Here is a 125,566-nt window from a genome sequence, read left to right as displayed (position 1 = left end):
ATGCAAATATAAGAAACATGGCTATAAAACAGTCAAAAAAGATGAGGAGGAGTAACAGTGCTTGTAGAAAAATGAAGTAGTTACAAAGTTATAGAAGACAGGAATAAAACACGAAACAATAATAGTTAAATTATAACTAAAGTAATTAAACTAAATTCCTATAACCAATGTAAAAAGTTGCGTAATATCATGATGGACGAAATAAAAGGGAAGTATCAAGGACACATAATTTGGTTTGGGGATTTTAATGCACATAACACACTTTGGGGAAGCAGAAAAGGAATTAAGCATGAACAAAAGTTTAATGAGTATAAAGAATGGTGGGCGAACTCATAACACAGATAGCACAACAGACTTAACACTGGTGTCTAAAGACATTGCAGGTATATGCACATGAGACTAGAGAGGGAAACTAAAATACAGAGTTGGATCCTTGAGAAATCTGAAGGGGGAAAAATATAAAGCAAATATAGACATTAAAAAAAAAACAATATTATCCACCAAACAGCACAAAAACAATCCCTACAAATAGGGGTAAAAGAAAAGGAAAATGTGTACAATTGTGGAACCAACATGGCAGTGAGGAAGAGGCCAAGCAAGAGAACATAACAGCCAAACATCCATACTGGAGACAATACTGTAGCACAAAAGGAAAAGACACAACTAACAAATGTTTTTGGAAATTAATAAGGAATATGAATGGTGTAAAAAGTAAAAGCAAAACCCCAGTGCTTATAATAACCAGATGGCAATTATCAACAAAAAAAGCAAAACATCTTAGCACAAAAAAACAAGAAGAATGCTAAAGGGCACCGAGGAGGATCTAGACCTTCAACTCTCAATTTATGAGTTAGAGGAAGCAACAGTAAGGGCATGGCAAACAGCACCAGGGAGAGATTACATCTGCTACAAAATGCTTATGCACATGACAGATAATGCACCACTGGTGATACTAAGACGCTTTAATCTGGTATGGGAAAGAGGCACTATTCACTAAACAGGAAATCAGCAACCAATGTGGCAGTGCCTAAAGCAGCTCAAAGAAGCTTCGGATCCAGGAAAGGAAGAAGAAAGGATGCAATACTGAATCTATAATTAGAAGTAGTAAAGCACAAACAGAGGTAGTAATTGCAGTGTTCTTTGTCATGGAAAGTCATATGATATGCTGGGGAAAGAAGGTCTTCTAATCTAGTTTGACAAATTATAAAGGACAAAATGCATAGAAGCGTATATATGTCTGCAGCAGAATCCAGCTTAAAGCAGATCGACAGTACAACCTTAAGCCCTGAAAGTCTGTTGTGAGACCTTCAAAACATCCCCAGGAGCAGTCGTCCAAGTAGAAGCTGGGGAAATGTCATTAAGAATAAGAAAACTAAAACTAATGTTGGTATACTGGATAAATCTGCAAGGGCATAACAAAGAACATCCAATGAAGGCCATCCTCAAAGAATGCCTCAAAAGAGCCAATCAGCACAGCTTTGGATGGATAGGGGACATAAAAGGACTAGGACTTCTAGGATTCTAGGGATCTCTTTCATACGGGTACTGACACATGTAGGAGTACAAGGAAACAAAGTAGCGGACACACTAACCAAACAGACACTTAAAAGTGAAAATTCCTATAAGTACAACAGAAGTCAAGAGAATAATTAAAAAAACAACCAATAAAATATGGCAAAAAAGATGGTATGAAAAAGAAACTATTATTAGTAATAAGATATTTTTTTTATTATTATAAGTAATTTGCACAAAATCCAGAAGCAAGTAAAACGAGAGTATGTATTGGGGATTAATAGAAGAGAGAAAAGCAAACACCCAACTGAAGAATGTGAACAATGTGCACAAATGGAGACAGTAACATATTATTAATGAACTGTAAGAAATATGAGGAAAGACAAAATCTCAGAGAAACCATGCAAAACGCTGGCATAGAAATGACAGTAGAAAATATACTAGGGGAAATATATAGTAACCTTATCTGGTTTAGCACATAGCATCCGTTTTTTTTCTGCCAATCCGATGTTCCACATGTGAGTCCAGCAGGTGCCAGTTATGCATCGATAAGCTGTGTGCCAGCCAGCAATAATTCTTAAAGTAGAAGAAGAAGTAGTCTTTGTCTTGGGTCTGTTGTTCTCCCAGTGTGTAAAATAGTGTCACACTATGATTTCACTCAATATAATGTCACACAAAGATATTACCCACTTTTCAGTGTAAGTTTAAGGCATCATCACGGCTGACCCGTTTAAGCAATCAAAAATCCCTCTACAATTTTGCATCCTTGGTGTATTGAAATGGTGATCGTATAAATCCACTAGAAAGACTGTATTAAATTCCTTAAGGTGTGTTTTTGCAAATGACACAAAATAACATTAAATGTGAAAGTTGTTTAGCTCAATGGGCTCTAAATGTTTACTAGGTTTCGCCTGAATATGTGCAAGTGTGTATGAGCTATGCAGCAAGATCTTGTGTAAGGGCCCGAGCCATGCCCGGGGCCCGGACTCTCAGGCATCCTAATGGCAGCATATTTCAACCTGTCTGCCAAATTTTATGAGCTTTTAAACATGGTAAGACCCCCCAAAAAGCCCCAAATGCTGGAATGTTTTCCTAAAATCATTAGGAAAACAAGAGGGCCCCTCACACACTATGACAACATAGGGTTGATGTCATAGTGCTTGGGCCCTAAGAAACAATAAATAGTCAATATGTAATTTTTTGGCATCAGGATTATCATGATGGAACAAAAGAAAAAAATAAGCCTATTGACTAATAGTATCTCAAACCATCTCAACTGGATTTAGATCATGGTGACTGATCCACCACTCTCCTTCCTGGACAAATACCTCTTACATAACCTCGAAGTGTGTTAGGGGTCATTGTCCAGTTGGAAAACAAAATGTGTGTTATAGTGTTGGATGATTTTGGTGACTGCACTTGGGGATACATTCGATTTTTTGGATTGATTGACCTTCATTTATTAAAGTAATAATCGACTGAATGTTTCCTGCCACAATATGGATTTTTACAGTAGTTCCTCCTCTGCACAAGACAACTGATGGTCTAAAGCACATTAAGAAGAACTCTAAACAAGGCACACATATGAACTGTCCCATGCGAGTACCTCGTCAACCCAATGACAAAATGTCATTAGAGTTCCAAACTGTCATGAAAGCTAAATGTAGCTACTTTGGACAATCTGAAATATAAAATATGTTCTGGGTTGTTTAACACTTTTTGTTCTGTGTTCTTTCTTAGTTTGGATGTTCTCAGTATTCATGTACAATGTGAAAATACAGGCCCGTAGCCAGGGGGGGTTCGGGTGGTTCGAACGACCCACCCCCCACTGCCAAAGGTCCAGATTTTTTTATTATTATTATTATAATTTTTTTTTTAGACGGATTAAAATTGTTGGCCATTATTTAAAATAACAGTTTATTACAAAACAATTTACAAAAAAACCTGCGACATGTTACAAGTCTGTGCAGCAACTGAAGTTTTATAAATCTGTGCGGCGGCATCCAGCGGTGTATAATATGGGTCAGAAAGAGCAGGAGAGACGGAAGAGAAAGCAGGCAGCAGCGTCAATATCGCAGAATATTGAACATATTGTACCGTTTTTCACCGCTAAGAATGAACTTGGAGAGGCGAGTGAGCTTCCTCACTGCCCAATGCAAATGATTGGGAGTATTTTATTCAGCTGGGTACATAAACAGCACATATTATTTGATTTTATTTTTTTTTCCTCGAATCTACAAGACACACTTCTAACACATACACACACACACAAACACCCTGGCTGAAGCCACTAACCCAAACACCTATCCCCAACAGGGTGAACACATAAGAACCCCTTGCAAAGCATGATGGTTCCTAATCGAAACCCCGCCCACGCCACAATATGTTCAAAAAGACTGCCAAACAGAGTAAGTCTGTTACTACCTCAAGATCAAATTGCTAACGCTAGTTAAGTGGTAGCTAATCGTCAACCCCACATCACACACAGAATAGTTCTCTTGTGCCTTTTCTTGAGCAGTCTGAATGGCTATGACAAGTCTGTAACATCTTAAATAAACATTAACAGACAGTAGCCTATCTGATGGATCTGTGAATTTATTATGTTAAAAATGTTAATCCATCAAAAAAAGAAAAGAAAGAACGACGAGTTCAATGCGTAAACAAACCTGCTTGACCATGCATAGTATTAGGATTTATTAACATTTTAATTTGAATTAATACGTTATTCTATTAAATTAGTAAATTTATTAAATTATTCTATTAACCATAGGTAATGCTGTCTGGTGTCTATACGCGGTGTAGACAGCATTCGAATGAAGTTTATCATGAATAATTGTTAAATAAATCATAAAATAAAATAAGCCCACAAAAAAAAAAATTATCCATCCCACAGTCTTGTAAGTACATTAACTGATCGTCTTTTCCCCGTAATATTTGTATATTATTATTATGAGATAATTATTGGTAATATTTTTCAAAAGCATGCACATTATGATACCAGCAAACAAACTAATCTAGCACATGTCACTAAAATGCAGTATTTAAACCTCAAAATGAAATACAAAATACTGAGAAAAAAGGTCCACTTTTTTAAAAAAAGAACCCCCCCTTGCACTAGGCTGGCTACGGGCCTGAAATAATAAAAACACAGAAGGAGAAGGTGTGTCCAAACCTTTGACTGGTACTGTGGATACAATTGGACTATAAAATATAGCTAAATTGTAGCCAAAAAAGTCATTCAGGAAGGCTGGAGAACTATTCCTCATGACTGTGCTAAAATAAAAGAAACTCTGGCTTTTTGGAAGCAAAATATAAAGAAAAATATCAAGACTTTTGCGCAGTAGTCTATATCTGTTAATATCAACTTTGCAAAAAATATAAGTATTCAATCTAGTATACAAGTTGGTGAAAATAATGAAAAAAGGTCATAAGTTGAAGGGGAGTAAAAAATTGCTGATCTAATTTCATTATATTGTAACCTTTAAATTTAAGGTCTGTTTTTTTGACAATATTTTAAATTTTTTCACTGAATAATGTCATGTCGTCATTGCTACTACATGTTACTGGTGTGCAAATGTCTGTGGTGCTCTTATTCCTAGTTAATGGTTCCACAGTATTAAATAGGAATCTCTGGTTGCTTTGTTATCTTTTATAAGGGTGGGGAGAAATATACAGATCTGGCAGCACTAGGAGCTTTTCTAAAGCTATGATGTCAGCTTGTGTTCTCTCCAAATTTAATGTCAGCAAATTACAGTATGGTGAAGTTGATGAGCTAGCTTCAGTGTATCTCTCTCTAGTCTGTCTGTATTGCTGACCTAACTTGGCAGTCCATCTCTTGATATGTCTATACCTTGCTTGCTTGCCATCCACTTCCAGGGCTGTATTTTATCATTTTATGTTTCTTAAAAGTGAGACTGAAATACAACTATTGTTTGCAAATTGGCAACAGTTTTATAAACTGCAGCTCGACGAAGATAACTGCATCATCTGTGCACATGCATGTATGTGCAGAAAATTAAACTCATACTTTAAGCTAGCAACCTCTGCAGAGACTAGTCCAAACAGTACATGCACAGGACATTACTCCCAAATGGGGCATTTAATTTTTAAAACAAGACTGATCAGCTGCTCTCTCAGTCATGCAAGATCGACTACTATGAATTTCCATTGACTCGAGATTAGATACTGGGCATTAACTAGGCATACATTCTAATATGGATGCATATCTCTGAAATTTTAGAAAGAGAATGGTAGATTTTCAAGTCAGGGTGTCTCTTAAGGTCACTTTTAAATAGCTACAAATTGCAAAATACATCCTAAAAATTGTACATACTGTACATACCTGTTATTATTTGCCAAAGTCAAAACTGGTTAGAATGGTCAGGAACAACCCAGGAACCACATGTCACAGGCCTGTCATGAACTGGAAGCTGCTAAAACACCAGTGTTACTAGTAAACAAGAAAGAAAGAAGCCCCAGCTACAAAAAATGATGCTATAGTTTGTATCTGACCAGATGGACAAAGAAAAAGCTTTCTGGAGTATGGTTTGGACCTAGAGGTATTTATGGAGGTGTAAAGGTGAGCCATTCAAACCCATGAACACTGTACTAACTGTTAAGAATAATCAAATATTAAGGCTATCAGAAATTTCTAGCTTAAAAAAACTGTGCTAATAACGCTGAGAAGTTGTCAAATATCCTTCTCCAGCAAATCCCAATCATTCTCAATGGGGTTAAGGTCTGGAGTCTGTGGTAGCCAATCCATGTGTGAAAATGATGTCTTATCCTGCCTGAACCACTCTTTAACAGGTCGAGCCTAATGAATGCTGGCATCATAATCTTGGAATTCGCCCTTGACATAAGGGATGAAAAAAAATTATGGTCATTCCCATATTCGGGTAGTCAGCTGACCTTATTTTTTGGGCACATAGCGTTGCTGAATCTCGACCTGACCAACAGAAAAAACACCAGATGATTACATGCTGTACAAGCCCCCAGAGGCAAAGAAGATGGTTTACCACTATCCTTACAGGTTTAAATACTGTGTTTTATAGTTCTTAAGCCAATTTTAATAGTCTCAGCAGTTTCTTTAATTGTTTTCCTTTTTTGATGCTGACCAATACATTGAACCTTCTAAAACAGAGTAACATCTTTGCCACGACCTCAGGATATGTCATCTGGCATGGTTGTTTTACGAAATGAGAAGCTAATCAGCATCAGTTGTTAAATACAGTAACTTGTTGCCAGCTGAACCATATTAATCACTGCAGTATTTAAAAAAAAAAAAAATTGCTTAGTTAAATCCAGGTGGTGACTTATCATGGGGCTGGGAAATGTTTTAGGTGTGCCATATGTACAGTGGGTACAGAAAAGAATCTCCTCCTTGAAAATAGTCACATTTTGTTTTGCTTTGCACCTAAAAGGAGGACTTCAAGACTTCCACAGTATTTGATTTATCCAGCTGTACAGTATTTACTTAGTGCAACTCTTAACAGTTCAACATTAACAATTCAAAGATCTAACACCAACTTGTCAGAAAAAAATATATAAAAAAACCTTAATCATCTATCTTAGATAGACTTGTCTATCCTAACAAATACTTTAGTCCCTCCTGCAGAAAAACACCATATAACAGGATATTATCACCTTCATACTTTACTGTAGGAATAGAGATATTTGTATGTTGAGCTGTATTGGATTTCTGCCAGAAAAATAATTTGGTGTTGTGGAAATAATTCAGTCTAAGTATCATCTGACCGTAACACCTTTTTCCATGTGGCCTCTTTTTTGCAGAGCTCACTTGCTTGTTTTTTTCTTGCAACACTTTTGTTCAAGCCAGGGAGAATGTATGGTAATGTTATCACATGCACACTATGACCACTGTTTGTCAAAAATTCACAATTGCTGCAGGGTTGCTGTGGGCCTCTTAGTAGCCTTTCTGACCAATTTCCTCCTGGGAAGGGCTGTGTTGGATCAAATACTTTCCACTCCTTAATAATACACTTCACTAAGCTTCTAGCCAGTGATAATGAAATTCTTTTGTATCCATATCCTGACTTGTGCATGTGCACAAATTTATCCTGGAGATTTTTTTTTGACAGTCGCTTGCCACCCAATATTGTTTGCTTCAGTTGCACTACCAGGGACTATAATGCTTCAGCTTTCCATTCTGAGCTTATCAAATTGATATTAAAATTGAATCAAACAAAGAAACAAGAAGGAGCAAAAAGGTGAATGTCAGGTATATAAACTCATGTTGAATTAGGGAAAGGAGGACTTTGTGGGGCATCTTTCTATCTGTCTGTCCGACCAGTCGGTTCAGATTTGTCTCTTTAAGACCGTCTTTAATGAACTTGGTTTGCTTTTTCTCTACTCAAAGTTGACTCAGTGACTTTTATTTGAAAATGCTTGAGATTTGCCATGACACATGTCATTTTTAGGTGGGGGTTAATCCTTTTCCCAAATCAGTAATTCTGTTTTTTTTATTCTTTGACATGTTGGTGTTATGTTGGATGTTTAAAGTTTCACTGAGTAAATACAGCTGGATAAAACAAAAACTCTCTTTCTTCATTTCAGGCTGCAATGCAACAAAATGTGATTACAGTCAATTAAATGGGTTATTCTTTTCAAAACCTACTACCTACTATGTGTATGTATGTGTATATATACATATGTGTGTGTGTGTGTATATATGCAATGTGCATAAAAATCATGAAGTTAGTTTTCTTTGGATTTTTTTTTAAGTGAAACTCATATGTTCTATATTTAGTACTGTATATGCAAAGTGAAATATTTCCAGACGTTTTGCTTTGATTTTTGGTGATTACAGCTTTCAGCTCATAAAAAAATAAAAAAGTTGGTATCTCAGACCTATTAAAAGAAATAACAATACATACAGACATTCTGAAGTTATGTTCATTTATGCGTGCAATACTTCAGGGCTTTTTTTTTTAGCAAAAATTCCTGCACCAATGTGTCATGGCATGGAGGTGATCAGCCTGTGGCACTGCTGGGGCAATAGTAAAGACCAGGTTGCTTTCATAGCAGTCTGTATTGCTGTATTGGTCGGGTTTATCTTTTTGACAAAGAAAGCGAGTTGGCTGGCCAGTCAAGCACAGTAATATCACGATCAGCAAACCAGTTTTTGTTAGATTTGGCACTGTGGCCAGGTCAAAAGTCCTTCTGGAAAAGGAAATCAGCATGTCGATAAAGCTGGTCTGCAGTCGGAAGCATGAAGTGATCTAAAACCTCTTGGTAGACAACTGCGTTGACACACACAGCAACTTTTGGGGCGTTTCCATGACGAAACTTCTGTCTTGAGCCCATCAGCAGGCAGAGAGAGAGAGAGAGAAAAAGGGGGCATGAAGCGCGTTTCAGGTTCCATTACTGGTTGAGAAGAGGAAAAAATCCCGTTCTTTCGAGCTGAGTCACGACCCTGTGAGATCCGCAGTGCGACGCGGTTTTTCCTCCCCGAAGATTTTGCTCGAACGCGAGCACTGCAGCTCGACCCGGGAGCCAGAACACACACGTGCAGGATCCCAGCTCGGGACTGTTTTCCTAGCTAAAGTCAATATTTAGGAATCGTGCAAGAAGGATGTCAGAGAAAGATCCAGGGCCGGGTTTGTTAGCAAAGGAGCAAAGTGATCCAAAGAGAGAGAACCAGACCCTTGTCCCTAAAGACAGGGGAATTGATGCCGTGGGCATTTTATGGACTTTTGGGAAATGTCTTACAGCGTTGTTACCCGTTTACCTGGCCGGGTATTACCGAGTGAGCAGCAGTCTGGTGGTGTTTGGACTCGCGCTGTACTCGGGATGGAAACACACTCGGGAAGCCAAAGAGGCGAAGTTACGGTCTGCCATCCAGCTACTGCACGAAGAGCATGAATCCTCCAGCAGCGTGTACAGGAGCCAGAAGGACCTGCCTGCCTGGGTGAGAATGATCAAAAACAAAAGCCGGGCGGATAAAAGCAAAAGCAAACAAACACGAGTGCGAGACACTTCTGCGTCACAACCGTTTAAAATAAATAAATAAATAAATAAAGTGCTTACCCATTAGACACGCGTGTCGCTGCTAGCGGCTCCACCCGATCACTCTAGCCTCCCTTTGGTGTTTGCGATTAAACACTGTAATTACTTCTATATGTATATGCAATCTACACAGGTCACCCCTTTACAACTGGACTGAAGCAGCATTTATAGAAAAAACACTCTATGTTATATTTACTCTTCAGTAACATTACAGTACTTTTCCATCCAGCAGTGTTTAGTGTTGTAGTTTGTCCTAGTGGGGATTTTGACATTGTTTAAATCTAGAGCTTTTTAATGACTTCATGTGCAGCGTGTGTATACAGTCAGTCCTCCACCCTGTCCAGTAAACAATGTTTAACCTATAATTTGTTTTAAGTAACCGACTCTCCTTCACCAGTCTCTGTGTTTAGTGTTTTACTATTCATTCTCTTTTCCCAGTTCATACTGTCCATTCCTAAATGTCCTGGCATGTGTCTCTATGAGGGCGGGTAAAATTCCTTCCGAGCAGATAGGAGAAAATGCAGACTATTTTAGCCATAAAAGGCATGTCTGTTAGTTATAATCAGGTTTTAAGTTTAGTTGTCTATGTATTTCATACAAGCTGTGTATTTCCTTCACAGAAAGGAAAATGATTTATGTTGCAATAATGCAATATGAAACATGCATTAATTCTAAACATTTGTGTACCTATACCCCACAGGTCAACTTCCCAGATGTGGAGAAGGTTGAATGGCTTAATAAGGTATGCGACTCCGTTCTGTTTTCTGAAGTGTGTTTACTGCCTTTAGCAGTTTTCATGGTTACACAGAACCACAAACCCTAACTTAGGCTCCACCCCTAGCCCTCCCATAATGGCAGAAGACTGAAACACAACAGGAACAGTTTAGTCACAGCAGGAAAGTCATCTATGTAACCATGCCTGATACCAAATGCTTGACTCAAAAAAAGGACAGCTATTTCAGTGCCATCCATTTTGTTATGCGCACATGCATGCACGCACACGCTCACACATAAAGGCACAAATAAGCACACCGCCACTTCCTGGCATAGTTGTATTCTATTCAGGGTACTTTTCAGTTGAAGGGTTTCACTACAGAATGAGAAATTGTGCCCTCAAAAGTTTTGGAAAAAAATGGCTAAATATTTTGTACACATTTCCTTTGAGCCACAAGAGTATTACAAAGCAAGAAAGTCAAAATATCACGTCAAACCTTTTTTTTTTTTTGTCCATATTAGTGCGATTTATTTAAATAATTTTAATATTTTTCAAAATTATTTACATCCACCTCCCACTTTTTGGTACAAATTGATTCATTAACCTGCAGTTGAGTTTGTGACAATGTAAATATGCAATTTATTGTAATTATACTGTATGTTGGTTGTCTTTTAATAAAAAACATAGCTAACTCCTGCTGTGTTTTTGAGTCATAATGAAAGAAAATTGATTGGAACAAGGCAAAAAAAAATCTGCCCAAAAACCTTTTTAATTACAAAAATTGTTGATGTTCATGAGAAACATTAAAAAGAATACAATAAGTTCAGATAACAATCATCCCCATTTCATCTTCCAGCACCTCATCGTAAAAGACCCTGGCTACTTGGTTATCTGCAATGGCAGGCAACAAACTGAAAAAAATAGTTTTTTTGCTTCAACATTCTTCAATTGTTCTTCAAATGCAGTTAATTCATGTCATCCACCATTTTAACCTGCTGGTAGACTCGCTTTACTGATAACGTGACAAAAAGAAACCATGTAAAGTCAGATTTTAGTGCTGAAATACAGCTGTCCAGTTTTACATATTGCCAAAAATGTTAACGCTTAAAGGTTTAAAGGTATATCATTAAATTGCTAAAATATTTTATTCATAGACAATTAAGTGTGCCTGAGGAATGTAACTAAATCAGATTGTTTAAAATCTTAAAAATAAGTTTACATTTTGCAGTGAAACCCCTCAATTATGGAGCACAATGCTCGTTACTACAAGTTTTTTCCACTTAGCATTGTACTGAAAGGAGGAACAGGGAGACCACACAACATTCCACTGGGCAGATGCCAGGTTCTAATTTGATTGTTTTAAAGCCAGGCCTGTGCACTAAAAATACATCAGTACAGCTGCATTATGGGTAAGATAATCAGACTCCTTCGATTTTGCACGGTTAATCATCTCGTAAATTGAATTGAAGCTTGATTAAATAAATTTTTTGCCGTCACTCTATGTACACTAACACTGTGCCTGATTCTTCAGGTCAATGCTTCAAGGTAGCATTGTGGCCAAACAGCTCCAAGGTCCCAGGTTTGGGCCTAATCTTGGGTTACTGTTTGTTTACTAGTTTTCCCTGCATTCTTGTGCTTTCTACCAGGTTCTCCAATTTACTTCTACTGTCTATGATGGGCTAAATTCCCCATACAGTAATTGCAAATACAGTGGTGTGAAAAACTATTTGCCCCCTTCCTGATTTCTTATTCTTTTGCATATTTGTCACACAAAATGTTTCTGATCATCAAACACATTTAACTATTAGTCAAAGATAACACAAGTAAACACAAAATGCAGTTTTTAAATGATGGTTTTTATTATTTAGGGAGAAAAAAAATCCAAACCTACATGGCCCTGTGTGAAAAAGTAATTGCCCCCTGAACCTAATAACTGGTTGGGCCACCCTTAGCAGCAATAACTGCAATCAAGCGTTTGCGATAACTTGCAACGAGTCTTTTACAGCGCTCTGGAGGAATTTTGGCCCACTCATCTTTGCAGAATTGTTATAATTCAGCTTTATTTGAGGGTTTTCTAGCATGAACTGCCTTTTTAAGGTCATGCCACAACATCTCAATAGGATTCAAAAATGCTGCGTTACTTTTACGCCAGATGTAACGGGACACGCACATTCCAAAAAGTTTAACTTTTGTCTCGTCGGTCCACAAGGTATTTTCCCAAAAGTCTTGGCAATCATTGAGATGTTTTTTAGCAAAATTGAGACGAGCCTTATTGTTCTTTTTGCTTAATAGTGGTTTGCGCCTTGGAAATCTGCCATGCAGGCCGTTTTTGCCCAGTCTCTTTCTTATGGTGGAGTCGTGAACACTGACCTTAATTGAGGCAAGTGAGGCCTGCAGTTCTTTAGATGTTGTCCTGGGGTCTTTTGTGGCCTCTCGGATGAGTTGTCTCTGCGCTTTTGGGGTAATTTTGGTCGGCCGGCCACTCCTGGTAAGGTTCACCACTGTTCCATGTTTTTGCCATTTGTGGATAATGGCTCTCACTGTGGTTTGCTGGAGTCCCAAAGCTTTAGAAATGGCTTTATAACCTTTACCAGACTGATAGATCTCAATTACTTTTGTTCTCATTTGTTCCTGAATTTCTTTGGATCTTGGCATGATTTCTAGCTTTTGAGGTGCTTTTGGTCTACTTCTCTGTGTCAGGTAGCTCCTATTTAAGTGATTTCTTGATTGAAACAGGTGTGGCAGTAATCAGGCCTGGGGGTGACTACAGAAATTGAACTCAGGAGTGATAAACCACAGTTAAGTTATTTTTTAACAAGGGGGGCAATCACTTTTTCACACAGGGCCATGTAGATTTGGAGTTTTTTTTCTCCCTTAATAACGTAAACCTTCATTTAAAAACTGCATTTTGTGTTCAATTATGTTAACTTTGACTAATAGTTAACGGTTTTTGATAAGCAGAAACATTTAAGTGTGACAAACATGCAAAAGAATAAGAAATCAGGAAGGGGGCAAATAGTTTTTCACACCACTGTATGTTGTTGTGTGAGTGAGTAGACTTACTAGTTATATTATACTTTGTAGTATATCACTGCAGATATTTTATTATCAGGTACCATTATATGATGATAAAATATTTACAATAATATAGTAATACTACAAAGTATTCAATAACTAGTGAGTCTGTTTACTTGTAGATGCACAGGACTGCTTTGCCCAACAACGTTGCCTAGGGTTTTTGTGGTAGAATGTTTTTTATTTTTTCCCCTGGTTGCTAGGAGTTTCTGGTTGCCAGTGATATGTCTGAGTCATTACAGCCAAGTAACTTAAAGCTTCACATTGCACATTTTTAAACAAAACTGACTCTAAAACTTTCTTATGTAAACTAATGTAAATGTATTTACATGTATTGTTCTGCTTATGTAAATATATATCTTTGTTCTTGTCTTGCCGGCACTAAAAGTTTGGTTGCCATGTTTTGGGGTTCTGAAGTGTATTGCAGGTGATTTTTTTTTCCATGAGCTACATTCACTTGTCACTTTCTTGAACTGCCTGAGGTGTTCAGTCTACTTTAGTGCTGTTGGGATATTGAGTAAAAGCTGGATTTTTGCTGCTAATTTTAGGTCGTTGTTAGGCATCACTGGCAGGGTTGTGCATGGTCAATGATCAAAACCTTTATTCACTCGGTGGAAGAATTTTTTATATATGTGTATATTTACATAAATAAAAGAGAGTTTGTCTGTACATTAGCCAGAATTCTGTCTTAGTGACATCTTTATGGAGGACACAAAACCGGTCTAAGAAAATCTTTTTTCTGTCTGTCTGTCTGTCTGTCTGTCTGTCTGTCTGTCTAGCGAGATTTATCACAGCGGAACTGGCTGGACAGAATTTTATAAAACTTTGCCAGTCCTTAGGTATTTGCCTGAAGTTTAACCTGCACCATAAGTGAAAATAAATGGAGAGTAAAAGCGATGTTATGAACAGTTATGTTGTGAATTTAATAATCAACTTTTAAATAAGTTACTAATGCGCTACCTGTTCAATTTAAACAAACACCTGCACCAACAGATATTGATTAGAAAAGCTAAACTGAAGATTTTCACTGGGATTAGTTCATCTTCTTACCACTGAAATAACAGTGCTGAAGTGGTATACATTAATTGTAACCCAGTGGAGTTGTTTTAAGAAAAAAAATAATCTATATCAGATCTACTTTTTCAATTTCTTCTCTTTGATTTTTAGCTTTAACCTCTTAACTCTCTGCAAACTTATGGGTACTTCATGCTAGTATAGGCGTATTTCTGTATATGTATGTGTTTGTGTGCAATTTTTTTGTGTAAAAAAGCTATTTTTTTGCAAGCTTTTTTTTGCAAGTATATACACACGCACACACACACACACACACACACACACACGTAAAAATAATTGCTGTCATGTGTGAGTGCTGGCAGCTTTAACCTTGTGAGAGACTTGAAGCATGTGTGACTCGATTTCAGCTGTTCAACTGATCTTTTTGAATGACTGGATATCAGCTGCTTTAGCTTCCATCTAAACCTTTCCACCTCATTGGTTTTTAATGTGCTCATAGATCATGTGCACACTGAAGCAGTCTTTTGTTCTTGCAAGTTTCTGTCTAGTATTTGATCTTGTCCCCTCTTTTTTTCCGTGTGTGTCAAAAGTACCTAGGATTTCTCCTGCTATTTCTTTGGTGTTCTCTTTTTTGTATGTGGGAATGGTTCATTGGCCAGCTTTCTTCTGTCAAATGTCTATTGCTTGGTAATGAGTTGCATCTCGTCCAACAGTGTTCTGTACCTAGTCCTGTGAAGGGCCGGAGTTGCCCCAGCCACACAAGGAGAGATCTAAAACCTAGGTGGCTTTAAAGTTAAAGGTTTTAAAGTTATGGCTGATCGGTGTGTGTCACAGACAGTTAGACATTGTCATGACAATTGCTCATTACCTCTTTCTCTAAATAGAAATTAAGCTGATGGTTTGCAAGCACATGATGTTCCTACAGTTAGCTCCATATGCTTGAGGTCGTTGTTAAACCCTTGAGACACAAATCTCCTCTTATGTCCTTATCCATGCAAACTTCTTGTGTTTGTATTCATAAGAAATATTATCAGTATCGAGTATCAACATTCTATACTCAGTGTCCAAAAAAAAAGAATATTCATGTATATTTATATCTTTGCTGCCCCATGAATGCATAAAAGTCATGTAATTGCAAATCTAATTGGCCAAAATCTAATTTGTTGTTTAATGGATGGTTTATATAACTACATTCAACAGTTCTCTCTCTCTCTCTCTCTCTCTCTCTCTCTCTCTCTCTCTTTCTTTGTGTCTCAGGTTATCCAGCAAGCATGGCCATTTATTGGTCAGTACTTGGAGAAGTTGCTTACGGAGAGCATTGCACCATCCATCCGAGCATCCAGTACACACCTGCAGACTCTCAGCTTCACTAAGATTGACTTTGGTGACAAGGTTTGTCTCAATACTAGTTACAAAATTCAGACATCTCTATGAGAAATAAAAAAGGTTTTACAAAGATTTTTAAATAAATTTTGACTTGAAAAACGAGCAAGTCTTGCTTTACGAGTACTGAGTATCATGTACTGTATCACGTATGCGCTTCTTGTTTTGACGCCGAGCGTCACGTGATCACAACTGAGACCACGTTTTTTCTCTCTCTTGTGCTGGGGAATTGTGGGTAATCGTCTCCCCTGCTGGGTCTTAGTGCGTGTCCCTTACTGTGTATAATCAACATCCATGCACGCGTGTACTGTTTACTATAACACTGCAATAGGTGTGTTAATAGTAGCATAATTTCTAGAACAACCTTTTTCATGTTGTTACAGCCTATGAAAGTTGTCGGAGTGAAAGCTCATACCGAGAATGAAAAGGGACAAATATTACTTGATGTCTACATCAGGTGAGTCTAAATGTTTTTTTATTTTATATATATTTTTGTAAAACTATTTTGTAGATTGTTTTGTAATAATCAATAATTATGTATATGTATCTGGCTGCAGTGATTGAGGTAGGATCTAAGTTGGAGTTCGCACAAAAAAAAGAAAGTTTATATCACAAAGAAATTCAGCCTTAAACTGGTACTTGGGCCCAATCATCGTTGCTTGCAACCATGTATAGAATATATAATATTTGTTTTTATTTATTTATTTCTTAACTGTGATCAAGAATTGGGTATTAAGATTGTTTACCAGCTCTTATGAAAAGAAAGACATTTTGTTACAGGTTGTTTAAATCCCACACATAAATAGACCTTTGGTATGTGTACTGTATATTTAGCATTTTGCTAACCATAACCACCCATTTGTGCCAGCATTTGTTGTGGGAGTTAAACAGCTGCCCTGGGCAATAGCTATTTATAATGTTCTAATTCCAAACAAATTAGCTTGCTCAGCTGATATTTGGATATACAGTAGTCACGGTGACTGCTGGACCCTCCATCTTACTTTGGCCTCATTCTCAGGTGTTAAAGTCACAAGCAAACAAAAAATAGTTTTGACAAAAAAATGCCCACTTACCAAAGTTAAGTATTGTTGCCATGAATATAACCTACGTAAACTTCTTTTTTTGTTGTTGCAGAAATATAATTATATTATTATATATATATATGTTATTACTTATTTGGCTTTGTAAACGTATTTCCCACTTTTGTGCAGCTATGTGGGGAATGTAGAGATAAATGTGGAGGTGAAGAGGTATTTCTGTAAAGCAGGAGTGAAAGGAATACAGGTGATCTGATACTCATACTTTGCTCTTTGAAACAATAGTCCATATATTAAACTGTAATTACCATAATGACTATTAATGTACAGCAATTCTAAAACCAGGAGTAGACTAATTACATGAAGATGTAATTATTATTTATTACCTGGAGTTGTAATTATTATTCTTTGATACTGTCTTTCTCAGCTCAGTGGTATGATGAGGGTGATTTTGGAGCCTTTGATCGGCAATGTGCCTATTGTAGGGGCGCTCACTATGTTTTTCATCCGTAGGCCTGTAAGTTCCTGTATAATTACTCATCCTATACTTTTCTTCTTTTTTTTTTGCAATCAGTTTCCTGAAAAAAGCCAGTAATTGATTTATTATTGATCTTTTTATTATATTATGTTTGCACTATCACACTATTATTTAGTATATACTTTGATCATTTTAAAATAATTTATTCTGGAAGTGCCAAATCTTATTCTTACAACTTCTTCCATTTTCTTCTCTTTATCAGAAGCTGGAAATCAACTGGACTGGACTAACCAATCTCTTAGACATTCCAGGACTCAAGTTAGTCAAGTAGAAATAATTGACCTTGCTGGTGTGCTTTTGCTTTTGTGTGATAGGGGTGAACTAGTGATTTTTCTTGCTTCTCATTCTCAGTTTGAAGTCGGACACTATGATAATGGACGCCATTGCCTCTGTTCTGGTGCTTCCTAACCGCCTCACTGTTCCACTGGTGCCGGATTTACCAGTAGCACAGCTTCGCTCTCCTTTGCCTAGGGTAACACATGTACACACAATTGCATATACATACCTACAGATACATTCAGATATAGCTGCTCTCACACTAATTTATCCGTACATACACTCAGCATCCACTTTAATTGGAACACCAGTGTACCTGCAGATTTATGCAGGTATCCAATCAGCTAATCATGTGGCAACAGCACAATGCATAAAATCATGCAGATATCAGCAGATCATGTTTCATTAACTGCTGATCTCCTGGGAATCTTAGACTTAACGTTCTCTAGAATTCACATAAATAGTATATAAAAAAACTGTCAGTAACAGCCCTGTAGTTGGAAAATCTGTGTTAAGAGAGGTCAGAGGAAAATGGCCGGATTGCTTCTACTTGCCAGGAAGAATGTTTTAACTCATATAAACACTGTTCTTTTCTTATATACAAATTCTTTTTTTTTCTCCCCCTTATCAGGGTGTGGTCCGTATTCACCTGTTGGAAGCTGATAAATTGGCAGCCAAGGATAACTATGTGAAGGGTGTGATGTCAGGCATGTCTGACCCGTATGCTTTGATCAGAGTGGGGCCACAGACCTTTAAATCTCACCACAAAGACAACACAGACAGGCCACAATGGGGTGAGATATATGAGGTAAGACACACCCCCACACACCCACACACACACACACATGTCCAAATTTAAACATAAATTAATGTTTTTGTCATGTTACTGAAATGTAAAGCACTAAGCTGAAGCTGAAAATTATATATATATATAAAAAAGAAACGTTTAAAACACTTTTCGAACCATGTATTGCCACATTGCAGGCATTAGTGGCTCATGCAGGGATGAGGTTGCAGCTGGATGCAATGGGAGGGTTGCATCTGACATAAAAGTCAAATGTGTAATGAATGCAGTTGAAAGCATAACAACTTGTATCGAGCCAAGTGCGTAGTCACTTTATTTCTCCTTGACTGTGTTGTGTGTCTTCCAGGTAATTGTTCATGAAGTGCCTGGACAAGAATTGGAGGTAGAGGTATATGACAAAGATCCAGACAAGGATGACTTTCTGGGCAGGTACAATCATTCGTCTTCGTTTAACACTCATAAATGCTTGTCTTTAATGTTTTACATCCCTCTGTTGCAGACAATTTAAGAGGACTTTTAGGTTTGGGTTATGGTTGCTTTATTGTACAGCACAGCATCTGCAAAGAATCAGCTTAATGCACTACACAGTATTTGCAGTAGTTTTGCTTGTGCTGTGACACAGAGCAGGGTAACACGCTCTGGGGAAAGCCTTATCTGCCCTGTTCTAAATATGTAAGCTCACAGACATTAGCTGATAACAGTCTTGTGTTGCTGTTACTGACAGGGGAGAGACAGTTATGCCTGGGAGCACTGCCAATTCTGCTCTCTCTGTGCCTTTGTGCCACATGGCATGGATTTGTAATCTTCTTACATTGTGGCCCAACATGCTTTCAAGATATGTGGTAGACAGTGTCACAGTGACCTCAGTTTCTGGAACAGCTGGTTAGTTTTATTGGACACCAGGTGCAGAGGGCCCTCAGTAACATCAACCACAGGCTTGTTTTCCTGTCTGTCATCACTGGGGCAGATGAGCAGCTCTCACAGACAGAATGTGTGAATCGCACTGTGTTTTTAGTTTACAGATAATATTTTCGTGACATGCTATTAGTTTCCAGGCGAGTTGAGAGAGTTGGGTTTGTCTGTTTGGACTGTTCACACAATGAATCATTTAGATAAGGAAGGAGACACGGTCCCTGGTGTTGCTGGGGCTCTTAGGCACCTCACACACACTTTGTGAACAGTCTGGGTCCTAGAGGGAACTCTCGAGTCTGAAATGGTAAAAGCTGCGGAATGGCTTGTGCTTCACAGGAATTATGTGGAATATCTTTATTTCTCTTTAGCGTAAATATTGGGTAATTTCTTCATGTTTTTGGGAACTATATTGAAAAGTATTGGCCAAGCACTCTTGTCTGTTTGCTGCATACATGCGTTGTGTACGGTGATTAAGCTCAATGCCTTAAACTTAGTAGCCAATGATGTGATGTTACCATACCAGTGCATTAGTCACACAACACAAACTTTTAAACCCAACTCCAAAGAAATGTTGTGATGACAGGCAGTGATAGTTAGAGGTAGCTGTCTGCTTCTGTTATATTTGCATTATAGACAGAGGAGTATGGTTATCTAGTTTTTGTCCAGGTAGCCCATTATTTTTAAATTAGGCTCTTACAATGAACACAGTTTTTACCAGGTTCTGGCCATCGGGATTTAAGCCAACCAGACTTGCTTTCTAATTTGCATGGTGTTATTTGCATAGCATGACTAAAACCAGCACTATAGTGCTGACATCATATTAAACCCCAGGAGTAAGTTTGTGTTGGGTACACTTTAAAACCAGTTTGTCAGTTATTTGATATGTGCAATACATGTACGTACTGTAGCATGTCATCATGATTTAAAAAGCTTCATCAACTTGTATCATCAGTGGCAACTCTAATGTAATAGAGGCTTGGTTTCAGCCTGTGACTGCGTACCCTTTTATCAGATTGCAGTATTGACGTGTTCTTGAGCTCTTGAAGAGTATCTGTAATGGTTAGTGCATGAGGTAGCAGGGACCCTGTATAGGCTAACCGAGTGGGGTTACAGTCTTAATGACTTTGTTTTTGAAACAAACACAAAGGATCGAGTTCAAGGAAACAGATGGAAAGCACAAGGAAACATTCCAGAATGCACTGGATGAGAGAGGATTTCTATGATTAAGCATTAAGGACATAAGGACATAACTTTCAGAATTTGAACCCCAGTAATAGAAGAGAAAATCACTACTTTGCAAAAACAAACTCCTTACAAATTCTACTGGTTGAAATTAAATAGCAAAAAAGCTCCTTCAGGACTGGATTTTTATGTTTTTTGCAGGACTAAGATGGATTTGGGAATAGTGAAGAAGGCTAAAGTTATTGATGAGGTAGGATCCTTTTAGAAGCCATCATATTAATATTAATATGCATATTAATGCTCTTTTATCTTTTGCACTTCTCATGGGTGTAAGTGTGTTTTCTAAGTATATCCACAAATGTACGAGGGGGAATTAAAAAGTTTTGAGATAACCGCACCACGGATCCTTTCGTCGTATGTCCTCGAAACGTCGACGCCTTAAAACCTGACAGTAGAATTCTATTGACGGCCTGGCCCTTGGGAAGAATTTTTGATGCACTATGCCACGAATATCGAAAAAGACGATGAGGATGCACTTGGTTGAGCTGCAGACCTACCTCACCTTTTTCGGTCATGGAGATGATGGGCTCTTCCATTATCAAGACTATCAAGTTCTTTCGTCTCAGGGCCGTACCCATACACCCAAGTTTCATCACCAGTAATGATCCTTGAAATGAAGGACGGGTCATCCACGGCATGCTGACAGGGTTCTTGTCAGACTATGACGTGATGTTCCTTCTGCTCCTGGTTCAGCAACCTGGGAAGCGTTTTCGAACACGGCGCATGTTTAAATCACAGTCGAGGGTTGCCTGGCCTGTTACATATTATATACTGACAATGACAGCAATGTTGTGCATTGTTCTCTGACAAAGAATGATTTCGGCATTTTCAAAGGTTAAGCTTGTCTTACCGATATTTCTTTGTCTTCTAATGATGTTCTTCTGCTCATAAAGTGCATTCGCTACTTAAAACACCTAGAATGGTTTATTGCCGCATCACCGTAAACTTGCAGAATCATGTCAAACGTAATTTCACTTAGAATTTCACGTTTGCTCTTTGCTTTAACTTGCTGTTCACGATGAATATAGCAGGTTTTTTTAACGCACATGATCAGAGAAGCATCAGTTGCACAGCTCACGATGTGCACAGTGTTGTCTTTTGGCACACTGACTTATGAATGTTAATGCTCCCTGTGCGTGCAGCCTTGTGCTCTACCATCTCAAAATCTTTTAATACCCCCTCATAAAGTAATTGAAGACAGCACAAATATCATTCTTATGTTATTAATTATTCATTATTTAACTAATTTCACTTGCAAAAAAGGGCTAATGTTTTTCCTCTTCAGTGGTACACTTTGAAGGATACTCCTACAGGCCGTGTTCATCTCAAACTGGAATGGCTGACGTTGCAGGACACCACTGATAATCTAGAGCAGGTGAGTCCAATTACACACGTTCACATGCAAACACCAATTTTAAAACTGTGTTTAATGAAAGGCAGAAGTGGATTTGAGATGTTGGCATGAGACTTAATAACAGTGACAGTAGAGAAGCAATGTGTTTAACTTTGAGGCACGCCTTAAACATACAGACATATCTTCCTTCTCTCTGTCAGGTTCTAAACAGAAATGAAACAATTCTGAGTAATACAGCAAATCCCCCCTCATCAGCCATTCTGACCGTGTATTTGGACAAGGCAGAGGCACTTCCTGTGAGTCACAGTTTTTACTTTCCTGTTCATGTGGTTAGGTTGTTTTCCAGGGTGTATAACTGTTAACTAACTGCTCTTAAATAGCGTTCTGTGTGTCTGTGTTTCTGACTGTTGAATGAATATTTAATGATGGCTAATATTTTTTTAAAATGCCATATTTTTTTTTTTATATAAGTGTGCATTGTTACTTTGAGAAAATAAAGTAAAATGTGTGAAGTTTAACAGTTAGACACTTAAATTTTTATTGCATTGATAATGGTATCATTTAGAAACATACACAAAGAAAAGCTTTTATTTTTACAGGTTGACTTGCTTGACAGTATACAGGGGACAAAACTATGCAGAGCTTTTAAAATCATAAGCCTCAAACGTCTTTGATAAAAGACAACTTGGATATGTTGAAATGTTGTGTTATCCTCTTTCTTTTAATCAATTTCAGATGAAAAAAGGCAGCAAAGATCCCAGTCCCATGGTGCAGCTTTCTGTCCAGGATGTAACCCAAGAAAGCAGAGTATGTTATTAGGATATGCAAGTATAATGCAAACATAATTTGATGTCCGTTATGAAAGTATTGCCGTTTTGATTGGACTCAAGATAGTTTCCTTTGTGTTTTGATTTCTTTTGGTGTTTTTCTTATCATAAAAGAACATTTTTAGGATAACAATAGCATTCCCAGACAGATTCCAGAGTCACAAACTCAGATCCCTTCTTCAGGATTGTGCCACTTGTTCATTTATGACTCTCTCTTTAAATTTAGACCTTCTTTCAGAACAGCATTTTGAAGAGACAGTTGCATACACATTATACATACAAGGTACATTTGGCCACTAAGGTGTGTCTTAGTACTGTATTACATCGATCAGCCACAACATTAAACTCACTGACAGGTTATGAGGTTATCTTGTTACATAGGCATCTATTAAAGAGTGGGTTATAATAGGCAGAAAGTGAACAGTCAGGTCTCGAAGTTGATGCCTTCGAAGCACTAAAATGGTGCCCTGGCCGAACACATTTAAGCCAACACAAATTAATAATTCTTATATTTAATTACTATATAAATATAAACTTGCGCACGTGCCCGCCTTTGGCTGGAAAAGAGTTTTTAGAAATAGTTAAAAGGTTAAAGCTAAAAATAAGCTCATAGCTTTAATGTAATCAGTGATATTATTATTTCAGGTACATGAGCCTGACTGACTTTCCGTACCACAGAACTCTCTGCCTTACTTACTACTACAAAGAAATAGAATTATGTAAGGTTAAGTATCTTGCACCTCGTTTACGTTTGGCCCCCAGTTCATAAAAAGAAGAACAGTTTGTTGGCTAGCCACACCATTCAATAATGTATTCATCCACTGTCAACTTTTTTTTATGTTTTTTTATTTGCACAATTCTGTGCCATGTCACCACTTGCACTGATGTTTAGTCATGTAGACACAAAAAACTTGCACTGAAACTAATTACTGTTTACAGAAGTACTAGTTTACTTCAGATTTTTCCTTTTTAATGTAACTATTTTTTTTTTATTGCTTATTCGCCCTCTTTGTTTTTATGTAGACTTGCTGGAACACGGTAAATCCTGTGTGGGAAGATGCCTTCACGTTCTTCATACAAGATCCACACAAAAAGGACATGGATATCCAGGTACAAAATCCCGTTAATGCATTGTTGGATTAAGGGTGCCATGATGCAGTGCAAAGTGAAATGTGCCACAGAGAGGTTGTGACTCGCACCTGGTAAAAGTACGATTTAAGTTTATTGCGTTCTCTGTGTTCTTCCAGGTTAAAGATAATGACCGAGTACAGTCCCTGGGCAGCCTGTCCCTGCCTCTCTCCAGCCTTCTGTCTTCCCCTCAGCTCAGCATGGATCAGTGGTTTCAGCTGAATAAATCAGGCCCAGACAGCCGTATTCACATCAACACTATACTCAGGGTAACATAATTTCTAAATGCATTTTGCAATGTGCAAATACAATATGGCTTGATTTTGTACCTAAAAATGCTTACATGGTTGCAAAATAATGACCATTTTTTAGAAAATATGCTCAGACTGTATGTAATGATTAACTATTCCAATTTTTACAAAATTTTCAAATTAGCAATAAAAAATGTTTACAATTAAGGTTTTAGAGTTAAGGAGTAATAGTTTATGCACTCATTAAAAAAATGTTTATCAGATGAATAAATGTAAAATTAATGTACTGTATAATGCATCTGGTTATTATTTGGACATATTTGAAAACTACTATATAAAGTTCTTTTAGAAGCTTAGAACTTCCACATACAGTATTCCACTTCCACTTTTCAGATCGAAGACGTCCTGATACGTCCTGAAAAGCCTGTAGCATCGTTTCTTTCTGGAACGTAAAGCAAACTATTAGGTGCAATGTGATAAAACGGTGAAAGATGGAATTGTAGCCTTTGCAATATCACACAACATTCACATTTATATAACTGAAACTATTTTTACATAGTATTTTGCCATTAATGCTTTTTAACACCCTTTTGACTCAAAGAATACATTTCCAATAATTATTGTTCATTTAATATAAGAAAAAAATTAAAAAGGTGCTCACCCAACTGAAAAAAATGGAGTTATCTAATTTTGCGTTATCTTATAGGTGCTGTGGATCGATGAAACTGCTGTAGCCTCCTCCATTCTCTCGAGTGATCCAACATCTTTAAGACCTCAACATAGCACCGTTGATGACAGTTTTGCTACTGAGGTAAACCGAAAGCCTGAGACGTTTTTGACTTTAAGAAGCATTGTTCACTCTGTTTTACCCATGATTGCACTCTATAGGGGGTGCTGCGTATTCACCTGCTGGAGGGACAGAATTTGGTACCCAAAGACAACTTGATGGGGGGCATGGTGAAGGGGAAGAGTGATGCCTACACCATCATTAATATTGGAGGCAGCACCTTTAAAAGTCGTGTGATTAAGGAGAATCTCAACCCCACCTGGAACGAGATGTATGAGGTACAAATTCTGCCGGTCTGCACTAAGTTCAGATTTTTATTCATTGTTTTTGTACTTAACAAAAGAGTTTCTCTTTTCAGGTGGTTTTGACTGATCTTTCTGGTCAAGACTTATCATTAGAGGTATTTGACCACGACATGGACATGAAAGATGACTTCATGGGGAGGTGATATATTTAACAATACAGTACAAATTTTTTATTCTTCTGTCGATGCAACATGGGGATCATGGTTTTGGTTAATCTTAATGTTGTTTGGCTTTCAGATTGAAGATCAAGTTAAGCGACATTATTAAATCCAGATATATGGATGAGGTGAGGTTTTGTTGATCAACAGTAATGCAGGATAATGGCACTCATATGGTGATCTGAGAAAATTTGTTGCTGTGGTTAGCTTTGCCAGGCTTTAAATTGACTTATGATAAAAACATTTCAGTTCACAAAAGCTTTAAATTGACTGGCGCTTGTACTGGATGCTTTCTCTATCTCAGTGGTTTACCCTGAGTGATGTGAAACACGGCCGTGTTCATCTGACTCTGGAGTGGATGCGCGGAGTTACCCAGTCGGATAAACTGCAGCAGGTAGAAGACGTTCTTTAGTCTAACACCAGATGTTACATCACTGAAAAATTACATACAAGACAATCACTGATTAATTCTTACTGCAGGTGTTGAGTTACCAGTCTAAGAACTTGTACATGAACAAGGCAGTACCTGCTGTATCCCTGCTGTTTGTATATCTGGAGGGCGCCTATGATCTTCCTGTGAGTCCACGAACATATACATTAACTATTACTCCTAATTTGAATGATTATTTAAATTAAAAATGGATGTTTCCTAACAAATGACATGAGCCGTAATAACAAATGCAGTGTCATTTAGTCATTTTTATTCAGTTTGCCATAGTGTCATTTAAAAAGCATGTATAACCATGACAATCAGTTCAGGGACGCAGGGTTGTAGTTGATTTCCCCATATGGTCTACACTCTTCACATGTCCCTTTATATTTTATAGGCAGTTTCATAATAAATGTAAGTTGCTTGAGTTGAAAAAACTATTTAGCGACTCCACAGTAGTGCAACAAAAAAGAGGTTACCCTATTGATATTAACATCTCTTCATTTTAAAGAGTGCCACAACCATTATTCCAGTTATCTGTCTGGAAATGGTGATATTTCTCTCTCACAGGTCAATCAGACAAAACTAAGATTATTTATGGCTAAACTAATGTGCGTGACCATACAAGATATCAGCCTCAATGTGTTTCCCTATAAACACTAGATGTTGATAGGAAACCTAATCTGGGCCAGACTGGGCGTTCTGTCGATCAACTGATTTTGACTTGAATTTAGACATTTTTTGTTCATTATTTAGTAAAAAAAATCATATCCCTAAATTTTGGGTGAATAGTGAGCATTTTATGTTAATAAGACATCAAAAAGGCATAATCAGTGACTAGGTACAAGGTCCATAGAAAGACACTGTTTTCATGAACAGGTCAGGACCTCTAGGACATGTAGATCATGTGCAGTAATAGATTGTAAGACGTTTCTTTCTAGATGTCAGAAATGAGCCTGTTTTAAAAGGAGCAGTTTAATTAATATTATTGATTCCTTAAATTTCATTTCATTTTTATTTGTGGACATTGTCACAAAGCAGATTTAAAAAATAACATAATTTAATTTATAAAAAATAACTTTTTATTTTGTCATCTTTTAGGCATGAAATGTTGCTTGGTTGCATTATAATTGGCTTGTACAAAGTGTAAATTGAATATTTGCCATTCTCTGTTTTTATAGATGTCTTAACTTCATTGTTGTCCACAATGTATAAGGACAAGACAATTTTTTTTTTTTTTAAAAACCCTCATTAGTTGAATAACTAATATTAAGAAATATTTTTAACCTTAAAAAATAACTAACTTTATTCAGTATGTATGTATGTATGTGTGTGTGTGTGTGTATAGTTAAAGAAGAGTGGCAAAGAGCCTAAGGTTGGTGCTGAACTTATTCTAGCCGGGACCACACACAAAACCACGGTGAGACATTTACTGTACTTTTGCTATTTTCTACATACATATTGGTTTGACATATTGTTTTATTGCTATTTTCTACATTCCATGTTTTAAATGTGGTTCTTTATTTTGATGTTATATTATTATTATATATTATTATGTTACCTGTGAACATTAATGATGTTAATTTGGTTATTATTACTCACAAAATGTAACTATTTTACAAAACTACAATTTAACGTTTTGCTTTTGGTTTTGCTTCAATTAAAGGTGTGTGATCGTACCTCTTCACCTCAGTGGAAAGAGGCCTTCCATTTTCTGGTTAAAGACCCCCAGAAGGCCGAACTTGTTGTGAAGGTATAAGAATATATTCTGTCCCAAATGCAAAAAAAAAAAAGAGTTTGCAATGTCAAGTAACATAAGATTATCTAGAGCTGATTTTACCTCTTTGGTAGTTTAACTGTGTGTTCATATGGTGTAGTGTCTATGCTTGTATTTTACCCATAACATTTATATATAAAGGTAATATTTATAAATTCATATATAAAGGTAATATTCATATACAGTATTTTCTCACATCCGTTTATGTTATAACAAAAAGATTACTCAAAATGTGACTTATGAAATAAGATTAATCTTTTTTTCTGTTGAGAAACTATGGTGTCATCATATTAATATTTCAATTACATTATATTATAGAGAATCAATTTTTATTATAAACAGCCAGAAGTAAATGTGGTAAAATATGTGAAATAAGATACGGTTAAACCTTGGATTGCAAGCATAATTTGTTCCAGAAGTGTGCTTGTATATCAAAACACAAGTCTATCAAAGCTAATCCCCGAAGAAGAAATGAAAAAAAAAACTCCAATGATTTGTTAAAAAAAAATATATATAAAATAAATCCTACAAAATATCAAGTAAAAATTATACTAATTAACCTGCATTTTACCTTTGAAAAGAATTGTGACTGGTGTTGGACGATAGAAGAAGCAGAAGCAGGAGGGCTACTGTATAGGACGACTTTAGCTCACACACACTAATGAAGTCACTCCCGTAAACATCTCCAGCACTGCTGCAGCCTTTTTAACTTTTTTTCTTTACATGGGCTGCTGTTGAAGTACATTAAAGAACAGTCACAAGGAAATTAAATTTTAAATGTGCACGCACAGAATGGGGTTACAATGTTATATTAAATAGCACACTCGCACACAGATGTTGACTATATGAGTGACACACGCACACTGAGACTGAGCATGGGAGACAATTACCAACAATCCCACAGCGCGAGAGCGAGAAGAACCGTTGGCTCATTTGTGATTACATAACCCTCGACGGACGAAGCGCATGCATACTATAGTACTTGTACATCAAGACCTCACTCATTTAATAAATTTATTACAAAATGTTGCTCATCCTGCAAAATGCTTGCAGACAGAATAACTCGCAATTCAAGGTCCCACTGTATTTCTTTTTTTGTTTTTTGTTTTTTATTTCTTTTTTTATTATACTATTATTGATTCAAAAATATCAAATGATGTATAGATCAAGGCTTACAAACCAAATTTTACTGATTGCAAGAATCTCTCCTACACTGGGGGAAAAAAAACATGCCCTACCCCTTACGGGTTACCAAGATATAAACTAAAAAATCAGTCACATACTTTTCCCCCTTTAATTGTATTGGAGAGTCTTTCTGAATTTCTCTTTATGGTTGTGATGGGAGAGGAGGGAGTGGTGTCATGGCAATGTTCATACTAGTGTGATGTTTAGGTGTAGACATACAGCTAGTTATAAAGGGAAAATTTATCTTGCATTGTGTTCTTCCTTGAATGTCTTATGTCTTAAGAGTAAGGATCTTTAAAATGTAAAATTAATAGTCATTGTAAATGTTATTATGGCTTTCATATTGTGGAACCAACTACACATGATGTGGAACTAATGTGATGTGACATTAATCATTACATGTTTAACGTTCCTCTATAGTTGTCACACTGCTGGGACTTTGCACTTGGCTCTGTGGTGATTCCTATAAAAGAGCTCCTTTCCCAACCAAATTTGCTGTTGGACCAGTGTCTACAATTGGATGGAGCTTCACCTCAAAGTCAGATCCTACTGAGGGCACAGCTTAAGGTAAAGTGCCAAACCTTTGTTTACCGGCCTCGGGCAAAATGCCTGCAGATCAGTCGGGAATAGGGTAAATCTAGGCTCATCAGACCACAAGACCTTTTCCATTGCTACTTTATACTCCCATAAGCCTCACTAAGAAGCCACATAACCTTTTAGTTCCAGCCCTTTAATTTCTAATCACAGTGTACATGTGATGCTATTATTTACATTATTAAACATAACTGTGATTTCAACTGTCAATCATTTTTATGATGCAACTTCAACAAGAATTTAAGTGATCCCAGATCATGGTCATTTATGATATATGACCACATTTCTTCCTCAAACTTGAGAATTCACCACTATCCCTCCAGGTTTGTGTTGGACGTTTCTTAACCCAATTGCAGTAATTTCAGCAATCTCCTTCTTAGCTTAATTCAGGCCAATAATTTGATCCTTCTGAAAGACAATGATATCTTTTTCATTAACAGAGGGAACGTCTTCTGACCTGGTTGTTGAAAAAATGAGAAGCTACTCACTACATCAGCTAGGGTTAAAAATCAATGCCAGCTGAAACATAATCAATGCAGTAATTATCCATTATCTATTCAAAGGTTTATTTATATCTATATGGATAATATTTTTTTTGCCCAGGCAGTGTACAGCATGTATAAACATCTGTCAATGGATTTATTTATAGTCGCACTATAAATATTTGCCCAATATGGATAAATTGATGAAGCTATAAATTTATACAGGTTTTACTTTTTTTATATTTATGTCTGGACTTTTAACATCTGTAAAGCTGCTTTGTAACATTCTGCATTTCTACAGTAGGTGATCCTAACTGCCCTAGATATTACCCAGGGTTATATACATAACCGCAATTACATACTTAACTATTATTTTATGTTTTTAATCTCACAATAATGGGTAAGATAGTTTAGAAGTTATTATTATAAATTAATTATATATTTTAATGTTCAATGTCATAGATCCTGTGCCCCAAAGTGACAGAGTGTTCCACAGAGAGTATAGAAACTGTTGCACTGGAGGACTCTGCCATGGACAGCAAAGCGGAGGATGAACTAGTTCAAACGTGAGAATGAGCACACAAACTCCCCACATGCACAACCCCCCCCCCCCCCCCCCCCCCCCACACACAGCAACCATTACTAATTCCTGCTATTCTGTTTATTTTTTGTTAGACTCATGAGAATTTAAGTATTTATTGTTAAGGACTAATTTTGTGTGTGTGGGTGTTTAATGTTAAGGTCAAGTGAGTTATTGGTCCCAGTCACTATAACATCTTCTATAACTGATCCTGATGCGAATGAGATGGAGAAAGAGAAGAATAAAGAGAAGGAGAGTGAGAAAATTCCAGAGGACGTTCCTGCAATTGATGTTCGACCTCCACATACCAGCCCAGATCCCAGCTTTGGCAGAGAGGTAGGTAAAAAAGGCAGGAAACAGTGTTTTAAACGAGGATTAGTGGTGAGAACATGAAAGAAGGGCAAGAGAAACTTCGCGTGTAAGTGAAGTAGAATCAGTGTTGGGTGTAACGCGTACTTGGATTACATTTTTGATGTAACGAATAATCCAGCGCGTTAGGTCCGCTATTTAAGTACTCAGTTATTTAGTTATTTAATCAAAAATGTAATCTGTTATTCAGACAATTTATGTAATTTTTAAGCCAGACAGCAAGCATTCCCAATTTGTTAGTGTGTGTGTGTGTGAGAGAGAGAGAAGGTCATCCTACAAGCCCCGCCTCCGATAACCCCGCCCACTCCGTTATTCCTGCTGTTATACTCCTATCTTACCTATGCGGTTTGACTACACAAGGACCGACGCGCAAAAAGATGGAAACCCGCTCACAGCGCCAAAACTCGTGCTAGATCATGATAAACCAGACTTATGGCCACCGCGCAAAACCGGGTAGGTGAGATAGGGGTATTAGTAGTTACCCCTACTAATAACATATTATAGGCCAAACTTCGCTAAGTGATGGTAATAGAATAATTATAAAGGTCTTGACTAAAACAACATGCATGAAGAATCAAGGAATTTAAATTTTCTGCAATGGAAAAGTACTCTAACTAGTTACTTTTATCAGAAAGTAATGCTGTAATGTAACTGATTACTTTTTGAAGACAGTAATTTTGTAATGTAATTAGTTACTTTAAAAAGTAACAACACTGAGTACAGTATGATGTAATCTGTTGTAGGAACTTATGGCGAGACCAGATTAGTGGAAGATGTAAGCTAAATGAATTACAAATTTGACGTGTTAGTTGTAGCAATGCTAAACAATGCTTTATTTATCAGTGCTGACAGTGTCGACCGAGACGACCGCTATGTCTTTTGTAATTTATCACTGTGTGTGTTGTACATCATACTTCACTGCTTTAATAGCCAATTAAATATAACCAGATGAACTTGAAGAGTACCCTTGTCTGATTTTACACACAGCTCCATGTTCCCATGTTATCAAATGCTAATAAAGAAAATCAATGAGGAGAAATTGCAGTAGACTCCGGGTCTCAGGAGGCCACATTATAAACAAGGGCGATTATCCAAGTCACATGTGTTCTTGTTGTTCTCTGTAGGGTGTACTGCGTATTCACCTGCTGGAAGCTCAGAATTTGATTGCAAAGGACAACCTTATGGGGGGTATGGTGAAGGGAAAAAGTGACCCCTATGTTAAGATTAGCATCGGAAACAACACCTTCAAGAGTCACGTCATTAAGGAGAATCTCAACCCCACCTGGAATGAGATGTACGAGGTAAGCAGACAGTGTTCTAGATATCTTTATGATGGACAATAACACATTTAATGATAAAAGCACAGGTAATGGGTCAGTTCTAAGAGTAGTATTCCCAAATCTCTTTGCAGCTGGTTTTGGTCTCTGAGTCAGCGTCAGAAGTCTCCATAGAAGTTTTTGACAAAGACATTGATAAGGATGATTTTCTAGGAAGGTATGTATCCCACAATTAGCGGGTACAGAAAACTTACTTGTCATTTGTTGTTAGGACTGATAAAAGACCAACATAAATCTTTTGCAGACATTAAAATGTTTTTATGTTAATTAAATATTACGTTTTTGTTCAACAGGTGTCACATCAGCATGAGTGAAATCATTCAGGCTCAGTTTATTGACCAGGTCAGTTCTAACTTGAATGACATCATTATTATTATTTATTCATTTATTTATTGTTCTTTTTTTTAAGGCCACAGGGTAATTAATTTACAGTGGATGTAAAAAGTCTTAACTCTCTTAAAATTGCAGACGTTGTGCGTGTGCACACCCTTGTCTTTTGGGACAGGAGTCTACTTTGCAAATATTGATTTGGCAATCCTACTCCACTCCCTCTTGTAAAATTTCACATCTGGTAAATGTTGTAATATGTTTATTATTCTTACTGAAAGTCTTTTTTACTTTCTGTATGTAGCTTTATGTAGCATTTAGAGGTGATGCTGTTTCACTCTTTACAAAATGCTCACTGAATAGTATGGAAGTGATATAAAATAAGAGGGGCATTGCCATATTGGCAGACGCTTTTGCTCATAAAACCTTTTAAACTACAAAGAAAGTGGTTGATCATCAGAAAAGGAGAACATTTCAGTAGAGTTAGAAAATTGGAATACACATTGCCTGGTCTGATAAGTCTCGATTTCTGCTGTGACACTCAGATGCTAGAGTCTGAATTTGGTGTATTGTTGCTGACCATGTCCATCCCTTTGTGACCACGGGATAATGCACCATGTCACAAAGCTAAAATTATCTCAAACCCGTTTCTTGAACCTGACACTGAGTTCACTGCACTCGAATGGTCTCCACGGTCACCGGATCTCAATCGAATAGAGCACCATTGGGATTTGTTGCAATGGGAGATTCACACCGTCCAATCTACAGCAGCTGTGTAATCCTGTCATGTCAATATCCACCAAAACCTCTACGGAATGTTTCCAGCACCATGTAAAAATTTCAAATAAAATATATTTTTTAAAGTCATCGAAAATAAAGGCAGTTCTAAAGGCAAAAGGGGATCCAATCTAGTACTAGCAAAGCGTACCTAATGAAATGGCCCATGAGTGTCTATGGGCATACACATGGTTTATTGCTGTTTATGCATTTTTTTTTTTGTTTTTTGTTTTTTAGTGGTTTACACTGGATGGTGTGAAACATGGACAACTTCATCTTGTTCTAGAATGGCTCCAGAAAGTGTCAGAGCCAGATAAACTGCAACAGGTACGGTGTTGGTGTTGTACATGTTTAATTCACACAGTATTGTAGTCACTGATAGAGGTTTTCTTTTTTTTTGACCTATTAATTAAAATACTTTTTAGGCGCTGCAGTTACAATCCGCCTCCTACGAGAATAAAACCTCACCTGCTGCAGCCATGCTGTTTGTTCTTGTTGAGAAAGCTCACGCACTGCCAGTGAGTTACACCACACACACACACACACACAAACATATACACACACTTGCCAGGATGTTTACCTCTCCATGACACATAATTGTGTAGATTTCCATGAATTGTTATCCATGCAATTTACTAATCAGCAACTAATAAGTGGCATATGTGCATGTTGAACAGAATTTGATGGTGCATACACAGCTTTTTCCATCACAAGATTTTGGTTAGGAAGAACATCTGGCGTAAAACCTGTGCCAAGACTAACAACAACAACACTTTGTCTCCACTTGTCATTTAATGCATTCAAGTTGCTATATAACCTTATATTATTTGCCACATAACATTGCTGAGTCTAATCCTCACCACTTGACGCAACTTCCTTACTGACTCCAGACAACTGTACAGTGCGCATTGTGGATGATGAGTACATCATGTCATTTTCTTCTCACACTGACATGCCCATTGCTCTGAAACAGGGATAATCTGGCCTCATCTAACTTAATCAACTTTTTTCATTGGTCCAGTCTTCATGCTTATACCATGCCATAAAAATCTTTCAGAGGAAAAACAGGCCCTGTAGAGAATTCTTTTCTAATTGAGACTCCTTACATTAAATAACATTCATAGAAGATGTGTAGAACTGCATGGACTGTTGACTCAATTACATTTCAAGATATGTATGTGTGTAGATGGTGAAGGGTGGGAAGGAGCCTAAAGCTGGAGCAGAGCTTATAGTCAGTGGAACCTCTTATAAAACTAAGGTAGGTCATTTATTTATTTTTTAACCTATTCAATGACTTAATTCATTTTATATTTCACTAACTTTTGTTCTATGCCAAAGTTGTGTGGACGCTCCACCTCTCCTCACTGGGGTGAGATTTTCCACTTCCTGATTCATGATCCCACAGAAGAGATTCTTATTATTAAGGTAATTCTGCCTTTGTTTTAGATGTTGGATTCTTTAGATCAAGAATATTGAATGTTCATTTTCTTGCCCTTACTTCTCTTTTTTTGTCCTCTTCAGCTCTCCAGTGGATGGGATCAGCCACTGGGTTCCCTGGTTCTACCAGTAAAGGATCTTTTGTCACAGCAAGAGCTTCTGCTGGACCAGTGGCAAAATCTGGATGGAGCTTCACCTGAAAGTCAAATCTTACTGAGAGCACAACTCCAGGTGATATACAGTGAAATCTATGGAACATATAATTTGCTGATGTGGTCTGCATCTTCAGTATACTAATTTATATGAAGCCTGGAATAAGAGAGATATGCTCAATAATAAGGTCCTTCACAGATCCAGGGTACTAGGTCTAATCCTGATCTCTAGTTACTATCTGCAGATTTTCTGTATTTGTTCGTCACTTTGATAAAAGCATTCTCCACTTTTCTTCAAAAAATATTGCTTATGGGATTGGCTGTGTCAGTGGCTTTCCATCTAAGATGTTTAGATATTTTAATGTCTGATGTATAGTCAGGTCAATAAGAATGTGAACAAACACACAAAAAAAGTTTAGTATTTTTGCCTCTGTACACCACTACAGTGGATTAAGCAGTCAAGATGTGATTGAAGTGTAGATTCCTTGCTTTATTTTAAGATTTTAAGAGCCAAAGGCATTGGACTACGGTTCAGAAGATCCCAGGTTCAAACCCCACAACCACCAAGTTGCCACTGTTGGGCCCTTGAGCCTCAACTGCTCAGATGTGTAATAAGATAAAAATGTAAGTCGCTCTGGATAAGAGCGTCTGTCAAATGCCTAAACGTAAAATTATGATAATTTTTTTAAACCCTTTGCAGTCAATGACTAGTCAAACCCATTGATCTAACGAATTTGCTGATTTCTTTCCCCTTGAGATGCTTCGCCAGGCCTTTACAGCACCTACCTTTAATTGTGGTGTTTCAGCTCTTTCTGTCTTCAGTTTGGTCTTAGGTGTTAGGGGAAAAGCATGCTTAATTGGCTTGATGTAAGGTGGCTAACTTGGCTCTTTAAGACCATTTAATTTCTCTTGCAGGTAATAATGTAAAGTCATGAATATTAGCAGGAAGTATAGCTGCTAATAATAATAATAATAATAATAATAATAATGAAACAATACAACAATAGTCTGACTGTAGACCTACCTCTAATATATTTGTTTTATTTCAGATTTTGGCATCAAAGAAGATAGACAAAAAAGTGGAAGCACCTCCTGAAAGATTTACTGAGGAACATCCTGAAAAGACCATTGAAAAGCCAGTGGAAAAACTTATCGCAAAGACTCCTGAAAAGTTTGATGAACCTGCAGAACAGGACGCAAAAATGTCAACAGAAGATTTTATGGGTGCAAACAGTAATACTGGTGTTCAAAGTGGAGGAAAAGCACCAGTCAGTACTGAGCAGTCAATGACAACACCTAAAGAGTTAAAACAAGAGACCAAACCAACGCCAAGGTAAGTTTTAGGGCTGGGATTTTGTCCATCCTAGTTCTTACATACAGTGTTTACTACCATTGGCACCCCTCATGACATTGGACAAAATACTGAGTTAAAACTTTATAATTCCCTTTAATTATGATTTTTTGGCACAGACTTGGTGGGTTTCCTCCGGGTTCTCTGGTTTTCTCCCACAGTCCAAAGACATGCAGCTTAGGCTAATTGGCTTGGTCCTGGGGGACCCCCTGCCTTGTACAGTACATTTCAGTTTTCCCTGCTCTATCACACCCACTTCTGTACAGAAAAGGCTATTAATTAGCTCGATAATTAAATCAGGTGTACTGGGAGCAAAGGAAACACTAAAACGTGCAGTGCAGGGGGGCTACTGGGACCACTGGACTACTACCTGAATGCACTTTAGATTTTTGTGTTGTGTTCTGAAAATACCAAGATTCGTTGGGCTCAAATAGTGAAAAGTGGGTCTGGGAGCATAAGGAATCATTTTCACCCACACATTGGCTATCACAGAGTCCTGACCTTAACCCTGTTAACCCAGTGTAACAGTATCAACATGTTTTATTTTCACTGCTATTATTTTTTATTAAACAGTTTAATAATCGTTGCTGTTTTCTGAATTGAACAATATATAATATTGCACAATATGATCTTAGCATTGCTGTACAATTCGTCAGCTATGTTTATAAATGTCGTCCAAAGGACTACAAATTTATCTAATAATGTCAACCAGCAAGAGAAACAAAGTATAGATTCTGTATATATTTCTGCATGAATGTTTGTTATGCTTACAAAATAACTAATAAGCACATGTATTTATGTTTAATCAGGCTCAATGAACTAGTCGCCTCTACAGTACCAGTAGCTGTATCACTTTCAGAAGATGCACCGAAAGTGCCAGCAGCAGATATCACACATGACACAGGACATGAGGCAAAGGTGTGTGTTTGTGTGTGTTTGTGCTTGTGTGGTTGTCTAAAGGAGAGAGAGAGAGAGAGAGAGAAAATGACTAACATCTTGTCTCATACCATGTTTACAGGATTTGAGTAAAGCATCCTCAGTGGGAGGAACCAACAATGAGCAACAAGTGGAAAAGGCAGCTGATAAGTGAGTTAAAAATGACTGTACCTGAGATTTTATCTGTGTTGGACACCATTTGTTGGACTATGATTGAAGTTTAGCTGTGTATCGCTTGCAAATGGATGAGTGGTCACTGGAACTATAGAGAGAGGAGGTTACAGCAGAAGCAAAGTTGCCGTATACGAGGTCGTATCAAAAAGTGTTGAGACTATTTCTGTAACAAGCCTATAGACCGTCATGAGTCAGTGTGCCAAATGACATCGTCCTGTGTACATCGGGAACTGTGGAACGGATGCTATTCTGATCACATGTTTTACCGCATCTGCGATTTCATTATTAACAGCAAGTTAGAACAAAGAGCAAATGTGAAATTCTGCATGAAACAGGGCAAATCTGGCACAGAGACGTTTGACATGATTCCGCAAGTTTACAGCAATACTGCAATATGTTGTTTGAGGTGTTGTGAGTAGCATGCACACTTCAAGAGTGGAAGAACATCACTGACGACTAGAGATCAGAAAGACGGAACAGTCCAGGCAATCGCCATGTGTGATTTGCACATGTGCTGTGTTGCTGCCAAATTTGTCCCCAGGCTGCTGACCCAGAAGCAGAAGGAACATTGTGTGCCATGTATGATCCGTCCTTAATGTCGCGGATCATTACCGGTGATAAAACTTGGGTGTATGGGTACGACCTTGAGACAAAACAACAGTCTTAACAGTGAAAGATCCCATCATCTCCACGGGCCAGACCATCAATAATGGAATTCTACTCCCAGGTTTAAAGGCGTCTGAGGACAGACGTACAGCGAAGAAGCAGAGCTTGTAAACATAGCTAATCTCTAAACTTTTTGATACCATCTCGTACAAAGCACAGTATGGGTCTACTGTGTGATTAGATGTTGAAAAATATACTATTTATCTAGCTATCAGATAAAGAAATGGTCTGTGTATTTATTGGCTGTTTTTCAGTTCTCATGAGAAGGTTCCTGCTGCTGAAAAAATGACAGAAATTGAACACGTGCTACCCCAACATACACGTTCCTACCCTGGATTTGGCACCCAGGTCAGTAAATATGGAAATATTTTAAGCAAGTGACAAAAATCTTCTTCTTTTTTTTCTATTATTACACTGATTCTCTACATTCCACTGGATTGTCTCTATAGGGGGTACTGCGTATTCATCTGCTGGAGGCTCAGGATTTGATTGCTATGGACAGTTTGATGCGGGGTATGGTGAAGGGAAAGAGTGACCCCTATGTGAAGATCACTGTTGGGACCACAACCTACAAAAGTCATGTGATCAAAGAGAACCTCAATCCCACCTGGAATGAGATGTATGAGGTCAGAATTCGTAAGCTATAACAGTATGTTAAAATGTATAATCATGAGCGTAATTTTTGACTAGAGATCGTAGTCTCATTTATCCTTAGTGCATATGTGCAGTTCTGCTCTGCCTGGTCGAAACAACACGGTCGTTTAAGAAAGATCAGAATATTGGCTTGCTTCAAGCAAATAAAACAGATAAGGAGATTTAAAATGACTGGAATTGGATTAAAAACCATATGGAGTGGTTTGATGCTAGGAATGGAACAGTTGTAGCCCATTTCCTTACCATGGACGTCTGTGCATGTTGACTCTTGATGTACTGACTTTAGCTTCACCCCAGTCCTTGTGAAGCTCTCCCAAGTTCTTTAAATGGCTTTGAATTTTGCTTGCCAATCTTCCTCAGACTGCAGTTATTCCTGCTGCTTGTGCACCTTTTCTTGCCCGATCTTTGCCCTCCAGTCAACTCTGCATGACTTCAACACAGCACTCTGTGAACAGCCATTCCTTTCAGGCGAAGACCTTCACTGGCTTTCCTTCCTCGTGGAGGGTGTTGCTGATTGTCTTTTTGAACTACCGTCAAGTCAGCAGTCTTCCCCCATGCGTGTACTGAGCTAGACCGACATTCAGTATTTATGAGGTATGATTACCTTAAAATATTCAATACTAATTAGTAATGAGTCAGACGGGTCGAGAGGGCAGATCAGGAGCGAGAGAGAAGAGAAGAGGGCCTACCTAACCTAATTCTATCCTGCCATTATAGGCACTTTCAGCGGTGGACAGGGGTCGGCATGGCTCTCTGACTACAAGCTCTCACGCAGTCGCTCAAATGCTTTTGTTTACCCATGTTTTTGCTTCCAACACATTGACTTCAAAAACTGACTGTTCACGTGCCACTTGTCATCTGCCATTGAAATAAAATATTTTCTTTAAAATATCATCGGTTTTAATGTTATGGCTGATAAGTGTATATTAACTGGAAAAGCTACGGCTGAGTTTAAATGCCCACTGATGCTAGGTGCTAAGGGGGAAAATGCTTTCTTTGTGGGACTGAAGGGATATTTTTTTCTCTCCGTCATTCGCAGGAATATTAGTGGGCACAAATGTGTGCTGAAAAGTGCAGATGGCACTTTCCTTTGAGTGTGTTATGATGCTCTGTGATGCCACATGGACAACAATCAGAAAATATGTGGTTGCCTGGCTTCCTGTGTCTGTTGGTAGTGTTTGTATGGTGATGAAACTCAAGGATCTTTCATTAGGCAGATCGGCACAGTGGGGCTTTGCTTTCAGATACACTACTTTGTATACAATTTAGAACGTATGTGATTTTCAAACTGTCATGTTTTTAAATGCCATTTTCTAGAAACATAAATTTAAGGTATACACATTTTGATAAATGAGACCCTGATCTCTGGAATGCATTGCCATGAATATTTTCCAATTTTAGACTGTGAGTAATTTTTTAGCACAAGGGTATAAATGGTTTTAAATGATGGTCACCTAAAATTGTAATGTTGATTTTTGCACTAGATGATTCTGACTCCAGACCCCAATCTTGAAGTGAAGTTTGAAGTTTACGACAAAGACATTGACTCTGATGACTTTCTTGGAAGGTACTGTCAGTATTGCATGGGTGTTTGAAAAAAGGTACACCCCCATATCTAATTCTTTAAAATGGTACACTGTTTTAAGGAACACACCATCAGATACTGTCAAAACAGCCATGATTAAAAAGCAAAACAACTTTAACAGTACTACCATACTGTGCAAAGGTCTTGAGCTCCCCTTCATTTCTTTTTTAGTCAATCCCATCATTTGCAGTCAACAGAGTAATAATATTACCCAAAGATCAATACAGTTGCAGAAAGGTGGCTGACTCATAGCCACTAATGATACAGCTGAAATATTACTGCCATTTAGTGCACATAATGGAAGATAAGAGGGCTGCAACTGTCAGTGTGATTAATAAATATAGATCTGTTTTCAATCTAAGCAGTGAGATCCATCACTAACTGACATAGCAAGCAATACACTTTTCTTGTTCTTATTCCGTTCTTTATGGGTCACATCCCATTTTTGGTCATCAACACCTATGCATTTGTTTAAATGACACTGCATTTGTTTGATATAAAATAAGCAAATATGCTTGTTATTGTCTTCTCCTGCAACAGGTTCAAAACCAAGGTTGGGGATATTATTAAATCCCAGTACAATGATGAGGTGAGTATTGTTACAATTTACTTAAATCCTCTACTCATTTATAGTAATCCATTTCTATGCTTTTTTTGACACTTGTTTCATGGCAAAATCCTACTGGTAGTAGTAGTAGTAGTAGGGATTTCTTAAATGGCTTCGATTTGCACATTATGCCCAGGTTACACAGTGGTTTTAAAACTCATTTTTAAGCTGATGTAAAAACAGATATATTACAACACAACAAGAACTTTATATATATTGATGACAAACACCCATCAAGGCCACATGACTAGGAGAATGGAAAAGCTAAAGCACATGAGAGGGGCAATACTGCTTAATTACACATTGCATGAACTTATGGGAAATAAACTTGTATAGCTTCCTTGAATCGTTAAGAAGAGAGAAATATAAGGATAGCATCACTCAAACACATCTGGGACAAAGCCAACCTTGGGAATAATTTGCACTAGTGATGTTGATTGTCTCCACAATGTCTGTGGATATAGCACCAGATGTAAGCCAACTGCGTTGGAATCATTTTAGTGTCCAGATCTGAGGCTTTCATTAATATTACATTGATAAGGCCATCCAAACCTATGACGAAATCCTGGTTCTTCAGCTGAAAATGGAAGAAAATATGCATATGAACCGAATGCTAAAATTGGCTGAAATTGACCCTCATACGTATGGCATGTAGTAGATAAAAAATAGCCTCCTTTAGAAAACTGATCAACCACTGCCAGTATGGTGATATTGGCCCAGGGGTAGCTCAGTGGTTAAGGCATTGGACTACGGATTAGAAGATCCCAGGTTCAAACCCCACAACCACCAAGTTGCCACTGTTGGGCCCTGAAACCTCAACTGCTCAGATGTGTAATGACATAAAAATGTAAGTCGCTCTGGATAAGAGCGTCTGCCAAATGCCTAAATGTAATGTGATATCTTTCTTACTGTAAGGGGTGATGAAACCCATAAAGAGGTGAGTCTAGGGCATTTAGTGTACTGGAATGCGCTTAGGATTTCCTGGATAGATAACTGTCTTAGAGATTAATGTACACTAATAACATCATATTCAAACATATTGAAGCATCAGAGTCAAGGTAAATGGCCTGAGTTATGCACCGTTTCTGATAGCCTGGTGGTCTACTGCAGGAGTACTCAAGCATGCTGCTCCTCCATGCATCACTTTTCAGATGACATTGAGAGGTGGCAGTAAAAACTGAAGGTGGCAGAGAGTAAAAACTGGCACTTCTTAAACTTGATATGTAGCATGTGCTTCAGCACAGAACTGACATGACCCACATGGTTGTCCTGGCTGTGGAAGTGGTCCAAGGCGTAAGGGCAGAAGACATCACTAGACTAGTTTAACACTAGTCAAATTGTGCCTTATGTATACTGAAAATTGTAGGTGAAATTCATTATAGACTTTTGTTATTTTTCTAGTTTCTAGGGTTTCCTTTTTTTTTTTGTTATGCTCCAAAAAGTAACCAGTCTACTCATTTGTCTGTGTTTTAAAAAAAAATCTTACTGCTTGGACCCCTAACAAAGTTTCCACATCAGTATGAACATGTTATAAATATGGATTCCAAAGGCTAGGGATAACAATGGCAGCAGTAGTGGGATGTGGAGGTGGGCCATCCTAACAAAAGAAATTGTGGTATGTTCATATAAACTACTGAGATGGTAACGTTATTGACTCCAAAAATGAAAGTCCAACTTACTTAAACTTACTTCTTGTTGCCTGATAGCGTTTTATTTTTTGACAGTATTGACATCTTTGTACAAGATTATTGTTTAATTGTTAAATAAAAAAACTATGGCTGTTTCGCTGTACATTGTCTTTCCATGTTGCAGTGGTTCCCGCTGAATGATGTGAAACATGGCCGTCTTCATCTGGTTCTCGAGTGGGTGCCCAGAGTAGCACAACCAGACAGGCTACAGCAGGCATGTACTAAAGAAAATGTAGCTGAATGAAATTTGTCCAGTCTGACTTGTTAAGGCATATGTGTGTCATATGATGTAGAGTGTGCTTCTGAATTCATTTTTCCTAGGTGCTGCAGATGCAAAGTTCCCAGACCTATCAAAATAAATCAGTTCCTTCAGCCGCCCTGCTGTTTGTCCTTATTGAGAGAGCACATGCACTGCCTGTGAGTTGGCCACACACACACACACACACACGCACACATGCACACACACACGTTTTTTATTTATAAATATTCATGCATTTTTTTTTCTGTGTATGCATCTGTAGTTGAAGAAGAGTGGGAAGGAGCCTAAAGCTGGAGCTGAGCTTGTGCTTGGGGGAACCTCTTACAAAACAAAGGCAAGGAAATTCAATTAAATCATTATGTATTATTCTGCACACACACAAACCACACATACACAATTTGTGTTTATATGTATGTACAGTACAGTGATAATTTTTTTTGTCCTTAAATCTCATCACAATGGAATAAAAATGTAGCCTGTCAGCTAAAAACATTGTATTAAACATTTAGGAATTTCAGCCGTTTTAACATAAATGTTATAGAAATTATACATTGTTTTTAAGGACCATAAGTAATTTGACAAATTAAAATGATCATGGATTAATATATAATATACTGTATATATAATTATATATAATTTGACTATTAATTACTCTAATGCAATCTAATGAATCCATTATTATATAATATTAATCCATGGTTATTTTTTATATGTATTTGTTTGTTTAATTGTTTTTTACTTCATTATCATTATTTTATTTTCTTGCAAATCATTTGTCATCAGTGACGTACTGTAGGTAGCAGAAGCTGGGTTTCATTTCAGGGAAAAATGTCTCCCCTTAATGAATCCTATTTGATCTGTGTGTATTAGAGCAGTGATTACTGACGGTGCTTTGCGCTTATGTCAACGTGAATTATTGACTCTGGTTGGATGTTAGACGATTGGGTAAGATGTTTATTTGGTTTAGGAATAAGAGTGATATTAGCAGTGTTCATATAGTGAGGAATAGTTCCAGTTTCATGCATTTCAATGATCAATTATCAAATTCATCTTAGTAACCATCTGGACCAGGGGGTTTGCCATGAGATAGACTAACTTGGCAAGTTCCTGTTATTAGTTCAGTTAGTATTCTGTCTAAAAAATGTTTTCACGGTTGTTTAATAAACTATTCAGTTGGTTTTAAGTCCTCAAGAGCTCCTCAGTGATTAGAGCTGCAGGCTCACTCAAGGATACCAGGTCCAGTCTCTACTCTGGTGTTATCATTCCCAACGTTTCTGTTAACACTGATGTAGCGACCTTGCCGGTCGGTCAGTGTTGAATTATGGGACTGATTGTAATGGCAATCCCTTTTTGTTGGAACGTAAATGTAGAATCAAAGGTCTGGCCAATCCATCTGGCCTCCAATCCCCGAAACTCTTCATGTTGTAATTTCCTAAAAGTAAACAAACTTGAGAATGTGCAAAAGTTTTTAATTATATTTTTTCTCTGAAGAATTGATTCTTCTGACATTGCAATATTTAAGCTATCCAAACAGGACCATCTGACATCTTTACTATATATTTTTCGCTGCCCTGTTTTATAGGTGTGTGACCGCTCAACGACTCCTCAGTGGCACGAACACTTTCATTTCCTGGTACACGACCCCAACAAAGACATGCTTATTATTAAAGTAAGGATTTGTTCTTGTATATATTCCTATATTACTTGCTTATGTATTTCCTTTAGATTTTTCCTCCAATTTGTAACCTGTAAACATTTTTATAGCTCTCTAGTGGGTGGGATCAGCCGTTGGGTTCCCTGGTTCTACCAGTCAGAGAGCTTCTCTCCCAACCAGCGCTGGCGGTGGACCAGTGGCTGAGTATAGATGGAGGTTTGGCTGAGAGTCAGATCCTACTGAGGGCAGAACTTAAGGTATGAAATATTACACACCTCTAAGAAAATGTAGACAATTATAGCTAGAATGTGAGAAATTGTGCTGCAATAAAGAATCAAAACAGGTATCCTTGTAAAAGTATGAGTAATTGAATTCAGTTTTATTTATATAATGCTTTTAACAGTGGTCATTGCTGCAAAGCAGCTTGAAATAAGGAAAGATGTACTGTATAAATCAAAATGTACATTACACATACAGTACATTTATACACATATTAATGAACATGCTGTGTGCTTATACTTTATTTACACCATCTGATGTAGGGCAGACATGCTCTGTCAGTCAGTTTTACGATGTTAGCACATACTGTACACCATCAGCCATGGCACCAGGGTAGCTCCGACCCCTATGGGCATGACTCGATTGTTCAGAGCATTCCATGGATGCTCAGTTAGATTGAGATCTGGGGAGTTTGGATGCTGGATCAATAACACTCTTTGCCTCTGCTAAGCCCCATATGCAGCAACCGGTGATGCACTGGGTATTCTGATACATTTCTATCATAATGTAACACTTGCTTGACTGTAGACAGAGACACTGATGTTCCAGGAGCTTCTTCTTTATGGCAGCTTTGTGTCTTGATGGTTCCTGAATTGTACATGATTATCGGAACCACTTCCCTTTTAGCTGAGGAAAAAGGTTAGGGTCTACTTCCTGTTTTTTTTTTTTTTTTATTGCCTACCTATACCTTGCAAATAACTTGTACTTGGGTACAATGGTTTGAACTGATGTTGAAATCTGCAGTTGTTTATAAATGGCATACAAACACTTGTTATGCTGGCAAGGAGATCAATCACGATCACTAACAGGAAGTTTAACAGCCCTTGGGCTTGGTGTATTGAAATCCATTTTAAGACTTTCACCAACACCAAAGTAAAACTCTTAAGTGAATGCATGTCAATTTTTGGCCCTTTATGTAAAATTTAGTCTTTATTTCGCAGTTTTCCTCTATTAAAGATGTATGTTGTATAATTATTCCTCCCCAGGAAAAGACCAGTTTAAATAAGTCACTGACAGTCCAGTATTGCAGTCACATTCATGTCCATGATGAGTGTATTTTGAGCAGCATAAAAATTTTAATCTACTCAAATGTTAAAAAAAAATGTTAATAAAAAAATGATGCAGTACATTAATCATTATTCCTGTTATTTTTTTCAATGCAGATCCTGGACTCTAAGATGGCAGCACTTCTGGCGCTCGGTGCTGGGCCTGTTTTAAGCAATAAGCAGATCCCCATCACTGGACAGATCAGAATTTCTTTGTCCCATCAGAAGAAACTCACTGTTATCATTCATGGCTGCAGGTTTGTTAATTTTCTGTCAGATTAATTTTATCCAAACATTGTGTAAGTATGATGAAGTATGCCAAAGGGTTTATGCCAATACAGATGGCGCAGCACATAGATAAGGTCATTCCCTGTTTCCCGTTTCTCACGCATCTTTGAATCTAAATGTGCGGCATGTGCACCTCTTTATTTTTGTAATAAATTAACATGTGATTATCATTTGGATATATTTTATGATGTGTGAAACATAAAATGTGGAAAAATGAAAAGCCCCCACACTGTATTATTGTATTTTATAGTATTATATTATAGATATTAATTTAGGATTATATAATAAGAATAACAAATTAATCAGGTAAAATAATGAATATAATGAGTATTTTCCTCCTTTAAAGAAATAATTGCATTAAATTGTTATACATTATAGAAATATACAAAATGTTAGTTTACTATAAAATTAAGTTAATAAAAGAAGAAAACATAAACGGGAGTAGTACAAGTATTATAGTGTAAGGGGTCAATCTTAAACATACAAGCATGGTAAATATCTTATATTTGAAACAGTCCAAAACGCTGATTGATTGTGTGTGGTATTTCAGAGGCCTGGTGACATCATCGAAGGAAGGTATAGACACTTACGTCTCTCTGATTCTGCTGCCTGATAAAAGCAAAGCCACGAAGAGAAAGACTGCTGTCAAGAAGAAGGATTTGAACCCTGAGTTTAATGAGAGGTGTGGATCCTGTGTGTGTGTGTGTGTGTCTGTGCATAAATGTGACATAAGGCCATTATACGCACAGTTCTTGCTTTGTTCTTATTTCTGAAATATTTCACAAATGTAGCTTAGATATATATTACATATATTACATTATTTACTTAAGTTTAAGTTAATGTCATGCACTGATGTCTGTTTTCGTAAGGTTTGAGTTTGACATGAGTGCGGAGGACGCTCAGAAGAGAGTGCTTAGTGTGTGTGTAAAGCACAGTTCTTCCTTCATGAGTCGAGAAAAGGATGTGATTGGTCAGGTGAGTCAGCAAATAATGACCAGCCTGTCTTTAAACTACAGTTTACATCAAGTACTGTATAGTAATATAATAAATACCTTTCCGTGCCTATAGGCTGAAATAGATCTGGCACAGATTGACCTTCTCACGGGCGTTGCAGAATGGTAAGTTATGTGATGCACACACACAGATTTTCACATTGTTGTTTGTGTTAGGCAGCAAAGGCGATTGCAGTATCAGGTACCAATGTTGCAGGTACCAAAGTGGCATGTGCTGTATTTGGCATAACTCCTTCAGAAAATAATATGATCATACTAAGGGCTGTCACTCCCAGCACTGTTGTCCTGTAGATTCAGTTTATGCTTCAAGCAGGAAGAGTTGATCATCCATTGCCTTCTGAACCTGTGTGTCAGGTCTAGGCACGGGTGGCTTGTGACCCAGTAATTTCTGCTACAGTATATAGCTCCCTTAGCTTGTACAGTATGATCCTGTTCCTGTTGAATCTCCCATTGTGGACATTAGCTCCTTGAGGGCAAAATCCTCTTCATCCATTTCTTAACAAGATGGGAATAGAAAAGTAATGACTATATTGACAAACGTAACACATGAGGTCATCATAAGGTTAAAGTTGCATTATAATGTACAGTATAGCTGCCCTGTTCTGGTGATACCAGTGTTGAATCTAATCAAACTCCAAACACACTGCAGGAAAAACTTAGAAGAGCCTATTATTCTTATAGGTGACTAACCCCATTGGACATTACACATGGTGTAGGTTCTAATGCTAGTTAAGAACGTTATGATGATCTCCTCAAAGCTATAAATTCTGCATATGATAGCTGAATCCTTTCTTATTGCTTAAATCTGTGAATTTTTCAGGACCATAGCACGCTAAACCCTGTTAAAACTATCTGTAATTTCCCCACAGTTGTTTTTAGCACAGGAACACTAAACATCTCAAGTATACTAAGTGATTTCCAAGTTTTTGGTTTGATGTGAACAACAACCCGGCTGTCAGATGGCCATCGTTTATTACTTCTTAGTCATTCATTAGTTATACTCATAACAACCCTAAGATTCCTACACCGTTTATTGTAAATAGATCTTGCACTTTATGCTACTCTGTTGATTGTGGATGTGTGATAAGATGTTTTTGTAATCTAATTGTCATGAAGATCAGGTTAAATGTGCATGAAAACCTTCGACTTGTATTGAACTGTTGTCTTAACAAATTTCTTTATCTCTCATTGTAAGGTTTGACTTAAAAGACCACAACTAGTTGGAGTGTCTGAAGTCCTTTCCTCTAAGTGGCCATTACCCATCCAATACAACTTTCTACACGGATGCCTTGCTGTAATATATAATATTCCATTTCTTCCTTCTCTGTTCTTGCAGCTGCTATCTCGATGCCACGAGGCTTACTGAATTTGAATAATCAATGATGCAATCAATATTACTTATGGACAGAGTTTTGTTACTTTTTATTGAAGTTTAATGACGAGACATAAGTGGGCTTCCAGGAACTGTAATATCTTTACATTGATTTTACAAGTTCCAGTATCTCCTTATGCAAATTGATTGAGGCCAGGGATGCAGATTGACTCAGTGATTGTATTTGATTATGCAATGAGGAATATTTAGGATGTTAATGTAAGTTTTATGGATTTTGCAAAAATGTTTCTTTTTCCACTTATTAAACCAAATTAATGACCATGTTGACTGAGGCATATGCAGACTTCTGCAATGTTAATGTTTGCAGATAAAGCAGGCAAAATTGCCAATTTCAGTGGCCTCTCGTGTATCAATGCAAATCAATACCAGAGCTGCATTTCAATCGTTTATGTATCTAATTGATTTCCTTCCTTATTTCCACTTGCGAAAATTCTTTTTGAAGTTAATTTCGTGTAACTTTTATGTGCACTCATTTTATAATTGGGTTTTTGTGACCGACCTCTCCACCAGTACACAGCAGACGGTGTTGTTTTATTCTTCTGATCATGTGGCAGCAGTACAATGCATAAAATCTATGCAGATTAGGGCTGAAGCAAGACATCTAGAGTTGATGCTAAATAATGTGAACAACACCCCCCTAAATGAATAGATAGATTAAAAAGTGAAAAATTAATAGTGAGCACAGACTCACCCAAACTGAAAAGATAAAGATTTAGGGAGAGGGAAAAGGAAAAACTTTTACCCAACAAATCTGTGCATATGATAGCCTCTGATTCTTGTTCTTGGTTGCCATGACTGAAACCTGATGCGCTTTACTGCTGTTGCAGTCCATCAGTCTCAAGATGCAACTGCTAACTGAGGTTTGAGTTACTGTAGTCTTCCAGTCAACTCAGAGCTGTCTGCTTAAATTCTGTTCAAGATCAAGAGGAGCTCGTCAGATAAAAAAAAAATAAAAAATTCAGACAAGCTCATTTGCCCCCAGCAAAGTCAGAGATATTTTATTTCCCAGTATGAAGTTTGATGTGAACATTAACTGAAGCTCTTGACTTGTATTTGCATTATTTTTCACACTGTGTTGCTGCCACATGATTGGCTTATTGGACTACTGAATAGAAGGTCAGGAGTACAGATGTTCAAAAGAAGTGGATTGCTGAGTGGTGAGAGGAAAATTAAAACAAAGCAGTGAAATGAAAAGCAGAATTTTAACTGCATCTGAAAACCTATACATTACTTTTGATACTGATTAAGACCATGCTATTTGCTAAATTAATGTGCAATAATGGCCCTAATAGTAATTTGATTTACTTCACATAAGGGCAGCTCTTTCAAATTTTATTTCCCCAGAACAGTACATCAGTAAGCTGACATGGGGCCTAGATGTAACACATTGATATGATTTACGGTGGATGAAGAAACATTTTTGGTAGTTGTTTTTTTTAAACATGGAAATATGAGAGAGAGACAGAAAGAGAAAGACAGAGAGAAATGAACATGGTGTGTGTCATTACAATGTATGTTTGTTTAAATTAGGCCTTACATTTGTGTTAGAAACTGCATACAACTTTTTTGCATTTTAATGTTACTTTTTATATTTGAGTTGGATTATGTTTGGTAAATAAAAAAAAAATGTACATGACAGACAATACACACAAAAATGGACATTAACATGGCCCAGCTGAAGTTATATTTTGTATGTTTTATTGTATATGGTTTTATTACTGATGTTACATTTGTTCAATTTTAGACATGAAATGGAAATTAATTTGTATTTGTTTCAACATTACTTTTTATCAATATATCGGTGATTAATTCACAAAGAATCTTAAGGTTGAGAGCAGCTCCTAACAGGATGTGTTTATAGAAGTTCTTTGAGGAAAGAGGCATGGAAAAGCATTGTATATACAAAAATGCAGTACACAAAACAAGCCAAAAACAAGATCTTATGCGATCTAAAAAGTAATTTTAAAAGCTTGGATACACTATGGTGTTAGGGTGATCTCAGCAGTTGCGTAAGGAGATTGTAAGTAGAACCTACTGTAGTAAAAAAAAAACTAAAACTCTCTGTAATAAGATTCTTTGTGAATATTTCAGCATTTGTTGGGAGATATATTTTTTGTTTGTTTACCCCTTTTTATATTTTTTTATTCTATGATGCAAAACCTGCTTGACTGTGATTGCTGCATACATACAGTATACATGAAAAATTCAAAACACCAAAGAACGAAGCACTTAAAACTGCTACAAAACCAACTGCATTTTTCACAGCTATGCATTGTTCAGTATTTACTGTCTGCTGGGAAACACTTGAGCTTGAATATTACCACATTAAAATGCCAATAAAGCATACACTTGGACTAGCATTCATGGACTCACTGATTAATATTAAGCACAGTCATTAAAAAAAACAGTGCCTTTGTAAAAAAAAAAAAAAAAAAAATCACATGGGTAGGTGAAGGCACCTAAATTACATTTAATCTCAAAAGGACTGCAGTGCTGCGAGGTATACTGATGCTTTCATACCCCATTTGCAGAAGAACAAGTACAAGTAGAACCTAGCGTTGAAGGCATAAAATATCTAAAAGCATGATCATTTATTTGATCAGCATTTGGGTTTATACCTGAAATCAATTTATTTTAAAACTATTGTTGTATCACCCACCTCTCTGTGGTCACATTACAATGACATGGTTAAACTTTTCCTCAGAAAAATAGACTAATTTATTTAAATTCTACTAGGTCACAATGATGAAGTTAAAATGAAATTCCAGTATGAGTGTTGCCCAAAGTTTTAATGATATAACAGTACAGTGACAAAATGAAAGCAACATTAAAACTCAACTCAATGTTTACCAAGATTTTACATGGTAAACATTCCCTTGCATTTGAATGTTGAATTCTGCAGATTTAGCGTGGAAACTTCACAAATTTAGATTTACATCAGTTTATACAATATAAAACAATACAAAGAGTGAGTTTAAGTGTATCCCTAGAGACTTGTCCAGGAACAGACAAAAATGTTGCCCTTAATGGTGACGTCCACAACCCGGTCTTGTTTTCAACCCATCTCCAAAACGTTACAACCGTGCTGAATTTATGTCAGGCTGGAAAACAAAATGAAAACATTTCAATTAGCACTGAACTGGCAGTTGTGGCAGTGTTCCTCTTCTCTGGGAACAATTTTCCCCAAATCTATGTTCTTAGCAAGTAAATAAAAAGAGAAGTCTATGCAATCACTATGGTTATATGTACTTACCTGTCAATGAGCGAGTCCCTCATGCTGGGAGCTATGGTGCTTGGTTGAGATTCGCTCAGCTTGAATACACTCTCAATGACTGACAACTCTGTGCTTGTTGTATCCAAACCACAGAAGGCACACCAGTCATTCACCACCATGCCTGCGGCAATCACCTCACTGCCACGGTTTACAGTACCAGCCTAAAATAAGATCTCAATTACTTGAACTGACCCAAGATTAGTAGCATTACAATAACTGTATTAAAATAAATAAATACAAATAAAACAGATTTTATAGCGCATAAGTAGCCAACACGTCTTAATATTTACAGTTTTCTTCAGCATTATTTTACAATGTACAAATAGAATAAAAATTAGAATTTGTATGTGTGCGTGCATGTGCATCAGATATTCAGATTATGTAAATATCTAAAATGATATTAAAATTAATTTACATGCACTCATTTATCCATCTATATACACACACATAGGCCCTGTGCAAAACGTATTAATATTTCATAATTACATGCAAGACTATTAATTAAGAACAACGTAACAAAACAAAAAAAAAACAGTAGTGTATAAATGAGGTTAATGTGCAAGTTTAGGAAATTAGGGAAGGACATTCACTTACAACTAGAGGTACTTGCAAGAGTGATGAAAGTTCATCTTGGTCTTCAATAGATGTTTTCGGGTGCACAAGGCCTCCCTGGTTGCTAAAGGCACAATAACTACCCACGAGCACCTGCTCTGCCACTGTCTGCCTGAACACCTCCACTTTTAGGGTGTCTGCCAGAATCTCTTCTGTTTCCTGTGCAGTACAGTAGCCATTAATCACACCATGAATTACTTCACACAAAACAATATCATATTTACAACCTGTAACCACTGCCAATGAGTTCCATTGAAACCAAATTTAAAAGCGACTGCCATTGTGTTCAGTACAGTCCATGCAGGGGCATTTACTTGTGCATTTACTTGTGACACTCATTTGTACAGAATGCAGAAAAAAGATGCTTTCCATACACAACGCAAGTAAAAATTATCCTCACCCTGTCAAGGTCAGGATGAACTAGAGCCACATAGTCATTGCAAGAAATGACATTTCCGAGTGCAGAAAGTCGCTCCTCCACTCTCTGAATGCGCACAGTGTCTGGCAAGGAGTTCCTCATGTGCTGCAACTCCTGATCTGTTGTGTTGTTGGGCACGAGAAGTCCATGGCGGTTTCCTTTAAAGTAAAGGTAAGATTTGTGTCAGAAATCAGGACTGATTATCCAGAAAGCTTAAAGCTGTATCCTGTTATAAACAAGTATACAAATATAAATCATTACAACCATAATCTCAAGACTTTAATTTAAACTGTATTATTTTTTGGAGTTAAAATGATTGCAACAAGTAATAACTAGAGCATGCTGTTGCAGTTAGGGTGGTTTGATGTCAGAACAGGCTTTTCATAACATGATTCAAGAAATTATATTTATCTTTCAGCAATGTTCAAACACTGAATTTGAGTTCAATAATCCAAATAATAAAAAACTTATTAATTTACTTTACAGCTGCTATAACAAGCGGTAATAGGAACTTCTCATGAATGGTTCACAACCTTAAAATGTAACTATAAATACTCACCATGCTTTCTGTCCAAGTTAACCATTTTATGCACGCACACAGATCAGAAAAGAAGAAAATGTAATCTTTGTGACATGGCATGTATGTTGGTGCCAAATGTACTGGTTTAAATATTTCAATTCTAAGGTTTATAAAAAAACTAGGGGTTTGGACAATGCTTTGACATTATCGATTTCTCAATAGCAAAGTGTTGAACCTTTTCGCTCTGAACCCTTCCAAACACACTCCATTGCTTTGTAAAGGGACTGAGAATCAGTTAAATGTGAAGGAACACACAACTGTGGAGAATATGGCTAATTAATGACCAATCCACATCATGGTTTGTGGAGTTGTGAATTTTGAGATGTTTTTTGCTCACCATAATGGCTTAGATCAGTGGTTCTCAAACATTTTCTGTCATTTCCCACTTAAGAGGGTGGGCGAATTTTCAAGCTCCATTTGTCAACAAAATGATAACGAAAACGGCCAAGTTTACTATTTATTGAAATATCAATTTCTAAAGCAATAAGATCAAACAACACCAGGTTCAAAACAGATAAAATACACGCGCAATTGTTATAACAGGCTTACTTTGTCACTTATCTAGAGATTTCTTTCAAAGAAGTTGAGTGGCTTATTAACGTGACTGGAGTGTGTTGTCTCTAAGGCTACGTTTACACTGTCAGGTAAATATGACCCAATTCAGATTTTTTGCTCATATGTGACACATATCGGATATGTTCTATGTCCGTGTAAACAGGAAAAAAACGCATGCATTCCGATATTTCGAGATCGGTTTCAGGCCTCCTTCATATGTGGAAATAAATCAGATATGTGTTAAATGTGATTGTCGTGTAAACAGACAGATCGGATTTCCTGAGACATTGCGTTCTGTAAGTCATTAAAACTGCAACTTCTTCGTGGTTTAATGACGTAATGTTATTCTCCGGTGGAAGCGCGTGTGGAATTATAACATCGCAGGTGACATTAAAAAGGAAAAGCACCCAGCACCACCCCCCCCTGCTCCTTTAATGCTTATTAGGACTAAATAAAATTAAGAAATCAGTATATGGTGAATGAAGCATATGTACAGGCTGCAATTATGCCGTTTTTTTTCCTCCTCCTCCTCCGTTTTAAAACCATGGTGACGTTTCGCGAACTTTGCATATATCGCAGAGTGTCAAGCATACTTCACCTTCGTCTATCTGGACTAGTGTGTAGCGCAAGAACCTCCCTTTAAGTATGCGCGATGTTTCAGATGGTATAGCAAGTGTAAACATGTGTATCGGATATGAGTCATAGTTGAAAGAACGTGTAAACAGACGGTCAAAAAAATCTGATATAGGCAACAAATCAGAATTGGGCATCGAGACCTGCAGTGTAAACGTAGCCTAAGTGTCTTCCTACTTTGTTGGGTCTCGTGCTGTCTGCTGCCAGCGGTTTAAGACACAAAGCACACACAGGTCTCTCATCTGCCCCGACCATCCCCACCATGAACATAGGCAACATAGGCTTCATCATGTTGTCTTTTCGGCTGGCTTTTTGGTTGATTAGGCTGATAGTGCCGAATCACCTGCTTTTTTTGGGTCCATGTAACAAATGTATCCATTAATGTTATTATGCTCACTATATACAGTACGCTACTGACCCGGTTTGTGTCCGCGGCAAAGTTAGTTTTATATTCACATCTCCGAATTCAATAGCTGCGTAAATAAACCGACAAATAAGATACCCACATACATTTCCTCTCTCCATTGTCTTTAAGCTACATCCACCTTAAATTATACATGTTTAAAAGCATAACCATCATTATTCTCTATGGCGCAACGAATGATTTAGGGATCATCCCAAAATGCGGCACACCAACAAAAAGTGTAGAGCGATATTGATCTTCCCTTTTGTTCAGCGCCTAAGGGATCAAAAAGCAACTGTTGCCGCCGCACTGGAAACTACAAATGCCAGACAAGCACTGCCTGATAAAATATAAATTTTTTATTTATAAATTCGACATTCAGAACCTATAAATTATTATTTTATACCTAGAAATTACTTTCCTTTGAAAACACTACTGCGTGTGGAGTCACATGACCCCGCTCCGTTACGTTATTCCGCCGACATGTCGAGCATAGAGAGCTTAAACACTGAGACAACTGAGCAACAAGAGCAAAAATCTCTCACTTATAATATGTAAGCATATATACTGTACAAAACTTGTCATTGAACTATGAGGGCAAAAAATAAAAATAAAAATAAATAAATAAAACAATCGTTCATTAATCGTAATCGAGTTAAAATGTTCAATTAATCTATTTTGATTTTAGGCCAAATCGCCCAGCCCTAATATATAATACCGAATGTTTCCTTATATATTGTTCCTCTGCAATTAACATGCCGATGTTAAACCGTTATTGTTGCACTATAGTTCCACTTTTTCTCTGATGTTATTTTAATTTACTTGTATTAATGATCAATTTCTTTTTGTGTGATTCCCCACTAGTGCTTTGAAAACCACTGGCTTAGAAGTATGGGACTGAAAGCTAACGATAAGTAATATTATTGCACTTTTTTTCAAGTCCAAAAACCTGGCCGTATCTCCTTCAGTTTTTTAGCATCACATAAAACAGAAATGTTCAGCCAGGTCTCCTGAGCACTGTGGAAGGTGTTAAATTTTTTTTTACTGTTGTCAAGCTTTGACAATTTGGTTGTCATAGTGCCAAAACCTTGCAATTGTCTGATTTGGAAACGAGAAATGCTGAAATTTTTTTTGCCAATCATCATATTAATGAAAAATAATTAGCAAAACCCAGCCCAACTAAAAATTAATAGGGCTTTTACAGTGTAAATAAAGTAATTAAACAATGAGTCAACAAAAAACTACAAAGGTTTTTAACCTGCAGATTCACACTCAATTTTGACACCAAGTTTTTCAAAAGTATCAAAACGGTTCAAAAGTAATGCTCCTTGAGCTATTCAGCTCAGAAGCAGAGGACTGACTTCCTATTTCAAGCCCACGCCTGCAATGGTGAATAAGCTAAGACATGCCCCCACCACTCACTCACACCAACTGCTGTGGGGTACAAATCGCCATCAAGCGGTGCACCATCTTTCATCCCCTATGTCACAATTTCCCCAGGAATTGTCTGTAGTTTGAGTTACTATAGACTTCTGGTTAGGTTAGAGCAGTCTGGCCATTCTTCTCCGATTTCTCATGTCAACAATTAGTTTCACTCACTCACTGTTTTTGTACAATTCTCTGTTAACTTTTGGATAACTTTATTATGTAGGGATGCACCGAAATTTCGGCCGCCGAAAATTTTCGGCCGAAATAGCATTATCGGTTTCGGCCGAAACTTAAGAAAGCGCCGAAAATAAAAGCCGAAATTGTCGCCACGCCTCTCCCATCCTCCCGTCTCGTTCGCGCCGTCATTACGCATCAAACACGGAGTATGGAAGCACTTCAAAGTTTCAGATGAGGACAGCAAAGTTGCAATATGCAACATTTTTTTAATACAAACAAAAAGAAAATATTTTAAACATGTTTTTTAATGAAGCCATTTTCGGTTTCGGTTTTTCGGCCAAGTGCATCCAAAAATTTCGGTTTCGTTTTCGGCCCAGAATTTTCATTTCGGTGCATCCCTATTATTATGTGTAACTTTATAACTTGATTTAGTGTAAATCCCAAATCAGAAGTTATCAAACTAATACTGAAATACTCAAGCTAGCCCATCTGTCATCACCAACGAGTATAACGGGTAAAAAGTCAAAATTTTCACAAAAGCCAAATTCTGTCCTGTAGCTGCATGATTTTATGAATGGTGCTGCTGCCACATGATACAATAACTCAATGTGTGGGCGTATAGATGGTTATAATAAAGTAGACAATAAGCACATACCCACTTTACATTTTTTGCTCTTTTTCTGTATTGGTCATTCTGATTTATAAGAAGGCATGGAATACTATGGAATACTCGTGTTTGGTGTGTCATTACACAACTAGCCTAAACGGAATATGGTTATTATTTGAATAAATGGTAAAAACAGCGTTGTCAGATGACAACCCAGTAATGAAAAGTTTTACTCACCTACACACATCCTCCCAATGATCCGGCATCCTGCTATAGATGCATGCACAACAGGTATCGTTTCTGAAAGTTCTCCTTCAAAGACACTGCAAAGATTAAACTCCATTTACATTCTAATTTTTACATACTCATGTGCAGCACCTAAATTAGAATTAGAATGACATGTAGCGATTTACAGACTGCTGCAGACCTTACCTGTAGAAGTTTTCTGAGCCACCTATTGCCACTAAGCAGTAAGTGTTGGTGAGCTTTGCAAAACAGCCGATTTCATTATTCTTCTCAAAGGATGCTCGGACAGCCATAATGATAGAGAACTGCTAACAACAGGATCACTTTCAACAAAAACTGTGGAAAAATGTGGCTCGTTAGTAAGGTACAAACATATATTTGTATAATTTACATTTATAAAAAACTAACCAACAAAGCGCATAATAAGAGTTAACGTAACCAAAATTATAGTACATATAGGTTTGTGCTTTTTCTTAATACTATGACTACGAATAATAGATTACTATGACACTAACTTGATGAATGAACAAACTTAAAATAAGGTTTACCTTAAATAAAATAAATAACATGGACACAGCTGCAAAATCTGCATTCGCAAACAGTAACGGTGAGGAAAATTCCATTCAATATTTAGCCTAAAGAAATCTCAGTAGGCTTGTTTTATTTTATAGCGATGCATTTCATTTCCATAACTGTTGATAAATTAATCATTGCTAATACAGAAATAACACTAATATCAACCCTGCCCCCACTTAATTCAAACTCATGTTTTAACATGATTTTAAAATGTTCTACTTGTCTTTATACATGTACATATGTTTATGTACATGCGTAATTACAATTAGACATAATATTGCTAAGCCTAAATCTGACTGACCCAGGTCTTGTACAGCTGGCACTATTCAATCCAGGTGATTAAAAAAAAAATTTACCATGATTTGAAAGGAGAACACTATTTGTTACATAGCCTTACTATACAGCAATTTTCTTTGTATATGACAGAGCAGAGGGTCAGCCATGATACGACACAGACGCTATACAGGAACAGAGACTGTTAAAGGGCCTTGGAGCAGTGGTAGCTCATAAGGGTGAATCTCTGGGTTACTGATTAGAGGGTCGGTGAGTTAAGCCCAATCTCCACCAATCTGCTACTGTTGAGCGCTTGAGCAAGGCCCTCTACCCTGTCTACCTCATGGCTGAGCCATCTTTATGACCACAACTACATAAGCGGGGATATACAAAAAGTGTAACACTGTGCAGTAATGTACATGTGACAGATAAAAATCCTTTACATGACTTACGCAAAGACTAACAATGCAAGTAGAACTAAAATGGAACTAGAGAATTCCATGAATTTCCCAAATAAAGAATTACGAGGCTCGACAAAACACTGTTATCTAATACACTCTGCACTTTGATTTTGGTAATTTGTAACTGCAACCAGTACATGATGTGATGGTGCTGTATGAATCAGCACAGTGCACTGGGAAAGACTATGCCAAAGCCAAGCAGAGCATTATCCTCCCCTAAAGAATTCTGTCTTGCCTCACCCTGATATTTTGTGTCTGGTCAAAAGTGTGTTCACTGTTTCCTTTGCAAAGGGAATCCAGTTTCTTAAACAGGTTTCCTAAATGAATGTTCCATCCCTTCAGTGTGATGTTGTCAGTTTCGAAGGTATGGCTTTTAGAATCTGTGCTTACAGTACAAGTTCTCTTCTTATTTTTATTATTAGCTGGTTGGACTGGTCTCCTTTAATTGAATGAGTTCAATAACTGGAAACCACCTAGGTGTAGAAATTACATGTTCACAAATAAAAGCTGCTTAAACCCTAATAATATAAACCAGATAAATATTGTAGTGAAAGATAAGCTTTACCTTTATCATAATTACTTGCAAAATGATTTATTATAATCAATTATAAACAAAAAATGCTTATATGGAAAAAGTTTTTGAATATATGTCAGATAGAAAGAAAGTTACCACTACTGTAATATTGGAATGACATTGCAAAAATGTAGAACTCTAAAAATTAGCACATTATTATTATTACTTTTTAGGTGATGGAAACAACGGAAAACACACAGAACGTGTATATGTACTATTTTTTTTTTTTGCTTAGTCACGTGTGTATAATTTGTTAAAATTAAATAAAATTCAGTTCAACAGCACCCATGCTGTGCTGAAAAAAATGAATATCTCTATACATGCACAATCCTAAGCCTTATATATATATATTTTTATTAAAAGAACAGCACAACAGAAAATGGCTAAAATGCTTTTAGTTTTAAGGACTACAGGAGTTGAATCTTTCAAAACGTTTAAGAAGTCTCTGAGACTGACGACATGTAAAACTCTTCTGGAAAAATTACAAAACATTTAAAGCAACGTTAAAAAATAAAAGCAGCATGAAAATTGCCTACGCCCGGAAAAGTAAATACTTGAAATGTCACTATTTTTTAATTTTTTTTATTTTAATAACATTCGGACATATGTTTACAGCCTGTAAACGCGTTACAAGGCGCAATATAAGATGTAGAGCTCTGCGCTGCTGAACACTGCACTGTCCTCCGGGTTTAACCCTGCCATGACACACATTTCTAAGCAAATCCTTAGAGTAAACGATGTCTAACCTTAAATTCTTAACGGAAAAACTATAGATTTTAGTAAGTCACAAGCTGACAGGATTAAAGACACACTGCGGCGGGCAACAGACTGCACTGTTTAATACTGTATAGAGTTAGTGTTAGCTCAGTGAGTTAGCCAAGAAGCCATTCCCCTAACATTTCTCTTTAGTAGTTGTTTCGACTGTTTTCTTGTAACCGCTTCAGATATGATCCATACACTCCAACCCCGACTTTACTGACACCTGTAGATAATAAAAATAACTTTTAAAATATCTAATAAAAACATATTTACCGTGAAAAGGCCTGAACCTTTCTGAAAAGCGTGAACGCACGCGACCCACGTGTTCACTTCCTCAACAACGTCTTTACGTAGGCACGTTCGGGTTTTCTACGAGATGTTGCCAGGTCCACCGATTTAGGTTACACAATCGCTATGGAAAATATATGTTTGGCTTGTGGGTGTGAAGGTTTGCATAGTATACACTGACTATACCAATATACAGAGGGGCCCAAAATATATACACACTATATGAAAAATATACACACACACACACACACACACACACAAATCATGGTCACAAGATAGCATATAGTATAGTTTGGTATGTCTACTGACATCATTAGAGGAAACATAATGCTATTCCATCGATTCATTCATCACTGTATTTATTACCCATTTTACGACCGCGGTGAGACCGTGGTCAACATTCACATGCTCATTCACACACTATGGCAATTTGGTTAGATAGGTTCACGTCTGGCAACCCTGCATACGCAGGCCGCTGTGGATGATGGGATATGTCACGTACTGTTGAGCTAAACAAGGTGTTTTTTTTTTTGTTAACTATAAATTTTTTAAATTTTTAGTTTGCTTAAAGACAAAATACAAAATGTATTATTATGATAATTTGTTGTTTACCTAACGTTTCATTAAATTATATTTTGTATTTATTATGGTTAATTTATAATGTATTAATGTACTTATTATAACTTAGTGCATATAGATATTAATATAATGTTAATTCTTATGAAACATCATGTTTTCTTTCTCTTTATTAGCTCACCACCTGTTTAACCAGCGTCATTGTAGCAGTGTTACATCTTCTGCCTGGAAACACCGTGAGCTAATCACAGGCGGTGAAAACAGGTGTGTGTGTGTGTGTGTGTGTGTGTGTGTTCTCCAGTCAACACAGCCTTGCACAAGAGCTACATGTACATTTACATGTACTGTACAGTCATGGCCAAATGTTGCCATTGAGAATGACACAACTATTAATTTTCAGAAAGTCTGCTGCGTCAGTATTTTTTAGATCTTTTTGCTGGTATACTGAAGTATAAATACAAGCATTTCATACTGTACGTGCCAAAGGATTTTTGACAATTACATTAAGTTTATGCAGAGTTGATATTTGCAGTGTTGACTCTTCTTTTTCAAGACCTCTGCAGTTCTTCCTGGCATGCTGCAGTCAACCTGGGCCACATCCTGACTTGTGGCAGTTAATCTTTGGAATTTTTCAGATTTTGTGGGTTTTTGTTTGTCCACCTGCTTCTTGGGGATTGACAATGGGATTAAGGTCTGAAGAATTTCCTGTCCATGAACCCCAAATTTCGATGTTTTGTTTTCCCCAAGCCACTTTATTCTAAGCAAGGTGTTCCATCATGCTGGGGGAAAAAAAAACATTATTCATCACCAAACTGTTCTTGGATAGTGGGAGAAGTTGTTCTCTGAGGTTGTTTTTTTACAATTCTTTGTTCATAGCTGTGTTCTTAGGCAAAATTTTAAGTGTGTCCACTTACATGGCTGAAAAGCAACCACAAACATAAATAGCTTCAGGATGCTTTAGTGTTGTTATGACACAGGACTGACGGTAGTGCTCACCTTCATACATTATAAACAGGGCAGCAAAGAAGACACTTTTCTCTTTTAATATTCTGCAAAAGGAACAGGGGTTGGGCTGTTGAGGACCGGGGTAAAGTAATTTTCTCTGATGAATCCCCTTTCCGATTGTTTGAGGCATCTGGAAAAAGGTTTGTCCAGGGAAGAAAAGGTGAGCACTAGCATCAGTCCTGTGTCATGCCAACAGTCTTGAAAAAAGTCTTTAAAAAGGGGGTTCAACACTACAAATATTAACTCGTTGCATAAACTTAATGTAATTGTCAATAAAAGCCTTTGACACTTATACAATGCTTGTAATTATATTTCAGTAATCCATAGTAACATTTGAACAAAGACCCAAAACCACAGAAGCAGCAGACTTTGTGAAAATTAATATTTGTGTAATTCTCAAAACTTTTGACCATGGCTGAGTTGGGGCGTTCTTGTATTCTACTTATGTAGTTTTAGTTATAAACTCCAACTGCCAAAGTTTAAAACTTTTCATCAGTTAAAAGCCGTAAATTGCTTTGAAGTAAGTCACAAAACAGCTTTTGGAATTAAAAAATGTATTTAATATATATATTGTAAGAACAGAGCTTTTGTAGATTATTAGTAGCTTTCTCCACATGGGGGCAACACTAAGAACTAGGGATGCCTCAGTGTGCTCTTTCTTTTACTCTTCCTCTAAACCGGAAGTGACAAACTGGATCCAGAATGGGCCAGTGTGCATGCAGGCTTTTGCACACTGGCCCAACCAAGCAAAACCCACACCAGATAGGCTATTGAAAGGTAACAACAATTAAACAGGTGGAATCACCTTTCTGGATCCAGTTTAATGCCTTTGATCTGACAAGGCAGGTCACTCAAGTTCACATCTCCACCTCCAGTTTAATGCTCCAATCCTTTCTTCTGCAGTCATGGATGCAAATTCGAGTTCGAATTGCTTACATCACATCCAAACGAATCAGAGTAAGGAGAACCAAAGCGGTGCACCACCCCAAGGAAATGAAGCACCAGTCACACAGGATCTAAGCACAGAACACAGGAGGGATTCAGTGGGAGCAGCACCTGAACTTCCACAGTGCAAAATGGGTGGCAAGAAAGTAGATGATATGAGCTTCATGATATCCTGTACAAACTGGTACTAAGGGCATGTGATAAGTGAACACTTAACACAATGTGAGATTCATCACACAAAGAAATATGGATGCTAACCTGTAGCCTGATATGACATTAAATTTTGGACTTTTGTTTTATGCAAAAATAAAATAATTACCTGTATAATTGATGTATGAAATCACTCATTATTATTAATATTCACTACCTGTGCGAGCAGTCCCTTCCTGTGATGTCAGTGTGAAAAACAATCAATAAATTATTACTTAATTTAATGAAAATACAGCACAGAAACTAGCAACTTGAAAACTGGAAAAAGAACAAATTATGTTTTACCCAATCTTCAACCAGTCCATTTCCCTGAGCCTATGCCCACTGTGGTCTCAGGATCCGGTCTGACAGGCATGGACCATGATATGACCTTTTGCAGTTGTAGCCCATTTGCCTCAAAGTTTAAAATGTTTTGCTTTCTCAGGTGTGTTTCGGCTCACCATGGTGGTAAAGATTATTATTATTGAACCTGCCTGCGTGTTCTGTTAAAACATGTGCATGATTTTATGCACATTACTGCTGCCATATAATTCCTCGATAAATGTTTGAGGTGTACTAGGGTTCCTGTTTAAGTCGCTGGTGAATGTTTTTAATGTGCTTTAGAATGGAACTTAACAGAATATTAGCACTTTTAGTCTGTTGCCTTATTGTCAGTGGTACAACACATGCAGTCAGGTCCATAGGTATTTGGACAATTGTCATATTTTTGCCTCCACAATGGATGTGGAGAAAAAAGCAATCCAGATGTGGTCAAAAGGGAGACGTTCAGCTTTTCTTTAAAGGGTTTAACAAAAGTATTGCATTAACTGTTAAGGTTTTTCCAGGCATTTTATAGTCCCTCTATTTTCTCAGGCTCCAAAGTAATTTGACAAAATATCAAGCAATATAAAATTTTTATATCTATTTTACACTTTCCTAAAGGATTATTAGGAAGACCATACTAATACGGTGTTCTGACTCAGCATTTGACAGAACTGCCTTAATTCTACGTGGCATTGATTCAACAAGGTGCTGAAAGCATTCTTTAGAAATGTTGGCCCATATTGATAGGATAGCATCTTGCAGTTGATGGAGATTTGTGGGAGGCACATCCAGGGCACGAAGCTCCCGTTCCATCACATCCCAAAGATGCTCTATTGGGTTGAGATCTGGTGACTGTGGGGGCCTGTTAGTACAGGGAACTCATTGTCATGTTCAAGAAACCAATTTGAAATGTTTTAAGCTTTGTGACATGGTGCATTATCCTGCTGGAAGTAGCCATCAGAGTACATAGGGTACAGACGGGTACATAGTTGTCATAAAGGGATGGACATGGTCATAAACAAAGCTCAGGTAGCCTGTGGCATTTAAACAATGCCCAGTTGACACTAAGGGGCCTAAAGTGTGCCAAGAAAACATCCCCCACACCATTACACCACCACCACCAGCCTGCACAGTGGTAACAAGGCATGATGGATCCATGTTCTTATTCTGTTTACGCCAAATTCTGACTCTACTATTTGAATGTCTCAACAGAAATCGAGACTCATCAGACCAGGCAACATTTTTCCAGTCTTCAACTGTCCAATTTTGGTGACCTCTTTTTCCTATTTGTGGAGGAGATGGGTGGTACCCGGTGAGGTCTTCTGCTGTTGTAGCCCATCCGCCTCAAGGTTGTGCGTGTTGTGGCTTCACAAATGCTTTGCTGCATACCTCGGTTGTAACGAGTGGTTATTTCAGTCAAAGTTGCTCTTCTATCAGCTTGAATCAGTCGGCCCATTCTCCTCTGACCTCTAGCATCAACAAGGCATTTTCGCCCACAGGACTGCCGCATACTGGATGTTTTCCCTTTTCACACCATTCTTTGTAAACCCTAGAAATGGTTGTTCGTGAAAATCCCAGTAACTGAGCAGATTGTGAAATACTCAGAACGGCCCGTCTGGCACCAACAACCATGCCACACTCAAAATTGCTTAAATCACCTTTCTTTCCCATTCTGACATTCAGTTTGGAGTTCAGGAGATTGTCTCGACCAGGCCAACCCTCTTAAATGCATTAAAGCAACTGCCATGTAATTGGTTGATTAGATAATTGCATTAATGAGAAATTAAACAGGTGTTCTTAAAAATCCTTTAGGTAAGTGTATATTCTCTATATGTCATATTCTAGTAGTTTGTAAAGAAACCAGTCTAGAAAACACTGAAATCACAAAATTTTTGTCCACTGAGATCCTTTGCCCGAGCTTGATTGCACTTGCCTTCTCTTCCTTCACGTTTGTTTTTCTGCCTTCAGTAGTGTCTTCGTCAAATGAAAAGTATGCTCAGTGAGTTCATATGACTAACTTGGCCATTTAGGAACATTTATTATATATATATATATTTTTTGCCCTGGATTGCTTTTATGGTTTTGTGCCATTATAGACTGTATTGTAATGTGTTGTCAGTTTTGTATTTTAAAATAATAAAAATAATGGCTTCTCTTGACAAACTATACACCTAACTTAGTGTACAATACAATTGTACAGTGCAATAATGTGCCTAACATCCAGAGTGTTCTTTGCTTGGCTAGATGTAGGCATTTTTTAGAATTTTGTGATTTTTCTTCAAGGCAATTTGGTGTTGCAGAGGTCATCTGTACATTCTTTCTTTTCAAAAAAATACTAAATTGTTCATATGGCAACTCTTAAATGTTTTGTTACCAAATACAAACTTAACACATGAAATCAACTACAGATTTTATCCTCTTCATTTTCAAGACATTACTAAGAAATAGAGCACAACTACAAAACAGTTTTGTGTATGCATATAACCAGTTAAATATTGTATGGATAAAATAAACGCATACTGCATTATTTTTGTTGGTGAACTGTAGATAAAACTACTATGCCTATGGCATGTAAAGGCTAGTCACTTACTGTATGTGCATGGATATAGTTCTAGTTTACATTAGGTCTAAATTATATTGTTGCATACACAGTTACTATATAGTAAATACTGTATAGTCTTCACTAATTAAGTCCATGAGTTAATACACTGCCTGTCCAAAAAATGTTTTCTGCATCATGTAAAGAAAACAACTAAAGAGATTTAAAATGACTGATACTAGGTTAAGAACCCTTAACACATTATAAAAACCTGTTAGGATGGTACTGAGCTGTCATTTTTTTTTGGAGTAAGTGTGGTCAGAATAAGATCATGAATGGAGATCACTTAGTTGCTTAAAAAATAATCAGTTAATACCATAGCAATGGTTGATAGTGAGAGCATCTTCCATAGGAGAACCACTTGTTAGTGAGACTTATTAGGAAAAAAAAAAAGCTTAAATTTGTTCGGGAGCATAAATATTGAGCTTTGGAGCAATAGAAAAAGCTCATGTGGTCTGATGAGTCCAGACTGACCCTATTTCAGAGCAATGGAAAGGGTATAAAAAGGAAGCACATGCATTCATAATGCATAATGCCCACTGTACAAGTCTCTGGAAAAAGTGTTATGATCTGGGGTTGCTTCAGTTGGTCAGGTCTACAGTAGGCTCACCTTATATGGCAATAAAATTAAGTCAGCTGATGACCTAAATAACCAGGGTATCACATTAATGGAGTTTTTCATGCCTGTGATGGCACAGCTAACTTCCAGGACTCAAATTGTGAAAGAGTGGTTCTGGGAACACTAGAATTTCATTTTTACACATAAACTGACCAACACATTATTATTTATTTTTTTTTTTTGGTGAGGCGAAGTTGCATGGGAAAAAAAAAAAAACAATTTAAGCCATAGCTAATAGACTAAACATTCATAAGTACAGTAATTACACATAAGAAAAACACATTTCATAGAAGCCAGTATTTAATAACAATTACATAACTGATCATTTTTGCTTTTATTGAAATTTCATTGTTAACATGACATTATAAGGTACCCCTTGCAGAACTTGTACAAAAAAACAAACAAACAAACAAAAAAAAACAGTTAAATCTGCATGGAGGTAAAAAGGCAAACTTTTGCAAATAAAGCATAAATATTGTTAGATCAAAACTATTCAGAATGATTGCCATTGTTACAAATGATATCACTGTATATTACCTGTGAAATTATATGCTACTCTTAAAGAGTGAGAGAAAAAAAACCAATAGTTATCCATTACCTGTTGTAAGTATATGATCCATGCGTTAGGCTAAGCAACATTTGACTCTGAAATAAGACAACTTCACAAAGCCGCACAGACAGATTCTCTGTTGTTTGGTCGAAATAACTTTTTCCATAAATTAATTAAAAAAACAAAGCGAAGATTTATGTACATTAAATACTACGAAACGTAAATAAAATTAAACTAATAAGTTTAAAGCTTTATCAGATAGAATTTCAGTTGTAGTCAGTCCTGTGTAGACAAAGAACATGTATCAATTCGTGTAAAATTCTAAACAAGATCTGATATGTTTGTTTTTCCTCTTTGTTTATTGTTAGTCTCTTGAAAGGAGCACAGAAACTAAAGGCAACCGCAGGTAGAGGTTAAGAGTGGCTGTCACACAGCATCACCATCACACCATAAAATGAGGCAATATCAGTAGAGAATACTCATATTCCTGTTTTTTGTTTGTACACATTTTCCCAGGAAAAAAACCCTGCACTGGCATGGCTTCACCTTTGCTTAAAAAAAACTTTTTTAATAAAAATTTTAAATACTTAAAAAAGAAAATTCATAAAAACGATGTATGTGTCCTTGTGATAATTCTCCAGTGGCATGTGCGGAACAGTTGTAGCAGCAGGCCTAAGAGTAGCACAGGAGTAAGAAAGTGGGGGCATCAATAAATACTAAAACCTAAAACTTGATCATGGATCCTGATTTAGGTTACAAAATTAGAGTTTGTAGAGTAACTATTTCATGTAAAGTTTTAATATCCATGTTTGACATCCCTGTTTCTTGTTAGTAGCGAATGTTCATGATGTGTTAATGACAGTACAAGGACATAAAGCCCAGCTGAGTAAATAGTGGGAAGTAATGCATAAAAAAGTTGGATTAAAAACAGTTTAGGTCAAATCCCTGTATGACCATAAAAACGTATGACCATAAAATTAAGATTTTAAAAAGCACTGAAAGAAATGTACTAAAAATAAGGTGGCTTGCACAAGGAGCAGTCATTTGGGCTACGCAAGTGATTTAGCTACAGGCTGCAATATATAAGGGATAAAACACTTTGGATTCTGTATCAAGATCAAGGATTTACTTATGAAAGCATATTCAAACTACCACGAGATTTCATAAAATTACATATAAAATTAAAAACATGGAACACAGTTCTGTGCTACAAACCTTATTTGCTTTTCGTCTTTTCATTCTTTACACCCAAAGCAAGATTATCAAACCAATCAATGAAAGAAGACGGCACAGTGTGTTCCATTTAAACGAACCTTTCACACTGCACACTGGCATTTGGGTACAGATGCCCAAATTCAAACTTTTATTGCCTAGACAATAATGTTGAATCTGCATTAAGCAGGCACAGATGTTACTGCATGTGTGCCATTCCTCTAACCAAAGATGGGCTGCTTAGAATGTAAATTTAAAAGCAAAAATAAATTTGATAGACAGAATGATCTATGAAGAGGACAAAGTTCAATGTTCTGGTAATCATGCTCATTTACTTTAAGTAATGCACTATAAATTCTAACAGAAAATATCTTCTTGTGATTGATTTGAATGTCATGGAAAAGATTAAGACGAGGTACAGTGACTTAAAGAAGGCCTGGAAGATGTGTTCATGCAGACTAAAAAAATGGTGTCAATGGTGAAAAGATGATTGGAAGACAAGAACACAAACATTTTCTCCCAGAAAAAACAAATGCTCTCAGTATGTGCAAGTACACCCTAATATTGCAACCATTTACATTACCAGATACTTTTACCGAAAGCCAATTACAAAGAAGGCAAAGCCAAGTCCTACTTAAATAGGTTCCTACTATAATAATTCCTACTATTAGCTGGTTAAAAAACCTTGCTTTCCCACTTGCAGTGTAGTGAACTGTATAAACATCCAGATAGTAATACATTTACTGCCCAGCTACTACAACCATTTACAACAGACCTTGTAATTTCAAAAAACATTCAGATTATCTAACATACATACAGTAAGGTACATGTGGTACAAAGACACTAACTATAAAAGCATAGAAAGAACATAATTCATGTAACGGTGTTATTAAAGGAAATTAAAAGTGGTTAGAGCCAACAGAGAGTACCACATAATTTAAAAAGAAGCCAGGAATCAGAATGGCATTATTATCCCATGTCAGTTACTGACACCAACCAGCAGCGGCCATCATGTATGTGCAAAAGGGCAGTTAAAGCATTCTTCCATATGTGTTCAGATGATAGTATTTCCCTCTGAGTGTGTTAAGAGTGTGTTCAGCTGCCCTGTGAAGGCATGCTGTGCCAGCAGTTTGAAAATATGTGTTTTGGAGTAAGTATGTACTAAAGACAAAAACCATTGTGTGTTGGCTTGCAAAAAAAAAAGCAAAAATTCCAAATCAAAGAAAAGGTTATTCAAGACATTAATCTAAAACAATAATGACTTTTAACTCTGTTAAAAACAATCCGGTTTGCCAATACATAGGGTATAAGTAGGTATACTGTATGTATACATATACAGTATATACAGTAATGTACCTTAAAGGTTTTTGAAAAAGTTTCTATCATGTTTATGTTTTTTTCACAAAAGCATTGTGGGAGATGAGGAAACAATCCCCCAATAAATCATGTTCTGATGAAAGCTTTCAGAATAACATGTAGCACCACTAAAAAATTTACAATAAGCATTAACTTGTTCCTTTTCCTTCAGCAACAATTTAAATGAGTTGTGATTGATCTGGAGTGTATCCCCATAAGACTGGGAATAAAACTAATGACAGGTGTGACAAAACCACAGATCCAGTTTAAAACTGTGTGTCATGAATAAAACACATGAAACTCCACACTGCTAAAAACCTGAGCTCAGGATCAAACCATACACATGTGAGGATGCTGGAGATGTAATAATTTGCCTTTACAACATTTTAATCTGCTTCGAAAGAACTATGACCAGGAACTGAAGCTTTCTACAAGTTGCCTTAGGACCTTTTTTACAACGGTAAAGTCACTGAATAGTTGCCATAGGACTTTTTTCAGAATGGTAATGTCACTGCATGAGGTGAATTTAGATTGGATTGGATTTAGCAATCTTTTATAAGACTAACCAAACAACTACTCTGGCATAAGTACACTAGTAAGGGTGCTACAATGTTGATTACTCTTAGAAATACATCATTGCTAATTTACAAAAATTATTAAACAACTGTTTGGGAATAAACAAACCCATAATATATACATTTTTATAAGGTTAACATGATCACCACAATCTATACCTCCCACAGTTTGTTATGCAGATGCAGCACAATCAGTACCACATTGAAAATCCAGCATATTTTGGGAAAAAAAAAAATCTGCAATGTCTGCTAGGCAATTAAAAAACTGCCTCAAATCGTTTTCAGGTCAAACATATTTGCATATTTGTACAGGGAGGTGCATTAGCAGTGCTGATATGATGTTAAACCAACCAATACATAGTTGAAAAACAAATCTATAAAATCTATAAAAACTCGCCCAAAGGACACTTAATAGTGCCTGAGCACTGCAATCAGATATAAGAAACCAGTGGTGACTTAAATGATGAATAGTAACTTATATTCAGTACAAATTAATAATAAGCTCTAAGGCATGCCACACTAGCAAAATACTCAAATGTAAAAACCAGAATAAGTGTGTATTTTGCAAAAACACACTCTTACTGTATTAAGACTTTTTCCGTCAGGTAGTTAACATCATGAGTTTATGTAAGAGAAGAAAATTATATGCATAAAACTGCTTAGATTTAGAAACTGTTTAGATTTTTACAGTAGATGCCTTCCCTTATACAGTTTAAACCCCGAACAAACCATCAACCTTAAGCAACACTGTACTTGCATGTTCTCACGTGTGTGTGTGAGTGCGTGTATGCCTGAGCGGACAGTCAGGTCCTGAAGTATTTGGACAGCAATAAAAGTTTTACAGTTTTGCTTCTGTACATCATGACAATAGATTTAAAATGAAGCAATAAAGATGTTATTCAACGTTTGACTTGATATGTAGTCCAAAATGCTGCCAATACAACTGAAAGTCTGAAACAAAGATACTTATCAGAAAAATTGCAGAAACAGCAGGACTGGCAAATCAACTATCTTGTACATTCTTAAAAAGAAGGAATGCACTGGTGAACTCGGCAACACCAAATGACCTTGAGGGTCACGAAAGCAAGTGGATAATCACAGAATTCTTTGTTTGGTGAGGAAAAACTATGGAACTCATTCACAACATCTAGGTAAGTCCAGAACACTCTGGAGGAGGTAGGTGTATCATTGACAAAATTTTACAATAAAGAGATCATTATGAGGTCATCATGAATCTAAATATAGAGTATTTACCTCAAGATGCAAATGATAAAAGTTTTGCTAAAATTAAATTAAAGCTTAGGTACTTAAATTCACATCCATTGTGCTGATGTACAGAGGCAAAAATATGAAAATGTGTCAAAAATACACTGTCCAAATACACACTGCTTAGCCAAAAAGAAAGTTACAGTTTCAGAAGGGCTTGCATCAAGCAAAGAAAACAACAAAGGTGATTGCTTTAATAAATATGCAATGCATTATTTAAACCTGGAAGGATAGTGGTGAATCAATAACTTTACAGAATATATGTGATCAGAAAAAAACATTAATGACCATGATAAGAGATAATTTAAACACTAGAATGTTGCACAGTAAAAAAACTAACAAAAAAGTAGTAAAATCCAACTGCTGGATAACTACTAACTGTTTAATAGTGAAGATGAATCCTATTCCAGAGCAATTGGCTCATCAGGGTAATAATTAAAGCACATTAAGTGATGCACCCATCCTGCATAGGCACAAACATGTTATGTGGAAATAAAATTAAGACAGCTGACTATGTAAGTGTACATGTGTAAAGTTTGTGGCTTTATTTTGGCCAGGCAGTATATGTGACCTATGATATGTATATCGATCAGCCATAACATTGACACGTGAAGTGAATAACATTGATTATCTCATTACAGTGGGACCTGGAAGTGGGTGGGATATATTAGGCAGCAAGTGAACATTTTGTCCCTGAAGTTGATGGGTTGGAAGCAGAAAAAAATGGGCCAGTGTAATGATTTGAGTGGCTTTGATAAGGTTTAAATTCTGATGGATAGATGACTAGGTCAGAGCAAGTTCAAAACCGCAGCTCTTGTGAGGTTGTTCTTAGTCTGCAGTGGGCAGGACCTATCAAAAGTGAAAGGAAGGAAAATCAGTGAACCGGCACCAGGGTCATGGGTGATCAAGGCACACTGATGCATGTGTGGAGCGATGGCTGGCCTGTATGGTATCATTCACTAGTACTGTGGCTCAAATTACTGAACAGGTTACTGCTGGTTCTGATAGAAAAGAGTTTGAACATAGTCTATCATAATTTGTTGAATATGGGCCCATGTAGCCACAGACTAGCCAGGATGCCTATGCTGAGCCGTGACCACTAATAAAAGTGCCAACAATGGGCATGTTAACAGCAGAAACTAGACAAGGGCGAAATGGAAGAAGGTGGCCTAGTTTGGTGAATTGTTTTCTTTTACATTATGTTGATGGCCTGGTGCATGGGGTGTGCTTATCTTGAGATAGCACCAGGATGCAATATGAGAAAAAGGCAAGCTGGTGAAGGCAGTGAGATGCTTATGTTCTAAACATACTGTATGTCCTTAAGATTGCTGCTGACCAAGTACAAACCTTCATGAAAATGCTATTCCGACAGCAGGGGCCTCTTTCAGCAAAATAATGCACCCTTCCACACTGTCAGAGTGATTTAAAATGGCCTCCAAATTCTCCAGGGACCTACTCAATACAGAGGAACCTTAGATCAAGAGCATAATTCGTTTCGGAAGCGGGCTCGTAAACAAAATGCAATTTTCCCATAAGAAATAATGGAATCTTAAATACATAAAAATAATTAACACACAATATAAAATAAGAATGAAACTAATTAACCTGCACATTACCTTTAAAAGGTGTGAAGCAAAAGTAAAGGGGACGGGCGGCACGGTCTCCAATGACGGCACGCACACAGAGACAAAGAGCAGGCTGATACAGAAGGAGAAAATGGATTTTTAACCTCTCTAATGAGACTTGCTTTTGCTTTGCACGCGCGCTGTACACACATGCATACAGACACATAATAAAAATTAAAATTCGCAGGCACACGTGATATAGTAGTGTTATAGTAAATAGTACACGCATGCACGGATGTTGATTATACCTGTGAGAAACACGCACAAAGACCCAGCAGGGGAGACGATTACCCACAATTTCGCAGCGCAAGAGGGGGACATCTGTTGGCTCAGGTGTGATCACGTGACGCTCGGCGTCAAAACAAGAAGCACATGCGTGATACATGATACTTGGTACTCGTAAACCAAAGTTTCACTGTATTGGGCATGTGATCATAATAGTATGGCTGATCATTGTGTACTGTATATATAAAACCATGCCATGGCTTCTCAGTGCTTCTGGGGTATGCTGTGATATTTGACAGCAGGTTGTTGGCTGTGAATCTTTTACATGCTGTGGGTTGTAGGGTTGGGCCTCCTTCGATCAGACTGTTTTCTGTCCAGCAAGGACAAAAAAGCAAGAGTTCTAGATCGTTTGGGGCCTCTGAAATTTGTGAATCATTTGGTCTTAGACTCATTGCCTGCTGGGCTCTGTGTGCAGGCTGGCAGTCTGGGGAGCAATATTCAACATTTACATTTTGCTTCATTGGCTTTTCTATGGGATTTGACCAGACAGGCTAGCCTTTGATTCCTGTGGGCATGGGTGAGCCTTGGGTGCCCTTGATCCTGTGACCAATTTGTTGGTATATAGTTGGTGGTTGGTGATCACTGTAACTGCTGTTGTGTTAATGTTATGGCTGATTTTATATATATATATATATATATATATATATATATATATATATATATAGTTTGACTGCAAATTGTGATAATTTTTGAGAAAAACAGATTTTAGAAAATATTTTGTAGATTCATTATTAGTTATAAAGGTGTTGAAGAGCACAAGCGCCAACATATTATGTCGAAAACTGTTTTAGTCATATAAGATTAAAATGTAATGATTTTGCAAAACACTATAAATTAGCCTGTAGTTGAGTGACATTGTCTGTTAGTGGAAACAATTTGGACTGAAAAAGCAGAAGTGCAAATTTTTATAAAATGCTATCTTTCCTGTTTTGCAGTCAAACTGTTCATACATATTTACAGTTTTATTTTATATAATATAATAAAACTTTAAAGTTGACATATATATTGAAGATATTTGCGGAAAAAAATATTTGCGGGACGTAAGATAAGTTTACACATTAAGATTACAGTAGTTAAGATAGTGACTGACACTTTTACTTTTATTGGTTATTTGACTATTTTTTTTATTATTTTTATTTTATTTTTATGTTTATATTATTCTATTTTTATTATTTTTATTTTAATTACTTTATTGTTTTATTTTTATTTAAATCTTCTCTACCATCTTTATATGTCTTCTTAAATCTTTATTTTCATCAGGAGTTTGTTCTGTAATGAAAGAGAATTTCCCCACGGGGATCAATAAAGTAATTCTGATTCTGATTCTGACTAGATACTGAAGAAATTCTAATAGGGTTTTAAAGGTGTTTTTGGCCGAGAATTTCGACCTTGGAAAAATCATTAGTTCTTAATTCAACAGATGTTGGTGTACGTTTTTGAATATGTGCTTATGAGTATGCAATTGAAGTCTACTTTATAAACGCAATCTCACAGCTTTAATCTGCACACTTCACAGCAACACGTAATAATTTTAGTTTGTTCCAAAATTCAACAAATGGCAATGTACATTTTTTAAATGAGTGTGCAATTAAATACCACGTGAACAAGGTATATATATATATATATATATATATATATATACACACACACACACACACACACACACCAATGAGCCATAGCATCCAAGGCAGCTCTGGCCTCTGGGGGTGTGCTGTGGCATTTGACACAGTTTGTGCCGGATCCTTTGAGTGCCATGGGTTGCGGGGTGGGGCTTCCATGGATCAGCCTTAATTGTTCAATGCATTTCGTGGATGCTTTGTCGTCTGAGGCCTGGGGAAACTGGAGGCCAGATCAAGAACTTCGAACTCTTGGCTGCCAAACCGTGTACTGTACATGGCAAGATGTGATGCACAGGGTGTACTGATGCCTTTCAGCAAATTTTGCTCCATTGGTTTTTCTGTGAGATTGGACTGAATGGCCTAACTTGCCGGATGGCCCACACGCATAGATGAGCCTCGGGTGGCCATGGTCCTGTCACGAGTTTACTATGTTATTCAGTTCACTTTGTGGTGGTGTTGTGGCTGATCGGTATAAAACACACACTCCTGCACACACTCACACACACATATTATTTATATATGTGTGTGTGTATATATATATATATATATATATATATATATATATATATATATATATATGTATATATATATATATAAACACACACACACACACACACACACACACAGTGGGGTCTGTGTCTGAGGCCACTAGTAAAAAGGCTTATATTTATCAACAGATAAGATACATTATAATAATAAAATCTTTAAATAAAATGAATGTTTTTACATGAATTTTAGAGTTTCTTTTTATTAGCTATGTCCCTTGTCAGCTTTAGTGACAATGTAACCTAGAGCTGGCATGTACTCCAAAAGTGCAAAATCTATCAAATCTATTGAAGTGTTAAATGAATACTTGCTTTAAATAAAAGTATTAGGCATAAGGAAAGTCTGACCTTTTTTTTTTTATAAATCTAAATGTATATTTGCTTACATTTAAATAGGGACCTAGAAATAGTACATAATCTTACACAGATATTAAAGATTCAATATATTAAACATTTACTTCATTTGTTTTAAATATTTCAGTATTCTAAAACATTCTGGTTATTTACATGTTAAAAGAATGTGGTCTCAGACTTTTGGACCCCACTGTAGCTATACTAATGTTAATGCTTTTGTAATGCTTAAAAAGAGTCAGATGTCCAAGATAGGATTAAAGGCTATAAGATACCCAAAGCCTCTTGTATTATTTTCTTAATCCTTTTTACCTACAATGTTATTCAAGCCTTTAACAAAGAAGTAATTTTTATATATTTGTTTTGTCCTTCGTACATATTCTTTCAATAATTCTTTAGATTCCTGTACAAGTCCATGTGGAGCACATATGTAGAACATATTTGCTGGCATCCGACCACCATTTTTGTGTTCCTTGGACACATTGATGATTAGAATTCACTGTGGTGGTCCTCAAACTCCCAGGTTGTCAAAGAACGAGGAAGAAGGTTTTACAGTATCAGTGTAAGGCCTAAGCAATGTTTAAGCTCCTGTCCCTGTAATCCACTACTCAGTTAAAGCCTAGCAAACCTGTGCTTTTGCCTTATGTGGTTAAAAAAAAAAGTTTTGTTTTTTTTTTAACATTTTTTTTGTCAAAGTTTAGGTCCACAGATGGAAGGACATGGAGTCAAAAATGTTTCAATCCCCACCTCTTGCATTACAATGCAGTAAGCAGGCACTGGTTAATTAAGTGCTCCTGAGCACTGTCACGTTAGCCCTCTTTTTTCAACATTTTTAGTGTTTAAAACTTGCAATAGTCTGGTCTGTCATACCCATTCCTGAACTGGCTGTTTGTAGTAGGTCACAGGTTGAGGGACAGTTTTGTTCTTAAACTGGAAGATGGTGTACACGAGGACCAAGATGCACAGAGAAAGAATGCAAGGGATTACCACAGCAATTGCATTTACAGTGCTTGGCACATCATTTATGGCAACCATTATGTCAACATCGTCATGGGGAAGTTGTTTGTCCTGGTTCTTCTCCACTTCTATTCGATCACAACCCATCCAGTCCTTAAGGATAGACTTAGGGTAGCCAGGTTCCACTGTTAACTTCTGGTTGTCAAACTTCCAGTAGTCTTTTCCTTTGTAGAAGTAAGTGTGAACTGGAAAGAGGATCAGGGAGATATATATCATAAAAAAATTCAATGCCACAAAACTTGTGCTTATTTAGATACATATTTTAGACCAAATTAAAGTAAATTAGAAAACTTTCAATGAAATTATTTTTGCAGTTTATTAAAAGGCGTGTCCACTAATTGTTTAATTGTGTCAATTCCTCATTAAATAACACTGGATAACTTAAATTGGATAAGTAAAATTCTAAAATTCTGCCTTTAACACAGAAAGAAAACTGTCTTATTAACTGTGCTGAATGCACCCAAGTAAGCTATTACAATAATCATGAAAATAAAAAAATATATTTTTTTATCTTTCTTAGATGACCATAAAAACCAACAAAACCAGAAGCCACACTAAATTTTCAAACGGTGTCCTATTAGGTATGTAATTTAGTGTCATTTATGCATATCTATGTGTGTGAGCAATACAACAGTAAGTAAATCTGGATCTGGAGGTTTTTATTTAGTATCAGGTTTAGAATTAAGTTACCAGCATGCAAAGGTGGCCTGAGTTTATAGTGTCATGTTCTGTTTCCTTCCTGTTCAGTTTTCTTATGTCTTGATTTTGTGCTGCGACCAGAATGTGATTATGTTTATGATATTGGTTATTTAACATTTTTTTTGCTGACTGAAAAAATAAGTGTGTCCAATTTTTTTGTGCAATCTGCTTATAGAACCTTAATACATCCAGTTTACATTAATCAGTAATAAGTGTCTTTAGCTGCAATTTGTATCCATCATGATTGAAAAAATAATCGTTAATGCACAGATGTGGAAACATACAGTGCTGTGAAAACGTATCAGATTTTTTGTGCATATTTGTCACACTTAAATGATTTAGATCACTCACTCATCTTCTATACTGCTTCATCCTTTATCCAATTTGCGGGGGTCTGGAGCCTATCCCAGAACTTTCAGACAATTTGGTAATGCCAATTAGCCTAATCTGCATGTTTTTGGACTGTTGGAGGAAATCAGAGTACTCAGAGGAAACCCACCAAGCACAGGGAGAACATGCAAACTCCATGCACACAGAATCCGAGGTGGGAATCAAACCCAGACCCTGGAGGTGCAAGGCCACAGTGCTTACCACTAAGCCACTGTGCTGTCTATGATTCAAATCATTAAAAAAATATATTACACAAACATAACTCAATTGAACACAAAATGCATTTTTAAAATAATAAAAAGCTGTCCAAACCTGCCTGGGCCATTGTAAAAAAAGTAACTGCCTCTAAACTGGCTGTGCAACTGCAATCAACCATTTGCATAACTGTTAATGAGTCTTTCACATCACCGTGAAGAAATTTTGGCTCACTTATAGATGCAGAATAGTTTTAATTTAGTCACATTATTTTTGAACATGAACAGCCCGTTTAATTAAATCTCAAAGTCCTGACTTTGATAAGTCCACTCCAAAACTTTAATTTTGCATTTTTTGAACCATTAAGTAGTGGACTTGCTTGCAAACGGATGGCTGGACATTGTCTTTTCCAACTTTATTGTAAAGTGCAGAATTCAGGGTTCCATCAGTTACTGTATGTCAAGTTGTCCAGGTCCTAAAGCTGCAAAGCAGCCTCAGATCATCACGTTTGATTGTTGGTATGTTTTTTTTTTTTTTTTTTTTTTTTTTTTATGAAATGCTGTGTTAATTTTATGCCAGATGTTAAGGGATGCACACCTTGCAAAAGTTACATTTTAGATTAACCAAAATGTAAAACCAAAATTAAGTCCATAGAATATTTGGCCAATATTCTTGGGGATAAGATGAGATGAGCCTTTGTGTTTTTTTTTAACAGGTCTCGCATTAATCAGGCATGGGTGTGGAAAGAGAAATTTAACTGTAACTTTATTACAGTTCATTCATGATTTAGAAATAGGGGGGGCAGGGCAATTCCTTTTTTTCATAGGGACAGGTAGGTTTAGACAGCTTTTTCCCATTCTACAGTAAAAAAAACATTAAGGGTGATTTTATGTCCCAAAACAAGTAGGCTTTATGTACACAGCTGTGCACTGTGCCAATTAGAGTAATAAAATGTTCAAACAAGTTCACAAAAATGACCATGACTCAAACAGAATCATATGAAAAAGTAAAAAAAAATAAAAAATAATATATATATTTTTAAAGCAAATCTGACATCATATTCTGACATTTTTGCCTTGTAAATCTTATGTCCTGCAGTGCATGTAGTGCATACCAGTTGAGATGCAGCCACAGAAAAAATGGGGCAAAAAGATATACAATAACATAAAATACAAATATATGCTGAAATATATTTATATATATAATATAAATTAAAATTTTAAAATAACCCCATTAAGACTGTTTATACTAAAGGGGCAATGGTGGCTCAGGTAGTTGAAGCTCGGGGTTGTTGACCGGAGGGTAGGGGCCTGTGCCCCATCAGTGCTAGGTCTGCTGTTGGGTTCCTGGGCAAGATCCTTAACCCTACACCCAGTACAACCCAATCACTGCATACAGTGACAGGCTCAAGTCCGGTTAAAAAAAATGGGAGGGTTGCAACATCTGTTGTTAAACTGTTGTTAAGCTGTTCCAGATCTTGCGGATCAAATAATCTGGTATGGCAACCCCTTGGATAACCAAAAATACTGTTCTTACTAATGATGGGTAATACGAATATGGATCTTTTTCAAGCCAATGCCAAAACTTATAAAAATACTTTCAAAAGTTTCATGTGTACTGTAATGGGTTGTGAACTATTATACTGTATGTGAAATAAATAATTTGAGACAGTTGAATAACTGTATATAAATATTCCACAAAAATTGTCTGTTTCCTTAAAGCAAAAACAAAACCTTTCATTTGCTCAAGGCTTCAACTGAAAGTGAAATACTGAAAGTGAAATACTGAAATATTGCCACAGTATCTAACACACATTTGTTTTACTATGTTTCTGAAATAATTTTAAACAGTGCTTCTTTTTTTATTCACATCACTTATAGTACATCCCACCAGGTTCTGTTTTGTAGAAGTACCACTGTTTTTTAGTTCCAGTTACTGATTTCTAACCTAATCAGTTCTAACCTACTGATTTACATTCTGGCTGCTTGTTGGAGCGTTTTTTTAATCTAATGTTCATTCAGTTACATTTACGTGTTTTCACTCTGTAGTATTATTCTAAAGATGTCATATGCGTAGTTTCTTTTATATACACACACACACAGAGCTACAAGAGAAAATTGCTGAAGGTATACAAGTAAAGCTCCTGTTATAATCCTTGATTTTTAAGCAAAATTTTAAAGTGATATTTTCAAGATTTTCATAATGTACAAACTTCCTTGCTTTTAAGTCCCTTCACTTACATCCTTCACGGCTGACAAAGGCTCCTTGAGGTGCTTCAGGGATACCCTTCCACACAGTGATGGGTTTGGGATAGCCTGGGTCAGCTGCATGATTTTCCTCATTGTAGCGCCAGTACTGGTCACCTTTGAAAAAGTAGGTTTTGCCCACAGGCTCCCAGCGCAGTGCTGTGTCAATGCCCTCACGGGGCAAACAATTGCCCAACTCCACTAAGCTGTGTGGATAACCTGGCTCTGCTGTCACTTCCTTAAATACCCAGTACTTATCTCCTGTGGAACAAATAAATCAGTGAATTAGACATAATACTGAACATTACATCTATTAATTAATAGACATTGCATACTGTATGTTCCGCACACCGATGAGGTATTACATTATGACCAATTGCATAATGTTTAGTAGGTCTCCCTTTTCTTAACAAAACAGTGACTGATAGGTTTCTCTGATAGCCAGCATTAACCTCTTCAACAATGCACTGTACAATATTTTCAATATGCAACCATTTATTTAACAAAAATCAAGTCAAAAAGAAAAAACATGACGGCACCACATTACTGTGTCCACAGAATTTCAGCCAGGGTAAGTTGCAGCCAGGTGCTGCTAATCATCAGCCCTTGATTAATTGATCACCAGTAGTTGTGCAGACCTTGATATTACCTTTCTGGCATTACTAAGGTGTCAGCCGTGACACTTTAGTAATGCCAGAAAAAAAAAGACATAAGCCAATGATCTTAAAGAAGCAATTTCTGCTTCGCAATTTCTGCTTCACATAAATCTGCAATTGAGTTATAAAACTCTTTCCAAACTATTTAGAACACGGAAGAACAACTGAGGATTGCAAAACTGCTTCTAAACAAATCACAAGGCGTCTGAAACAATGTCTTATGGAAAGAAGTTGTTTGGCCTTAAAGACCAGTGCCATGGCAGAAACAAAACAGCATTTCAGCAAAAACAAGTCACTGTTAAGTGGGTGGAGCGGTAGGAGATGATGCAGCCACTGGAACTGGACACCTTGCAGTCATTGAGTTGACCATGAGCTCCTCTGTACCAGTAAATTTTAGAGGCAAATCATTCCAACAGCTTAAACATAGTCAAAATTTGGTCATGCAACAGGACAATGATCTGAAGCACACTAGTAAATCTACATCAGAGTGGAGATTAAAATTCTTTGGTGGAACCTTAACAGAGTTGTGCATAAGAGAATACCCAAAAACCTCACCGAACTGAGGCAGTTGTAAAATTTATGTAAAGATTGCTGTAAAAAAGACTTGACCAAAAGAATGGTATTTGCCTAATATTAAGACCTGCCTCAACCAGATGATTATTTATTTTTTTTACACAAAAACACTAAGAACTAAAAGTGATGGCACTAACTTTTACACATGGTTGTATATATACTGTATAACTACTGCTCACACACCTGCTGTGGCATTGGTATGTTCTCAGCATGCGGGCCACTCGTGTCAAGGAAACAATTGAGGCAGTAGAGTCAATTGTACAATTGAGGCAGTGGAGTCTGCTCTCACCTCCCTTACCCTCAACCCAAGAGAAAATGAAAGGATTTGCCCCAGGTTTCAGCCAAGATTGCCTTTAGAGTCTCAGCCCTAGCAACAACCCTAAGTCCTGGCAAGCAGTTTATTCCCAATTTACATTGTATTCTAAAAAACTGCTGCTTACCACACTTTTCCCTTCTAGTCAACTTTCCATGAATAGGATTCAGCATATCAGCATTCTGCAAACATCCAGCCCCAGCGGTCTAAAACCTAGAATTAAAAATAGTCTCGCTCTGCTCAAGATTGGCCTGACCTAATTTATTGTACTAAGAGAGACAGGGGAAAAAGGTAAAGAAAGAAAAGCAGTGAAGAAACTGAAATCAGAATCGTCCAGAGGAAGCACAGAGTTAAATGACATATACAGTGGTGTGAAAAACTATTTGCCTGATTTCTTATTCTTTTGCATGTTTGTCACACTTAAATGTTTATGCTCATCAAAAACCGTTAACTCTTAGTCAAAGATAACATAATTGAACACAAAATGCAGTTTTTAAATGAAGGTTTACATTATTAAGGGAGAAAAAAAACTTTAAATCTACATATCCCTGTGTGAAAAAGTGATTGCCCCCCCTTGTTAAAAAATAACTTAACTGTGGTTTATCACACCTAAGTTCAATTTCTGTAGTCACCCCCAGGCCTGATTACTGCCACACCTGTTTCAATCAAGAAATCACTTAAATAGGAGCTACCTGACACAGAGAAGTAGACCAAAAGCACCTCAAAAGCTAGACATCATGCCAAGATCCAAAGAAACTCAGGAACAAATGAAAACAACAGTAATTGAGATCTATCAGTCTGGTAAAGGTTATAAAGCCATTTCTAAAGCTTTGGGACTCCAGCGAACCACAGTGAGAGCCATTATCCACAAATGGCAAAAACATGGAACAGTGGTGAACCTTCCCAGGAGTGGCCGGCCGACCAAAATTACCCCAAGAGCGCAGAGACAACTCATCCGAGAGGCCACAAAAGACCCCAGGACAACATCTAAAGAACTGCAGGCCTCACTTGCCTCAATTAAGGTCAGTGTTCACGACTCCACCATAAGAAAGAGACTGGGCAAAAACGGCCTGCATGGCAGATTTCCAAGGCGCAAACCACTTTTAAGCAAAAAGAACATTAAGGCTCGTCTCAATTTTGCTAAAAAACATCTCAATGATTGCCAAGACTTTTGGGAAAATACCTTGTGGACAGACGAGACAAAAGTTTAACTTTTTGGAAGGTGCATGTCCCGTTACATCTGGCGTAAAAGTAACACAGCATTTCAGAAAAAGAACATCATACCAACAGTAAAATATGGTGGTGGTAGTGTGATGGTCTGGGGTTGTTTTGCTGCTTCAGGACCTGGAAGGCTTGCTGTGATAGATGGAATCATGAATTTTACTGTCTACCAAAAAATCCTGAAGGAGAATGTCCAGCCATCTGTTCGTCAACTCGAGCTGAAGCGATCTTGGGTGCTGCAGCAGGACAATGACCCAAAACACACCAGCAAATCCACCTCTGAATGGCTGAAGAAAAACAAAATGAAGACTTTGGAGTGGCCTAGTCAAAGTCCTGACCTGAATCCTATTGAGATGTTGTGGCATGACCTTAAAAAGGCGGTTCATGCTAGAAAACCCTCAAATAAAGCTGAATTACAACAATTCTGCAAAGATGAGTGGGCCAAAATTCCTCCAGAGCGCTGTAAAATACTCTGTAAAAGTAAAAGCTGTAAAAGTTATCGCAAACGCTTGATTGCAGTTATTGCTGCTAAGGGTGGCCCAACCAGTTATTAGATTCAGGGGCCAATTACTTTTTCACACAGGGCCATGTAGGTTTGGATTTTTTTTCTCCCTAAATAATAAAAATCATCATTTAAAAACTGCATTTTGTGTTTACTTGTGTTATCTTTGACTAATAGTTAAATGTGTTTGATGATCAGAAACATTTTGTGTGACAAACATGCAAAAGAATAAGAAATCAGGAAGGGGGCAAATAGTTTTTTACACCACTGTAGATTCATGGCAAGGAGTGAAGAAGAATCTCTACTGAAATTGACTGTCATTTTAATTCTTGCAGGAGTGCTACTGGTTTAATGCCAGCTTTCCCTTCACACAGTGATTTATAAATGTTGTACCTAATCTTGAAACATGCTGATCTTAACACTTCAGTCTTCAAAAAGAGATTTATACATGTACAGTCCCCTCTGAATTTATTGTAATAGCAAGGCCAATTATATTGTATACTGAAGATATTTGGGTTTGAGGTCAAAGGTTATTAGAAGACAGATAAGAAATTAGGCTTTCAATTCCTGATATTTCAGTGCTTTTAGATGGTAACTGTAATACTTTGGCCAGTAACTGAATAACACACAGAGGCTTCTCTGCATGCTTAAAAAAAACAGATAAGAAACCTTTTTACACATTTATGCAACTTACTCATTTTTTCTTATTCAATATGAACCCTAAGCTCATACAAATCAGACATATGTAAATACCTTTAAAAAACACAAATTTCCCATCTGATCTCTCATAAGCAGCATCAATGCGGGGTGGGAGACCTTTCCAGAACTGCTCAATCAGCATAGGGTAACCCTCTTGAACCTTGTTATTGCGCAAACGCCAGAACCAGCGATCCTATGTCAAAAAATAAATTAATATTTAAGCATTGAATAATAAGCATTAAGATCAACAACACAAAAAATAGTAATGTGAGCGCTTATTAGGCGTCTCTGGCCCAGTAAGCCTAGTGGGGCAGAATATACATTAACATATAATGTACTTACATGTTTAGTGAATCCAAATAAAAATGCACCTTATCAATTAAATAACTAGCATCCATTAGCGTAACAAGAAGTTGGAGACCATAGTTTGAGCGGAATTATTGATAACAGCCTATGAGCTCACAGTACATGGCAAGACATGGCAATGCCTCGGTTCAAATGTTCTCGAAATAAATAAAATTTCCTGATAGTAGGCTATCTGATAGTGTTAACTACTGTATGCGAATGTCCTGAATCTGCCAACATATCTTATTTAAAACGTTAAGTATAAGTATAAGTAAATATTCTTATATGAACACGAGGTGCTTCAGGCTTTTTATAAAAATAATCATCATGTTTTGTCAAATTACTATGTAGTGTCAAATTACAAGTACAAATGTATCCAGCAATAAATTCTGTTATAAAAGCAGTATCACTGTTATAAGACATCCAAAGTAACATGTCAAAGAGCATAAACCCACTGCTTTTTAACTGACAGTCAAACCAAAGTCCTTGTAATTTTGCATAATAGTCTCACTACTGACTCTCCTGCTTGAGGAGTTGGAGTAGTTTTTGCCTTTTACTTTAATGATGTTAAAATCCTCTGGCAAATGTGCTCCCAAACAGGTAATATTACATTTTTGCTCTAATGGCAAGATGCTAATTCTAGCTTTTGGTAAATTGGCCACTTGATATTTGTCATCCTGCAATTGGTTGCTAACATAACATCTACTGTAGCTGTTGGTTGAAAAGGCCAATGACAATGTCTTGACATCATTTTTAGTCAAATTGATTAGTGTTACATTTTGTTGTCTGCTTTTAGAATTGAGCCATCCTGCTTGTGCCCACCACATGTTGAACATACAGACAGAGGTCTCTGCTGCTCGAATGGGCCTCGTTCATCCAAACCAAAGGAGGCCAGTAGTCCTGACTTTAATGCAACAGATATAACAAGATACATTTGGAATGTATTACAGTGCAACTATTGTAATATGTAATAAATGCACAATGTTAGTTTGTGGTTAAGAAAAATATACAAATTGAATTGTTAGGCTGAAAATTGTTGTATAAATATTGTTAGGCTTTGAACCACCTTTAGCTCTGGTTATTTGCCATGGCATTATTTCAATAACCTTACGCAAAATGAAAAAATCTAAATCTGCCTAACTTGTTTTACTTATTTTTGGCCATGCAACATGGATGGATTGTGCCATCCACTTCCTTTGTACCTTGAGATGCCCATCTCTCTACATCTGGATTGCAAATTTAAAGCCGTTTTCTGATGAATTTCATTAACAAGTGATTTGCATGGTCACTCTGGCAACATTTTTTCTTCCTTTTTTGTAGGAAAACCACTTCATATGCAAATCTAAAAAAAGGGGTTCACCACTTTCCTTTAAGGTTTACTGATACTCTGGACAGTTCCCAACTGAATTTCATTCATTTCGGCTCATTAATTATTTATTTAATGCAGGCAACAATTAACCCTTCTGAAATATTGGATATATCTGTACAGTTTACGCTCCAAATGACAATAACTAATTGAAGTCAGGAGTCCATAAAAAGCCTTTTACTGTACAGGATTTCTGTCCTAACTCCAATAGTAAGCAAGCTCACCTTGAAAACAAACATTTCCCGCCTGAAAAAGGCCACTGTGTTAAAATTGCCATCGCAGATGTTGGGTTTTCCATAGCCAGGAGAAAATGGACGGTCTCCAGACGGAGGTCGAGGAGGACGGGACTGACGGTCATTTTTCCTTTCAGAAGGAGAGTAAGTCTGCCGTGGTGGAAGGGTTGGAAGAGACCGAGTTGGCTCCAACATGGCAGTTGGGACACCTGGGAGGCATTTTAAAAACAATGTGTTTAATAAAGTTCACATCAGAGTGACCAAACAGTGAAAATAAAAAGTCATAATCAATGTACAGTAGACTTAATAATTAAACTCATAACAGAGGAACATGACAGAAATTGTCTTGTCCAGGATGATCAAACACAGACTGCAGGTCATAAAATAAAGTTTTTCTAGTTTTGCTGCTAAACTGTTCATATAGTCAACCTACTTTTCACCATATACATTTCACATTTAGTCTATTTCATCTTAATTTCCAATTACCTATCATATTATTATGTAATTATGCCATTTTCAGCACTATTCTTTTGCAGGATATTTACCTAAATATTATGTACACCAGTCCTTATTAATGCTAAACTAAAATTAAAGATTAATATACCATATATTTTCTGGATGCCTTGAAGGTCATCTAGTGGCAGTTTGAAGTTTTGTGTGTCCATGTATTGGTAGAAGGGGGCCATGATAGCACTCGGGTCATTAGAATGTTCCAGACCCAATGCATGGCCCAACTCATGTACTGCCACCAGAAAAAGGTCATTACCTAAAAAGGACCAGAAGTCAAAGTTACAAAACATCTGTGTTGCACCAATGATTATCTTGGATATAGTGTAACAGGAACAACCCTAATCCTAAGAAGTATTTTTCTTTATCTAAATCTCATGAATTATGAGTCAACATTTCCAGAAATTATTGATTTCACAGTTATCTCAAAAAATAAAACCTTCTCATAACCCTAAATTTAAAACACTCCAGTGTGTATGCATGATACTGCAGGTATTGCTAGTAGTGTTAATTTCGTCAACAAAAATAATGACAAAAATATTCCTTGACGAAATCTTTTCCTACGACTAAGATGAGGCATCACGGATATTAATAAACAGGGACAGTAACTTAAGCAGCATGCGATATTGTTAACAAAAAATAAAATAAAATAAAATGTGGTTTAAAAAACTAATAAAACAACTGTCTTTATTTTCGTCTACATGTATTTTTGTTAAAATCTGCTGCAGTACGTTGTACATTCATTATGGCATAAGCAGCAGTATTTTCCCGGTTACAGTGATGGGATGTTACAAGCTCAGTCATCTTTAACTCTTCAGGATGACAGCAGTATTATTCACACACAAGAGAAGTGCCGATATTTGGGCCTATTTTCTTTATTAATAAACCAGGAAAAATAAACTGATTTGTAGTATCAGAGGGGAAACAGTGTGGGAAGACAATTGCTGGGAAAAATGCCACAAACTTGAAAAGACACATCAACACATTTTTACCATAAATATCTCAATGAATAAAACAGTATTAGACACAAATATATGATATGGTAGTATATACAATGAAAAAGCTATTTACATATGAATGTGCAAATGTAAAGCAAATGCAATTATTAATTTATTGTGTATTTTTAACTTCATTCAGCCGTTTAATTTATTTGAATAATAACGTGCCTACCAGCCCACTATTATTTTCTGTTAAAATTTAAAGACGCGTGTGCAAAAAGATGAAATACAACAAAAAATACAAAAATAAATAATCTTTAATAAAGTTAGCCTAATACAATATTGTTTTCAATGCTGAAGCAAACATGATTTGGTTTCAGTCTATTATCTGAATACAACGCAACAGCGCGCTCCGAGGTAAACCCACACAGAACCCCAGTTACTGTAATCCCTCTTATCACCTTTCATTCACGATAGGTGTGAGGTTATCAAACCGGATTCGCTGATGGGGGAGTTCGCAAAGTTAAGGGGTTTAAAACAATTTAACAAGACTGAGCAGACGTCTCTGCCTAAAATGTATTTTGCAACAAAACAAAAAATAATAGAATAAAGAAATAGGTAGGTTTACAGCCTCTGTTGCCAAACCCATTAAGCTAATAGGTTAACAAATGATTGTGACTCAAATGAGCTATTCTCACAACATTCCAAATGTGTAAATTCCTATAAAAAATTTTTGTTTTAAAACACTGTATTGTCCATACTGCTCCAACTGTTTTTATAGTTAAAAAAGAGTATTGGACATGCATCAGTTGATCATATTAGTTTTTACCCATCTAATCAGCTAAAAACAGAAGATGAAAAAATACATATTTAAAGTTATGATAAATATGTGGTAAAAAAGTAAAAAAAAAATTGTTTTGGCTAAACTAGACGGTAGGGTTTATTCATTAGAATCTTGTTGCTAAAATGTTGTGTTTTTATTGACTAAAATTAGACTAAAATACTTAAAGGTTCCTTTGACTAAAATTAGACTAAAATACTTGTAGGTTGCTCTGACTTGTAGTCGACTAAAACTTGACTAAACAAAAAGGATAGGATAAGATTGACTAAATATGATAAAAACTAACAGGGACATTTATCCTGGGACTAATACTAAAATTAAAAATAGCTGACAAAATTAACATTTATTGATAGCTAACTCTGTGCTAAAATTCCTTAAAGTGAGTTACAGTACTATGTAGCAGAAAAATACATAAGTCAACAGCTAAATTTATCCAGCTGCATAGATAAAGAAATCTCTTAGAGTCATATACACTATATTTTCAAAAGTCCCCCTATCCCCAAATATTTTCCACCCCCAGCATTGCGTGAGTGAGTTGGCAGGCGTTACATGGTTCAGGGGGAAATATGTGATAGTCTTCGGATATGACTAAATTAGGCAGAAATTGTATCTTATCCTGAGCAATCCTGAGCAATATCTTTTTGCTTCTATTATCACATGATTTCTTTTTGTACACCACTGATAATATTCAAATGGGTAGATTGAAAAATGTTGTAGGATTTATGAGAACAGCCCTCCCCTGGCCCAGGTATTATTTGACTCATTGTCAACACATACAGTATCAAAGTTTGGTGTTCCACAAAGTTACACTTTAGACCCATTGTTTTTTCTCTGCATATTCCTTGTCTAGTTAATATAATTTGTAAACTTGGTATTAATTTCCACTGTTATAGATCTGGTTATTAAGAACACACGTAAAGACCCAACAGGTCTTTACTTCGTACACCTGGCCATAAATAAAAATGAATATTTAGGTCTAATAAAGATGCTTTAAAATTCATCTAAAATTTATGCATCGGCGTGTATAAACCCGCGGCTCGCACTTTTACTTACGTAACAAAAGGCAGCGTTTTGATCAAAAGGATGATAAATACGTGCGATTTATCGATAAAAATGCAGACATAACCAGAAATACAACAAACACAAATATATAGGCTACTCGCTAGATAAACGCTGGCTATTCCAACATGCCAGTGTGCTCCAATGTGAGCCGATTTATTCAAGTCATAAGAAAGAATATTATAGAGAAAGCATAGTACGATTGTCCATACAGTAAATAAAAAGAAAAGTATCAAATCCGACTATTAAGTCTGATTTAATTGTTATCATTAATCATTTTTATTTTTTAAATCTATTTTAGGCAGAGATGTCCGCTCTGTCTTCTTAATTTATATAAAACCCCCCATACAGTATTTGCCAACAGTGCATACAGTTTGATAAATTCACAACTATCCTGATTGAAAGGTGAATAATAAAATTATATAATAAAATTATATCAAATCAAAACTTTATCTGAAAGCCAGACCGGCCAATATTCTCATTCACTGCTGAAGTAGTTAGATATGCTTATACTGTAGATACGGAGGTTACATTTTAAAAGTGCTTGTTGTTGGTCTTTCAGCTGCTCCCGGCAAGGTGTTGCCACAGCGGAATACCCAGTCCGCACTACACAGGTTTTACGCCGGATGCCCTTCCTGACACAACCCTCCGGCACTGCATCCAGTGGCTGGGGTTTGGGCACTGGCTGGGAATGGAACCCGGGCTTTCTGCATGGCGGGTGAAACACCTACCACTGAGCCACTAGTGCCCTATTCACATTTTAAAAGTACAATCGCAAGTAAATTACAGACTGCATGTGATGTAAAATATAAATAAAACAGGATTAGACACAAATATATGATATGGTAGTATATACAATGAAAAAGCTATTTACATAGGAATGTGCAAATGTAAAGCAAATGCAATTATTAATTTATTGTGTATTTTTAACTTCATTTAGCCGTTTAATTTATTTGAATAATAACGTGCCTACCAGCCCACTATTATTTTCTGTTGAAATTTAAAGATGCCCGCGCGTGTGCAAAAAGATGAAATACAACAAAAAATACAAAAGTAAATAATCTTTAATAAAGTTAGCCTAATACAATATTGTTTTCAATGCTAAAGCAAACATGATTTGGTTTCAGTCTATTATCTGAATACAACGCGACAGCGCGCTCCGAGGTAAACCCACACAGAACCCCAGTTACTGTAATCCCTCTTATCACCTTTAATTCACGATAGGTGTGAGGTTATCAAACCGGTTTCGCTGATGGGGGAGTTGAGGGGTTTAAAACAATTTAACAAGACCGAGCAGACGTCTCTGCCTAAAATGTATTTTGCAACAAAACAAAAAATAATAGAATAAAGAAATAATAAATAGAAACAAACATAAATAGTAATAAAATGTTTAATACTATCAATAAAATCAGACTTCATAGTTGGATTTGATACTTTGAGTGTAATTCATAAATTTACTAAATATATTTAGATTTTGTAAAATAACGTAACCTGTTTTCTTCCTAGACCTTTTGTCTGCATCACAATGAACTGTAGCTCAGCACGCCTACTGTACTTTTCTTGTTTTAATCTGTAATGTTTAAATTACATTTTGCATATTTGCTTAAATATTCCTTTTTATTTATGGACGGATGTATTATGTTTGATCTGCATTATTGCTAGGGGTGATGACTTTCTGGTGGAATATGTCTGCATTTTATCGATAAATTGCACACGTTTATCAGCCTTTTGATAAAAACGCTGCCTTTTGTAAAGTGAAAGTACGAGCCGCAGGTTCACGCACGCCGATGAACAGCTTTATATCAGTCATAAATCCACAATCACATTTCAGCAATTCCAATTACCATTTGCCATACAGTATACGGTCTGCTATATTCCATATTTAATAAAACTGTATTGAAACAATAGGGTGTATTTTCCTTATAATTATGACTGCGTAAAAATTCAGTGGTGATATTCAGTATCGGAAAGAGGGTAGAAGCCTAAAAACCTAAAACCTATATTAAAAATCAGTCATGTTAGCACTTTCAACAGAAAAATACATCTGCTAATGTTATCTTGAACAATACTTTGTCCCCATAATAAAAACATCTAAATCATTATAAATGGCCTCTGATCAGTTTTGATCTGTCATTGTGGCTAATTAACTTGTGCATAAGCATCTGCACCTGATGGATATCCAGTGCTGGTTGGTTTCGGCAGGCAGACGTTTGTTAAAAGACCTTCTATGTATAAAATGTGCAGCAGAATAAGTTATGATGTTTTATGATATTCTGTTTTATTATAAGAAAGACAGCAGCTCTGACATGAATTCTCTGATGACTGTACGTGACTGTTTACTACCTAAACACAGCACCCGTTAAAAGTGTGTATATGATTTTTTTTATTCTGGGACGTGCACTTTTAGGTTTTATTTATTAAATATTGAAATTTTTTTTTTTGAAGGATGTGAAGCACTAAGGGTTGTGGTAGTACTGAAAAGAATTTAAAATTACATTCATCCCTTGATATAAACCTACATACTTTCCTAAATGACGCTCAACTTGCAAGCAATGGATTTAATCCATCCAATTCACAGGAACAGTGATTGCACAGTGTGGGCGAAGTGGTCTTTCCAAGGATAGTGCTGCAAGTTCACATTTGGTATGTTCGTCTCACTTCGAGCTAGCGTATTTCACACTTACACTTACGCGAACAAAGTGGAAACTCGATTGCATGCCAGCACTGATGGACAACGCAGTCCCAACATTGTTCGGAAGTAATGTCCAGATGTCCAACACTGATGTACCAGAGTCTCTTAGACACGTTGTCAAAATCTCCTTTTTCAAAGAATGTATACTGCACCCACTTTTGCACCCACACTGTACACTTGGTTGTACATATCACATCCAAAAGCATGTGTGTATACACAAATGTACAACATTATTAAGTTGGCAAAAACACATGCTAATAATCTCGAAAGGGAATATGTGTAAATAATGAAATATTTTGCCATGATGCTAATTGTGAAGATTACCAGTCAGTATTGCAAACACAACTGAGTTTGTGAGGTTTCACCTTGCCATTTTCTCACCTTACATCATCTAAAACATGCCTAGTAATTGGGTTGAATCATATGGAACTGCCTCCACATTGCTTTCGCTTTAAACGGCTATCGTTTTCTAAATCCAATATGTTTTCTGTTGAACTCCTATATTCATCGCTGTCGATCATATTGTTGAATACCTACAGTATGATGACATCACAGCCTCGAAGCAGTGCTCTCTATTTTCTAAAGTTATCACTGTAATTCTCACTACAGGTATAGCATTTGTGTGTACATCGTCAGCATGTGGGTAAGTAACAACTAATGAAAAAACAGTATGTACTATACTTAATAAAATAATTTTTTTTTATTTGATGGCCCCTTTAATACTTAAAAAAGATTAAGTGCATTAAGGCAATGCATAAGGCATTGACAAATAAAAGTAAATAAAAGTGCTCATAGAGTAAAAACAATCGTCATATGACAAGTATTACACTGCTAGCTCATTTACCATCATGGTTAGTATTGCCTAACGTCCAAGGCTCATCAGAGTCAAAGTGTGTGTCCCCTCCGATTCCAGGGCCAGGGAAATAGGCATGGGCTAAAAACCCTCCCTCTCCATCAAATGGAGAACTATCACCATGAAACCCTGAGGCAAAGAAGATCATGATGTCGGCCTCCTTGCCCTCTTTCTTTATCTCAGAGTAGGCCACTTCCTGAAAGGTCAGTGGGGTAACCGTCTGCCACACATCAAACGCCTGCCGGATTGCCCTCTGTGTGTCCTTTTCACCCACCTTAGGGGTAAAGTTGTGTATGCTGAAGAGAATAGAAAAAAAAAGAAGGAAAATATTAAGTACATACTACATAATTTTGAGTAAATGAGCATCTCTGATTCTACAATACACTACCAAAGCAACCACTGAACGTCAGATAAAACAAAATATAAACAAATTTGTCAATAAATTACTAAAATGTGTTAAATTAAAAATAAAATTAAAGTAAATTTAATTTTAATCCTATAGGTACAAAGTGCTTTAATATATAACCTGTGGGTGCACAGAAATATTGCATATACAGTGGAACCTTGAATTACAAGCATAATTTGTTCTGGAAGCAAGCTCGTATTCCAAACTATACACACACACACACACACACACACTAAAGGCGAGAGAGAGTGTGTGTGTGTGTGTGTGTGTGTGTGTGTGTGTGTGTGTGTGTGAGAACCAGCACGTGTGCGGCACACATAACGACAGGCTGAGGGAGAAAATGGATTTTTAATCTTCTAATGAGACTTCCTTTTGCTTTACATGCGTGCACACACGTGTGTTATGAGAAACAGTACACGCGCACTGTACACTAGGGCTGCAACTAACGATTATTTTAATAATCGATTAATCTGTCGATTTTTTTTTTCCGATGTATCAATAAATTGGATAAAAACAAAAAACAAGAAAAGCATTCATTTCCAAACCAAAACTAGAACTGAAATATTTAAAAAGTGCACAAACATGTTGCTCCTTGAGCTGTTATAATGATAAAATAAAATAAAAATGGACTAACACAAAAAAACATACGCATGTATGCTTTACATCTGCCGAATATATACGTACAGTGGAATCTTGAAATACGAGCATAATTTATTCCAGAAGCGGGCTGATATTCCAAACCACTCGTAAACCAAATTCTATTTTCCCATAAGAAATAATGTAAACTCAAATTATTCATTCCATTCTCTTTAATCACACCCGATTAAGTAAAAATAAAAAAATTAACATGTACTTTACCTTTGAGAAGAATCACAACAGAGCAGTGTCTCTGTGTAGAGCAGAAAGAAAAAGTGTGTATGTCCGTGTGTGTGTCTGTAAAGGCGAAAGTAGGAGGGGTCTGTGTGTCTGTGTATGTGGCACGGTGTCCAATGACGCGCGGGCACACAGACACCCACACTGCAGTCTACCTCAGTCTCCAATAACTACCTGGACTCTATATTAACATAAATTAACATCAACTGTTATAGCTGAACTGGCTGCCACCTTACACACAGTATGAATGCAGATTAATTCCTGCTTTCTGTTTCACCCAAATAAAGATGGGTTCCCTGTTGAGTCTGGTTCCTCTCAAGGTTTCTTCCTATTACCATCTCAGGGAGTTTTTCCTTGCCACCGTCGCCCTTGGCTTGCTCATCAGGGTTTATCTGACCATTTTGATTCATGCACACTCACATATGCACACTCACATTCCATACAGATTCCATACAAATCTTTTAAGCTGCTTTGCGACAATGACAATTGTTAAAAGCGCTATACAAATAATAATAATTGAATTGAATTGATTATACCACTAAGAGACGCGCACTAAGACCCAGCAGGGGAGGCGATTACCCGATTACGAATTTCTCTGCCTCTGCCATGTATCTTTCCTCTACTTCTGCTCACTTTTTTAATTTATTTTTTCTCCGCCCTGTCTATGAGGCACCAAACTCTGCTAGCATCAGTGCGCGAAACCAAGTGTTTGTTTTTTTAATAGCAAAATGTCTTAGCGTCGCGCGACACAATAAATTGATTATAAAATCCATTGTCAACTCTTTTAGTAATTAATTTTTATTGATTAATTTGATTTGTTGTTGCAGCCCTACTGTACACACGCGCTTACAAAAACAAAATAAAATATGTTTTACACACACACACACACACACACACACACACACACATGGTCACAGTATTATACACAGTATAGTAAACAGTACACGCATGCACCGATGTTGATTATATCAGTAAGGGCAAACTAAGACCCAGCACGGGAGACGATTACTCACAATTCCGCAGCACAAGAGAGAAAAAAAACGTTGGCTCGGTTGTGATCATGTGACGCTCAAAACAAGAAACGCAATACTGTGCGTGATACTGTCATGACCCATCAAGCTATAGCTCCGCCATGATCATATGAACTGTTCCACGTTCCTAACGACCCCTTACATCTCACCGCCTCACTTTCCATTCTCCACACACCTGTGCGCTATCACCAATCATCCCCCTTACCTATTTAAACCGCACTCTGTCACCGTCACGTCGCCAGATTATTGTGAGCTCTCCTTACCTCTCAATTTTCCAGCAATCTTTCTATGCTCAGTTTTCTCATTACCAACCACGCTTTGTTTTTTCGACCTCACGTCTCGGATTTCCACGTTAGCAAACTGTTCACAGAATTTTTTCCACCACTGAATGTTACGAGTAAAAACTCCAATCACGGACTCTCTATTTCCTTTTGGCTCTAAACCCCCAAGTGAATTCTGTGAAACCAGCAACCAAACCTGTGAAGTTTCTTCTCGCTCTCGCCGGCTCTCCGTGCTTCCGCATTTCTGCACGAGCCATGCCGCCCACAAAGCTCTCTCGCCGGCTCTGTGCGCTTCCGCATCTCTGCACGAGCCACGCCACACACAAGGCTCTCTCGCCGGCTCCTCGTGCTTCCGCATTCCTGCACGACTCCCGTGGCACACAGAGCCGTCACAGCTCTCTCTCCGCCCACACAGCTCCCCCCACTCGATGCTAAAATCACTGCCACGCACAGCACGTTATTAAAACTCCAGCGTCAGCCTCACAGTCCATTTCAAGGTTAATTTCTAAGCAACTTAAAATAAATTCCCAAGGAGATTTTTCACTGCAATTAGATTCATCATGCCCTCTAGTGAGCCTGACAAGTACATGATACTCATAAACCAAGATTTGCTCGTTTTTCAAGTCAAAATTTATTAAAAATCTTTGCTTATCTTGCAGAACACTCGCAAACTGCATTAGTCACAATCCAAGCTTTCAATGTCCCCACAGTCGTTTTTTTTTATTAGAGAATGACTTGACATTTTCAGGTATAATGTACAGTAGTCTTCATTGCTCAACATTAAAAGGATTTTTTGTTATGGCTATACCATACTAATAGAACAGTGTTTTACAAAATAACCAAGGCACTTCAACAAAAACAACTTAATTTTGTAGAAAACACAATGATCAAAATTAGAGAACAACAATGACTGTAGTACAGAGAACAATTACAGCAAAAATGTTTGAAAGTTACAACAGTCAACAATTAGTGAGAAGTGATTTAGTACATCTGCGGCCACAAGACATTACTAGTCTTTCTAATTCTTTTTGCTAATGAGAGATTTGGTCACTGAAGAGTGGGTTTTCAATCCAAATTATCTTAAACCTCAAAACACTGTATGACGAGACAGAGTTGAACCGTGTTGAACCGATTGCCCAACGAGATTCTCCGCACTATCCTGTGCCTTGAAGGTTGTGACATTGTGAAGATGCAATATTCTAGAAATCAGAGATTTGGAAAATTCAACTTCTTTTGCTATGACTGAAAGGGTCTTCATTTTAACGTTCATATGGACAACCTACTGCTGGAAGGTTTTAGTCATTTTAGAACAGCTCACCATTTTGCAAAGGCAGTGAAAACGTAAAAACTAGTACAGTTAGGCTGACAGTTATTCAGGATTTATCAAATAATTAAAGAAATTAGCGCCAGAAGCTACATTAACACCAATAACTGGGAGGTATCTGAAAGTGTTTTCTTTTTTTTTTTTAAATAGGACTAAGCAGTGACCTTGAAAATGAAATTGTAGGTTGTTCTTTAATTTTGATGTCCCCTGTATACTAAGATACTAATGACATTTTGTTAGCTGTTTTGTTTTGTTTGCTCTAAAAATTCAAAACCAATTTTATGTAACTACTGGACATAACACAACAGACAAAGTGGGAACAATAGTGTCTGCCAAAATGCAAAGGCAAGAAACCACCAAGAAAACAAAACACCGCAAGGAGTGTGAACACATTACTAAAGTGTTAAATATTTAGTTTAGTTTCACACAAGCAATCTGCACCAATACAATATCAATTGTAATCCATATGATATTAAAATTAGTTTCAAAAGATACTTTGGTATAATGTGTCTCATTTATTGTTTTTATTTAAGGATATTTATCCTTATAAAGTGATATTAGTCAATAGAGCATTTATTCCGTTTGCTATATGTCTTCATATTGATATATGTGATAATATTTTTAGACAAATCTACCTCCTCTGTTACATTTAATTGGTGACTTAAAAGTATAGATTTATAAGCAGTGCTGGGTGTAACGCGTTACAAAGTAAAGAGTAATCTAACGTGTTAGGTCAGCCATTTTATTGACCATTTTATATTTACCGTTATTCAGACAATTTATGTAATCCCTGAGCCAAACAGCAGTAATGCCCAATCTGTTAGTGTGTGTTTAAAAGTCATCCTACAAGCCCATCCCTGATAACACCTCCCTGTTATTCCTGCTGTTATACCCCTATCTCACCTATGCGGTTTGACTATGCGAGGACCAAAGCGCGGAAGCAAATGATGTAAAATCTTTTGTTTGTTTTGAGAGCCATCTTTTGCCTGTGCATCCAGAATAAGAGGCCACTCTGTACACACTCTTTAAAAAAGTTTATTTAAAGAACAATGCAAAAGCATTAGTAGGCATGAATATAAAACGGGATCAGTGAGTTATTGTACTATAAGCTTCTTAGCAGGGCCTTTTCCATAAGGTAACATTTATCATACTATAATGATAGTATAATGTAACCTTCAGGATAGGTTACCATTGTTCTTTCATCCTTGTATGTGCAAACCTACCAGGCAATATAAGCTCTTTCTGATTCTGATGATACTATAATATGATACAAGATGCAACATTTAGGAGAATAATTTAACAATTAGAAAATTAGACATTTAAGAGAACCTAACTGAATAAAAAAGCACTTTATGGTTAAGTGCAAAATGGGGAATGGACCTCTCGCTCTCTCTTTATATTACTCATCTTTGTCTGACTGCTCTCCAAGATCTAATTCACCAGGTTTCTCCAAATATAGATTTGGCAACAGCACAAAGGCTCAAAGTACAGTTAAAGGTACAGATGACTGCAGAACAGAATTTTTCTCTCTCTCTTTCTCAATCTCTCTCACACACAAGCGCATGCACACACACACACACAGACACACCTACATGCACACACAAGTGCACACACACACACACACACTTACACCCAGACTCATGTTGATCCTGCATTTCCCGTCCTATCATGATACATTTCACTCTTTCACATGATACAGGTGCCAAATGGATACTTTTAAAACGGTTCAAATTATAGCCACGTCTAATCCAAAGATGACATGCAATGAAACGGTACTTGTACCTGTATGTAATTTTTTTGTCCCTCCATTTTTGACCAGTGAGAGCATACCGCTTATTTCTTCTCCGTTGAGGGTGATCAGGAACCCCACACCGAGGTTTTTTCATCCATCTAAACAAAAACAACAAATTACTTTCTTCCATAGTAATCACTATATGCAAGGACTTTCACATTTTGCCCACACTAGATGTTGTGAGGGTGGTCTTGGCTGTGCCACAACTGACACCACCTTGAATGCTAACTACGTTCCTGCACTCCTGAAGATGTCAACTAGCATTCCTGCCCTGGAATTTCTCTACATATCCTAGCTCCACAGAGAACACTACACCAACCCCTTCCTGTGCAGTGCGTTCTGCTATTCCCCTCTCCACATAGAATTTGTACTGGGTTGAAATGCTTTTGCTTTAATCTAATGCCTTAATTGCCTCTGAGTGGCGCAGTGGTAAAGCGCTCGCTCTATCATCCGGAGATCGCTGGTTTGAACCCCGGGTGATGCTGTTAACCTCTCACAGCTGTTGGCCTAGAGAGCTGATTGGCCGAGCTTTCCAAAGATTTTGGATCGGAGGAAACACAGGGCTCGGTCTGGGGCCCTCCCGACTGATTGGCGGTAGATGCTTAATGTGGGGGCCTCCAGTGACGGGGTGGAATTGGATACTACTAAATTAGGGGAGAAAATCTGAAAAATAGAATAAAAAAATATATATATAATTTATATAGTAGTATTTTTATTAATAAAAATAGAACTGCCTTGATTGTTTATGGCATAGATTCAACAAGGTGCTTAGAGATTTTGGTTCATATTGACAGGATGGCAGCCATCAGTTGCTGCGATGTGTCAGTTGCACATCCATGAAGTGAATCGTTCATTCCACCACATCCCAAATGTGCTCTATTGGATTAAAATATGGTGTCTTTGGAGGCCATGTCAGTACAGTAAACTCATTGTCATGTTCAAGACTCCAGTTTGACAAGATTTTTATCTTTGTGACATGACACATTATTCTGCGGTCATAAAGGAATGGACTTGGTCAGCAACAATACTCTGGTAGGCTGTGGCATTTAAACACTTTTTTAGGTAGGATTAAGGGGTCCAAAGTGTGCCAAGAAATATCCTCCACACCATTACACCGCCACCAGCCTGAACTATTGATAGAAAGGAGGAAAGGATACATGCTTGCATGTTGTTTAAACCAAATTCTGACCATACCATGTGTACAGTATGTCACTGCAGAAATCAAGACTCATCAAACAAGGCCATGTTTTCCAATACTCTATTGTTTAATTTTGTTGAGCCCATGTGAATTGTAGCCTCAGTTTCCTGCTCTTAGTTAACATCTATGGCACCTGATATAGTCTTCTGCTTCTGTAGCCCATGGCTACAGTGTTTGGGACACTTCGGTTGTAATATTATGTTATTTGATTGTTGCCTTTCTATCAGCTCAAACCAGTCTGGCCAATCTCCTCTGACCACTGGCATCAACAAGGCATTTTTACTAAGAGAACTGCTTCTCTCTATTCAAGAAAATTCTCTGTAAAGGCAAGAGTTGGTTTTACATAAAAATCCCAGCAGATTGGCAGTTTGGAAATTTTTTAGGGCAGTCCGCCTGGCACCAACAACCATATTGTTTAACTAGCTCTGTAGCTATGGAATGTTTTTGTAATCGAGTATTCTACCAAAAATGTAATCGATTAATCAAGTAATTGGATAAAATCTTCGTCGGTGTTTACTGGCGGCTTGCATCCGGAAGCGCGCTGTGTCATGCCATACAAATAATTGCGCAAAACCATAATGCAAGCTTTTAAAATTAATTAAAAGAAGCTTCGAGGCAGAAGATTTTGCCTCGATTCCTTTTTTTTAATCGAATTACTCGAGGAATCGTTTCAGCCCTAAACAACCATACCACATTCAAAATCACTTAAATCAGCTTTCATTTTTCAGCAGATAATCTAGACTATTTTTACATGCCTGAATTCATTGGGGTGCTGCCATGCTATTGGCTGATTGGGTATTTGTATTAACAAGCAGTTAAACAGATGTACCTAATGAAATGGCTGGTGAGTAATATACAATTACCTAGACAGAAAGTGGTCAAAGTAAAAATCCTTATAAAACTTGGAATCTTAGGCTTTATTTTTAAATTATGTCATATTTATAATTTTAATTTCATTATGGTTTTATTGTTTTATTTTTTCTGACAAGCAATGGTCAAGCAATAGCCATGGCAAATAGCCATGCACAACATGGTTTACACACAAAAAAAGAACAGAGTCAGTACAGATTTACGGCACTGAAATATCCTTGAAAAAAAAAGTGTCCATGTTTATCTGTGTAAGTACTCACTCTATAGTAGTTTGGTCAAGTTCTCCAGTCACAGGGATTCCATAGAACCGCTGCATAGCAGCAACTGCTGATTGCATGGCTTTCTCTGAACGCAAGTCTGACGTCCGGATGTCATGTGGGAGTAAGTAGCCATAGTTCTTCAACCAGGTCTGCGCAGAGAGGAGGAACATGATCAAATTTTGCCATACTCCAGCGATAACAATTTTTTTTTACCGAAAGACAATGGCCTGTGATGTAAAACTTAAAGTGAATTAAAAGAATAGGCAAAAATAATTTAATAGAATTAATATTACACAAAATGCTTACAGATAATTGAGTTTTTACAAAATACAGTGTCTGATTAAAAAAAACTAATTCTGACTAACTAATTCTATAAAAATAACTCTAATATATAGTTAAGATGTCTGGGTTTAGCTTTAATTACAGAGAACAACTTATTTATTTAATAATTGCAGTTCCTGAGTCCTGGAATATACCTGTGCCCTTAGGGCAGAAAAATAACAATTCATGGAAACCCTGATCATTTAGCACATCCATGGAAGTGAACTGACTTTATTTTTACTGCCACATAACGTTGCCGAGCCTAGACCTGACCAATCGAAGCAAACTGAGATCAAAATGCTGCCTCCAGAGGCTTGAACGGTGGGAAATATGCATGATGAGTACATTCCCTCATGAGTTTACGTTCATATCCAGATGCATCCATTGCTCAAGAATAAATCTGCTAAATCCATATTCATCAGACCACATTAACCTTTTGAGTTGCTCAAAAGTCCAATAAAATTCAGGCCTTTTTCTTACTGGCCTTACTAAACAAGTAGTTTTCTTACTAGTAAAGTAGAGTTCTTGTCATATTGTGCAATGCATGGGGATATGCACTATTATTAAAAATGATCTCTACTGTCAATGTTTCATGATGCAACTTCAGCAAGCATTTTAGTGATCTCCAATAAGTCAGATTTTTTTTTCTGACCACATTTCTTCCATTAAGTTGACAGTTCAGCATTATCCCCCCAGGCTCTAATGTGTTCAACAGTTCATAAACAAGGTGCAGCCTCTGTTTCTAAGAAAAAGTGAGTCAATCCTCAAAAACTTCATGTTCAAATGTTACAACAGAAATAAACGTTTGCGATCTTAAAACAATCCTGCTGTTAGCCATAGCTAGCCATAATATTTATGTAACTCATCAGTTAAAATTATATTATGCCATAAAATTAGCATAATGTGGGGTGTGGCTGATTGACAGCTGCATTGTAGGTGTCAAACTGCTAGCTGTTTGCTATGTATCACTTTAGCTAACCAGGTAACTGGAATCATTGTAGTTCAACTTAAAACAAGAAATGTAGGAGCTGACATGGTAAAAATGTAACGTATAGATGACAGAATCAAATAAAATGCAAAGTAACATTGGAATGCAAATTGTTATCCACTATAGAATTTTAGCTAAGTTAATCCTAAGCTATATAGCTTGTGGTAACTGAGGTTAGTAGTCATGTTTCACCCAACAGCCAGATTCTGTTAATTGCGCCCATTTTTCCATTTATGGATTAACTGGGGTTTAGGTGGAATCAGTTTCCACCAAGATGCTGACGATTAGAGCTTCCATAGTTGAGCTTCAACATCAGTCTTCAGAAAACCTATTGGTGATGTCACAGAGAGTCTGTCCAGTTCTTGTATAGTCCTTAAACTTAACCCAATTCCCCAAATGTTTCGTGGCTTGATGCAGACCAATAATAACTAGGCATTGTGTGTAGTAAAATACCCCTAAAAGAATGCCTACATAACATTAAACCCATATCTAGTAAATTGTCAGCATTTAAAAAAAGAGAATACTAACAAAAATTTCTGCCATTTTATATTTTTACTTTGTGCCTTCTTCTCATAGGATGCTAAAAAACTGCTGCTTATACAGTACATATTTCTCTGCATTAATACTTCAAATAAACAGCAAATTCTGTACAATATCTTGTAAGAAAAAAAGGGGATGACAGAGAGATCACCCACAGCAACATTTCACCAACAACATTTATGGTCCCATGTACTGTATGTAATTAAATGTTAATTGTTTTAATAAAGAGGATCCCACACTACTGTATATATGTGTATTCACTCATCTTTTACAGAACACAAGCAAAAAAAATGATATGTAGAATTGTGGAGGATCTTCCAGGCCTAGCAGGAAAGGATACGAGAGATCGAGTAACAGCATTGGGCTAACCATGACCAACTTGCAGCAAAGTTCCTTCAGATAATTTTTGGAGTTTGGGAGATGTTATGGTGAGTGTTGGCTAAAGTGGAAAGGCTAAATACTGACAGTAACTGATTTGTGAATCCTGTTGCTAAATGACTAGCCCAGATCCCTACAGACTTGGATTTGTAAAGGGACATCCCCAGAGAGCCTCTGACAGCACCTGAATCTTGTCACCTGAAAGCACTGCCTTTACATTTTTGGTTTTTCTTTTGGCTGTTGTGTTGTTTCCTGTGTTACTATTAGCTCTTAGCTCTTGTTAAATGTCCAAGTTTATAATTACTGTTCCTGACAGGTACTTCTTTATTTGAATGTCTTACAATCTAATAAAGAGGATTCTGCAACTTGCCTTCTCTCATCCCTGACAGAATTCTTTAGTCAATATAGAAGCACAGGTCAATAAAAAAAGCCTCTTGGCTTCTAGTCTCCACAATTTAAAATTCACTCAGCTCAGCTTTCATCTATCTTTATTGACAAATGCAGAGTGAAAGGCACAGCCCCATTTTTGTGTATTGCAGGCTTTACAATTATGCTTGTAGCTAATAATAAATTTTTTTCGCATGAATATTTTAGTGGCAGGATTTTATCTACTTGCATAACATTTCGATACAAGACTGAAAGCTACAAAGCTATTGTAAATAGCTTTTCATCCACATGGTATTAGGGTTTTTCATCCACATGGTATTAGGGTCTGTCGCACTACCATACCACTTTGACTTTGAATCGAAGGGCAGTTGATGTTGCTCATTTGAGCATAACAGTACTGTGAATGCACCTGCACTTGACAACAATCCAAATGCCAAGCCTGGCTGCAACAAAAACCAGAAATCTAGAAATCTTAAGCTTTGACAATTATGGTGTACAAGTAGCATAACTTTTAGTTTTTATTTATTTCAATTGTTTTTTAATTAACTGAGAAACACTGTAATGAAAACCGTTAGCTATTAAAGTTTAAATGACAGAATCTGGCAAGTGTCAATATACACAGACAATAAACAAAGAGTCAAATAAAATAATTCTTTATGTTCATAATCACCATCTTCATTCTGTGTTACTAATACTTGACAAAGATTTTAAAATCTATTCTGTGTACTAAATACCAGGCAGCATTCTTACTGTATGTCCATCTTTTTAAATTGCTACTTATGCAGCATCATAGGGCAGCATAACACACTTGACAGAAAGTGCAATCTGGCCTCGGAGCGTATGTTATTCCTCCTACCATAACCTTGACCCTGGTATGATGGTTGTGGCACTGTCAGGATTCAAACCAAATACACACTCGTGCTCAAAAGTTTGGGATCACTTACAAATTTCTTTGTTTTTGTTTAGTGATTTATTTTCTACATTACTGTATATGACATAACGCATATTGAATTAGGCAAATATAAAACAATAACAACTGTCAGTTGTTATTTTAAGACTCTAAGGTCAGCCTTTCTGGATTTGTTCTTGCAAGAACAGTATTGTCAAGTGCATTTCCAAGACCCATCAAGCACCATGATGAAACTGGCTCGCATGAAGACCATCCTAGAATGGCAAGACAAAAACTTACCTCAGCTGGTGCAGAGGATAAGTTCATTTAGATTACCAGCCTGAAAAATCACCAATTAACAGCAACTTGGATTAGAGATGTTATGAAGGGTTTACAGACCATGAGTAGCAGATACATCTCAACATTAACTGTTCAAAGAACGTTAATGCATATTTACAATGTAAAAAGAAATAAAAATCAGGAACGACCATGGAGTTAAATAGTGATCCCAAACTTTTAAGCAGTAGTGTATAAACACTTATGCTTGTTGAACACTCCATTTCCAAATTTAGTTCTCCAGATTTACTGGATTCATTCTTATACCGTTCGGTGATAAGCATAAGTGCCATCACACGAGGTGACCTAGAGCACAGCTGGCATTCCAATTCATCTCAAAGGTGCTCAGTAGGGTTTGGTTATAGTTCTGTGTAGGCCACCCAAGTTCTTTCACGCCACACTTGGTACACCACACCTTTTATGGATTTTACTTTGTGCCTATGGGCCCATGAGTGACCGGAAGAAGTAAGACGTGAAAAGTGGGAGAAAAAAAGTGTGAATTGTGACTAGCTACTTAACTAAACATGCTGTGTTAAGTTTCAATAACTGTTACATTGTTGAGTTGATTTGGTGTCTGTCTCCAATAGAGTAACTGGCTGCTTAAGACTAAGAGCATGGACAAGTAAGGATGTGCTCATTTTACTACATTTTACATCATGTAAGTTTCTTCCTGTGTCTGATCATGCAAGTCCCAACCCTTGTAGTTTTGATTGCAGAAAAGAATAATGTAGTTAGCCTTTTTGTTGTCCACGTACATTTGTAGAGTACTGTGTAAAATAGACTTTGAACAGAATTTTTACATTTTTAAATAGAAAATAAAATTTCCTTTAGCATGGTCCCAGTCCAATATCAGTGACTCACTTGTAAATACTACTTGGTACATTTTATTGGCATATTATTATATGTTTTTTCTCGAGTAAACAGTTGCTCGCCATCTGTTATATGTTACCTGGCGAAAAAAAAAAAAATCACACACAAGACTTTATTCACTGACCTATAGCTTTGATTACAGCATAGAATGTATGAGGTGACCAGGTCATGTATGAAAATTATTCCTCATGATCCCAGAATCACTCTTTGAGTCAAAATTCTATTCTTGAAATATGCTGTGCCATCAGGGAAGAAAAACTCCACTGAGTCAGCATTCAGGTCATCATCTGACTTCACTTTATGCCACATAACATTTTATAGCACAGACCTGTCTATGTAAAGCAACCCCAGCTCACAACACTGCATCCAGAAGCTTATACTACTGTATAAGCTTCTGGATGCAGTGTTATGAGCTGGGGTTGCTTTACATAGACAGGCACTATGCATGATTAGCGCATTAATCATAGCGTGTATGCAAATGTTCTTACTTTCAAGCTACGTCTCAGTAAAGAACATAACACTGCATTTATGATATTCCCACTTGGGAAGCACACACAGTTCATCCAATTTGTTTGCCAGTGACCTTACATTTCCCATAACGAAAGAAAGAAGAAAAATTTCTCTTATTCACTTTGTGCTTTATTTTGACCTTGCATGCTCGGCATCTCTTTGGAAATTTAAGGCTGCACTCCAGGTAGTGTAGGCTTGGACAGCGCAATAAGTTGATCATGTAGACAATTGTTGTATGACTACTAGCGCTTCCATTTTCGCGTCTACCCAGCACAGACAAAATACTAGGAGACTAATAAAAATTATTTTTACATTTTTAAGATACAAAATATCCATATTGTTTGAGAAAAATCCAAAATAAATAGAATGTGAAAAATAAAAAAGAGATAAATAAGTACTGTACTGAAAAAGAACAAAAAACACATTACAACAGGTTACCAGTAGTATGGTGCCATCTTTGATTAAAGGGTAAATGGAATAAGAACAAAAAATATAGACAAAGAGAGTGAGAGAAGATCGGAGAAGAACGTGTACAGCCGATGTAGGATGGGGGATGGGACTGTAAGTGCATCAACACTGGTGAAGAAAAGCACACAAAAAAATCTTCCATCTGTTTTGTTGTGGTGCAGACTATATCAAAATAAAATCATGCTGCCATTGTGTGGTTTAAATGAGACATTTTAAATTGAAATGTTGCTGTGAGCTGACTTTTGTTTTTCTGGTTCTACACAGTGAATTACACAACATGCTCATGTTGCTGATTTCTGAGCTCCGTGTATCTGTGTATGTGCTCTCTCTAATTTTTCACTATGCTCTCTTCTTAATTGTTTTCCAGCTCAGAACAACACAGACACTTAGTCAGTCACATTCTTCCAAGTGGTGTGCCCTTTCTCCCTTTACCTGACTCTCACACTGTTAACGGAGCAGTGCATGACCATACCCCACAATCATAGACTTCAGCTATGTCTAAATTTGGGGGCTGCATCCTTCAAAGGAAGCAATCTGGAATGTGGTCTTTATGTGTGTGTGGAGCTACAATAATCCTACATGCCTCGACAGTTGTTTCCACCTTTATCGTCACAAGTGCAGCTCCTGTCACCTAGTAACCTTCAAAGATGCAACTAGACTTGTTACAAAGAGAAGCTATTTATTAATTAATTCATCTTTTATACTATCCTGGGTAACCGGTTGCGGGGGCCTGGGGACCTATCACAGGTCCTGAGGCAAAATGCGAATCCATCATAAGGCAAACACACACACACACACACACACACACACACACATACTCTTTGGGCTGTGGAGTGAAACTAGAATATCCCACCAATCATGGGGATAATATGCAGTCTCCATGCACACAGACCTGAGGCAGGAATCAAACCCTCAACCCTGGACATGCTAACCACTATGCCACCATGCCACCAGAGAGAAGTTATGGAGCCAGAGATTTTGATTTTACTTTTTCATATAAACATAATTTTTGGTTATATCAGTGGTTCTCAAACATTTTCTGTCATTCCCCACTTAAGGGGGTGGGCGAATTTTCAAGCCCCACTTGTCCCATAAAATGATAACGAAATCAGCCAAGTTTACTATTTATTAAAATATCAATTTCTAAACCAATAAGATCAAATAACACCAGGTTCAAAACAGATAAAATACACGTGCAATTGTTATAACAGGCTTACTTCGTCACTTATATAGAGCTTTCTTTCAAAGAAGTCGAGTAGCTTATTAACATGACTGGGGTGTGTTGTCTCTAAGTGTCTTCCTACTTTGTTGGGTCTCGTGCTGTCTGCTGTCAGCGGTTTAAGACACAAAACACACACGGGTCTCTCCTCTGCCCTCAGCATCCCCACCATAAATCCAAGCGCAACATACAGTAGGCTTCATCATGTTTTCTTTTCGGCTGGCTTTTTGGTTGATTAGGCTGATAGTGCTGAATCACCTGCTTTTTTGTGGTCCATGTAACAAATGTATCCATTGTTGTTATTATGCTCACTACATACAGTACGCTACTGACCCGGTTTGTGTCCGCGGTAAAGTTAGTTTGATATTCGTATATTCGCATCTCCGAATTCAATAGCTGCGTAAATAAACCTGCAAATAAGATACCTACATATATTTCCTCTCTCCATTGTCTTTAAGCTCCATCCGCCTTAAATTATACATGTTTAAAAGCATAAACACCATTAATCTCTACGGCGCAACGAATGATTTAGGGATCATCGCAAAATGCCGCACAGCAACAAAAAGCGTAGAATGATATTCTGTTCAGCGCCTGAAGAATCAAAAAGCAACTTTGTTGCCACACTGAAAACTAGAAATGCCAGACTAGTAGTGCCTGATAAAATATTCATTTTTAACAAAAATACAGAAACATCAGCATACACATTGGAATAAATGAAATTACATACTGTATATAATACCGAATGTTTCCTTATATATTGTTCCTCTGCGATTAACATGCCGACGTTAAACCGTTATTGTTGCACTATGGTTCCACTTTTTCTTTGATGTTATTTTAATTAACTTGTAATAATGATTCATTTCTTTGCATGTGATTGTTTAGTTTCGAGTGTCCAATCTTTATTGTCAATAAAGAAAAGCATGAATTAGAATATGTACTTTCCTATTATTTTCCACTAATTCCCTGTTATTAGGGTTATATGTACACGCCCTAATCAAGAAATTGATTTCTTGATTCTCTCAGCCTCCTAGGTGATAAATCAAAAAAATAGACCAGACCATCTCATTTTGCTTTGGCGTTTGTGCTCTATCGTCTCTTCCCTCGCTTGAATCTTGGGATAGATTCAGGCACAAAGGATCCACACGTATTAATCCATCATTTTCATGGGAAATAGAACCACTTTTGTCAGCCGCATTTGAAGGAGAATTCGACCGCTGTGATGTAATTGGTCTTTAAATACGGCTTTTTAAGGATGCAGCCCCCAAATTGAGACATAGATTTCCTTTCAGTTTTCACTATATTTCAATTTAACTACCATAATTGCAATCTGCCATCTTTACTTATTAAGTATTTTTATATTGTATTGTTGCTACTAAGTGATTTAGTTTGAGATTTTAACAGAAAAAAAATCTTTATACTTTATTTATCTTTTGTTTCAGTTAATTAAAAGACATGCTTCGAATAAGGTATTCATCTTTGCATTTCTTGTTAGTTAAAACATGCTTAAACAACCTAAAGCTTATTTTAAAACCTGAGAAGAATTATGTGAATTACTGTATAATCTGAGTAAATTATCATTCCTTTTAATAATCCATTATGACCATAATAAATAATCCATTAATAACCAATAATCTATTCATTGCCAAACCATATTGAGATAAGTTGAAGCTGTAAAGAGTAGATACTGACATAAAAAAACTAGTACTAAAACTTAGTAAAAGAAACTAATTAGTGTTATCTTCTTCCAAGTTGCTGCTAAGACTCAAAAATACTATTATTGATACTTAATTGCATATTAACTTTGCAATCCAAAATACTTGGCCATGCCCACCAGACATACTCACGCATGTAGATATTTTTTCATGCACAATTAAAACTTTCTTGTCTGCAAAAATCATATTTTTTTATTTTTCACACATCCAACCAAGAAAGTTGCTCAGGGTTATTCCCGGGGTTGCTTCCAGGCAGTATGTGCCACTGGATTTTTAGGTTTGTTGTGAAACTCTTATTTAAAATAATGTCTCCATTCTCATGTTACCTGTTTAGTATATATGTATGTTCATGAGTTTTGGTCATTCCTTGATTACATGACTAAGTTTAGTGCTGCTGGAGAAGACCAGATTGACATTCTGTCATTTTTGTCTCCAAGGGAGGAGAAATAATGTCTTCATAATACAGGTGAAATTTATTTAGATTTACCAAGTAGTCCCTATAAATACAGTATACAGGTGCTTGAAGATCCAATAAGTATAGTGTATGTCATGCACCAGTACTAAAATAAAAAACAAAATGGACTCTAGGTTGTTGTAAAATTTAGGGTGTGTTGATTGATTCACAATGTAAACTCCTCCACTAAGTAACATGCAAGAAACTATCCCCCTTAAAAGCTGACAATAGTCCTTCACCAGCTAAACAGTAGCTGTGGTGTTCGTTAATGTTAATTAATAAGATGAGGAGGCAGCAAAACATTCTTTTTTTTTTGTAGCAACTACCCCAAATCTTCAGTCTCCCTCCTTTAAGCTACCCTTACTTCCTTATTTAATAGTTATAATAAAATATCTATAAACTTTATCTAGTATTTTGCATTTGGGTCATTTTCTGAGTCCTTTACAGTTTCATGATCTTTTTGGGAAAATCTGACCACATCACAATGTCCTCAAGCCAGGCGGTGGTGTAACTGCTAGAATCAATGCATCAATATGAGTTACATCCTAGTTAAAACTGTACATGACTGTCTTTCTCAAGTAACGATAGCAGTGTCCCAGAGTACAACTGAACGTCCCCCATTTAAAGCATATCATATCCTTCTGACGTGCTTTTTCAATTCAATTCAATTCAATTCAATTCAACTTTATTTATATAGCGCTTTTAACAATGGTCATTGTCTCAAAGCAGCTTCACAAAAATGAAATAATAATATAATAATAAAAAATAATAATAATAAATTGTGTATGTGTGAGAAAAATGTGTCTAGATATTAATGAGAGGATTTTTTCACACACTTGTTTGTTTTAAGGGTAAAGAAAAATTGTATTTTATTACATGCAGTTGTGCTTACTGGATAAGCAATATACTATTACATAATGCATAATCATTATAATTATTAGTAAATACATTTTTTGGTCAGGAAATTGCCTTTTCTTTATTCATGGGATCTTCGAAGTTCTTCAGTTCAATGGCAACCACTCATAACAACAATGGTGTCACTATGTTATTGAACTTGAACTTTACATAACATTAATTAGGAGGCATAGATGTGCACTAGCTATTTTATTTTCTAATCCTTTTTTTTCTGGAAAATTACAAGCTTTTACAAATACAAAATGTTGCTAAACTGTACTGCCAAATAACATGCCGAAGCAGGGTCAAAAAGTGGAGCTGTATTTCTGGTCATGAACAAAGAAACAGACAAAAAAAGCACACCCAAAGTTGTATTTGCCCAATACTGAGAGCCGCTACTATCAAATGATTTTTACACACAAAAAAAAATGTAAAGGTACTAACTTTTGAACATGTGTGTTTATATGTACAGTACAATCAACAAGTCTCATACCATACTACATTACAAATAATATATTTTATAAGATGCACATTATTATAAGAATAGATTGTATTATGTGAAACAGATTATTTATATACAAAATTTTTGTGTTGTAGTAAAGTCTTAAATTAAATAATTGTGATCGCCGCACACTTTCTTATATAATTAGCCTGCACCAGAATAGCCTTTACATGTTTTAAAACAAAACATTTAACTTAATAATAACTAAATGCAGTGGATGCCAGGTGCCATAAAAAGAATAAGAAAGGCTATGTGCCCTGACAATCAATGCCATCTTTGTACACCAAAGAGTGTTTTTTTTTTTTTTTACATCATCTTACTCTTCACAGATGTGTAGATGAAGGGGAGGGTTAGTAGGTTAGTTTTCTGAAATGTGAAATTAATAGAAATAACAAATAAACTAAAATATTATGTTAAAGTCTAGATGCATTTTTGGTTGTTATATGTAGTAGACTACTTTTGTGCTGGCAGATAATGTATTCATGCTGGCAGGTAATGTATTTTCAGACATGTGGGAAACATTGCAGTAGTTCTTACCTTTTAAAGGCCAGAACCCATTTACTGTAAACCAAATTCCATGAACATATCCAACACACAGAACAGACATAATTTAACAGGGACTTTCTTGTAAATAAAGGTATAAAACCAATTTACATTTACAGACTTCAAGCATGACACGGCCAAGAGACTCTAAGCTGCAGTAAAATATTAAAACGGCGCAACCGTTTTAAAAAAGGCTGTATGTCTATGAATAATGATCTCCCCGAGGTGGATTGAAACCCACTGCAGCTGTTCCCATAAACATCTGTTGAAATTTTACATACAAACTAAGAAAACTTTCTACTGTGTTGGTATCGATGCATTAGTGAAATTCAGGGATAATTAGTGCACATGTGTATATACACACATTATATACATAGCATACTGTATATAGTTCTTAAATTGCATCCTACTGTATATTTCCTCAAATGTCAAATATGTGTTTATAAACAATTAATGTGATCCTTATAATGTTTTTTTTCTGTCTTTAACTACACTTCCCAGAATGTCCCAGTTCCACTACAGCAGAGCACTCGAGAAACCAAATTCATTTTAAAGCAGCATTACAGACTACACAATATGTCGCATGCTTCAGTCAAACACTGAATCAGGTTTCAGTAAATTATCCGGCCTCTTGTTCCACCAGCCCTTAAACAGCTCCAAGAGGGGCATATCTTCACTGAACTCGATCTCAGATGAGCCTACAACCTGATACGTATGGTTGAGAGCAACGAGTAGAAAATTGATTTTAGCACCACCTCTGGCCATTATGAGCACAGTGTGTGATAATATATAAGTGCTGTAATGCCCTAACTGTCTTTCAGGGGGTGGTGTTATTTTGTGGATGCTCTTCAGTGTTGTTAATAAGATTTAAAAACTATGAAATAACACATATGAAATTAGGAAGTAACAACAACAACAACAACAGTCAGTTGTTATTTTAAGACACAGTATTGTCCAGTGCATTTGCTAAATTTGGAAAGCAAGACCAAAACTTACCTCTGCTACAGAGGAAAAGTTCATTTAAAGTTACCAGCCTCAAAATCACCGATTATGATTAGTCTTCATGAATGCTTTACAAAGCACAAGTAGCAGACACATCTTAACATCTGTTTAAGGGAGATGATTGCAACAACAACAGGACAACTCACTGAATTAGAAGGTGTGTCAAACTTTTGAGTGATTATATACACACAGTCCTGAGCAAGTTTTTGCTACTGTTTTCAATATTGCATCTCACTACTTAAGGCATTAAAATTATGTCAGAACAAAATATAGAATTACATAGTTATCAAAAATGTCATAAATAACCCATTATATATATATATATATTATTCTTCAAAGTAGCCACATTTTGCTTTGATGTTTGCATAATAGCTAAAAGGGCTTTACTAAGCACTTGTTATATTAGTTGTGTTGAGCAATTTAAATTGCTCTTGTTTTTTTGTTGATTTTGACAATAATGGCTGTATGTTATTTTCAGAGGACAGTAAGTCTGTACTCAACAAGCTGCACATTGACTATTCTAAAATATATCCAAGTTCCATTTCTATAATATTGTCTTTTGATAAGATATACTTAATTTTTTGCTGAAATTAGAGGGGTGTACTCACTTTTGTGACATACTGTACACAAACAAACACACACACACACACACACACACACACACACTCTCTCTCTCTCTCTCTCACACACACACACACACACACACACACAGTATACAGACACACACATGTATGAGAGAGAGAGAGAGAGAGATGTTAATACTTACAAACGTTCCTATTCCTACAAATCTTTTTCCAAAGCCACATCTGTGTCTTTAGGACCCAGTGGAGCGAGAATAAATTCAGCCAATTAGATTTTTGTTTCTCTGCTGTTGCTATGTGGCTACTACTAGACTTTATCCCTCATGCACTGAATTTAAACTCATAGCTTCTAGCCATGTAATTTAATGACAGCATAAATTTAGATGGATTAACAAAATAGCCAATCAGATTTTAATGTATCATTAGTGGGAGTATTCTTTTACTAGATTTGCATGACACTATGCCTTCATCAAAAATGTTCAGTTTATTTATCATAATTTACAGTAGCATCTCTAGCTGTGTTTTATTGTTTAGGGTTTTTTGGTAATTGTGGATTTATTAAACTTTAGAGATTCTTGTGGAAGGTATTCCGCAAAGAGTTCCTGTTTCCAAAATAAAAGAACATGCTGAAGCCAAGGATCACCTGTGTCATGTAATTGCACTTTTGTCCCCAAAGGAAAGATGGATGAATTTTGTGAACATTTTGAGTTCATATTTTCTTTATTTTTACTGCTGTTGGGTCTTCAAATTTGTAGGTACTGGAACTATTTTGTTTTTTAATTGTTTGCTAGTTACAGTAGGTTGTCTATAGCCCTCCAAATGTGTAATATTTTTATATTTTTGTCAGTATATTCTATGGACTGTAATCAAAGCTGTAAGCTAACTGTTCACAGCTATGGCAGCTTATAAGAATGAATGCTTTCTACACAATGCAGGAATTGAAGTTGTGAATCAATCAACACCGTTATTATTCTTTTTTCTACTACTATTCATTCTATATTATTTTGTTCCCTTGCATTACATATAAAATTAGTATACAAATATATATATATATATATATATATATATATATATATATATATATATATATATATATATAAAACTCACTGAAGGCCCAGAACTGAAAGGCACAGTTTGCAGCTGGTTCTATACACAGTACCATTTGCCCCAGGTTGCATTCCTGGGACACATACTGTAATCAGGGAGGGAGTAATCAAAGACAAACTACAGTAAAGGAAAAAGCAAAAGGCTCTGGGCTTCTCTAACTTTTTGACAGTTTATCTGCAAGCTCAGCTCCATTACCATTCCACTCACCTACCTTCTCAAAAAAATGCACATAACTTCTTATGGAACAAATTCTGCTGACCAAGCTTCCTAAATATGAAGGACTGCCCCTAATATAAAATTACTGTGATCCTAATCTTTCATCATTAAAGTGGATTTGTCAGAATGTGAAGTCAGGGCTGAATTTTACTAAATTATTTCAATTACTAATATTAGGGGACAAACTCGACTTTTACAAACACACCTCCATTCTAGCAGCAGCATGGATTACAAATCACATCACTTGATGCAGCCACAAACTCAATTTCACTGGACTTTGACACATATGGTATAAATAACCTGGACACTTAAACACTCCCTGCAAAGACTCTGCTAATTTGCAATTTTTTTTTGGAATATATGCTTTTTGGAACAAACCTGCATTTCCCTCCAGCCTAAAGTTCATGAGCTACATTTTCACAACACAACACTCAGTATGACTGCTGATCAATCCCTGCAATCCGACATCACACAAATGAGGATGCGTTCCCTGTTGAGCCTGGTTCCTTTCAAGGTTTCTTCCTATAACCACGGCATTGCGTTTTTCCCTTGCCATCATCTCCCTCGGCTTGCTCATCAGGGACAAACTTATAATTTAGATTTATACATATTTTCTTTTTATACATTAGTCTGTAAAGCGCTGTATAAATGAAATTTAATCAAATTAAATATTCTAATCACCACACCTAACACAAAAGAATCAACAAAAGCATCATTATTCTGCCTCAGCAGGGTATCAGGCAGTAGTTTCATGGTCAGATGTTTTGCAAGTTAATCACACGGCTTATAAAGCATGCCGAACCCTTTTACATACTTTGTCTATTTTGTAATGACATTTTAATAATAATTTAAACATTAACAGACACTTAGAGACAATCTCTTTCATAATAGCACATAGTTGAAGATACAAGCAAATAAAATAAAATAAATGAATGTTATTAAATCAACAATATGGCATCTTATCTTCTGTAATGTATAAATAACAGCAGCAACAATAACTCCAAGCTATTGCTCACCCAGATACTGAAATGCCACACCATCACTTGCCCACAAATACCCGAAACATATATATATATATATATATATAAACATTCACAGTTAAAACCGCAAGGTAAAACTACCAAATCCTGTGAAAACAAATATCTGGAGCATCACTTTGACATATTTTAGTACAGTTTGGAATGTAGCCAAGCTTCATTTACGCCACAGCATCGGCATATATTACGAGGGTATATTTGGAACCATTAAGGACAAAAGAATATAGCTTTTGTTTCTCATAAAGGTAAACACACACTCGGATGCCTGTTAACCAATAAAAGGGACCGAAGTTACTACATAATATCAGCAATAAAAATGATGAGGATGCTGTTTGCTAATGGCCTAAATGTAAACAGTTCCTTCCACTGATGTGAATTCAGCACGCAATGGAGATTACATTTTTCTAGAATACGGAAGTGATATATAACGAGTTAATAATCCACGTTAGCAAAAATATATATATATATTATATACACGATCATTGTGAGTGTGCGGTGAAATTACACATGAAGAAGCCTGTCTCTCCTGTATACCGTAAATGCAGTCGTTGGCGATGGCGGATTCAGCTGTTGTTTATTAGTAAATTATAGATAACCTTAATTAGTTCGGTCAAGTCGTGGTACCCCAAGGCCGTGGGTCAGCTTGTTAAGGAATTATTAATATTTTTTATGTTTAAAAAAAGGTTTTTATTCTGTTATTTACAAATGGTTGCCAAGGAATGCATAGCAGGTTAAAGGGAATTCATTTCATTTTACATTTCAACATTATTTATTCGTGTGCAAGTGTTGTATTATATGTATTTATTTATTTGTTTATCCTCTTTTATTCTTCTAATAAATACCGTCCAGGATGAGCAGAGTAGGCGATGCTCGACAGAGACATGGACAGCGCAGTGCGTTCATTCGGCCACCTACCTCCACCACAAAGCTCTTCTCTTCTCCACACACAGACACGACCCAAAACACGACGTGAAAGTAGCAGGTTTTCCAACACAAACCCGGGAGCCCAATTCTTTTCCCCTTCGCTCCCACCACCGCCATGACTCTCCCCCCAAAAAAATTACCCCTTCAAATCTTCAGCAGCCGAGAAGCAGTTTTTCTTCTTTATGCTGTCAAATAAATAAATAAATAAATGAAATAGCTTTTGTGTTGTCTATTTCTAACGACCAAACCGACCGTCAAACTCGGTGAAATCATTGCGCATGTGCGGATTCTTACAAAGGGCGCGCGCGCGTGGACCGGGGCGCGTGAACTCGCGCTGTCAAAACAGACAGCGGCAACATTGTGCATCGTTTTAATCGTAAGCAGGTAGTAGTTACATAGTAGCCAATATTCTTCTTTTATAGTATTAATTCAGTTAATTAATAAAAAGTGAATAACTTTCATATTATTTATCAGGTAATCAGAAGTAGATCCTCTATGTGTATAGGCGTCATTTTATGTAAAATTGTGAACGAGACACATTTCAATTTCCACTATTCGAATGTTTAACATAAAGCAGTATGCACTGTTTACCTTATATTTTATTAGCGATTAAAGTTTTTTTTTTTTTTTACTTATCCCTAATGTAATATTTCTCCATTACTCTTTGAGACGAATAACCTGTAGGGGAAATGTAGTAAGAAAATTAATTTTATTAAAATTATTCTCTCTCTCTCTCTCTCTCTCTCTCTCTCTCGCTCTCTTTATTGTTTATATGCTTTTTGCATGACAATTTTACAATTTTCTGGCACTTACATCATCTTTCCGGAGGAAAACAACTGTGAAATGTAACCACCCACTATTATTATTATTATTATTATTATTTATTTATTTTTCTGATATGGCCAGCAAAATCCCCATTATTGAATTAACAACTAGCAAAATTCACAGTTTTAAACTAAGTTTTGAATTGTAAATTAACAGTGTTTATTTTGGACTAGAATGGACTTTAAATGTGTTAATCAAACACTGGGGATTTGTGTGGTTAAGAGAAATCCTGAATAAGACCTTTTGAATTTGGTTACTTTGTGGGGATCCAAAAGCAGCTTACAGATACTGGTCGGCCAAGCAGAGTGCAGCAGTGGCAGCTGCAGAAACAAAAACCTGCAACCCATCAAGCCACTAAGGAGGGGAAATCAGGGCCTAGCACCTGATGCATAAAGTGGGGATGGAGAAGTAACCCCTAAGGAGAAAAAGAAGGTTACAGTAGGTTTAAGAGATGCAGTCATGGATTGTGGATAATTGGATAAAAGTAATATTCGATCAACCGTCAATGAAAAGGATGCATTACATTTTTTTTTGCTTTCTTATTCCATTGATCGAAAATAGGTTTGGTGATGATAAAGTAATCTTCAGAATAATAATGCATTTTGCCACAAGTTTTTCTTCATGAAAAGATATATCAAATATAGCCTCACCTAGAGCATGGGTTTTCAGGCCTGTGGTGGCTCAGTGTGTTAAGGCTTTGAGTTACAGATCGGAAGATCAGTGGTTTGAGCCTTAGCACCGCCAGGTTGCCGCTATTGGGCCCTTGAGCAAGGCCCTTAACCCTTTCTGCTACAGGGGTGCTGTAAAAATGGCTGATTTGACTCAGCTTGATGATATTGCTTTTAATTTGTGAAGTCCTTCAAATTCATAGGTTACACAAACTTGGTGGCTTTTATCAGCTAAGATAATCATCTTGGACTCTCACCAGCATTGTGCATGACCCCATGCAACCTTCATGCAAACTCCTTCCCCACCTGACATTTGGCAGAAACATAAGCATTCAGGCCCACATGACTATAGCATACACGCAATATGACCTGGATAATTTTTAATTAAAATTTAATGAAACAGTCTTTGATTTAAGGTAATAAACTTTTAGGTACCTTTCTTTTCAGGTAACTTTCAAAAGTCAAAGAGCCCAAGTATGAAACATGTATGAATATATTTATTAATCTATTATTAATCTATATGATTTAAATGGTGGCATGGTGGCATAGTGGTTAGAACTGTGTCTGGTTCTAAAACATAAAGAAAGTTGAGTACCAGATCTAATCATTTGCACACTGAGTGTATTGTATCAGAAACAAAGTCTTAATATGTAGACATATGGAGATGCTTATGCGAGATGGAAAACAAAGGGGAAAAAGCATCATTACATCATAACCTTCTATGCATTTATGCAACTTATATAATTTACTTTCCTATATTGTCATGTTCATTAATTCATGACATGAATTCACAACAACTTGTGACTAAATACAGTATAATGACATGCTCAGAACATTACAATACATGCAATTTTCTCATGTCGGTCTGCCATGTGAGTTTCTTATAAGTCTACTGCATTGGATTAGCAACAATTCAACAATTTTTATGAACAAAAAGAAAGAAAATGATTCACATAATAAAGATACAATAGTCAAGTTCCATTGGTACAATATGTTCAAAAAGAGAATGCAATATTAAATGTTGTCCTCATGGGGACACTGTGGCTTCACCATACTTTTTCTATCATAAGCCACATAATTTTCTATTGTTATAATTCAATTTAACTCAGAAAGTTACAGTGTATGGATTCAGTGTCATAAAGATTACTTTTGGACACTACTTATAAAAATAACAAGCTCCAAATGTTATCAGTTTAGTTTAATTGTCAGTGGTGCTGGTTTATAACCTTTGGATCTCTGGGTCAAAAGGTTCTCTTGCAAAAAGTGGTTACTTTGTCCACCTATTCATAAAAAATAAATAAGAAAAAATACATTTAACTAAAATAAGAAAGCATAACTCCGTCAGGAATTCAACGTCATGAATCCTGGACGCAAAGCTGTGCCTAAATGACCAACGTCCCACAAACCATCAGGCCCCCTAATATCCAGCAAGTGGACTCTCTCTCCGATTCATTTTATGACATTAGTACATTCTAGAGTCTTGCATCTGTTTATCACCCCATTGTTTCTGTTAAGTATTGTCCTGTATCCAAGCTGGTTTATTTTGTTTTTTGCTGATTGTGTTTGATTTTTTATTACCACTGCCCACTGTGTACGGGGCCAAACTGCCAAAGAGCCCAAGGCCACTGACATGGCCTTCAAACTCTCCCAGGTCCCAAACTGAATGGACATTCCATAGGATGTGCCCGACAAACAATTCAGAACCACAGGAGCCCCACCCTGCAACGAAAAGCAGCTAAAGGATATGTTGGCCATGTCCTTGTGAAAGACACTACAGCATACCTCCAGGGGCCTGAGCGTCCATTACCCCTGGGTTCAGAGCCACCCTGGTGGCAAACGGGGAATCCCAAAACTTGGATGGTTTTAATTATAATTCTTTTACTGTTATGGCTGATCAGTGCATAGGGCATCTCTGTGTAGCCAGATCTACAGTGGCTCACGAGATGCTTCTCTTAAAGACAGTTCTTTTAGGTGCCTTGATACTTACAAAACTTCTCACCACATGAGGTCACTGTAGCCATTTTAATAGTAACTCTTGAGGTTAACAACACTTACATACTGTAGATATCATATACCCTACACAGAAAACTGAGAGCTAATAGCATCAGTGCTGCCCTACTATAGCAGGGCATTTTCACTGCAGTTGACGCCATAGCTACTGCATCAGAATTAAGATGAAAAGGATAGCAGAGTTATGCTATAAACTGTTAGAATCGCTGCACTGCAATTAACTTAACTTATTTGTTCTTTTTTTTTTAAACTTGGGATGTATATACTTTATTTATCTATCAATCCATCCATCCATCCATCCATCCATCCATCCGTCCATCCATCTGTCAATTCATCCATCCATCTGTCATTATGTTTCACAAGCAAGTAAAACATTCGTACATTTCTGATATTAGCAAAATGTAATCCAGTAGATAGTGGTTGCGGATAGTTTGTACAATTTTAAATGTTTACATTTTAGATTACTCACTTACTCATTGACTCATTGTCTATACTGCTTTATCCTGTGTCCAGGATCGCAGGGGGGCCAAGAGCCTATAGAGTGGGGTATACCCTAGACACGGTGCCAATCTATTTCCAGGACACAAACATACATTCATGCACTCATTCACACACTATGGGCAATTTAGGCATGCAAATTAACCAAATCTGCATCTCTTTGGGAAGTGGGAGGAAACCGGAATACCCAGAGGAAAACCATAAAGCACGGGGAGAACATGCAAACTTTATGCACACAACCCGAGGCGGGAATCGAACTCGAAACCTGGATGTGCAGTGTGGCAGTGTTAACACCTAAGTCACAGCACCATCCATTTTAGATCGTGGACAAGAATAAGAGCAAAATGAGAACTTCAATTTTGCATATTTTTATTTGAGAATTATTATTATTTATTTTAATTAATGAAGTATTGCGAACTGATGAATATTATATGCATGTTTTCTTTGAGCCACAAATGTGTGGAAAGAACAAATGCCAAAGAAATTCGTAAAAATGGTTTAGATTAAATATGTGTACATTTTATGTTTAAAAAACTATAATTTAATTCCCTTACAGTTTTGGCACAATTGATATAACAGTCTCTCTCTCTCTCTCTCTCTCTCTCTCTCGCCAAGTTGGCATGGTGGTGTAGTGATTGGAGCTGTGGGCTTGCATTTCCAGGGTTGGAGTTTAATTCCTGCCTCCAGTGTGTATGTGTGGAGTTTGCATCTTCTCCTCATGTTTGGTGGGTGTCATGCAGGGTAGGCTAAATGACATTTTCAAATTGTTCGTTCGTGAATGTGTGTGCTTGTGTCCCTGGCAAAACAGTGGAATGCTAGGGTGTGCCCTGCCTCATCCCTCGAGTCCCTTTTGATAGGCATCGTCATATACCTCCTTTACACTTTTAGTTTTACTTTAGCACACAATGACAGCTCTCATACAGTATCAAACTACAATATCCCACATAGGTTTGTTACATACATATCGTATTTGAACATCATAATCATCCTAAAAAAAGGAGTCTGCAGGCCATTTTTAAGAACTATGGTATAGGACTGGTCAAGATTTTTCAGGTAAGTTTTATACATCCTCTTCAGGAGAGGTGGAGTTTCTTATTCCATTAGTTATTAGCTTTCTGGTATTACATACTGTACAGTTTATTCTTGTTTTAACATTCTCTTTAAATCGTTCTTTTTATTGCTTATTCAGTGTGGGATTATTTTAAGTCCAAAAACCACATCAGCTTTAAAGAGAGTACAGTGGCTGAAAGTGCTGCTACACTATTTCTTGATGGAGCTCTATACACTATCTTTCATGATACATTTTGCTGAAAACAAAACAACCTTTATCCCGACATTTAGTCCCAACTACAGAATGGCTTGCATTTCATGCTCAGTGAGGAGCTAAACAATTACAGATAAGTCTTAATGCTTGTAATACTTGTATGCAATATATCACAGAAGGGTTTTTTACTGTATCTATTAATGCTCTAATGAGCACTGTGCTGTTTTTTGCATTTTAAAACACAAAATTGTTTACCAGAATACAGTGGGAAGGTTTAATCTGGTCTTTATGAGATCTATGGACAGGACAGATTTCCTAGAAAGGTTGTGTTACAATAATGTTTCACCTTAAAAAACTTCCCTGTGGATACTTTGGATAACTAACCTGCTCTGACTTGTTTGGCTCTCGCCAGCGGACTGGTCTACTCTCACCTACTGTAGTTGACCTTTGGGCCTGTATGTAGGGCTTTATAAAACTAATGTACGTCAAAAGCAGACTTCATTTATTTGCCCTTCTGTGAGATACAGCAATTAATCCACAACGCTTTAATGCCCTGCCCATTTGCAACCGTTTGGAGAGCTCTAATCCCTCCCTCCTAACTGTTCCATTGTTCAGTACTTTCCTTCGGGGCAAAGGTGATCCGTATCTCTTTTCCTAAGTATTTGATGACCTGACCGTTAACCGTCCTACCTACACTTGCTGTACAGGTGAACTCCCTCAGCCCAGGCACCCACGGCAAGGCTTGTTATCCCCACCAATGCCTCAGGCTTTAGAACATCCCCTCTGATCTATGTCAAAAGCCTACAGCTCCTCAGGATTAGTGTGCTGCTTTCCTCGATTCCCAGCTCCCTGTTGCAGTTTACTCTCCAATTTGAAAGAGTTCCCTGTGTAGAATCCACCAGCCAGTTATTGCACTCCCTCAGCTCTCTCAACTCTCTGCCTCTATTATCACATCATCACTTGTATTCAAGCCAAACTTTTATTAAAAGTTTCTGCCTCTGATCACTCTCTGATTGTGTTGTGTCTTGCTTTTCTACAGCTCTGTACATCATTAGTTATGAATGGTTTTGAAACATAAATCAATGTGTAGAATTGGTCAAAAAAACCAACAACCATATGTCTAGAATAGTTTAAAATTATATCTAAAATGTTAGTTGCACTAGAAAAGTAGGAAGGTTTAACTAAGACCCCTGCAGGGAAGCTTAAATCTGTAAAGACTGTAAAATTCCTGGGAGAAAGACAAGAACAAAAAGGTTTGATATGGGGAGGTGTGTAACATGCACATGTTAGGGCTGGTTTAAGACCAATTATGCATCTTCATTTTAAAGCTCTGCAGCGGCTCTGTTATGCTGTGGGAGGAGGAAATTGCTGGCATTATTTGCATACAGGTGAAAGTCTCAGTACAATAGTTCTCACAGCCAAAGAGATCCCAATTTGTTCCTGAATTACGACTTGTGTCTCTGCAGAGTTTATGGACTGTACATGTTCTCGACATGTCCGTGCAAGTTTGCTTCAGGATATACAGTTTCCTCCAACCACCAAAAAACGTGAAAGTACGTGGATTGGTTAGGATAAATTGCGTGTGTGTGTAAATCTATGTGCATGATTGGCTGCAATGGACCAGTAGCTCCTTCCGTGTGTACTTCCGCCTCATGCCAGAGTTCCTGGGAAAGGCACCAGGAAAAATTGGCTAATAAATGTACAGTACAGTAAATAAGGGAGCATGGTGGTCTAATGGTTAGCATTGTGACCTCACAACTAAAGGGTGAACATCTTTAGTTGATTACTGATTTGCTAACACTGTTCAGCATCACCATCATCGAAACACCAATTGAGTGAATATCATTTGTTTGGGTAAATGGTGTTCCTCCTTCCAGTCCAAAAATGAGCCTATATTTGCTGTACTGCAATATAACCTGTTTAACTGAAAACCAAATGAAACCCATGTTGCCACTATTTGTATTCTAGTACTATTAGGTTTCTATCAGTGTGCTTTGCAAACAGATATGACAAAGACAATGTGATGTAACTGAGCCTGTTTTTTTTATGTGCTTGCTTTCCACATTCCCATATTAAACTGCCTTTCCATGAGCCTTGCCATGACTCGTCATGAACAAGTAGGAAACTGTCTGGTATTTTCAGTCGAACGCAAGAAGTGGATAGGAGTGAATTATATACTGTATTTAGTAATTTAGTATTTCCAATACATGAAAAAACATGAAGCCAAAACCCTCAGATATCGTTAGATTAGATATGAGCATTAGATTAGATTCAACATTGCGAGGGGACTTCTAGGTATGTACTATAAAATTTACATTTTTTAATGTGAATCATCTGTAATTTCCTTCGGGATCTATAAAGTACGTCATCTGAAAGTGTTGGCTTCTGCGAACTCTATTTACTTTTATCTAAGAAAATTGTAAAGACAATCTTAGGACCGTAGGTTAGACCTTGTAACATTAAAACATTAACACAGCACAGTCTAAATGCATTTGCATTTACAGATAGACACAAACAAAATAATGTTCTGATGTTTAAATTCAAATACATTAAATATTATTAGGTTTTTATAGCAAATGTATATATGTATATGTAGGAAAATTAAGTAAATAAGGTTTTATTCTTTTGAACATTACATCCACATCAATGACAGAACCCAAGGGTTCCCAGCAAAACATTGCTCAGAGCATCACAAGCTTCACCTGGCTTTGTTTCCTCCCAAATTGCACACTGATGATCTCTTCCCCAGGTATTTCATGCTTACACAAAGGGTCCAAAATAAAATGTGTTTCGTCAGGAACCTTCCATGCTCCATGTTGCATAGTCTATTTCTGATGACCATTGTAAGCATTTTCAACAGTGGACAGTGGTTAGTATGGCCACTCTGGCCAGTCTGCGACTTAAGCAGTCCCATATGTGGCAAGCTGTGATGCACTGTTTGTTCTGACATGACCGTTGGATGTTCACATGTTGATCTATCTTACACCTTTTTTTTTGTAGGTACTTTAAACACCACTATTGTGTACTTATAAAAACAGAAACTATCCTGTAGATAGCCTACAATAGGATGTTCATTAGACCATACTCTGGCATTAATATACCGATATGTATAATGCTAATTCCATTTTTGAGAAAGGAAAATGGCACATTA

At 36.8% G+C, this 125,566-nt stretch overlaps 3 protein-coding genes and 1 long non-coding RNA gene across 4 annotated transcripts; 2 read left to right on the top strand and 2 right to left on the bottom strand.

Annotated features, from left to right (window-relative positions):
- Nucleotides 1-8,461: 8,461 nt before the first annotated feature.
- On the top strand, nucleotides 8,462-50,747 carry esyt1b (extended synaptotagmin-like protein 1b). Its single transcript, XM_053499652.1, has 52 exons — nucleotides 8,462-9,442; nucleotides 10,241-10,282; nucleotides 15,602-15,736; nucleotides 16,111-16,184; nucleotides 16,939-17,011; nucleotides 17,192-17,281; nucleotides 17,505-17,560; nucleotides 17,654-17,774; nucleotides 18,210-18,386; nucleotides 18,730-18,812; nucleotides 20,679-20,727; nucleotides 21,823-21,912; nucleotides 22,092-22,187; nucleotides 22,627-22,698; nucleotides 23,742-23,828; nucleotides 23,966-24,115; nucleotides 24,804-24,908; nucleotides 24,986-25,162; nucleotides 25,243-25,328; nucleotides 25,427-25,475; nucleotides 25,652-25,741; nucleotides 25,828-25,923; nucleotides 27,126-27,197; nucleotides 27,444-27,530; nucleotides 29,160-29,306; nucleotides 30,278-30,381; nucleotides 30,557-30,731; nucleotides 31,889-32,065; nucleotides 32,176-32,258; nucleotides 32,395-32,443; nucleotides 33,443-33,532; nucleotides 33,631-33,723; nucleotides 34,392-34,463; nucleotides 34,544-34,630; nucleotides 34,727-34,873; nucleotides 35,844-36,127; nucleotides 36,955-37,063; nucleotides 37,164-37,231; nucleotides 38,176-38,269; nucleotides 38,371-38,547; nucleotides 40,060-40,142; nucleotides 40,701-40,749; nucleotides 42,580-42,669; nucleotides 42,777-42,872; nucleotides 42,977-43,048; nucleotides 44,297-44,383; nucleotides 44,479-44,625; nucleotides 45,811-45,950; nucleotides 46,532-46,663; nucleotides 46,851-46,956; nucleotides 47,050-47,099; nucleotides 48,190-50,747. Exons 1-52 carry the CDS (start codon nucleotides 9,107-9,109, stop codon nucleotides 48,212-48,214), a joined length of 5,526 nt encoding a protein of 1,841 aa, XP_053355627.1. The 5' UTR covers nucleotides 8,462-9,106; the 3' UTR covers nucleotides 48,215-50,747.
- Nucleotides 50,748-51,157: 410 nt separating this feature from the next.
- On the bottom strand, nucleotides 51,158-60,327 carry eif6 (eukaryotic translation initiation factor 6). The gene is made up of 7 exons (XM_053499653.1): nucleotides 60,237-60,327; nucleotides 57,507-57,656; nucleotides 57,312-57,397; nucleotides 52,674-52,849; nucleotides 52,256-52,432; nucleotides 51,641-51,822; nucleotides 51,158-51,488 (listed from the first exon to the last, which is right to left on the bottom strand). Exons 2-7 carry the CDS (start codon nucleotides 57,611-57,613, stop codon nucleotides 51,479-51,481), a joined length of 738 nt encoding a protein of 245 aa, XP_053355628.1. The 5' UTR covers nucleotides 57,614-57,656; nucleotides 60,237-60,327; the 3' UTR covers nucleotides 51,158-51,478.
- A 375-nt stretch (nucleotides 60,328-60,702) lies between these two features.
- Nucleotides 60,703-63,062, top strand: LOC128527123 (uncharacterized). The gene is made up of 3 exons (XR_008360840.1): nucleotides 60,703-60,769; nucleotides 61,004-61,091; nucleotides 62,736-63,062. It is a non-coding gene; the product is annotated as an uncharacterized LOC128527123 (long non-coding RNA).
- Nucleotides 63,063-76,756: 13,694 nt separating this feature from the next.
- mmp24 (matrix metallopeptidase 24) lies at nucleotides 76,757-117,376 on the bottom strand. Its single transcript, XM_053498699.1, has 9 exons — nucleotides 117,142-117,376; nucleotides 101,273-101,421; nucleotides 98,935-99,042; nucleotides 93,229-93,533; nucleotides 86,952-87,113; nucleotides 86,339-86,556; nucleotides 84,458-84,596; nucleotides 80,434-80,700; nucleotides 76,757-77,094 (listed from the first exon to the last, which is right to left on the bottom strand). Exons 1-9 carry the CDS (start codon nucleotides 117,265-117,267, stop codon nucleotides 76,757-76,759), a joined length of 1,812 nt encoding a protein of 603 aa, XP_053354674.1. The 5' UTR covers nucleotides 117,268-117,376.
- Between the last annotated feature and the right edge of the window lie 8,190 nt (nucleotides 117,377-125,566).

Source organism: Clarias gariepinus, chromosome 6 (genome assembly GCF_024256425.1).
Source record: "Clarias gariepinus isolate MV-2021 ecotype Netherlands chromosome 6, CGAR_prim_01v2, whole genome shotgun sequence".
In the NCBI taxonomy this organism is placed as follows: domain Eukaryota; kingdom Metazoa; phylum Chordata; class Actinopteri; order Siluriformes; family Clariidae; genus Clarias; species Clarias gariepinus.
The sequence above is the reverse complement of the archived record's forward strand: the minus strand, read 5'-3'. Positions and strand labels throughout refer to the sequence as shown.

Excerpts from the sequence above, each read along its gene's own strand:
- eif6 (XM_053499653.1), bottom strand. The coding sequence starts at position 57,613 with ATGGCTGTCCGAGCATCCTTTGAGAAGAATAATGAAATCGGCTGTTTT. Across the intron at positions 57,398-57,506 it reads GGCTCAGAAAACTTCTACAG|TGTCTTTGAAGGAGAACTTT; the intron begins GTAAGGTCTGCA and ends TAATCTTTGCAG. Across the intron at positions 51,823-52,255 it reads TCTTGCAAGTACCTCTAGTT|GCTGGTACTGTAAACCGTGG; the intron begins GTAAGTGAATGT and ends ATCTTATTTTAG.
- esyt1b (XM_053499652.1), top strand. The coding sequence starts at position 9,107 with ATGTCAGAGAAAGATCCAGGGCCGGGTTTGTTAGCAAAGGAGCAAAGT. Across the intron at positions 16,185-16,938 it reads TTACTTGATGTCTACATCAG|CTATGTGGGGAATGTAGAGA; the intron begins GTGAGTCTAAAT and ends ACTTTTGTGCAG. Across the intron at positions 33,533-33,630 it reads AGCCAGATAAACTGCAACAG|GCGCTGCAGTTACAATCCGC; the intron begins GTACGGTGTTGG and ends AATACTTTTTAG.
- mmp24 (XM_053498699.1), bottom strand. The coding sequence starts at position 117,267 with ATGGCGGTGGTGGGAGCGAAGGGGAAAAGAATTGGGCTCCCGGGTTTG. Across the intron at positions 99,043-101,272 it reads CTTGACCAAACTACTATAGA|ATGGATGAAAAAACCTCGGT; the intron begins GTGAGTACTTAC and ends GTTTTTGTTTAG. Across the intron at positions 93,534-98,934 it reads GACAAAAAAATTACATACAG|CATACACAACTTTACCCCTA; the intron begins GTACAAGTACCG and ends TATTCTCTTCAG.